The sequence below is a fragment of the Lissotriton vulgaris genome, assembly GCF_964263255.1.
Source record: "Lissotriton vulgaris chromosome 9 unlocalized genomic scaffold, aLisVul1.2 SUPER_9_unloc_1, whole genome shotgun sequence".
Lineage (NCBI taxonomy): Eukaryota > Metazoa > Chordata > Amphibia > Caudata > Salamandridae > Lissotriton > Lissotriton vulgaris.
Window position 1 is genome coordinate 2,332,688 of NW_028240616.1, and position 144,179 is coordinate 2,476,866.

Consider the following 144,179-nt stretch of genomic DNA (forward strand, 5'->3'; position numbering starts at 1 on the left):
AGCCATGCGAGTTTCCACTGGCACTGTAGTTATATATTTAGCTGACGTTTGGAACATGTGCGGGGTACATTTTAATATAAGTAACTGTTGTCAGTTAGTGTTTGTTGGAGCTGGGAGTAAGCTGGTGTAACTGTTTGCACACAAAAACTTCCTTACTCACAATTGCAGGTTCCCGGTGTAGAAACGTATTCTCAACAACAGCTCAAGGAATGACCTGTGAAGTAAACAATAACAGCTACATGTGTGAAGTCTACATCAAAAGTAGCTCTAAAACTTGTAAAAGTACAAATCAAATTAAAATAAATTTATTGAGCGGAAACTATGCCCCTGTTTTTATTATTCCTTATTTTTACCAGTGGCGGCTGGCATCTACTGAGGGTGTTGGGCAGGCAAACAAAATAAAAAAGAATAAAAAAGAAAAACACCGATCGTGAGAGACGACGTCCTCCTCACTCTGACGTCTTCTGCTGGGACTACAATGCAGACCCCAGCAAACTCCCCGACCAACCCCGGCCTGCTCCCATGCTATTAAGTTTTAACCAGAATGTGAGCAGTGCACTGATTGGTGGGTGCAGCCTCTGTCGCCGCTCCCAAGGGTACTGGATACCTGTACTTGCTCTCAATCCTGCTGTCTTAAGACTGCTGGGTTGAGAGGTTTAAAGTGCGCACGTGTGGCTGGCCGTCTCAAGACGGCCGACCAAAGAGACGTGCATACTTTAAACAAGTGCAAAGGCAGCCCTCTGCCCACCACTCCTCTCTGCACACTCAGCAGGCCCGCCCCGTCATGACGTACTCAATTACCTTTTTATTTTTTATCTCTGTGGCTTTGGGAGCACGTAAGTGGGGCGACACTCCTCCGCTCCAATGGAGGAGGCACCCATGATTTTGACAGAATATGTCTCTAACCTCCACTGCCACACTTTTCTACAACGAGTTTCCATATTTTGCCCCTGCCCATCTTTCTTTAAGTGCTTGGTAATATTTATTTCAGGCACCTTTTGTTTTTATATGTAATATTTTCTTCACTGAACCCCTATTCGCTTGACCAGCGAGTCGATAATTTTTTGTGTATTGTTTGTAAAAACAACACCCAACGAAATCATATGTCCTCTCGTTTGCCATTGAGAATGGGATTTCTTAGTCCGCAGGGGAGAAGAAAGACTGTTGAGGATTAAGGGGTGAGGGTGGGGGGGATGTTAGGCTGGGTCAGACCCACCCCATTATTTTATTACTGAAATATATATTTCTGCCATACAGTGGGCTTTAAGGCCCCAGGGCCAAATTGGGGCAAACCTCCTGTCTGCCCCTGGGAGGGGGGCAAAAGACTGGTTTGTTCCTTTTTTGGGGTCGGGGTGTGGCCACTGCCAGAGTGCAGCACCCACACCACTTTCTTTTGCCCCAGAGGCAAAATTCCTGGAGTCAGGTGGAATTTCTAGCCCCGCCCGGGGGGGCTTATTCAGATAATCCCCCCAATTGGGACAAACCTCCTACCTGCCCTCAGACACTGTTGCCCCTCTTGGGGAGTGGCTATGGCTTGATGCAAGGGTAGGACACACCCTCCTTTTGTTTGTTTAGCCTCCATATTTAAATGCATAATGTTTAGTGGGCTTTCGGCCCGAGGGGCAGATTAAGGATAAATACCCCTATCCACCGTCGGGAGGGCAGAAAGTCTATTTGGTTATGGGATAGGTGAGAGCATAGATCATGGCCAGGGGGCTGCTCCCCCCAAAAATGCTTCTTAAAAGTAGTCCCTGGTGTCTAGTATGCTTTCTGCTGCCTGGGTGGCAAACTGGGGTAACTGCCGCAATCCACCCCTGAAGGGGGCAGAAATACTATCTGTGTCCTTTTGGGGTGGGGGCATGTCCATGCTCACTGTGGACAGTCTCATGCCTATTTTTTCTCCTTGGTGTCGAGTGGGCTTTCTGCTCTCGTTGTGGAGAAGATCGGGGTAATTACCCCCATACACCATCCCAAGGAAAGGCAGAAAGACTGACTGGCTTCTTGTTGGGGTGGGAGCATGGCAAAGCCCATGGTGGGCAGCCCCCACCCCTACGTTTCAGGAGTAATTGTCCCCATCTGTCTCCATGGTGGTCAGCCTTATATTTTTAAAAAAACAAGACATTCCCTGATGTCAAGTGGACCTTGGGTAGATTTGGAGTAATCACCCCAACTGTCTTTCTGGGGGTGGGCAGTAGGCAGAAAGATAGGGACATGGCTATGCCCATAGGAGCAGCCCGCACCTATATTTATTTTTATTATAGACTCTGGTGTCTAGTGGGGCGGGGGGCAGAAAAACCGTCTGGCTTATTGTTCGGAAAAGGGGAAGGCCATGTCCATGGTGGGCAGCCCCTACCATTATATTAAAAAATCCCTAACATCTAGTAGGCTTTCTGTCCGGGAGGGGGTGCGGGGGTGATTGGGGGTAATCATTGCATCTGCACTTTGGGTGGGTAGAAGGAATGTCACCATATATTTTGGAGGTGGGGGCATGGCCATATATATAGTGGGCTGCTCCCACTCATATATTATATTTTATATTAGACCCTGGTGTCTAGTGAGCTTTCTGTCCCCTCCCCTCTATTGGGGCATATCGGTGGTAATTACCCCATCTGCCCCGCCAGGAAAGGCACAATGACTGACTGCTTTCTTGTTGGGGTGGGGTCATGGCCATGCCCATTGTAGGCAGTCCCTACATGTATATTAGGAAAACTAAATTTCCTGGTGTATAGTGGAGTTTCTGATCCGGAGAGAGGGGGGGGGGGGGACACATTAAGGGTAATAACCCCTATCTGCCCTCCCGGTGAGGCAGAAAGAATGTTATATTTTTTGGGGGTGGGGGCATGGCTGTTCCCATAGTGAGCAGCCCCCACACCTATAAATACTTTTATTACAGACCCTGATGTCTAGTGAGCTTTCTGCCCGCAGCAGTGGCAGATCGGGGGTAATTACCCCATTTACCTCCCTCGAGGGCAGAAAGACGATTTCTCTTTTTATTTTGGTGGGGGCATGCCTATGCTCATGGTGGAGAGCCCCCTAAAAGGTAGAACATTCAGAATGCAAGAGAACCGACAGAGAAGAAAGCAACAAACATGACGGACACACAAAAACGGGTGCAAACTAGTATGAAGCAGCGACCCACATATTTGATGGATCCTTAAATACTGACTCTACTCCTTGTGTCCCGTAAGTGTCCTATGAAGTTGGAAGTGAGTGTGAGCTAAGGACCATATGTACAAAAACAGGAATGTCGATTTCCTAATTGAGATTGTTACTGAATCCCTATCAGGAAATCCCAATTCCTAATATACAAAATAAAGATTTCCAAATTAGCGATTCCTAATGGGTTTGCAAATAGATGTACCTCATGAATATAAATGAGGTAGGTCGCAATTTGTGACCAATTTGGAATCTCAACTATCACAGTGATGGTGGCCTGCTGAGGTCTGCAGACCACCTTGTATGTGGGTGCTTTTTACAATAAAGCAATCTTTTTTTAAATGCACCTGTTTATCTTAAAGGAACTTTTAAAGTTACATTTTTTGAGTGTAGGGAGTGGTACTAGGACCGCTGCCTGGTCTTAATAAAGATTTGTTTCAACATTCACGAAGGAGACCCCTTCCCATTTGCGAATGGTTACCATCTCCTTTGAGGTGTTGGGAGAATATGAATCTTTTGTGACTGTAATTTGGTCACATTCATACATACCACTCCAAGACTGTATTTGGAAGGGACGCCCTTAGCATGCTCCTTCCAAATACTGAATCACAAACACAAATTGCAATTCTGTAACATGTTACTAAATCCCAATTTGCAATTTACTACATATTTGAAAGCTTTTTTGAGGTAGGAAAACAACCAGACTCTATGAATCGGGCAGTTTCTGACCTCAAAAATGATTTGTTCATATGGCCAAAGTCTGTTAAGCGGTCTAGTGTTTGAGTGCTTTCAGTTGCTGTTTACCATCATTTACAACTCTGACTCGCTCTACGCCTAATCCCATGACTATGTTAAGAAAGAATCCTGGCGGACAGCCAGTGAGCGTGGGCGGTAGCTCACCATCACTCTGGCATGCAAAGTAGTTTGTATTGCCAATGGATCGGTAACATATATTTGGGACTACATTTAAGTTTGGCAGCAGATCCGATGACCTTCGAGCTGTTTTGCCCACTTTGTGTGGTCTTATATGGAATACTTGGGTTTTATTAATAACTCTCCAGTAAATCCCTTACCGCTTTGTTTTTCACCATCTAATTGGGCAATTCTTACCCGCTCACCACCTCTATATTGCTCACCCTGCCTTTCTATAGCTCACTATCTTGTTTCAGTTTGTGGTCTTTCCTTTTCAAGTTATTTCCACTAAATGTATGCCTTTGGCACAGGCATGTCCTTCCTCATTCAAGATAGTCTTCTACTTATTAGGGCAAGCACCAATGCTTAATTTGTGCTGCTGTTTTATGGTGCTCAGCACTAGCACTTATTTGTAAACACCAGCACATATTTATGAGAAACCACCACACTGTGATAAGGTGTGTGTATTTTTAAGCAACATTCATTAGTGAAGTATTAAACTGTTTGATATATGCAAAAAATAGAATACAATTTTAACTTAATCTTGCAGTTTAAAGTGACGTGGGTAGTGCCAGTGGCAGTGAACCAGTAAGCAATACCTTTGCTCCCTGCACTTAATTCTTAACATATTAAGCGCTGGCAAGCCCCCTTTTGGTTCACTGCTTGGTGTCGTGACCTGGACATAGGGCACTAGGACCCTGGACAATGACTGGTGGGAGGGGGCAGGAAACCGGACACCAGTTCCAGTCAGGGGAAAGACACACACACACACACACACACACAGGAACTGGGGACGAGGCAGGACGTGGCGAAGCATGCTGCATGACTGCAAATAAACATACCTGATTACAGCCACCGATTCATGTCATGATTACAGTGGGCCGACACGACAACTGGCGACAAAGGTGCTGGGAAGAATCGCACATGTGTCCGGCCTGGGAAAGTGCAGGATCACGGAGCCAGGAGCCCACCCTGGTCTGAGCGACCGAAACGAGTTACGACGCGGGAGCCCACCCCGGCCGCAACAGGACTGGCGAGTAAAGCGGAGGAACGATCATCCGGCCGCACTCAGTAGCCGGAAAGAAGCCCCCGACATCCAGAAACAAAAGCCAAGAGCGCCAGAAGTTTAAAGAGATCTCGCGCGAGTTCTTGTGAGATCTCGGCAGCCATCTTGAAGTCAGGCGATTTCAACCAATAGCGAGCGGGAGAGGCCCGGCAGCCATTTTAAGGCCAGGAAACAAAGAAAAAGACAGAACAAGTGCAAATATGAGCAAATTGGGGAGAAAAGAAGCACAAGAACATGCAAAATTTAACAAAAAGACGATAAGAAGGAAAGAGAAGATACATCAAAGCTGTAAAAAGCAATAAAGAGACCCAGGAACAAGGGCATAAAGAGAACAGAGTACAGATAACAAGAACACAAAGAGACATAAGAGAAAATAATAGAGAAGTAAGAGAAAATAAGCTGGTGATACCTGAGGAGGTAGTGAAAGTGCAGCGAAAAAAGACTAAAGAAGAAATAAAGTGAGAAAGAGGCGCCACAGGCCCCAAGATGACAGAACAAAGGAGTGAGAAGCAGAGCGCTCAATACCACAGACCCCTCCCATTCAAATTATCAGAGCCGCAAGTAGGGATCAGATGGGACCGATGGATTTGAAAGTTTGAGCGTTACATGCGCGCCACAAATGTAACAGACGCCAAACAAATGGATCTGTTTCTAAACCTTGTAGGCGATGAAGTAGACGACCTACTAGTGACACTCCCAGAAGAAGATACAATGACATACAAAGGGCTAATAAAGTGCCTCTCAAAGAGATTTGATCCGCAAAGAAACATTGATTTTGAGAGATACACCGTCACAATAGCTTTTCAGCACACAGATGAATCCCTCGATGATTTTGCGACACGGCTACGCAAGCTGGTGACACACTGTGAATTTGATAAATTTGACAATGAACAAGCGATTCGCCTGCGCATCATCGAGGGATGTCGTGACACGGAATTCCGCTCGCGGATTTTGGATGAATCAACCTCGCTCGAGAACATTCTATTGTTGGCAAGGGCTGAAGCAAGGGCAACGGTGCAAGCAAAACAGATGGAGCGGGGCAAGGAACGGCGAATAGAACAAGCCAACCGCATGGCAGAGAACAACCGCACAAACACCTGGAAGAAAGGGTACAATGAACAAGCGGCAAGGAAACAACAAGAAAAGACCTGCTACAGATGCTGACTTGAATTCCCACAAAAGGGGCCTGCCTGGCAATGGGCCAGACATGCAGTAAATACAACAGGAGCAATCACTTCGCCAGCGCATGTCTGGGACTGCAATTCAGAAGTGAGAGAGGAAGACCGGGAAGACCGCGAATGAGGACGAGCAGGCATGCCAGGCACATGGAGAAGACAAACCGCAGCTCATGGGCTGAATCGGAAGAAGAGGAGGAAGTAAAGGTAGAACGCTTATACCGAATGTCCGATGCTATTGCTGTGTCCGCAGAAGAGGAGACGAGGCGAGAAAGCATCCACCTGGTGGAAAAAAATGAAGTAAAAAAAACTGAGACCGTGACCATAGACATGGGGCAACACAAAACGCGGTTCGTGCTAGACAGCGGAGCCACATGCAACATCATGTGTGCATCCGAATATGAGAAGATGGAAGTAAAGCCAGTGCTGGTGCCATCCAGAGTTGATGTATTCACGTGGGGATCAAGAAAACCAGTGATGAACATGGGAAAGTTTACAGAGAAACTGACGTATAAAGGCCAAACAATCAAGGAAGACATACATGTACTCAAGGGTGACATTCCTGCACCGTGCCTACTGAGCAATGTCACGACGCAGGTAATGGGCCTCCATGCAATGACGTACCACATGTCAGAGAAGAAAAACATCCTGCGAGAGTATCCCGGAATCCTACATGGACTATGGAAGCTAAAAGGACAACAAATAACACTGCACATCAATGAAGCAGTAAAACCAATGGCTCAACACCACAGACGAGTGCCGATACACCTACAACCCCAAGTAGAGGAAGAAATTGAAGCATTGCTAAGTCAGGACATCATAGAGCCGGCATAGGGACCGACGCCCTGGGTGTCGCCAATAGTGGCAGTGCCAAAGAAGAACACATGCAAAATTTGCAACCGTGTTGACATGAGAATACTGAACACAGCAATTGAACGTGAAAGACACCCTGGACCACACATCGACGACATGATAAGCTGCCTGACAGGAACACGCAGGTTCTCAACGCTGGACCTGTGCAAAGGATATCATCAGCTAGAACTTGACCTTCAGTCTAGATACATCACAACATTCTCCAGGCACATGGGTCTTTTCCGATACAAGCAATTGAGCTTTGGAATCTCATTGGCAGCTGAAATATTTCAAGAGACAATATGGCAAGTAATAAGACCGGTAAAAAAACAGTCTGAACTACAGTGACGACATTCTAGTGTTCGGCAAATCAGATGATGAACATGACAAAGCACTGCGAGACCTATGCTCGCAGTTGGAACAAGCAGGGCTGACGCTAAACGAAGACAAGTGCGAAATTAGGCGAGATGAATTGGTGTTCTTCGGACACATTTTCTCCAAAAAAGGGATGCGACCAGATCGCAGCAAAGTGGACACGCTAGAAAAAGCAAAACATCCAAGTGACATTGCAGAAGTGAGGTCATTCATCGGGCTTGCCAGTTACTGCGCAAGATACATAAAAGACTTTGCCACGGTAAGCATGCTGCTGAGAGAACTGATGAAACAAGGCCAGACATTCATGTGGACATAAGACTGCAACAAAGCATTTGAAGCCATCTGACAAGCAGTGATAGCGGTAGACCACCATGCATACTTTGATCCGCTGCTATGCACAGAATTGACAGTGGAGGCCAACCCAGTGGTGTTGAGAGCGATACTGGCACAACACAGACCAGGCAAAGAATCACCAAGGTGCATAGTAGCCTACGGAAGCAAGAGCCTGTCCAACATTGAGAGGGCATACTCACAGCCAGAGAAAGAAAGTCTAACAGTAGTATGGGCATGTGAGCTAAGCATGGGCGAATTTTGCGAATCTCGCGTTCGCGAATTTTGCGGATTTGCGAACTCGCAATCCGCAAAATCCGCGAATTCCCGCGAATTTGCGGATTTTTTTTTTTTTGTGTTCGCCCGTGTTTCTGCCAGTTCGCGAGGGTTTTTACAATTTCGCAATTTGCGAACTTACCTGTCGGGTCGCAAGTTTTGCGAACTTGTTGTTTCTACGTGTCCAGCCTGTTTGGGACACTCTTCTTCATCACTGCCACTCTCTGTCACCACTGCCACTCTCTGACTACTCATGCCACCCTCTGGCCCACCCATGCCACCCTCTGTTTCATCACCACACCCTCTGGTTGTCCAGTGTACATTATTTTCGGCAAAGCAAAGCACACCTTCCCTGCCTCAAGTGACCTGAATTAATTTGGGGCTGATTAATGTGTCACAGAATATTTTTTTAGCTGGCACCTGCTTCCTTAGTGCGCCCTGATTAGTGATCTTTTGCACTTGCTAAGTGCTTTCATTGTTGCAAAATTAGTTACAACACCTGCCCTGCCCCAACTGACAATAATGAATTAGGGGCTGATTAATGGATTTTAACTTCCAGCCTGGCTCCTGCTTGTCTCCCTTAGCTGTAATTCAGGACCTTTGTGGCATATGTGTAACTATTCTGAGATTCAGAGCAGGGTCACATAATAGTTGCAACTGGCAACTGAACTCTGGAGGGGCCCCTCAGGAAGCACTACAGGAAATGGCTACTAATGATGAGCCTGAACTTTTGAACCTGGTAAGTAGTTTCAGTTTTGCTAAGATCGTATTTCTGCAATTTAGCACTTATTCGCGGGGCGCGAAGTTGTACTGGGAAGCCGCGAACTCACGCGAACAGTGCGAGCAGTGCGAGCAAAATCCGCTGCTCGCGGATTTGCGGATTTTGCGGGAGATTCGCGAATCTCGCGGATTGCGAATTTCCCGAAAATCCGCAAAATCCGCGAGCGAAACGGATTTTCCACCCATGCTTAATGTGAGCACTATCACATGTTCATATATGGGAAACCATTCACCATCATAACGGATCACCAGGCGTTGGTAACGATCTATGGAAACCCTAATGCGAAAATACCGCCCCAATAGAGAGATGGGGCATACGACTCATGACTACAATTTCAAGATCGTACACAAACCAGGGAAAGAGCACAACCCGGCAGACTACATGTCACAGCACCCTCTACCGCATGCACCTGAGGCAACATCAATGGTGGAGGAGTACCTGAACTTTGTTCTAAAACATAATACTCCGGCATTGATAACGATCGAAGAATTGGAACAGGAAACAGAGAGGGATGCCACAATGCAAGCAATCAAAACGGTGACAAGACAGCAGAGGTGGAGGCATGTCAACAACAACAACATCATGGAAAAGGGGGCGATAAAAGAAGAAATGCTGGCATTCAAAAAGATTCATGAAGAGCTCTCAGAGACCAAGAATGGAATAATAATGAGAGAAACGAGAACAGTGATGCCAAGAGCGCTGCGGATACAAATGGTGAACTTAGCGCACAAATCACATAGAGGCATGGTGGCAACAAAGAAACTGCTACAGGAGAAAGTGTGGCTCCCGAGTTTGGACTGAGTTGGCAGCAGACTTTTATGGTCCCCTGGAGACAGGAAACTACCTGCTTGTGATAATTGATAAGTGTTCCAGGTTTCCCATTGTGCGGCAAGTGGCGTCAACATCAGCAAGCGCAACGCTGCCGGCTATGGATGACGTCTTTGCGGCGTGGGGCTCCCCGCAAACTTTAAAGACTGACAATGGTCCGCCCTTCTCAGGGGAGGAGTTCAGAAAATTCATGGACTACCTAGGGATCCATCACCGGAAAATAACACCCTTTTGGCCACAAGCAAATGGCATGGTAGAAAGATTCATGGGAAACATAAAGAAGGCTGTACAAAGAGCCAAACTGACACAGATATTGATAGGGCAGACCCTGTGCCAAATACTAAGGGACTACAGAAACCCCTCACAGCTCCACAGGACGGTGTCCCGCTGAGCTAGTACTGGGCATATCGAGCAGGACAAGGATACCGCAGCTGGAGGCAGCAGCAAAGCAAGAGCAAGGCAGCATTGCCACCAAAGAGCAAGAAGTAAAAGCAAAAATGAAGACATACGCAGACGCAAGGAGACATGCCACTCCGGCGCAACTAAAGCAAAGAGACAGAGTGGTAGTGTGGCAACGGCAGCTGAGGAAATTGGACAGCCCGTTCTCGAAGGAGTCGTTGACGGTGACTGAAGTAAAAGGGCCCATGATAACAGCATGAGCAGGACGCTACCACATCATAAGAAACAGCTCACACTTCAAGGAACTTAAGGTCGAGAAAGAAGACAGAAGGGCAATCGCACTGGGAGACACCAGACAGGATGAAGGTGCGCAGATGGACAAAGGAGAGGCACGGCAGAGAAGAGAATGCAAAAGACCAAAGAGACTGATTGAACAGATGTGATGTGATGACTGTGACCAGTTCCAGTCAGGGGACAGACACCCACACAGGAACTGGGGAAGAGGCAGGACGTGGAGAAGCATGCTGCATGACCGCAAATAAACATACCTGATTACAGCCACCAATTCATGTCGTGATTACAGTGGGCCGACACGACACTTGGGTATGCTCAAGTGCTTTCTGGCTGTCGTTCAGTAGGTGTTATGTTTAGCCTTATGACCGCCTGCCACCACATGCAGTCGGGTACCTGTTCAGAATGTGGCAACTCATCCAATCTTTTGCCTACACAGCCGAGCCTTGCGGTATATGTTTGTGTGTGTGAGTGTGTGTGCACGTGCGTTTGCAGTATGAAGACAAGGCATCCGGTCAGATGTAAGCGTGGGTGTGATACAAAATATCCCTGCCAAAAATATTAAAATCTAATTTGAAACCTCATAGACATAGATCCGTGCTTCACTTAAAGTTTTGAGAGCATAGTTCTTTAGCCTTTGCAAGAGATAGGTGCCTTGGTCGCCATAGCGTTTAAGCGAATATTGTTCCATAACCAATGACCTATATCACAAATCCCTATAAACCAATCACCTAATGATGCCATGCTTTTCATCCTCCATGTTACCCACGATAGCATGCATTGTATACCGTTGTATTTTATTGTGTAAGTATTTTTACATGCCCAAGCTAGAAGAATGTCGCTTCTACTAAGTGCAATAATACATAAAGTTTAGACCATGGATACAAAAATGGATGGGTATTTCTCACCAAATCGTCTCATGCATATGAAGAGAAAAACAGAGACTCTTTTCCATATATTTTTCCCTCTTGTGAAAGAGTACAGTAGAGAGCGTAATTCTGCTAACAAGCAGAAAGAAGCATAATTATACAAGGAGATGGGTTGCAGAGGACATTTTGCCTGTTATCGTCAGAGCGAGCCCTTAGTCCAGCTGTGGTCCGTGCAGGTAACAGCCGTGGTATTGGAAAAAGGGATTATATATTTAATTTTCCCTCTGCATCGTCTCTCGAAATCCCCTCTTACCCGCCCCCACCACTGTTACCTGCACGGACCGCGGCTGCCTCAATCTGCTCCAAGAGTGGCTCTTTTCAGTCTAGCACATCATGACCCTCTTCTGCCACATCCATAGCTGTGGCAGAAAATCTCTTTCCAATGCATATTTATATGTATAATGTTTGATGTATTCCTTCTGTTTTCCTTTTTGCTGCTGCCTAGATAACTATTATCATTGCTATTATTTTACTGTTTAGGCTGATATAGACTAAAGAAAATGCCCTTGGTGTTTGTGCCAAGCTGATAGGCTAGAGAGGTGGAGCCCAATTGCAAAGTACTCTTGTCTCTAAAACTAAGTTCCTTAGTAGGTCTATGTGTTGGTACAGTCTGAAGGAAGGAGTGTGGGGCACCTGCCATATACCCTGTTCTGCAGGCATTCATGCTATATAAAAGTTGGTTTTGGGTGTCAAAAGGACTCAACCTGGTGTGACCAAAATCTTGCCACAAATCAGAGGACTAGGGATAAAGTGATTACATCAAATAACTTTCCCTCTCCTGATATAGACCTTCACAGGCAAGGGTGTCTTGACTAGAGCCAGCTTCAGAGGTTTCTGCCCCAGTGTCTTGATCTGATTGAGCTTTTTCCTATCTGTGCACTGTCTGGTCCTTGTTCTCAGGCCCACAGACATTTCATCTGATTTTGTGCCAAGGGCGAAGCCACCAGTCGTTTGAATAACACTACATGCCACATACACTTTTTTCAGAAGTCACAATTTTCGCATGGATATGCTGAAGTGAAAATATTGCATGCTTCGACAGGTTATGGAGTTTTTCAAGGGCCATCTCAAAGGTTGCAAACAAACCCCACTGCAACCATGCACAGATGCAGGATACCTGTCTTGGCAGGACGTTCTTCAGTTTTATTGTTAACGTGAGGACTTTCTCTGAATGGTCACTGGCCAATCCTTAACTAACACACAGATGATGGGAGGAATGCAGACCTGGCTGTTTGGTCTGAACTGTTCCCATTGGAACATGTCGAGACTGATTTGCATATGGCTGGTCCAAACTGAGGTGGTATGTTGGGAAAAGAAAGATGTGCTGGAACGCCCCCTTAGTAATTGCTTATGGTTAAGCTTATTGCAAGCATCCCTACCACCACCACCTCCTTCGTGTGTTTGATGTACTGTGATAGGTGGCCTAAGGTATGCCCAGGCGGGGTTCCCTCCTCACTGTGCCACTGGGACCAAGTAACACCTGACCGAAGAGCCCCAAAAATGGCGAAACTGGTCTTGAGTTGCTTGCGTTCTGGTTCAGGGAAAACCTGGCATGGCAGTATGGGCCAGACTTTTCCTGTTAGAGCTGTGTTGAGACTGATTTGCATATGGCTAGTTCAAACTGGGATTGCATGGTGAGCAAAAGAATGATGGGTCGGAATTGACCCAACCAATTGCCACTGATTAGTGCAAGCCTCCCTCCTCTTATCACCTTTTTTGTCCCTGATGCAGTACCTGTAGCTGCCTGGCTGGTGGAAAGCCACATGCACCTTCTTGCATCACTTTGAAATCTACATCTGGAGAATATATACTATCCCAAAATGATTCTTGTTTAGTTGATACGTAGCACATGTAATACTAATGGTGCTTTAATCACAAGCTCATAACCTGAATGAGAAATGTTGTTTGCTGCAGTGCCAAGAAATGACAAGCAGCATTACCACTGAAACCTAAACCACATGCTTTTCCTTTCTGTTTTGGAAACATATGCATGGCTCCAATTTTCATTAAGGCCCACTGCAGATAATGAAAATATGAGTGCGCAGTTACTGTTTGATTTGTGTGATTAACATGTTTCCATTATTCAGCACGCTTTCTTCACAGAACAAATAATTAATTTACTGGAAACTGAATAAGGTGCCTTCTGGGAAGGGACCGAAGAGTTAGTTCTGAATTTGACTCGAGTCTTCCCCTTATCTTTGGGGAGCTATGACTGTTTTGCCATGTCCCTGTAATGCAAATAGCCAGGCTGTTGACAAAGTTTGACGGCTGGAAAATGCAATGAGTGTGTTAGTGCTTGAAGCAAAATGGACCTTTTTGCCAGTTGGAGTGCTGCCCATACACTGGTGCAAGGTTGTTTTTCTGGCCTTTTACTCTAACTCAGCATCACCACCAGATGATGCTATAAGGCAGATGTCTTATTTTATCTTGAGGAAGCATCAGCTCTAGTTGCACTCTTTCAAAGAGAACTTTGGGCTCCTATATTTTTCCGGGTATTTTAAGAAGGAATTCTGCTCACATTCAATATCCACATTGCCATGAACAGCAGTGTGGAATTTATTAAGGGATGAGGACAGCGAGGCCCACCCAGGGCTATATAATATAACTAGCAGCCCGTCCCGACGTTGTCCGGGTATGAATTGCTGCCGGCCAGTAGTATATTGTTTTGTAGGATTTCGTTTAGATAGCATTTCTTATCTGTGACAGGCCTGTGAAACGCTCCGATTCACAGTGCACTGCTGATGCACTTAAGAGTGCACGTTCAGTAGTTTGTGAACTCAAGTTTCCCTTGCAATTTTTCCTTGCAATATTATATAGCGCAAACTCGACAACATGGCATGAGCACAATTTACATTACCGAAGAACACATTCATTTGTGGTAGGCACGGGGAGACAAAGCGATTCGCCTGGAATCACATGATGTTGAGCTGATGCCGAGATTCGAACGTAGCTCCCCAGCTCTAAAGTTCGCAATTCTAGAACTTGTGGCGGGAGGTGTGTCTAAAAGTGTATGTCGGTGCTGGCCATCAATGAGAGAGACCTGTGCATTTTTCAAATGGGTGGTGAAAAAATAGGAGTATTTTGCAGGAGATGTGGGCCGCCGTGCCACCAATGTACTTACCGGGGGAGGGTAAACACCCATTATTCCGCAACTTTCTTTCCGCATACCATCACTCCGCATACTTTCATAACGAAAGTACCATGACTCCGCAATGCCATTATAACGCATGGCATTACATTTTATATGCTTATCCCACGCATACATTTACAACGAAATTTGTTGTAAATGCATGAAAAGTAAAAACATGTTTTTTTCAATGTTTGGATAAGGTAAGTATGGGTATAGGGGTATATGTTTTGGGGTACTGAGGTATATGTTTTGGGGTGTTTGGGTATTTTAAGGGTTCAGATATAGTTTTGGGTTATGGGGTACAGGGTTAGTTTTAGGGTTTAGGGATAGGTATGGGTTTTGGGGTCCAGGGGTATTTTTAGGGTTCAGGGCTAGGTTTGGGTTTTGGGGTATAGGGGTATTTTTAGGGTTCAGGGGTAGGTTTGGGCTTTGGGGTACAGGGTTATTTTTAGGGTTCAGGGCTAGGTTTGGGATTTGGGGTGCAGGGGTATTTTTAGGGTTATGGGGTAGGTTTGGGCTTTGGGGTACAGGGGCATTTTAAGGGTTCAGGGCTAGGTTTGGGTTTTGGGGTACAGGGGTATTTTAGGGTTCAGGGGTAGGTTTGGGTTTTGGGGTACAGTGGTATTTTTTGGGTTCAGGGCTAAGTTTGAGTTTTGGGGTACAGGGGTATTTTTAGGGTTCAGGGGTAGATTTGGGTTTGAAGGTACAGGGGTATTTATAGGGTTCAGGGCTAGGTTTGGGTTTTGGGATACAGGGCTATATATGGGTTAAGGGATAGGTTTGGGTTTTGGGGTACAGGGTATATTTATATGGTTAAGATGGGTCAGTGTTTAAGGGTGTTGGGGTATTTTAAGGAGTAAGGGTGGGTTATGATTATGGGTTGCAGGGGTATTTAAAGGGAGCAGGGTGGAATTAGCACACGATATGAGACATGGCATGAAGGGCGGAACGTACCACACGCCCCCAGCGTTTGTAACGCCCCCAGCACATGCCCACAGCACAACGCAGACACGCCCACAAGGGACTACTTTGCTGGCACAGTTCTTTTACCTTTTAAATGTAGATGGTGGGCGTCTGTATAGCCTATGTCCTTCTGCTGCAACTGCCCTTTCCTAAGCTGTATTCGGTGTTGTGATTGGTGTTGTGGTTCCTGAGATTACCCGCCTTAAAGGTTTGGGCTCTCTCTTTATTATATTAGTATGGATATGCTACAATAGCTGTGCAGTTTACAGTTCCCAAAAGCATATGGTGGCCATGTCATTTACAACTGGCCAATCACTGCAGATTATCATTTCTCACTGAGTACTTGAGATAATTATCATTTTTAGATCTAGGTTATAGACAGCTTTAGCTGTCTATGGCCACACCTGGGGCCGCATTACATATGTATCGCATTATCCATTATTGCGTTGGTTGCACCTTTAAAAAGGTGTACCCTGTGCAATGAAGTAAAATGTGCTGCACGTTTAAAAAGGTGCAAAGGGAGCACCTGGTGCAATGAAGGAAAATGGGACCCATTATGGGGAATGCGCTGCCCCCAGTGCAGCTGCAAACTCATGCTGCACTGGGGGTAGTGCATTCACATGACATACGGAGCGGCTGCTTTAAAGCCACTCTGTGTTTCACTATGCCGGCGGCAAGCCACCTGCACTTTTAAAGGGGACGTCTGGGGGGTCCATAGGACCCCTTTACCCCCTGCAGAGGGCAGCTCTCAGTGAACTCCCTGAGGGCTTCTTTGCTTCTGCACCCACGTCAGTAATACAGAGCGGGTGCAGAGGCAAAGAAATTCCCATGCAAATGAGGGAACGCCCCCTTGAAGATAGCGCTGGCATTTTATGTGCACCAGTGCTATTGGTACTACAGAAGGGGCTGCACAAACGTCTGTGGCCCCTTCTGTAATACCAAAATGCGTCCCTCTAAATTCAGTGGCTTATCTGCCTATTCATGTGCAGTCTGCAGTGTTTTGACTGGTTGTCTTGTTCCACTGCTGATGTTGCTTGCTTTCAATTAACAGTTTTTTTTAACTTTAAACACTCTCATGGAGTGGATGTGTGTTCTTGCTCTCTCCTGCTTTTTATGTTTCCTATTTACTTTCTCCTTGCTCTCGTGTTTTGTCTCCCCTCCCTCCCCTTGTTTTTTTAATAGCCCCTCCCACTGTTCTTGCTCTCTTTTCATCCCCTTTGTCCCGTTTCCAGATCCCGATTGTACAATCCGCTTCTCACTCACTCCCTGTGTTCATTATTTTTTCATATACTTTTTTAACAATGTTCTACTTTGGTTTTTAATTCGCAACTTTCATGGGCCCCCACTCCAATAATTAGCAGTGCCTCCCTGTCTTCAGGTGTAGGCCCGCTCTCTATCAAACTGGGTTTTTAGAGCGTGAGGGCTGCCTATGATGAAGCATGACACCTGGTGGTGTGTAAGGACAGCCCTTCACATTTTTTTATGTGTCCAACACTCCTGTTATAGAGTAGTTGAAGGGACGTGGTAACGCGGTGTAAGTAAGCAAACACACCGAGATGACCAACGGAGCACTGAAACTTTTCAGACACTCGCCCCCAGTCACAGATCTGGGTTGAATCCATCATCATTCTTTAGCTCACTTTGCCACCTCAGTTCAGACAAGCTTTATGCAAATCAGTCTTGACCCTGTGCCTCATGGGAACAGTCCAACCCGAACTGCAAAGCCAGGTCTTCCCTGAACCGAAAAAAAGCATCCTGGACCGGTTTCTGAGTAACGCCCTTCATCAGCCAGGCTAGTTTGAATCCAGTGGCAAAGTGAGCAAGGGACCCACGTCTGAGCATACCCTGCCTACTTAGGGCGAACAAAGCAAACACAAGAGACCCACATCTGGGCATACCCTGCCAAATTAGGGCGAACAAAGCATACACGAGGAGATGACAGACCGAGCACTGAAACTTTTCAGACACTCAGCCCCAGTCACAGATCTGGGTTGAATCCATCATCATTCTTTAGCTCACTTTGCCACCTCAGTTCAGACTAGCTATATGCAAATCAGTCTTGACCCTGTGCCACATGGGAACAGTCCAGCCCAAACTACCAAGCCAGGTCTTCCCTGAACCGGAAACATGCATCCTGGGACCAGTTTCTGCGTAACACCCTTCATCAGCCAGGCTAGTTTGAATCCAGTGGCAAAGTGAGCAAGAGACCCACGTCTGGGCATAACCTGCCAACTTAGGGCAAACAAAACAAACAGAAGGAGATAACGGACGGAGCGCTGAAACGTTTCAGACACTCACCCCGTCACAGATCTGGGTTGAATCATTCATCATTCTTTAACTCACTTTGCCACCTTAGTTCAGACCAGCTATATTGCAAATCAGTCTTGACTCTGTGCCTCATGGGAACAGTCCAGCAGTGTGTACTACTCAAATAAGGTTGCCTTGCAGTACGGTGCAGAAGTGAATGTGTGTTGCTTAGCATATGAGTTGTACTGGAGGCATACCTTGACATTACAGATTCCTACGGCTAAACAAACTCAGAAGACATTGGATGTGCACTGCCCACCTCAGCATACATGCAATGCATTCATTTTTGTTTTTACAAATAAACACATTTTCCTTAGTTTATGCCTGCTTCTAGCAGGCATTAGGTTTTGGTGCAAAGCCCGGACTAGCTATTTTAGCCGACTGGGTAGTGCTTCAAAACCTATGGGTGCTTGAGCTGATACGCTCCAGTTGCACAGCCTTGACTCAAAGCAATGCAAACAAGTGCAAACCATTTTGCAGCTGAAGAAAGGGCACCTTTCCAGCCTGAAACACTTTTTTCTAGGTAATGTAAATCTCAGGCACCACCTTGTTTTTTTTGCACCACTTTGTATCCATGTACACTTTTAGTAAATGTGGGCTGAAGTCTCTAACATTTTTCTGACAGATTGTCTATTACTGCCCTTCTGTGAAACAAGCTATACATTTGCTCACAAAGCACTCGTACTTCTCAGAAGAGGAAACAAATACACAGTGATGTGGAATACTTACTTCGGCCACTCATATGCTTGTTTCGGTCCCTTTTCAGTTTCCAAAGGGGACACTAGTGATGTCAGCTGAGGACCAGGTCCTGGACTGGGTGAAGCAGCAAAGAAAGTCTATGAAGCAAGTAGAATACAATGACAGGTCACTCCCTTCTTTGTCTCCCACCCAGTGCTTAATTTGAGCCGGTGGTTTCCGCTGCTCGGCACTGGCACTTAATTGTCAACGCTGTTGCTCGTGACAGTCTGTCACAAGGTGGCGTTGTCTGTCTACTTATGCAATGGCCACAACATTAGTTAATTATTAATTCAATATACACAAAGAATGACTAATTACTGCCGCCCAAGCCAATCTTATAACGTTGGGGGCCTGGAATAGTCTGAATTGTCACACTTCAAGGAGTGTGTTGGTTAGTCGTTGTGTTGTTACTATCATTGGCATCATGACAGGGGCAATCTGTGGTGCAAGTGAAAAGAGGCCTCCTGAGGAAAGCCCTGGCACTTATCATTTTTTTTTTTTTTTTTACAAATTAAGCACTGCTCCCACCACCACAATGGTGAAAACCTAATAGTGCTGTCGGATTGAAAATATGAGCGTGGAAAGTACCAAGACATCTCGGTGAGCTATAGTTGCATGACATCTGAGCTCAACAATGGCAAAATGTACCAGTTCAGTGCTATGTTTTTTAATTGAATGAAAGTGAATTAAGTGGCATCACAAAGAAAGGGTCGTACTACAGTCCTACGGCACGTTGTGGAAATGGGAATTAAGTGGCATCACAAAGAAAGGGTCGTACTACAGTCCTACCTCACGTTGTGGTGCACACTGTGAGGAAAATTTTAGAAAACAAATTCCAGGCCTCAGGTTTGTGACCTCATGGGAATAAATGTTTCCCAGAAAATGCCTGAAACCTTTCTGAATTCAACCTGCAATCAGATGGAGGTATAGTGTTTTTCAGTGTGGGGGCAGCACCCTCAAATATACCATCACCACGTTTGTTGGTGTTCCCTTTCTGTGTCCACCCAAGAAAGAGATTTACTTCTGCTGGGAGTGAAGTTTACACCTTTTCTGGGATGTGAACAGGGTCAGAAAAAGGCTGTGAATGATACAAGCCATGTGCACTTGTGATTGGGCACAGACTTTCAGTGTATTCCAACCCTGGAGCCCACACACCACCCCTGGGAGTAGATTTACTCCACAAAAGAATCTTGAGGAAATCTTTGTACAAGTGTAAAATACCGTTTGTGTATTCCAATAGTGTTTTTTTATTGAATACAAAGGCAATTTGTTCCAATAATATAATGGAATAAAACAGGGTCGAACTGTGACAGAAAATAGGCCCAGGCACCAAACAATAAAAATGGCCCCCCATTAGTGAATTAGAAGGCTAAAAAAGTGGTCCATGTGCTGCAGTTTTGAACCTGTATCACTACACTATGTACGTGTTCTGCAAAGTATGGAAGACTGAATGGATTTGAGTTTGCTGCAGAACTCGAGAAGACCGACCCATGAGAAATGTAAATTGGACAACTTCCTGGCCTTTGAGAGGAGCATGTAAGTTTTATACAAAATTTGCTCCATCCAAGGTAGGCGCATATGTATTTTTACCAGCCCATTCAAATATTGTCCCTGGAATGGGAATCGCTTAGTAACTTTCTGGCGTGGTGTGAACGCGAATTCAGTATTATTAGTATGTTTTATTGTGTATAGTCCTCATCCAAAGCGGAAACATCCCAGAGTTTCTTTCTTTATTTTGCTTAATTTTTTCAGCATTCTAAACCTGATCTGAGATGGTGCATTTTAATGACTCATTGTTGGACTGGAATTTTTTTTAATAAAAATTGTAAACATTTTATACAATGCTTTTTATTGGAAATACTATGCTTTTAAATGTTGACTGTCTTAATTATTTATTCAATACGTGCTTTATGGTTGTGATAAACCAAATAAAGGTTATTTTGACTGACTGACTCATTGTTTAAATTTACAATAAAGTTCAACTGGGTTTCCTCATATTTCTCTTACCCAGAATCCTCCCCACTGGATACAGACCTCTGAGAGATCCCAGTGTTGCAGCGTGTGAGCACGCACTGACCTTGAATAGTATCCTAGAAGGGCATCTTGCACTTACTTGCCAACGAATTATGAACTACATATACAACCGTGACATACATATGACGTTTTAATATATTTATATATACTTTTAAACACCTCAGTACATATGAAATACAAATATAGATGTAAATGGCCACACATGCGTACACATATGAACTAGGCACATAAGAGCATGTGGTTGCACATAAATCAGTCCATACATATGGAATACATTCAATATACAGAATTACACAAATAGGTATATTCCTGCCTATTTCATAATGTAGCACAGCACAGGACTCTGCAAGGAGTCACCCTCTCCAAGCAGTAACACTAAACACACATCACAGCAGTCTTTCTGCTGGGGCGCGCGTGCTCCCCTTCCTGCACACGTGCCATTTCATGATAGCAATCTTTCTGAACCAGGCTGTCTCTTGTTCTGAGTAAGGAAGGCCTTCGTGTCCTATCGCTTTGCCTTGTTATTTGCTTTGTTCAGAGTCCAGAATAACTTTTTTTTTCATCCCCGCAGACACTCCCCAGGAAAAACCCCCCTCTGGAACTCGATAGGCGATGACTTTTCTGTGCTGAGACATCAGATAGGCTGCTGGCGCGCGGGCCGTGCGTCTCTGAGTGCGTCACCGAGGCTGTTATGGGCTGTTTGAAGTTTGCATCAGATGCCTGGAGGCGGACACGGGAGTGTTATGAAGAGACCTCACTCAAGCCGGTCTATCTGTTTCTGCAACATTTTCCGACAAGTGGAGATTCCTTAGGTAGAACCTGGGTCCTCACAAAATGGCAGATATTTGAAGCGGACGAAATTATTGGGATTTACTTAGGGACTTGGCTTTCTTATAGAGTCCGGGCCCACTCTCACCGACCAGAGGTAAAGTGGGGCTGTATGTTTACAGCAAAAAGTGGAACTGCAAAAAGAATGCGGGGGCTTATTTACAAGGCCCTTGCGCCACTTTTGCGTCATTTTTAACATGCCTGCGGTCTTTAGAAGGGCCAGGTTTTGCTTGTGGGCCCTTGCCAGGGAAAGGACAATTTTGAACATGCACCTCGCTCCTCCTCCCCTCCAGTGATACAAAGGATCTCCGGCCTGGTGGGCTGGATTGGTGTCTGCAGTAGATTAAGAGAGACAGCACAGGGATGAAGACACAGAGGGGGTTTCCGAAGCATAGCAAGCTCGACAGGTGGAGCTAGAACAGTCCGCCTGGTGAGCTGCCACCAGGTGATACCCCATGTCCAGAGACTTTTAAGGCAAGGCAAAGTGGGTCCTGGCCTAGGGCCCCAGCCAAGTCAAGTCAGCTTTATTCGGTGTAAATCATACCACCATAATTGCATTCTATTCAGAGAAAACAGGCCCCCTGATAGAGCCAGCTCTGTTCCGCAGAAAGTCCTGCCCAGGTGACCTTGACCTCATTCTTAAACAGTTTGTTTTAAGTTCTGTTTTTCTTTCATTTACTTTTAATGTGGGTGATGTGTGAGTCTATTACAGACATTTTGCAGAGAAATTGTGTTTAAGTTTCATGCAACATTCATATAAAAGTGTCTTTTAGATCAATACAGGACCTCGCATATGAGAAATGGCAGGGTGTCACAGGGATTATTTGCAGTAATATTAGTGAGCTGCTGCTGTGTTACAATATTGAACACACACATCATTATCCCTGAATATTAGGTGTAAACACATTTAGAATTTGGACGACTGTGCCTGTGACTTGGCCAAAGAGGGCATGAAAGAGCTGAACTTAGATCCTAAATTCAAAATTGTCCCAAACAGGGGCCCCCAAAATATGTTTGGCCCAGTGCCCCCAAAATTCTTAAGATTTCAGCTGGATTGGTGTCTGCAGGTGTGGAAGAGATTATGTTATGATGTAAAAGATGAAGTCCAGGTTAAGTTATGGTTGAATCTTTTATTGATCTGGGTTCTTAAGATGGTCTCCTAGTAAACTCTGTAGAAAGCTTGTAGTAATCAGCCCCACCAGGCACAGCCTCCCTGCTGCTCAACCCATGTTCCAAATGACACTCCACATCACAGGCATCCTCACATTCCATTACATCACCATGCGCACCAACATTCCACACCGCACATTCACACTGGCTGAGCAGCCGAGGCAGAGAAACAGGAAAGATGCACAATATCCAGACCCAGATATAACACACCTCCCCCTTTACAGAACACATAACATAATAGTGTGTACAAGCGGAAAACATCGCAGTTACACAAAAGAAATTCGCATGATTAACTATTGCAAATGCAAACTGTAGACAGCCTTTCATAAGAAAACACAAAACACTTCAATAGCGACTATGCATAAAAGTGCTGAAATATGCAAGATGGGAATGAAAATACATGAGAACGCAGAAGCTGGGCGGAGATGAATGTGTTGCTACTTGAACCAAGTTCATGGGCAATGGATGGCAATGGATGGCCTTTTAGAGCTGAACCTCACAGAAGGAAGCTTAAATGTAATTAAATATATCCATGATATAGCGCTCACGTACCTGCCGGGCTGGAAATGTCCCTCCAAGCACTGATTCCAGCCTGCCAACATTTGCGCCGGGAAATTATGAGGTAAATTGCAATGCGGGCAGCATTTGGAATTCTTACTTTTCACAAAAGGTATTCATTGCTCCTGGTAAATACTGCACACAGCGGTGTTAATATAATACGAAGCAAGTGGCAACCATGAACAAGCATAAACACTGCAACACCAACATGCAAGTTTGGAAAAAAGAGCTCGACCTAAAAACTGTTTGTCTGTTCTCGGAAGAAGGCCTGTCATCCTAGCCATATCTAAACTCCTCAAAACATTTCTTCATGCTCCTCCACAGGTATACAGAAACATATAACATCTGCCAGGAATTGTCCTGATGAATCACTTCTTTTTTTTCAAGACTTGTCGAATAGGCGTTATGTATTCTGCTTGAGGTTAATGTCAGAGATGTAAGAAATGTTGACAGAGTACTTGTCAGCCTGGGACTCTATCAGAAATTACAACACCCATAAGAAATGGCAAAATCAGTATGTAAACTCTTTTACAGCTCCAAGGTTATGAAAGGCACTGCACTCCCTGTAAACCCACGAGTTTTCCAAATAAAGCGTTATTTTATGGCATTGGTTACAATGTACCATGACCTTGATCAGATGTCCTTTGGCAGTATCATTTCATGGCAGTAGAGGGCGCCCTCATGCAAATGCTGCCCCCACATCCCACCAGTGCTCTGAGAACAGGCAATGTCTACAGTTATTTTTTCTTTAGATAAGTGGCTACAAAAGGGTTGGGAAACCCCTTCCAACGCTGCCAAGAGAAACAACATTAGCTAATGTCGTCGAAAGTCAGGAGATCCGGCAACAGGTGCCCAAGGCTAACGTGAAAGGACACAGCCCAGCTGGCCGCACAGTTTTATGATAAAGCTTAAAGTCTCAAAACAAAACTGGGGCAATAAGACTGGAAAGCACCCATGTTTTCCACCTGGCCCATTCTCCATGCAAACCTCCTCTTTCTTGCCAATTCTCTCTTTCTCTTTCTCTTTCTCTTTCTCTTTTTGTCTGTCTCTTTCTGAGACACATGAATGATCTCTTCTTGGAAAAGGTGGCCAGTGTTGCATAGACACGTCCTTAGGTTGATCAAAGATTGCTGTATTTGATGCAGAACATAACTTACAACACACAACACCCTAGGTATTTTGCCACCTTGCAAACTGATAAATATCTTAAACAACAAACTAATACGTACATCACTCACTGTAGCAAAAAATCAAACACCTCCTTTGGGTTAAGGATGAGAGCACCGTGTCTGTGAAAATAAATAATAACCCATGTCATCCTTCTGTGCCATCTGTAAATAAATAACGAATAGGTTCTATTAAATTGAAAGTAAACCAAATCGAAAGTCAACCAGTCGTCTCAGACTTACCATACACAGTTATGTCACAGGGTGCACTTCATGATATCATGGAAGCAGCCGCGGTCCGTGCAGGTAACAGCGGTGGGGCAGTGGAGCTGTGTAAGCGGGGGCTTCGAGTGACAATGCAGAAGGAAATGTAATTATTTATTTAATTTTTCCTAGACATCGTCCCTCAAAGTCCCCCACCGCCCCACCACTGTTACCTGCACGGACCGCAGCGGCATGGAAGCTTGACAGCCCATTTACAATTGAGTTCTTTTTGGTTCAGTTTTTAGTCCTGATGAAGTCGTAGCCCTGATGACGCCCTATACGACGAAACACGTGTTGGCTAAAAAGGGTGGCTAAAAGGCAGAGAATACAAGATTAACACGGACCACAGAATAAAATTCAAAGTCTGAAGACAAAATATTGTGGATTTAAATTGTTGTGTGTGCTTAAGGCTGTGTAATTGTTGACTGTACCTTTGGGTTGAACCAGGGAGGTTGGGTGGTCCTCCCTCCTTTTGGAAGCACCGCAGCACATCAGTTGATTCAATAGATACAGTATATACTGTAGAGTGAGCGCCTGAACCCTAAACTCATCCTCCTTTAATATTTTTGACCTATAAAAGGAGATAATGGAAAACTAAAGGACTGTCCCACTGGCTCTACATTCAAGCACAAACATTTTCAGGTGGTTGTGTACATGCATTGAGACACATGTTGTGACTCACATGGCAAGAGAGCCAATGGCTGAAGTGGCTCACCTATTACTGTATTCTGTATGCTTTCATGGTTGGAAGCAAAGTGTAAATTACATTCATTCATATCAATGACAGAAGAGAGTGGACCCAAAACTTCTCTATATATGTGCACATGTATATTTATTTAAATTCATGTATTTATGTATGTATTTTTCTTGCATTTTTTATTACAAAATCCTGGCAGGCAAATAAGCCTGTCAGGCCTTCGAGAGAGATTCTAGCTGGAATTATTGCAGTGTACCTCTTCTACCCCTAGGGCTTGTCAAGGGGTGGTAACCACCATCAAAATCCCTGTCTACAAAAATAATCTGTGCAATTTCATGTAATAAGAGACATGTCTGCTGGCATTAACACGGAGTAGTAGCTATCCACCCTTAAGCGCCCATGGGCTTATAATATATTAATTTCAATTCAAATGAAAAACTGAACATATGCATATTATGGTAAATATATCAAGCCTACTGCCTTTGTCATAACTTTTCATAATAAACCGATCAGACCAATGGCATCTAAAATACCTTTTCCCTATGAACCAGTCTGGCCTAAGGCCTTCATCATAGCTTGTCAGCACAACCTACTGTCTCGTGGATAAGCTTTCCTGCAATGCAGTTATTAGGTTTACTGAATTGAAAATACAAATATTTCCAAAATCACAGCTGGAAATCCAAATTAAATCCTTCCTAAAATGGCCTAATAAGGATTATCACCGTGTAAAACTTCTATCCGCGCTGTTTGTTGGAGTCAGTCACCTGCACCAGAACTCTGGTTTGCTTTGGAAACCAGGGAGATTCTCTATAACACAATTCCTGATTACAGGCTTTAACGCAGTGTTATTACAATCCACCCCAAAAGCCTTTTGCCTTTAGCACATACTGTTCACAGCATAACCTACACAGGCTCACCGAAATGCACATTGGCTGGCAACCATTACGCTTACAGTTAAAAACTACAACTATGTACAGACCGTAACGGGAAAAGGTTCAAAGAAATGCTTTACACATATATTTAATTATGTTGTACGGCTCAAAAACATAAATACCCTTTCCCGCTGTATATATTCCTCCACATGTCACTAGCGCCGTTCACCTCTCACGAGCACAGCATCACGGGTTACATGACATTTAATGTAACAAAGTGAAATTTTTGATGGTTTGTTGAAGTATTTATGTTTTTGACCGTACAATGTAATTACATTTATGTGTAAAGCATATATATTTGAACATTTTCACTTTACGGTCTTTTATTTCCATGTGTCCTTTTCTCTGCAATTTATTGTGCATCTAAAATAATTTCGCCCAACAAATGATACCCCTCGAGACATTGTCTATGTTATACAATAATTACCCTGGTCTGTATCGGGTTTACAGGTAACCTCCTGTTGTCCGTTACTGTAGTAAGATGGCCTTCACCAGGATGCCCTGGCTGGAGGCCCATAGACAAAACATTAAAGTATGGTAAAAGCCAGTTGAGGTGGGTTAACCCAGAAAGGGATGCCCTAATGCCCTTCTGCAAGCCAATGGGAGGAACTCCATGGTCTGTAAATGAGGGGGACGAGGGAAGACCTAGCGGCAGGAACCTGAAAAGAAAAGTGCAACCAACTCACACTCTGGCTCGGGACAGCACAGAAAGGTCCTTCATCAAGTCATAAAATGATTTCAAAAGTGAGGAGAATGCGCAAAGCAATGACCAGCCAGACCCCCACATAGAAACCACAATTCAGTGAAAAGTGTCAATCCACAAGGCACATTGAAAGGTTTTCTGTGTCTGCTATATGGGTATCATGCACTGTTTGTGGGGGTATGTGGGTTCACTAATGGCTGTAATCTGGGGAAAAAACAATATATAATAGGTCAAATGCATTCAGCAGACTAGTGTTCCACTGGGCAGAGTCTCTGGTAGCATGAGATATGGTATAGCCACAAACATTTTAAGAAAGTTAGAGGACATCCACCAGAGGATTGAAAACATCCACCAGAGGATTGAGGACATCCACCAGAGGATTGACAACATCCACCAGATGATTGAGGATATTAACGAGAGGATAAGGACATCCACCAGAGGACTGAGGACATCCACCAGATGATTGAGGACAACCACCAGATGATTGAGGACATCCACCAGAATATTGAGAACATCCACCAGTGAATTGAGAACATCCACCAGAGGATTGAGGACATCCACCAGAGGATTGAAGACATCCACCAGAGGATTGAGGACATCCACCAGAGGATTGAGGACATCCACCAGAGGATTGAGGACATCCACCATTTGATTGAGGACATCCACCAGAATATTGAGAACATCCACCAGTAGATTGAAAACATCCACCAGTAGATTGAGAACATCCACCAGAGGATTGAGGACATCCACCAGAGGATTGAAGACATCCACCAGAGGATTGAAGACATCCACCAGAGGATTGAGGACATCCACCAGAGGATTGAGGACATCCACCAGAGGATTGAAGACATCTACCAGAGGATTGAGAACACCCACCAGAGGATTGAGGACATCCACCAATGGATTGAGGACATCCACCAGAGTATTGAGGACATCCACTAGTATATTGAGGACATCCACCAGAGGATTGATGAGAAAGCACAGCAAAGACCCAGCTGTGAGAGCACTTCGACCTCTTCTTTGTGTGCACCGTTATTAAAGTCAGTGCTTAATTGTCACCAGTTATTTCTGGGCACTGGTGATCTCAGGTTTGCCCTGACACGCCCAGTTCTGTTATTGTTGCCCCACGGGGACAGGCTTTATGTGAAGTCACTTCAGCAATGTGAAAGGACACATTGTTATTGCTCATCCCATGATGCTTTGCATTGGGTGTGCGGGTTCATCACATTGTTAGTGGTTGTTCAGTAGGCTGGTTCAGGGTGGGGCCCATGCACAGTACAGACTTTTAGACACAGACCGTGCTGTGATCTTTCTCTCCCTTCTGTTCAGTTGCCCTCTTGTCCTGGCTCCCATGCTGACCTCCCTATGCCATAGGACCGTAAGCATCCAGCTGTAATCTGATTGGTGTGTCTGAGCCTGAGCTAACAACCCATCCTAGCAGGTCCAGTCTGTTCTCACTGATTGTGGATGCACAGCACAACAGGTGGGTGAAGAAAGCGGCCGGTGCACGGGCAGCTCTGCCGAGCATAGGAAGGATGATCATAATAGCAAGGATTGAAGTACCAGTATTGGCATGGAACCACCCTGGCCTGGTGAAATGTGCAGACTTTGCCTCGTCCGAGCAGTGCACCCTACAAGCACAAGTGGAGACCGCCACTCTTTCACCTGCTGTGCAGCACTGACAGTGACCCACCACCCACTTCAGTGACAATGAGGACCAGAAAGTGGGAATTTAAAGTTTAACCATCTACTGTGTGTAGATGAGCATATGAGTGAAGTTAGACATTGGTCTTAGTTTTCAGAGTTGATAGGGGAATTTGTTGGCCTCAAAACCAGGCTCCTACAGAGCTCCCCCCAGTCTCTTCAAACAAAAACATAATCTCCATTATGGAACTCACCCAGACTACTCAGCACCTCCATCCCCAATGACCAAGATTTTGCTATGAATATGATTCATCTGCCCACCACCGACATTGGATCAATCATCTGACATGGTAGCAAAACCATCCCGATCCACTAAGCGCAACCCTTAGCCCCATTAAAAATAAAATTGGCACCCTTGCGGAAAACATCTCGCACATAAAAAAGGAACTCCGGACCCAGACCAAATTACTTTGCAAAACCATCTCTATGAAAGAGAAAGAGTCTCCCTATAAAAGTTCTCTGAGTGATAACGGGCAAACTTATGAGGCCTCCATCCCCCTTGGCCACTCTTCTCACAGACCTCACTGAGCCTTTTACTCCCTATCTCCATCTGAAGCAATATTACTTAGCGATTCATACTGCACTAAAGTATCCCTAAAGAACCCAAAGCCCTCATCCAGTATCCCAGTAATCATCAGTCCAAACAGAATCTCTCCAACAAATATAGACCCCCGGCTCAACACACCGCCATCCAAACACTTCACTCACTAAGCAATAGTCCCAACCCCTTAAACTGTCTTCTCTTGAACTGTAGATCAGCAGTTAAGCATGCAACCAAAGTATCTGAAACCATACTAACAGATGACATTGACATTTTATTCCTAACTGAAACTTGGCTCAATGAACACTCAACCCCCATACTCGACCTGCTTGCACCATTTTACTATTCCATTATATGACAGAACAGGACGTACAGGAGGTGGTCTAGCAATCATCCATAAAAATGTCATTCTGCTGAACATCTTTGAGATTATAAACTACACATCATTCGAATACCTAGGAGCCAAACTCATAACAAAAGTTGCAACCCCTATCAAACTTCATATCATCTGTCACCCACCTGGTGATCGCTCAATCTTCATAGAAGAATTAACTGACCTGATAATACAGGCGTCCTTAACTGACTCCAATTACGTGTTCTTAGGTGACATCAATCTTCACTGGAATGACACAGATAACCCCGTGATATGCAACTTAATAAGCTTACTGTAAATTAAGAGCTTCAAATACCTCTGCAAAGAACAGGCTCACAACAGAGGCGCTACTCTAGATGCAATAATTACCAGAAGTGAACTTGTCTGTCTTAGATCTAACATGCCCATTGACTCGTCGGATCACCATCTCATACATTTCAACCGAAAGGCTAACCTCAGACCCTACCAAACCACATCTAATAAACACGCACACTGGACACAGAACATCCAACAAATTCCCCTGTCGACTCTGGAAACCAAGATCAATGCCCAACTTCACTTATATCTTCATCTACACACAGTAGATGCCCTCACTGACCACTATAACGCAACAATGACAAACCTGCTTGACCAAGTGGCCTCCTCAAACTCAAGAGATCCATGACTACCCAATCTAGATCCTGGTTCAATACAGATCTAAACACAGAGAGGAGAAAAGAATGAATGTCTGAAAGTCTATAGAGACAGAACCCTACACCAATTCACCTTGCTCTTCTTAAGTCTGAATGCCTTGCCTACGAGAAACACATCTTTAGAGAAAATGTTCCTTTTTTTCGCACTCAACTTGGCCAGGCGAAAAATAGACCGAGGGATCTCTACAACATAGTTAACACCTTCGCTGCTAAGGCAATTCCCAGCCTGTGCTGGAAATTGCTATTCCCCTTCTTTTATGACGAGCTCAGCTCGTCATCAGCACAGCTCCACTGTGCCTCATGACGAGCTGAGCTCGTCATGAGCAGGGAAGGGGTTAAACACCAAACTACAGTCACTTTCCACCAGGAAACAATAGACACTAATGCACGCTGTGAAGAAATAGCAAACTTATTTTCTACGAAAAGAATACAAATGTAACAATCTCTTACCCATGCCTCAAGTCCGACACTTCAGCTCTCCTGCTCCGATGATGTACATATCTCCAGCGTTACTACTTCTCTCGGCTCTACCTCAGTCCCTTGAAACCCACAAATAGTCAGCGTTCAACCTGTTGACAAAAGTAGAAGTCGACAAGATAATTGGAAACTTGAAACCCACATTCCTCACCACTGATCCCTTCCCCTCCTCCCTAGTACAGAATCTTAACCTCATCATCTCGCCATTCTGGACCAAAATCATAAATGCTTCTCTCCTGTCTGCTGTGTTCCGGACTCCCTTCAACTGGGCCCCAGTCACAGTCATTGTAAAAAAAAAACGATAGCAGATCCTAATGACCTTATCAACTTTAGCCTGGTAACCAACCTTCCTTTCCTAGCTAAGTTGTTGGAAAATGCATCTTGATCCAACTCAACCAACACTGACAAATTCATCCTTCATGACACCTTCCAATCAGGATTCAGAAAAGGCTGTAGCACAGAAACTGCAATGATCAATATATCAGATGACATTCTCAGATCTCTAGATGAAGTCTACTCTTGACTCTTAATCCTACTTAATCTATTGGCGGCATTTGACACAGTCAACCACCAAGCTTTACTTGATTCTCTGAAGAATAGAACTGACATTGATGGCACAGTCCTGAGATGGTTTACAACCTATTTCCAACACCGTTCTCAACAAATTAAAATCATCCGGTTTCTTTCACAACCTAGACCAATTCCACCAGGAGTTCCACACAGTCCCGTCCTCGATCCAGACCTTTTTAATCTCTTCATGGAACCTCTCACAATTATCCTGAACTAAGCAGATGTAAAATATCACCTATATGCCGATGACACACATCTTACAAAATATCTTCCTAAAGTGACATTTGCCACCTGAATACCACTCTCAATGAGATACAAACCTGGCTAAGCACCAATCACCTAAAACTTAACCAGAAATTGCACAGCAATGACCCCGCACCCTTCAGATATTGTTATAGTACTTAATACAATTCATAGCATTGTTTATCTCATTGATAATTCCAAAAGTTCTCTCAAGAATTTCAAACGAAGTCTCTTCAATTTAAAATGGATTCTTTATTCAGAACGGTTCTTTAAAATGAATAGCCAACGCGTTTTGTCCGTTACCGGACTTCTTTAGGGCTTTTAAGGCTTCCTTATAGAATTCAATTCACCGAAATCTTCACACATTGATGAAGGTCAGATAATTTCAAAGAACATCGAGCAGAATAGTCCCATCATATTTGGGCTTCAGAAGCAAGGTTCACAAAAAAAGGATGTAAGCCGCAAAAAGTATCAGCGTCAAGTCCTACCTGTAGTCATCTGGTTCCAGAAATGGTCCGAGAGCATGGATGCTCTTAACTGTTCTCTCACACTCTTCAACTCTGTGAAGTCACTGGGCATCATCCTAGACAAAATCATGTCAATGAAAGAACACGTTAACAACTCACCCAAAGGAACGCTCTATACCCTAAAATATCTCAAGATAATCAAACCACGTATCCCTCCTGAAGACCTAAAGACTGTAGTGCAATCACTAGTCCTCTCAAAACTTGTCTACGACAACGCCATAATCACCGGGTCTCCAAAAAGCCACCATGTGCTTCTAAGAGCAACTCTCAATGCAACCGCCAGACTCCTCACAGGTACCACAAGATTTGAACACATCTCACCCACTCTAAGGAGTCTCAATTGGCTCAGCATAGAAGAAAGATACATCTTCAAGACAGCCTGTATCACACTTAAAGTCTGTCACAATGCAAGCCCTAAATCTTTGGAAAACAAACTATCAACAGTTGGTAGAAATCAGGCCCTGAGAAGCTACAACTTTTTCCTTCTCAACCCCCTAAACTGAAAAAAATAATTATCTCAGAAACATTTCTTCTCAGGTAATGCTCCATGGATTTGGAACTCACTTCCCGTTGATATCGGTTGCAATCCCTCCTATGCTTTCTTCAAACAGAATCTTAAATCAATATTGCTGAACAAATACAGCAACCTGGCCCCATGAGTCCACCATACCAAGATGAGTATTCACATGGCCCAGCTTCTAATCAATCATTAATGCCACGATAGATAATGTGGTAATTTTTTATACCTTTTATATACATATATAATGTTGCATTCTTTTGTATTCTCTTGAATCCTTGTATTAATGCTACTATCTCTGTTCCCATACTGTAAAGTGCTCTATTAAATTCTCAATAAATAAATAAATGTGTAGCTAAAATGTAATTAACCTATTTGTCTTTTGATATATTTACTTTCTTTTAATTAAATGTAAAAGTGGATGCGGGTAGGTGTGGTTAGGTTCTGAGGAGTCGCTGAGTCCTGGTAGGCTCCTGACTTCACCCTGTCCATGTGCTCCCTGCGATCATGTTCCACCTTTGTGGACAGCAGAGTCTTCCTTTAGATTGGTAAGACTTCTTTCACAATGTGCGGCCTCCATGTTTTCACCCCACACTGAAAGCTTTATTGAGATTTGATGTTTCATTGTTCTAGAATGATATGTAATATAGTTTTTTTTTTACTGAATTCATATCGTTTAAATAACCACACAATACATACATCATTATTATTAACAGAATCTCTTTATGAATAAACAAGTGTTGGCAAAGCCAATAGCTCTTGCCTTTGTGAGAGCTAGTGGCTGTGTCAATGTCTTTTAGCCATGTTGCACAGCAGTGTGGATGCTGTTCAACATGGCTGAAAGCTAGTGGTGTGGCATAGTGTAGATTGGCATAGAGGAGAGTGGTCTAGAGAAGAATGGAGTAGAATGGTGTAGAGTGGAGTTTGGTAGAGTGGAGTGGATTGGAGTATTGTAGAGTGGAGTGACATTGCATAGTGTGGCATAGAGTGGAGTGGCATAGAATAGAGTGGCATAGAATAGAGTGGCACAGAGTAGAGTGACATACAGCAGAGTGGTATAGAGTAGAGTGCCGTAGAGTAGAATGGTGTGGAGTGGAGTGGTGCAGTGTAGAGTGGAGTGACATTGAGTAGAGCAGAGTGGCATAGAGTGGAGTGGCGTAGAGTGGATCAGAGTGGCTTAGAGAAGAGCGGCGTGAAGTAGAGTAGCAAAGAGTGTGGTGCAGTGGCATAGAGTGGCATGAGTCGGGTGATGTGAGTAGATTGGCATAGAGATGAGTTGAATAGAGTGGAGTGTCATAGAGTGAACTAACATAGAGTAGAGTGGCATACAGTAGGTTGGCTTAGAGCAGAGTACAGTAGAGAGGAATGGCGTGCTTTAGAGTGGCGTAGAGTGGAGTGAGGTTAAGTGGCATGGAGTGGCATAGAGTGCCTTAGAGTACAGTGGCATAGAGCAGAGTGGCAAAGAGTGGAGTGGCATAGAGCACAGTGTCATAGAGTAGAGTGGAGTTACATGGCATAGAGTGGCGTAAAGTGGTGAGGAGTGGAATGGCATTGAGTGCCATAGAGTACAGGGGCATAGAGTGTAGTGGCATAGAGTAGAGTGGCGTGGAGTACATTGGCATAGAGTGGAGTGAAGAGGCATAGAGTGGTGTAGAGTGGCAGAGAGTGGCATAGAGTACAATAGAGTGCTATTGAGTACAGTGGAATTGAGTGGTGTAGAGTAGAGTGGCATAGAGTGGAGTGGTGTAAAGTGCAGTAGAGGGGCATATAGTGCTGTAGAGTAGAGTGGCATTGCGTAAAGTGGAGTGTCATGGAGAAGAGTGGCATATAGTGGCGTGGAGTGGCGTAGAGTTGCTTATAATAGAGTGGTGAAGACTAGAGTGACATAGACTGGAATGAAGGGAAGTGGCATTGGGCAGAGTGGCGTAGAGTAGAGTGGCAATGAGTTGCGTGGTGTAGAGTAGAGTGTGTTGAGTTTAGTGGAGTTACGGTGGCGCAGAGTGTAGTGGCAGACAGGGGTGTTGGGGGCATGGAATAGAGTGGCATGGAGTTGAGTTGACTGATGCAGAGTAGAGTGGCATGGATTGAGTGGAGCGGCATAGAATAGAATGGCATAGAGTGGCACAGATTAGAGTGGTGTACAGTGGAGTGGTGTACAGTGGCGTAGAGTAGAATAGCATAGAGTGAGAGAGGAGAGTGGCGTACAGTATAGTGGCATAACATGGAGTTGTGTACAGTAGAGTGGCATAGAGTGGAGTAGTGTATAGTGTAATGGTGTAGAGTGGCAGGGAGTGGAGTGGCGTGGAATAGAGTGGTGTAGAGTAGAGTGGCACAGAGTGAAGTGGAGTCACGCAGAGTAGAGTGGCTTACATTGGAGGGCTGTAAAGTGGCATTGTGTGAAGTGGAGTGATGTAGAATAGAGTGGAATAGAGTGGAGCATTGTATAATGGATTGGTGTAGAGTGGAGTGGCGTTGTGCATTGTGTCAGAATAAATTGAAGTGACATACAGTAGAGTTGGGGTGGCTCATAATGGAATGGCATAGAGGGGCATAGAGTAAAATGTAGTGCTGTAGAGTGAAGCGGCATAGAGTGGGGTGGAGTGACATAGAAAATAGTAGCGTAAAGGGAAGTGGAGTGGATTAGAGCGGAGTAGAGGCTCCTAGAGTTAAGTGAAGTGGCATAGAGTATAGTAGAGCAGAGTGTCATAGAGAGGAGTTGCATAGAGTAGAGTGGCCTAAAGTAGAGCAGCATAGAGTGGAATGGTGTAGAGTAGAGTGGAGTGGCATAGAGTGCCATAGAGTGGCATTGTGTGGAGCCGAGTGGTGTAGTGTAGAGTGGTGTAGAGTAGAGTGGCGTAAGTGGAACGGTGTTGAGTAGAGTACAGTAGAATGGCAGAGAATGGAGTTGCGTCTAATAAAGTGGCGGGGAGTAGAGAGGCATAGAGCTGAGTGGAGTGGCTTAGAGTGGCTTAGAGTGGCATAGAGGGGAGTGGCTTAGAGTGGAGTGGGGTGGAATGGAGTGCAGAGGCATAGAGTCGAGTAGCATAGAGTAGAGTGGCATAGAGTAATACAATTGTGGGTGTAAGTAACTAAAGTGCTGAAAGAGACTGCAGATAGGGTGAAAGCAGCATAAATATGAAGATATGTACGCCAGTAGTAGGAAAGTACATTGCAGGTCCAGGAATAATATTGAAACGCTTATAAGAAAGAGTGTGTTGCAAAAAATACAAGGAAGAACACATGTATTTGGTCCATGCTCCAGGGAGGAAGGTAAGCCCACAGGAGCTAAGCAATTGAAAGATTGTAAAACTGACTGACAATGAAATCAACCAATGGTATGCTGAGGGTGGATTGTAAACATACTGAATAGTAAACAATACATTTTACAGCACAGCACACGTGCTGAGTAGTCAAGACCCAAAACCCTGATGAATGCCATGCCATTTGTGCCGCCTTAGGATTACTAAGGGACTCATGAAGCTTTTCTTCATAGAGAGGCTGATGATATTCTGGGGAAACTGCCCTCTGCCAATGTTTACACATAGTGAATGGGGCACTGTGGGGTGGTCAGTCCTCTGAGGTCCTGGATAGGGACTCTTCATCACAGGGAGGGTGGTGATAGCTTGGAACTGCCTACAGCAGCGATGGCGGGATTTGGTGCCCATGTAGTCAAGTCGTCACTCCAAAGTGCCCAATGGTGGAAGTGGGTCCCTCTAGAGGTGGGTGTCGACAGCAACCGTGGTGTAATGGGCAGTTGTAGTGCAGGGCATGATCAGCTCTTGTGGTGGTCGTGAGTAGCTGCAGTGGTGGAACCGGGCACAGGTCATTATTTATTCATTTTTACAAATCAAGCACTGGATGTGCATCATTTGCCTGATGATATCAGTTGCTCTCTTTGTAAAGTAAATATCTCTGACTAGCTAATCCGATGCTTTAATTCTGCATAGTAAATAAAACTAACCCATAATATAAATAACACAAAACAAAGCATGTCCTCATGGGGGGGGAGTACTCGGGAGTACTTTGATCTGCTTCCTTTCTGGCACAATGAACACAGACTCATGTTGTGCATGCATCACAACTGCTCTGTCCTCCCCCTGCCTCGCCACATACATAGTTTGATGGGTCCTTTGGTCGGCACTATATAAAAACAGTACATAAAATTCTAAAAGAATTCTGTGAGCCAAGCCATACAGAAGGAAACCAGAACTTCCCACCCATGTGATTTGAGCACACATTCATTCTGTAATATTGGTGATCCATTGCATTGTGGAATGAGGAGCCGCAGCACTGAAGCCCGCGACCATGATGAAGCCACGATGACGTGTTGTGTGTTCCAGTGTGTGCTGCCTGGCTTCCCAGAGGTCCCCTGACTTCACTGCCCAGACCTCAGCTCCTCCTGGTGCCTCCTGCATGGCAGCCTTAGGGGTCTACTTCTGTCTTCCTTTGCATCATGGCTGTGTTGACATGCAGCCCATCAGAACTGTGCCAAAGCCTAATTGCAGGCTTCCTTTGGCCATCCCAACCCGTTCATCAGTGCTGTGCTTAGAGTAAATAGCAGCCTTGCTGGAATGCTAACAGTGCCTCTGCAGTGTGGTAATCACAGGGGAGGCAGAGAGGCAGGAGGAAGGGAAGCAGCTCTGACTCAGAGGAGGAGGACACACAGATGGGTAGGAATTAGAGCAAACATCCACAGCCCTGGATCCTCCGCTCCAGTGCAGAAAGTGTCTGAAATTAGAGGGTCCTTGCAACACAATGCAGCCTTTATGGACACACACAAAGCTGCTTTCTCTGTGGTTGAGAGCTCAAGCACAGGCCTGGGTGAGGCTCGCTGAATTATACACCTTGCAGCCGCAGTGAAACAGGGGCTCTAAATCTGATCCAGTTCTCTCATTTAATTGAAAGTAATTGAATTCTTTGCATTTAGGCGTGGTCTTGAGGTTAGCAAAGTGGAAGCAAGAAATCCTGAGTGTGATCCCGCCTCCAGGGTTGGTGGCGGGCCCGCGGTAGGAGGGCTTTTTGCTGTGTGTGTGGTCGTAAGTGGCAAATGACACGCATGCTTCCTGGTGCATGTAAGGTCATTACCTACAATAAACAAGTAACATTGTTGAGAGCATTTTGATAGGAATGACCTGCAATCCAAACACTTTTCCTTCATCTTGGTTTGCTCAGGAATGTACCGTGTTAGGGTGGGACAACAGGGGTCATGTTGTAATAATGCATGTGAACTGGGTCTCACCTTCCCACTTCCCTGCCTCTTCTCCACCAGAGTCAATTGTGTGAGATGAACCCAGGTGCTGCAAGAAGCCTTCTGATTACTTGCCTGATATCAGATCTGGTAAACAGGACCTTATGTCTGGTGCTGAAGAACACATACAATGCCGCACCAAGTTCTTTGGAGTGTAGGCTTATAGTCTATACACAGCCTAATGACTGCCACCTCTTATGGGCAGTCAAGGCCTGGGTAGCCTTTCAATGGCCACACATCACTTTGAAACCTTCAACAAAGTTTGCTTACTTCTGGCGTTGAGACGAGCAGTCACAGTTGCACTAATTTCACTATACATGGCACTGATGCACCCTGTAGTATAGATCATGTTGGTGCAGAGACTGTTCAGTTTATTGTCTATGGTATATGTTTTTGTAGCTGTCCGTAAGCACAACCTGATTTGGAGATTGATGACGTGCTAACAGTGCTTAATTTGTAAAAAAAAAAAAAAAAATGCCAGAGCTCTCATCAGCAGGTCACCTCAGCTTGCACCACACACTGCCCCTGCTATTGTGCCAATAATAGCAACAACACAACTAGTAAAAATCACACTCCTACAAGTGGGACAATTCGGTCTATTTCAGGCCCCCAAACTATAAGAATAGCTTGGGTTGCAGGTGAATTTTTTTTTAATGTATATTGAATTTATAAATAACTGTTGTTGTCCTCTCCCTGGGCCTGGTTCACAGAACTAACTTAAGACAAAATCCTAAACTTGCTACTTATAGTATTCACAGACGTTAGGATTTTGTCTTAAGTTTGTCTTAAGACAGACTTAAGACAGACTTAAGTTAGGATTTTGTCTTAAGTCTGTCTTAAGTCTGTCTTAAGACAACCTTAAGACAAAATCCTAACTTCTGTGAATACCAAAAGTAGTAAGTTTAGGACTTTGTCTTAAGTTAGTTCTGTGAATCGGGCCCTAAGTTCGCTGGACAGCGCCACCTTGTGGCAGACTCTCACACGCGCCGTTGTTGACAAATAAATGTCTGTGCCGAGCACGGGAAAACACTGGCTCAAATTAAGCACTACGTGCTAATAAATTGGTAGATGGTACCTGCAGGGCCACATGTATGGCTCTCCTATTATGGCCTACACGAGCTTCAATGGGGGGTCTAATGCAGAATCTGGTGTTACCGTGCCCTGATTTTAGAGGACATTTCCCCTGCATTGTATCACTGGTACCAAAGCATCACTACAAGCCACATTCAGGATGTGGGAAGACTCTACTCCTGCCTCATCTTAACTGGACCGCTTTTATCTGCCAAGATGGGAATATGACTGTAGAAATGTCTATCTCATTATTCTAGTTTGGCACAATAAAGTGTCTCTTCGAGGCAAATTAGTATGTAAGTGCCTCAACCTGTTTCTACGAAGGATTTCTTGGGCTTTAATAAAGATTCTTATGGTTGTAACAAAAACACATTTTGCTATAATGCTTCCTATGTAGTAGGTTATGCCAGTACAAATGGATTTTTGACAATCGATCAACAGTTTGAAAACAAGACTGATACCTTGAAAAGAAGCCTGTCTATAGCTAAAGTTGTGGTGATTCGCTACATTTTTTCCCCATTAAAAAAAAGTTTAATTACGAAATGACTTCTGGTCCCTGGCTGTGGTCACCAGATCTTGGCAAATGACCAACTCCTATATTTCAAGTCTGAATCTAGAGAATCTCGATCAAGAACTCTCCCAGTGGTGAAGGCCATATTCTTCCATTTGTGGTCTTTGAGGAAGTTCTTTCTGTATCTTACCAGCCATCAAAGAATCTTCACAGTGTTTACCTTTGTCCAGGCAGGCTTTGGTTTTATATTGATTTCCAGTGCTACAGAGAGGTAAGTTTAAGGCTGTTTGCTTAGCGCATCAAGAGTTCTTCTAGAGAAGCGCTTTCCTTTCGGACAAACCTGTACATTGCATGCTGATAAATGTACCCAATGCTCCCAAATGCTGTGCAAATGCCCTTTGTGGGTGATTTGCAACGTGGGTGCAACGTCCAGCAAAGGCAGCTTGGTCAAGGTATGCTTGGCATAATGATGGGATTTCAGAAGAAAAATCCTGAAGATGCAGGTACCAACTGCTTGAAGGGACAAAGGTTTTTGGGGAGTGACATTGCTGCTTCACATGTCAAAGGGGGGAGCCAGAAGCATGTCTCTTGGCCTGATGATAATCTGTCTGACATTGATCTGTCTCTTGGCCACATAACTCTTAACTTGCTAATTGTTGCCTAGTGTTCTTTACTCACCGGACAAGGTAATTCATCCATACCCATTAATATATGAATGCAGCACTGTAGACAATCACCAAGCCAGGGGCCAAGTTCATAGGTACCTCTAAGTGCACTCAAACCTGAGCTGGACGTGCATTCCGGATTCACCAGAGGTATGAGTAGCACCTAACTGGACCAGGGGTAATTAAATATATCTCTTATTGCCTTTAGAAAACCCATAACCTGTCACAGACTTCAGTGCCCAGCAGAAGCAACAATTCAGAGTGGCTGAGTCTGGTGTCTCTGTTTTATTCCATCTCCCTCTGCTCATTTCTCTCACTGGCTCTTATACCCTTGTGTTTGTGGTCAGTGGTGGAGGTGGTAAGAAACTGAAGTGTTCATCACTTTCGTTCGATCTCGAGTACAAGGTTAGTGGTCTCTGATAAGTTGCACAGACCACATTATCGTCCAGCCTGAGTGATGCTTTATGATACTATTATGTCTCATATTTTGGTTGTTAAAGCCAAGGACCTCCTTTAAAGTTTGGAAGGCAGGGCATTCTGCCACAAATGTGGTGAAGTACCCTGTCTGCCAAACTGATGGTTTGTCTACTCTGCTTAGAATTAGTGGACTGTCATGCTTCTTCGCAGTTACCCCATAGGCTCCACAGGCGGAAAACTTACACCGATGACGCGACAGACATGGGTTCGTCGGTGCAAGTGCATCAGAACCTCTGCCCTATTAAGAGCACATGGGCCTAGATGTATCAACATTACCTTTTGCGATTTCGTAATAGCGATTTTTAACGAATCGCTATTAAGAAATCGCAAAAAGTGATGTATGTAGGAAATCGCTATTTTTGAGCGATTTCTTATTATTCCTTATTTCCGAAATCGCAATTTGCGAATTCGCAAATAAGGAATAATTTCCCATTTATTCCTATGAGCCAGGAGGCCCATAGGAATGATTGCAAAATAGTTCCCAAATTGCGATTCGCAATTTGCTTATCGCAATTTGAGAATTATTTCAAGGGTGCAGGGGTGTCTCATGGACACCCTGCTGCATCCCTGAAACTTACATGTGTGTGTGCATATGGTGCACATACATGCCCTATGGGCATGTATGTGTGTCACATGCCACCTTCAAAATTGCCAAATTGTGAATTTTGAAAGGATTTCGCAAATTAACACCAACCTCAAGTTGGTGTTAATTTGCGATTTCTTAACCTGAATTCGCAATTTTAAAAAGCTTCATACATGGCATTTAAGGAATCGCAAAATTGCGATATCTTAAATGCTTAAGCAAAATAAGGAATCGCAATTTTTTGCGATTCCTTATTTTGCTAATTTTACATACATGCCAAAAGATGCAAAATGTCCATTTGCGATTCGTTAAGGCCGAAATTCTGCGAATTTCGGCCTTAACTAATCGCAAAAGGCTTGATACATCTAGGCCCATGGTCTGATGTTTTTTTTCTGTTTGGGATTGCCAGGGGAATCCTGACAGTCCCAAACAGACAAAAAGTAAAATTACCACCACACCCTGGAAGAAACCTTCCAGAATGTCATGGTCATTAATATTTAGTTTTACAAAAACAAGCTTCCATTTTAGGAGGTTGTTTTGTAAAACAAAAATGATTGAAAGATGAAACATGCGGCTGCTCAGCAATCTTTTAGTGCCTTCAGTGGATCCACCATGGCAGGAAGTAATCTGCTAGGGTGGCAAAAGTAATGACCTCCAGCACCCTGGCAGACGCCGGACCACCTGCAAAGCTCTAAATGAGACCCCAAATTACAACAGGAGGTCAGTTGAGTAAAGGCAGAGAATGAGGGGATATATTCAGAAGTGACCTGCAGTGAAACAATAGATATACAGCATGTCAAAACCAGAGAAGGATGACACTAGCCAAGGGCTTTTTCCTACAGGCTCCAAGAAAACAGAGTTTTTGAGCATTACCAAGGGCCAGATGTACTATTTTTTAGCACAATACAATGCGGAAACCACATGTGCTGCTCTGTGCTGTGCAGGGGAAGAACTAATCACAGAGCTGTATCTCTTAAGATGGGTCTGCTGCTGCTCTCGCCATCTTAAAGGCTGACTTGCACGACAAGGAGAGTGTGCACTTTCTGGCATATGATTTGTTCTGGAAGCACATCCCTCCAGTACAAATTCCTATTTCTATACAAACATAAAAGGCTCCCACGCACTGAACGTCATCACACATGCATTGGAAGGCTCCCACACACTGAAATTCAGCTCACATGCAACGGGTGTTTTTTTAAAAAAAATGTATAACTCTTTTTATTGAAAACAAAGGAAGACATTACAAAAAGGGAAATTAAATCTGAGGTGAGCACATTACATTTCCAACACATGAGGCATTGTGGCAAAGTACAGAATCAAATATAACAACATTTAGTGTAGGGATCTTGGGGAGTCCTGTGCCACTGGTACCGGTATCGGCATAGATGGTTCACATATCTCCCCTCTATAACTATTCCATGTGCTCCAAATCTTACCCCTCTTCTTTGGGCAGCCCCTGGCCACATAAACAGCTCTTTCTCTAATCATGCACCAGTCGAGTTCTTACGCCCATTTGGTGACCCTGGATGGCTGACTGGCTCCCCAGAGCTGAGCTATGTTTCGTTTAGCCACCATATACGCCAACGTCACCCACTGTTTCTGACACGCATTTAGATCTGTAGGCTCCCACACGTTCAACAAACACCTTCAGGCCTCCGGTCGTATCTCCACTCCCATAGCTCCCCCCAGCTCATCATGGATCTTCGTCCAATACATCTGTATCTCAACACAATGCCAGAGAGTATGCATTAGAGTACCGATTTCCCCGCACTTTCTCCTGCACTCTCCGCTTTCAGCTCGTCCCATTCGTACCAAACGGGGTCCAGTTATATAGGATCTATGAAGTATTTTCAGTTGCACCAGTCGAAGCCGCATCTGGATGGCAACTACTTTTGGGGAGGAGGCCGCCTCCGCCCAATCCTCATCATCTAGTTCTAACCCATCCGCACTCCATTGAGCTCTAAGCCACACCAATGGGTTCTCCATTTTATTGATCAGTTTCCTGTATATCAGGGAAATGGGTTTTTTGGGGGATAAATCCATCCAGTACTTGGTCCTCCAGGGGCGATGCCTCCGGGAGCACCGTTCCTTTAGGGATGTGAGTGGCAAGGGCATGTCTCACCTGTCGATATCAGTAATATTCGTTATTGTGCAATCTATATTGTTTTTTTTAAAAAAAAGAAATTAAAATGTTTCTTCTTGTTAGTTCCTTTTTCAAGGAGGCATTTGTTTTAGGCCAAATCGTGGTCTGGCTACTTTGGTAGATTTGTCTTTGCTTGCATAACTATTGGAGTTTGCACTGTAGCACACCATTAACGCCCCCTTAAAGCAATTCAAAGCCCTTTTTCCACTGAAAGAAATGGCACCTTTCCTGTGCAAAATACATTACATTTTGTGTTGTAATATGAATGCTGGTGCATTGTTTTACAGCACTTTGCGTGACTTTACGATAAATTAACTTCTTAGTAACTTGGGCCCATGTTTTTTACACATTGCTGTGCAGTAGCAACTTCAATCTTACCCTTAGCACTTCCAGAAAGGTTTTCTGGACATCCAAAGAAGTTTGCATTATTTCTTAATCAGTTAAATTTTTTGTGCAAACCTATGACTGAAGATCATCCAACGGTGACTTTTAATTTGTTTCATTTAATTATAAATGCGGCAAAATGAAGCAAGCCATTGATATAAAGGATCCTTTGAAATAAAAAGATAGTTCCTTATATCTAGGGGGAAAAACACTTATCTTCAGTTCAGTTAAGACACCTGTCTGTGAATTGCCTTCATGATTCAAAGGTTGTCTTATATCCTGGAATAGCTGAAACTATAGAAGCACTAAGGAGGTATCTTTAGTGGTCAAGTCTGTTGACTTATGTTAAGAGTTATGTACAATCATGATCAGTATGAGCTCAGATTAAGTGTTCACTTACTTCACCAAAGGGGTTGTTGAGTCACCTGTCTGTTTCGTAAAGATTTTGACATAGAGTGTTAACTGATTTTATTTTAGAGCTGCCTTGTCATTGAGGTTGCCTGGTATTTCTACAACTACCATCTTGACTAAGATCGGTTATTTCATAATCTTGCCTGGATTGTCTACTTCTAAGGAGTCATCACAGATTTTAGAACAACACATTATAAGATTGCAGTTTGTTTCAAAGATTCTGATCCCTAACACATGGTCACAATTCATTTTTAAATTCTGCTCTGCCTTGTGCAAAGGGCTAGCCATTGAAGTTCATCTGTCCACACGTTACCATCTTCAGATTGATGGACGAACTGAAATGCTGAATCACTGTGTCACACAGTATTTGAGATCTGAAGCTTTGCTATTAGAGGAGGACTAGAATAAAACATAGTGATTAGAAGAATTAACATCCAATAGCACTCAGTATTCATCTATTGAATGTGACCTTTCTTTTGTAAATATGGCCATCATCCCACATATTTCCTTTGGATCCATCCCAGTCTACTTTTGTTCCTATTGTGCAAGAACAATTACACAAGTGGATAGACAATCAGAAATCAGCACAGAAAGCATTTAATTAAACTAAGGATGCCTATAAATTATCCACTGATAGAAACAGAAGTTTAGCACCTCAGTAGTTGTAGACAAGAAGGCATGGCAACTTCTGGGCTTGGGTGCCAATTTATGATTTAACAGATTGTGAATCCAGTTACTGCATGTTTAAAATGGGCTCAGTCAATGAAGAGTCACCCGTTTTTAGGTCTCGCCTAGCAGCGCGCATGCGCTGCTTGGAAAAAGACCTGTAGCAATCGCTTTGGTTTTCGCCCTAAAAACATGCACGCGCTCCTATGCCTTCAATGGCAACGCGTGCACGTTTGGCGATTCCCTTGAGGGAGCGAGATTGACACCATATGTTTGTAATTAACTTGCAAACACATGGTGCCCGTGGCTCGCTCCCGCAAGGGAGACATCTTGTGGGCTCAAGGGAACCAGGCGCCGGCGCCTCCTCTCTCCCCTCCCCCTGCTGCCAGATCGAGGCGCGCATGTTATAGGTAACGTGCACACAGCCCAAAACAGCATCAGAGTAGGGTGTAAGACTGCAAAGATGAGAGTGGAACCTCTGAGTTTGTTTCATGGGTAACATTTCAATACAGCGCCTTGAAGTGGCTGTATGGCAGCGGCTTAAACAATGCCGTGTCCCCATGGCCATCATTCATTCCTCTAGGTGACGCTCTGACAGTAGATAAGCTATCAGCGGCCTCCGTATCAGAGATCTGTTCCTTTACCACAAATCTCCAAAGCGACCTCGCCTTCTAGGGGTGCCTGGTGAAATCAATCTTGGCTTCAGCTGGTGTGTGCGTGGCTTGGAGCTGAGGTGAGGGGGCTGCCGGGGGGGGGGGTGGGAGGGGGGGGGATTTGGAGCTGACAAAGAGCAACACTCCCAGTTTGCTTCGATAATTTGCAGCACCAATCCTAATTGCCAACCCCTCATTCGGCAGCAATATGTTTCACGTAACGGTGACATGGCTAAGGGAGTTGCGTGGTCTACTTAGAGAATTGAAACTGGACCACCTATGGGATAATAAAGACCCATCTTGCTTCCCCTCAAAGGAAAACTTAAAAGATCTGTATTGGGAGATGATATATTTTGCAATGTTTAGCGACAGTTCAAATGTAAAGTTAACTTCTCGCTTTTTAAATCTAAAAATGTATCCATCATACGAAGGCTTCTGGGATTTAATTGAAAAACCGTATGATAGGAAACTCTATTTTCAATTTCGCATTGGCACACTACCCCTAAATGCATTTAAGAAGCACTGGTCCCAGACATGGGATGAACACTGTCATTTTTGTAAAGAGGAAATTGAACACATCTCCCATTTTTTGTTCTGTTGCCCACTGTACTTGGCCCCTAGACGCAAGTGGTTAAAACCGCTATGTTTAAAGTTTGGAACCCGTAGTCAAGCTGAAGCCCTAAGGATACTGGAATCAGATTGTACAACACTACATGTGGTTGGTGTAGCCAAGTATCTTGCATGGTCGTGGCTAATTCGTACTCGTTCTCTATTGGCTACTGTATTGTAATAGAATAATGTGCATCCCTAAACTGTATCAATGCGACAAACAGAATGTCTCTTAACTTATGAAATGTGTTTTTTAAATTGCAACAATTGTGATTGTATTTTTATGACTTTTTATTATGTCTTATTCGACATCAAAGGTTTAATATGTATTTTTAGAAGTATTTTATAAGTAGTATTTATTGTATAGGGCTAGGTGAACGCTTTTATGACAAAATGTCGAATAAAGCTTACAAATTGAATTGTAACGGTGATATAGCTCAGTGGGCTAGCGTGCCTACAGCAAAGATCGGAGCGATAATGTAGATTCACCGATTCACATGACTCATTCTTTCCATTGACATAAATACGAGCTGAGCAATGACAGCACTATTCACTTTGCGTGTGCAGCGGTGTGAAGTCACAACACAATATCAGGAGGCGCTATTAAATGCAAAAATTATTAACACATAGGAGAGTTTGGACAATGGAAAAGTTTTGAAGTGTTGAGGCCATGTTGGGAGTGGAAAGTGGGGGAGGGGGTTCATATCACATTCAGGGCCAACACATATACAATACGGGTGCGTATAATTAATCCTGAGTGGGGCAGCCTCCCAACAGCTCTTCCTCTGAAGGTGTCTAGGCGCTATAATCACGTATAACAGAAACCCATTATACACACTAGCGGAACATACTTAGGTGTTGAGTCTTACACCCATGTAGCACACTCTCCACACGATTCCCCATCACACCCCCTTCCCCGCCCAGCCTCTAGATTCTCAGAGGAGTGTCAAGTGTTGGGACAGTGTGTCCTCAGATTTCCAGTAAGGTGGGACGATTGTACTTCGAGCAGGTCTTGGGTTGAAACACTTCCTCCATTGTTAAATGTAGACCACCCCCACCTTTAAGCCCTCCTCCCCCGCCACAGACTGGGGGTTCCCGCGGACTCCCTCGCCACTTACCTGGAACAATGCTGGCACACAGCAGGAAGAGCAGGCTCCCCCGCAGACGGAGAGATACATGGCGAGTTAGCGCCTACTACTGCACGGAGCCCGCCGGCACCTCAGAGCGCTCCTTGTGGGGCACTGGAGCTCCAGATTTATCCCATTTGGAGTCTCCGAGACTGGGTCCAGCTGTGAATTGTCTCGCCACTGGGGTTAGGCGACCTTGTGATGCACAGTGAGTCTCGCAGCGCAGGTGTCCGGTTGAAAGAAATCCTTTGAATCCACAGATGAGATACTGATCTTTATTAATAGATTTCTTCTTTTTTAGTTGTCTTATTGGCTTGTCTTTTCTTTCTTTGTATTCCTTTGCTTATTCCTTTCCATTGTCCTCTATTTAATCTTTGCTTGTTTTTAATAAGGCTTTGCCACTATTTTTTTTTTAAATTTATCAATCCAACCTAGATCATTAAATAAGAATAATAATATGACTTGTAAGACAAAACTTGCAATTTTTGGTGGATAGGAAGGAGTTTGGCCCTAAGTAGTGATCATGGGATCCTGCTTCTAATCTTCATGCTCCTTGTTTATTGTGAGAATTTTATGCACGACATCTTGACAAATCAGGAGCTTCAGCGCTGGAATGGTGGCTTTAGAAGTGTAGAAATACAAAACACGGCTTGATAATGTTCAGGAATGGGAGCCTGGGGTTCTAGTAAATGGAAATGGAAATCCAGTTCTTTTATAGTGCACAAATCACCCCCGAAGGGGCAACTCTGTGCTGGCTACTGCCGTAGCCGGGGATCAAACCGTGATCCGAAGCGTCCAGCATCAGTCGCCCTGGCCACGGTGCCACACCTCTCCTTAGTACAAATGTCAATCACAAAAGAACCCTGATAACAATACAATACAATCGAAGATGTTTTATAAAGGGCCCATCTGCTTCTGAGAAAGCATCCTGGTGCCAGCAGCAAGGTCCTGAAGCAGTTTTAAACCACACCAAAATCCCAAGACAAAAACATAAAACATAAAAAGAAATGCCTTCAGGCATTTATTAAAAATAGATTCAGAGGGTGCTAAATGTAGAGCAATCAGAAGGGGGTTCTAAAGTTTGGTAGTAAGAAACACAAAGGATCTCCCCTCTTCTAGCCTTACGGATCCTAAGCATTTGCAATAGCTGTAGATCATTAGATCTCAAGGATCTGGACTGGCAGTAAGCTTTAAGCTTTTTTCTTAGATACAGTCTGCTCAAAGACTCGATAGGCAAAAGTTAGTGCATTGAATTTGATTTGGTTATTAATGGGCAGCCATGCAGTTGGCACACGTAGGCAGATACTGATAGGCGCGCCAGAGCCATTAAGAATAGACGAGCTACCGTATTTTGAATAACCTGCAGGCGATGCAATAGATAAGACTGCAAACCCAGATATAAGTTATTAGCATAGTCCAACTTGGAAGTCACCAGAGTTTGGGCAATAATGTTATGAGTGACCTTAGGTACCAGATGCAACATCCTCCTTAAAGACTTAAGAGTTGCAAAGCTCACTTAAGGTTCAAAAGACAAGTTTGAATTTTATTTGATACCGAGATATCTCACAATTGAAGATGGTAAAGGAGACGCGCATAACTCCGAAGGCCACAAGTTATGTGAGTCTTATGTAAGTTATGATGGTGCCAAAAAAGAGAAGTTCAGTTTTATCAGAGTTCAAATTAAGGCAGTTGTTCTTCATCTGCTCACTGGCTCAATTCATGCACAGCTTTAAGGAATGGAAAGCCTCTACATCATTATCCTGGAACGACAGAAGGAGCTGGGTATCACCAGTGTAGGAAATCACACGCAGGCCCCAAGATCTCACAAGGTTGGCAGGAGGGTCCAAATAAACATTAAAAAGGGTTAGACTCAAGGCAGAGCTGAGGTAAAAGGAGAAAGAAATACCGCTTGTGTCCTATCTTCAAGGTACGACTTGAGCCAGGCCAATGCCTGCCCTTGGACTCCATTATTTTTCAGCCTGTTTGAAGAATAGAGTGAGAAACTGTGTCGAACGCAGATGATAAATCCAGTAGGACTACCATCACCTCATTATTCTGATTGAGATGGTCCTTTGTAAACTCTGCAACCTCCAATAAGGTGGACTCTGTGCTGTACCCTGCATGGAAGCCAGATAGCATATCATTCAATAAATAATTTGACTCCTGATAGTGAGAGAGTTGTCTGTTCACCAACTTCTCCAACAATTTTGCTACTGCAGGTATACGTGAAATAGCTTTGAAGTTACTGAGCATTATGGGATCAGCATTGGGTTTCTTTAACATGGAGAGCAGGAGGGCATGCGCTTCGGCACATCAGTGGAATCTAAGAAGGAATTCTTCAGATTGTTCAGAATGGGATTGACAAGTGTGGTGGTCAATTGGAGGATGTCAGGAGGCCACTGTCGAAAAGGCGAGACAGACAGGCTGTGTGTGGGGCTGCCGGGAGACCAATCGGCTGCCCTGCCCCCTTATAGAGACACCTCGGGCCCTCTGGGGCTCCAGCGCTGCGGCCGTGGTGGCCCCCCCCCCCCGGCATCACAGCAGGGATCGGCGGCACTGTCGGGCAGTGTGTGGGGCTGCCGGGAGACCAATCGGTTGCCCTGCCCCCTCATAGAGACACCGCAATCCTTCTGGGGCTCCCACGCTGCAACTGGGGAGGGCCCTGTGCCCCACAGTGCTGCCTCACATCTCGGCATGGACGGGGGGAACGGCGGCATAGTCGGGCCGGAAGACGGTGCCCAAGGAACATACCATTCACCTATATCCTACCACCCCCTCCTGGAGTGACTTTGGGCAGTTGGGGATGCTCAAATCAGCGATCGGTCGGGCCGCATACGTCGTTATTTGGTGACCCCCCTCCTGCCCTCCCCCTCCCTTTAGCCGCCACAGGGGGAGACTAGCGTGGGTAGGTGCTGAGGGACTGGTCATCTGGATTCCGATCTTGCCTATTCCTCCAGGCTCATTCCGGGATTGTGGGGGCACCCATATAGGTGGTGGATCAAACCGCATGGGCACTTGCTGGGCTTTTGGGGGTGGTTGCAGCTGCCAGTGGTTTGAACATTTGACAGGGTCGGCGTGTGGGCCCCTCCTGCTCATCAACGACACCATCCCCTCGCCGGTCAATAGGACCGCGTCCACGTGCCTGCGTTCCCCAGGTGGGACAGGGTCCCTGGGGTGTCCTGTTGGTTTGGGTGTTGGGCCCTTTGCTGGCGTTGCCCATTCGGCGGTCGGGTCAGGCCGCGGGAGCTGGCAAGATTCTTGTCTGTGCCTCACCCGGTCAATTCTGAGCCTGCCTATAAGGCTTCAAAGCCAGCCATGACAAGATATAAAGGTGGCAGCAGCTCGACCAAGCAGGGGCCTATAAACAAGTTCACAGGCTCAGGCAGTGGCTGGAGCCTCCGGGGCCCAACCGGGAGCCGTGCTGGACAACGCGGCCCTCGTGGCCGCCATCGCGCAATCCAGGGACATGTTTGATGCAAAAATAGGGCAGTCGGATCGGACGTTATGCTGTTGCGACAATACCTGCATAATGCAGTGTCCCGATTCACCAAGGCCAAGACCCGAATCCCGGGAGTGGAAGATGATGTCACGGTCCTGAAGCAGAAGGTAGCAGTGATGGAGACTATCCAAAAGGCCCTCGCGCTTAGAGTGGATGATGCAGAAGGACGGGCCCGACGTAACAATCTCTGATTCGTTGGGTTTCCGGAGGGCTGCGAAGAGGGTAACATGGAACGCTTCCTCACGACTTAGCTGGGGCTGGCTCCCCCTGAGGCTATTTCCAGATGCTTTGCAGTGGAGCGGGCCCACAGGGCGCTCATGCCGAAGCCCCCGGTTGGGGCTCACCCACTGCCGGTTATAGCCAAAATATTGAACTATCTGGATAGGGACGCCATACTGAAACAGGCTCAAGCTAAAGAACCCTTGCTTTACAACAATGTTCGCATTCTTATATTTCCCGATTACACAAGGCAAGTCCAGCAGCAGCGTCAATCATTCACAGCAGCAAAGACTTGTCTGAGAGACCTTAAGCTTCCATATGCCTTGCAGTTTCCGGCCCGCCTCCGAGTGGTCTTTCCTTCCCGCACCCATTTTTTCGACAGCCCTCAGGAGGTGTTCATGTGAACGGATGAAACTGTTCAGGGGAGGCCACACACGCCCCCCGGAAAAGAGTCGGACTCCTTCTCGAGCGATGTGGCTCAGCGGGCGCCCCGTGGTCAACGGCAGAGGAGCAACAGACGATCACGATCCCAGCGGCGCTCCCAGTCTTGCGGTGCCTCCTCTCAGGTCAGGCCAGTGCCCATCCCCCCATTGGGGGTTGGGGACAAGCCCTGCTTTGACAGATACTTCAGCGTTTTTGAGGTATGGGGTGGGGGGTTTGTTGGTAAGGTGCTGTTTATGTTCACAAGTCGCACTTCCACTACGGGTCCGTTACAGGCTGCACCCATATCGCCACAGCTCGCGATTAGCATTGAAAGAGGATGCACCTCCCCATGGCTAGGGTACCCGACGGAGGTCAGGGGACACAGAGTGGCCTCCGCATTATTAGCTGGAACGTACACGGGGCCCTGGATAAAATCAAGCGGGGGCCATACTCCACCAAGCGAAGAGGGCGAAGGCCGATATTCTCATGTTACAGGATAGACACCTTATGGGCATAAAGGCCCTTTGCCTGCAACATTATGGGTTCCAACAGGTTTTCTACTCTGGATTTACGAGGGGGTCACGAGGTGTAGCAATCCTGATACATCGTAGGGTCCTTTACACACATATACAACAGTGGACCAACACACAGGCGCGCTACCTGTTTATTCAGGGAAGGGTTGGGGAGGACCCCCTGGTGCTAGGCAGTGTATATGTTCCCCCCCCCTGCAGTGGAATTTAATTGAGAAGCTGCAATCCTCGTGGGCCGATATGCCTGATGTACGGTCTGCAGAGGGTGGGGACTGGAATGACGTCATGGATGTGGTCAAGGATGGGACCGGGGTTGGGGGTTGCTCTAGGAGCGGTATTCCTACGAAATTACATTCGTTGGTAACAGGGCTGGACTGGGATACACCTATCTCCTGCCGGTCCACAAATCCTTTTCCAGACCTGATTATATCTTCGTCCTCCGGGTCGTGGCTGGTAGGGTGGCGACGGCTCAGATTTTGCCTCGGGCCTTTCAGATCACTCCCCATTGTCCATTGAGCTTTGTGTGGGCAGGGGGAGGCAACCATTCTGGTGGTGCCTCTCAGTGTGGCACCTTCAGAACGCAGAATATGAGACTCATATGAGCGAAGCAATTGCTCAGTACCTGACGGCAAACGTGGGATCCGTTTTCAGTGTTGCCATTCTGTGTGGGGCACTGAAGCCCACTCTTCGTGGAGCGGATATATCCTGGTGTTCGATGGCCTGTAGGAAGCGTAGGGAGGAACTGATTTGCGCTGAAGCGGGCATAGAGGCACGTGAGTGTCAGAACCGAGAGGCAGGGAGCAACCAGGGTGTGCGACAATTGCTTTTGGCCGAACAGGCCTGTGCCGCTTTATTGATGGATGAAGCACGCCAGGTCTGGCTGGCGACGCGCAGCAGGGTATACCAATGGGGGGATAAGTCCAGCAAGATGTTGCATCGACTTTGTCAGGGCGCGTTCCACTCCCTGGAATCCTGGACCCGGTGGGAATTCCAATTACTGACCCTCCAGCCATGTAGGAGAGTTTCGCTACTTACTATGCGGATCTCTATGCCAGCCGATGCCGGTAGTGGGAGTACCTGCCGGGCGGTGACATGGGGAGGGGGAGTGGCAGGGTGGGGGTTAGTAATGTATGGAGTACGGACGTTAACAGGTAAGTAAACATATAAATAAATAAAACAAATTTTGTTGCGCGCACTGCATTGCATTTGGTGATGCAGTGCACACAACGAAATTAGTTTTATTTATTTATATATTTACTTGCCTGTTAAGGTCCGTAATCCATACATTACTACCCCCCACCCTGCCTCTACCCATCCCCACGTCACCGCCCGGCAGGTACACCCACTACCGGCCGTGGCTGCTCTATGCCCCCAAGGAATGTCTGCCAGGAACCACCATTGATAAGTTTATAACAGATTTACCACCCAAAGCATTGTCGGATGAGGTGCGCGATCAGCTGGAGGCCCCCTTGTCGGATGAAGAACTGGGAGTGACCCTGGGAGAACTTAACCCTGGGAAAGCACCTGGACCCAATGGGTTTCCAAGTGAGTTTTTTTGCCGATATAATGTACAACTGGCCCAGCATAACCGGGCGGTGGTGGAGGAGACCCTGGACAAAGGTCTGCTCCCCCTGGACTAAAGACATGTGGAGGTGTGGCTCACTGGTTAGAGGCGGCAGACCCGGAGGCTGAGAACGGCCCGGGACCAGGGTTCGATTCCCGACGCGGCAGGGTCGAGGACCAGGGTCAGCGGACTGATAATTCTCGCCTCGGTGCCCACTTTGGGCAGTGATCACACTCGGTAACTCTGGGCATTAAGCTTGCCTCATCGCTACAACGGCCCCCCACAGACGCCGGGATGCCTGGCTTCACCTTGGAGATACCCAGCATGGGACCATCTCACAGGGAAAGCCAGGACGGGTTCCCCAGCGGTCATTCGCGCCAGGATACTCCGGTAGTAATTGAGCGCGCTACAAAACACCTTACATTTACATTTACATTTACATTTACAGGTGGTGGTGTTCCATAAGCCTGGTCGTCCCCCAGAGCAGCATGCCTCTTACCGCCCCATCTCTCTCTTAAATGTGGAGGCCAAAATGCTGGCGAAGGCACTGGCTAATCGCCTCTTGCCCCATATTACTACACTTGTAGACCCTGATCAGGCGGGGTTTATGCCCCAGCGTGCAACCAGACATATCAGGAGAGCGCAGGTGGTGGTCGAAGCGATTCGACAGACTGGGGAACCAGCGGCACTACTCTTAGCGGACATGAACAGGGCGTTTGACTCCTTGAGCTGGGTCTACCTATTGGCATTGCGAAATAGACTCAATCTGGGCCCACGTTTCCTTTCCTATCTGAAACTCCTGTATACGGATCTGACAGCGTCGGTACGGGTCGCAAGCACCACCTCCTCCAATTTTTCTATTAAAAGGGGCACGCGGCAGGGATGTCCCCTGTCTCCGTATCTATTCGCCCTGGCCATGGAGCCCTTGGCGGCCTGGGTGAGCATTGATGCACAGGTACAGGGCTTTGAATGGGCCTCCGGCCTGTCCGATAGGATTGCGCTATTTGCAGATGATGTCCTCTTCTTTCTTACGGCGGTTGACAGGACTGGGCCACGGCTTCTGTGTATTGTACAGATTTTTGGAGAAACGTTGGGCCTATACATGAATCCCCACAAATCCACACTGCGGGTGCTGGTAGTTCGGCCGAGAGTGGGCACGTGGGCACCTCGGTCCAGTCGGCAACAGGAGGCTTGAAATATCTGGGGGTGGTTCTCTTGAACGTACCGGCAATTGCCTGGGAGCGAAAGCTGGCACCTGTGTGGGAGCGGGTTCGTGCAGACCTCAAGTCCTGATCCTGTATGCCCCTGACACTGTTTGGTTGATCAGCGATCTTCAAAATGGTAGCACTCCCCCGGCTTCTCTACCAGCTACAGAATCACCCGTACCCGATCTCGCCCAGATGGTTCCGGCTAGTGAATTCTGTGCTTGGGCAGTTTTTGTGAGAGGGGGGGAAGGTGTGCGTGGCTCTGTGTACATGCTTCTTGTCCACCTGGTCCTCGGATCTTCTCTCATACTATCAGGCCTCGCACTGGCTGGTCCTCAACGAGTGGTGGTACTGTGACAGGGGGGACCAGGCTTATGTGGTAGAACGACATCTTATGGGACGCCACTCAATACATACACTTTTGTACTCGGCGCAGTTGCGTAGTACGTTGCCATCAGCCACGCGGTGGTGTTTATGATTTGGAGACAGGAGCTGTTGGTGGAATGTCCTGACTCGGGATACCCCATTGTGGAATAATGGGCTCCTGCCTCAATTGGCAGTCCTTCCGGGTTTTCGGGGATGGGGCGCCATTGGTATCTCCACCCTGGGAGACGTTCTGAGGGGCACGACACTAAAGTTGTTCCGGGACGTCCAGAAGGAGTTCCATATGCCCCAGACACAATTTTATCGATACCTGCAGTTCCGTCATGCACTGTCCTCCTGCCTGCAGGGTCTTGAGTCACTACCTGACTTTAGCCCCTTGGAAGTCTTTATGGAGGACCTACAGGAAAAGAAGATTGCTCGAATCTACCAGTCCCTGGCCACTCACTGCTCCCCTACACTTCAAAAACTCCGGGGGGACTAGGAGGGACACGTGGGCAGTCTGGAGCAGGAGGACTAGACGGAGGCCTTGGCAGCCCCGCGGGGGGCGGCTATAGTGATGCGACTCCACCTGGTCCAGTTCAAATACCTCCACAGGGTCTACTTTACTAGGGCACGGCTGTGGCGGTCGGGGCTGATCGCTTCCCCAGAGTGTCTTCATTCTGGTCGGGAGGAGGGTGCGTTTATACACACGGTCTAGCAGTGCACGTCACTGGATCACTTCTGGAGGGGGTACTCACATGTCTCTCTGAGGTCCTGGGCTGTGAGCTTCCACGTGCACCGCAGCTGGCTCTGCTTCATGCTATGGAGGGGGTGGGGGGAAAAGCCCACAAATGGCATCTCTTGCGATTAGGTCTTATACTGGCGAAACGAGACATTGCTAAGGCGTGGAAGGCGACACGAGCCCCCTTGGTGGCCGCCTGGAAAAATGGTCTGGGCTTCTGCATGGGGCTTGATCTACCTACTTTTGTGGCAAGGGTTTCCAGTGCAAACACTATAAAATATGGAACCGATGGGTGGAGTATCGGGGCCTATGGCTGGAGCCGCCAGCGATAGTGGAGCCTCAGTTACTGGGTTAAGTTTCTGGTTCTGTACAGACAGGGGAGGGGGAGGCCGGGAGGGTGTGTGTGCTTTGGTTAGGACTCTTTGATCTCCTATTAAGGCTTTGGACAAGACTGTGCGATCTTCGGGGGGGGGGGGGTGCGGGAGGGAGTGAGTTGGGGGAGGTTCGACATCATTTAATGTTCTTTTGTACTGCATTGTTCATTCTGCTAACAAAAGTCGATTACTGTCATGGTTATATCTGGTCTGATTTGGCAGATGACTCTGGTGTGCAGAGCTCTGCGCAATATACGCAAATTGACAAATAAAATGTTTTTTAAAAAAAAGAAGTTGGAGATCTCCTCACAAACGTTAGGTGTATAATAAGTTTGGGTTAAACAGGGGGTCAGAAAGGAATTTACAATCCTAAAGAGTTCTCTCAGCAATGTTTTCGAGGTGGAGGCAATTGTGGAGGAGATAAACTTCTTGTGTGCTCTATGAGAGAATCTACGAAAGTTTATCAATGTTGTCTCATACACAACCATAAATCAACCCTAGTTCTTTTATATACCTCATATTTACTCTGAGTGTATGCATATAATTACTTACAATAACTTCGAAATGCTTTTTCACCTACCCATTGAGGGTTTCTGTTCACTGTTTTTGAGTGGTCAATGAAACAATTATGAATCGAATATAGTGCTTGATATCCTATTATTTTAATAGTTCAAAAATGACATGATCCACATGTATCACAAAACCTTTTCTACAAATAATACAAAGTACCTAAGTCAGGAAAATTACATTTCACATTACACTATCACAGAGACACTTACATTCAAAACTGTCCAATACGAGCATTACTTGTTCAATAATTGGAAAAAACATAACAAAGTGTCCAACAGACGAGTCCTTTATATCAACTTATGAAAGTCTACTATAACATTAGTTTAAAGAATTGCAGTGACCCATGGGAAGAGGCATGCCTAATTACCAGCCTTGTCTTGTCTTTAGATTTGTCACCCTATCTCCCACTTATTGACGTCGACGCGTTTCAACCTTCCTAGGGGTTATAGTCCTGCTAATGTCTTCCTCAGGGCTGGGACGTTTGCCATGGACACTCCTTTCATTCCTCATAACGGACAACCAGTGGCTGTAGGAACAGCATCTCTGAATGCTTTTCCTGGCATTGCTGCTTCATCCTCAGTGCAGAGGGCATCCTAATTCTTTGTCCTTGGGGTCTTTCTAATCGAAAGACTTGAGGCCGACTCAGTCAGACTCGTGTTACACTTTCGTGACTCCCTTTTTCTTCCTCGAGCTTGGAGAGTCAGTTCACGTGCATTGCTCAGGAAAGCTCAGCCTTCCTGTCGCATTCTGACCACTCGGTCCCACTTTTGAATGTAAATGTATTTGTGACATTGTGATGGAAATGTAATTTTCGGATGTATGACGTTACAACGCATACTTTTACCATGCAAGCCTTTACAACGCGGTTTTTACATCGCAAACCTTTACAACGCATAGCGCTTTGGGGTGCTGGATAGTGAATAGTTTAATTTACTATTCCAACTCCAGTCCCCGTGGACACTAGGGAAGGTGTTGGATAGTAAATTAAACGTATTCCCTATCCTAGAGCGCCTCCAGCGCAACGCGTTGCAATGTTTTGCGTTGTAATGGTTGCGTTGTGATGGTAGTGCGTGGTAAAAGTTTCGTTGTAAAGGTTGTTCACCGTAATTTTCTTATGATTATGTATTTTGTATTGTTTGTGGAAAATGCTTCTGTGGTTCGTCTGTAACATATGTCATTTTCGAAATACTATAATTGCAGGCTATCAGGCACTATATATGATTTCTTATTTTTCATTGACCACACATGTAGGGTGAACAAAAACCCTCCACCATATTATGACAGAGTACGGTGTCCACCAAACTTCCCATACTACAAAGGCCAACTAAACAGATGTGAGCGACACATAACACAACTTGGTGGTGTTGTAAGATGCAGGTAGTGGAAAGAGAGCAGCAGAAGGCAGTAGTGACACAGAGGGATTAAAAGCAAAGAAAAAGAGGTCGCTTTCATGGGAAAGCTTGCAGCCAGCAAAGACTCGTAAAGACGCACACAAAAAGCAATAAACACCTTTCAACTGATTTCTGTGCACACTATTACACGCAGCTCTGTAAATTTGTATTGGATCAGACATTTGATATTCATCAGAAACGCTTTCCAATTAAGGCTTTAGAAGGCAAATGTGTTAAAAATGCGCTCTTTGCCAAAACACCCAAAAAAATGAATTCCACCAACCCTTAATCTGCCAAATGCAGGTCCAAAAAACATGAAGGCTGTTGTTTCAATGGTAAGACACTGTTCCATTCTAAACAGCATTATGCCACATACTGTTACCATTCATTTTGATCATGCCCTGAAACTAAACCCTGTAATTATACTTTGTTATGAAGCAGAAACTGCTCTTCTGCATATGTCACATCATTAAATGTGCAACTGCTTAACAAATAAAACAGAGAGAATTTCCTCAAGCCATGGCCACTGGGTGAAAATGAAGTTGGACAGCCATTTGTAATTGGTTTAAACTGAGGGCTTGTCCCTTTCCTAGTATGAGAGGGTCAATGACCCATGTTCTTGGTATTGCTCTGCTATCAGGGATTACTTTCAAGGTCAGGGGAACAGAAAACAGCCCCAACCCCCTTGATGAACCTGTTATAGAAAACCAATAACAATTTCAGCTCCAGCCTTTCCTACATTATGTTTTCATTTAAAGGAATTATGGAGAGCTGCAGATTGGGTATTAAAGATAAGGTGAACATGAGAACATGAGTATAAGGTTCGCAATCTTCAGCTCCCGCCCCCTTACTAACTTTCACTGTCCCTGAAATGTGTATAATGTGCAACACATGTTCAGGTAAAACTATACAACTGCTCATGATGGACGCTGACAGGAAATAAATGTCATGAACAACAGGAGTGCTGCTCGCAGGCCCAGCTGGGGGAACTTCCTCTGGACTGCCCTACTTTCAGGAACAAAGGTAGCTTGGCTGCAGTGGCGTTTAGATGTAATGTGCTGATCTATGCCATACATTTTAAAAAGACAAAAATGAATTCTACCAGATATCCAGGGAGCTACTTATTAAAGACATGGGTGTAGCATCGTCCCCAGCCTGGGTACCCACTAATGACTACACCACACACAGAGCTTGGTATACATCTTCTTTATTCTTCTGCTTGCAAACACAAACTCAACATTCTAAGGCTGCAATCACTTCACTATGCTCTAAGGCTTACGTCACAGTTCTACGGAGTCCATCAGGAGACAAAATGGCTCCATCATTGCTAACTCACACAGCACTACATCTCACCATCTGTTAAATAAAAAAATGTTGTTAAAGAAAAATATGCAGAATCTTAGCTCTTCAATGGGGTTTTGTGGTGCTTTAATCACACGTCCCGGCTGTGTGACCTCTGTCCCTCTGGGCCGGTCACTCCACCACGCACCGCGCACACTCCCCGTGGGTGTGCCCAGGCTGCCCCGTTCCCGCCGCTGCCCGCAGCGGTGCTCCTGACCACTAGGCGTGGTCTCAGCTTCTGAAGCGCAGCGCCGCTTCCTGCTGCCTGCGCGACTTTTTCCCTGTTGCTCGTTGTTTCCTGCCTCTGTACTCTCGTTCTGTTCCCCCTGTGTTGGTGCTGCTTCCCCTGCTGTGCCCAGCCTTTTTCTCTTCTTTGTTTTTTTCATGCCCAGTCCGCCGTTTCTCCCGCTGTGCCCCCGCCGCGCTTCCCGCCACCTCCCCGCCGCTGATCCCCTGCGGCCCCGCCCCCTTCCACCTGGAGCCTTCCCATTCGCCGCCCCGCTCCCGCCTCCCAGCTGCCCCTCCCTCGCTCCGCCCCCCCCACTCTCCTCTTATGGCAGAGTGGCAAACGTGCAGCGTTGACGCGCAGCGGGCGCGCCGAATCAGCGCCGAAGGTGCGCCAAAGGTAAGCCCGTCTGCGCCCGTCCGCGCCTGGACCGCGCCCAGTGCCAGGACCCCTGGCCCCCGCAGACCCCAGCCCACCTGCTGGACGTACGACGCCGCCACCCTCAACGCACTCAACGCCGGCCAAGTCCCGGGCTGCTACCGGGCCACCCCGAGACGCACCCATGGACCCTTCTGCTGCAACTCCTGCAAGTTCACCTGCATCCGGACCTGCACGGCTCCAGCAGTGCCCAAGACCTCGACGAGCAACAGCAGCAGCCACCTGAAATGCATCCTGCTCAACACCCGCTCTGTCCACAGGCACGCCATCGAGATCTGGAACCTGCTCGACACCACAGCCCCAGACGTTGCCTTCTTCACGGAAACCTGGATGAACGCCTCCTCCGCGCCTGACATCGCCATCGCCATCCCAGACGGCTACAAGATCATCCGAAGGGACCGCATCAACCAGACTGGAGGAGGCATCGCCATCGTCCACAGGAACACCATCCGCATCACGACCAACACCGATGACACCCTCACAACCGCCGAGCACCTGCACTTCCAAGTCCACATCAACCCCAAGACCACCCTCAGAGGCACCCTCATCTACAGACCCCCAGGACAACGCACACAATTCAGCGAAGACATCGCCGACTTCATCAGCCCACACGCCCTCTGCTCCGCTGACTACATCCTCCTAGGGGACCTCAACTTCCACCTGGAGAACAACAACGACCGCAACACCACCACCCTGCTGGACAACCTCTCTAACCTGGGACTCAAGCAACTGGTGACCACCCCCACCCACTACGCCGGACACACACTCGACCCCGTCTTCTCAGCCAGCAAGGACATCGCCTTCAGCCACGCCACCGGACTCCACTGGACGGACCACAGCTGCGTCCACTTCAGCTTCGCAAGGACCACGATCCGCCACCACCAGCAACAGGCTGCACGCAGAAACTGGAACAAGATCACAGCCGACCAGCTCGCGTCCTCCCTGAGCATGAACCCTCCCACCTGCACAACGAACCCTAGCCAAGCGGCCACCAACCTCACGAAGTGGATCAGCGACTGCGCGGACGAGCTCGCCCCCCTGAGGACCCCGCCCAGCAGACCCGGCAGCAAGAAAGCCCCATGGTTCACCGACAAACTCAAGAGCTCCAAGAAGAACTGCCGAGCCCTCGAGAGAACCTGGCGCAGAGACCCAACACCGGACAACATGACTGCCCTCAAGCTCGCCACCCGGAAACACCACCAACTCATCCGCGCCACCAAGAAAACTGCATTCAAGGAACGACTGGACAACAACGCACACAACAGCAAAGAACTCTTCAACATCGTCAAAGAGCTCTCCAACCCCAACGCCGGAAACAACGACATCACCCCTTCACAAGACCTCTGCAACTCCCTCGCCTCCTACTTCCACAACAAGATCGCGGACATACACAACAGCTTCAGCACTCAACCGACGAACACCACAACCGAACCACCGCCCCCCACCACCACCCTCCGCGCCTGGACTTCGATCAGCACCGAAGACACCGTCCGCACGATGAACTCCATCCACTCCGGATCTCCGACCGACCCCTGCCCTCACCACGTCTTCAACAAGGCCGACGCTATCATCGCACCCCACCTGCGGGACATCATCAACACCTCCTTCGACACCGCTACCTTCCCGGAGAGCTGGAAGCATGCCGAACTCAGCGCTCTACTCAAGAAGCCATCGGCTGACCCCACCGACCTCAAGAACTACCGCCCCATCTCGCTGCTCCCGTTTCCTGCAAAAGTCATCGAGAAGACCGTCAACAAGCAGCTGGCCACCTTCCTCGAGACGAACGGATCCCTCGACCCCTCGCAGTCCGGCTTCCGGGCCAACCACAGCACCGAGACCGCCCTGATCGCAGTCACCGATGACATCCGAGCGCTGCTCGACAACGGAGAAACAGCGGCCCTCATCCTCCTCGACCTCTCCGCGGCCTTCGACACTGTCTGCCATCGTACCCTAGTACAACGCCTCAGCAACGTCGGAGTCCAGGAGAAGGCACTGGAGTGGATCATCTCCTTCCTCGCCGGAAGAACACAGAGAGTCCGCCTCCCCCGTTCAGATCTGAAGCCAACGAAGTCATCTGCGGCGTCCCTCAAGGCTCCTCGCTCAGTCCAACCCTCTTCAACATCTACATGAGCCCCCTCGCAGACATCGCACGCCAGCACAACCTCAACATCATCTCCTACGCCGACGACACCCAGCTGATCCTCTCCCTTACCAACGACCCCGCCACCACCAGAGCCAACCATCACGAGGGGATGAAAGAGGTAGCCGAATGGATGAAGAACAGCCGCCTGAAACTGAACTCGGATAAGACGGAAGTCCTCATCCTGGGATCCTCACCCGCCGCTTGGGACGACTCCTGGTGGCCCCCCGCCCTAGGCAGCGCACCCAAACCAACAGACCATGCACGCAACCTGGGCTTCATCCTGGACTCCTCCCTCTCCATGACCAAACAAGTCAACGCCGTCTCCTCGTCGTGCTTCAACATCCTGCGCATGCAACGTAAGATCTTCCGGTTGATCCCCACCGAGACCAGGAAGACGGTCACCCAGGCCCTCGTCACCAGCCGTCTGGACTACGGCAACACCCTCTACGCCGGAACCACCGCCAAACTCCAGAAGAGACTCCAGCGGATTCAGAACGCCTCAGCACGACTCATCCTGGACATCCCCCGTCGCAGCCACATCTCCGGACACCTGAGAGATCTGCATTGGCTCCCGATCAACAAGAGAATCACCTTCCGTCTCCTCACCCACGCACACAAAGCCCTACACAGCCAAGGCCCAGGATACCTCAACAGCCGCCTCAACTTCTACGCTCCCAAACGCCAGCTTCGTTCGACCAGCCACGCCCTTGCCGCCGTCCCCCGCATCCGTAGAGCCACCACAGGGGGACGGTCCTTCTCCTACCTCGCCGCCAATACATGGAACTCCCTCCCCACCCACCTCCGCCTGACCCAGGACCACCTCGCCCTCAGGAAGCAACTCAAGACCTGGTTGTTCGAGCAGTAGCAGATCCCCCCCCCCCAGCGCCTTGAGACCCTCTGGGTAAGTAGTGCGCTATATAAATACTATGATTGATTGATTGATTGTCTCCAGAAACTGGGAACAGGCAATAGAAGTGTCCATGACCTGCGTTGGTATTGTAGTAACAACAGCAGTCAGGGGGTTTTCACTTGTACTTTCAGACCTCAGTCTCTACATTGACATCAGTGCCTGACGAGCAATGAGCCACGTCAGAAATGCGAAGAATCTCACATGATGGACTTCTCAGGACCCCTGGCTGTCACCATGTGAGATCACAACATGAAAGGGCTCAGCATCGAAGGGAGCATTAGATTTTCCGTTTTGTAGATTGATGGACAAGCACTTGATCTCCTCGGATCACTGACATAATATAGAATGACAAAATATAGACTTACCAAAATATAGTGACCAAAATATAGAATGCCAAAATATCGAATTCCCATCTACAAACAGGTAAGTACAAAAATATCGAATCCAAAATATAGTCTGTAAAAAATATAGTCAGTCAAAATATCGATTTTTTTTAAATGTCTTAAAAGTAATTTAAAATTAATGAAATAATAAATATAATTAACTAAAACATACTTAAAAATACTCAAATAACCTTAAAATTAAGATATAATTAATTTAAGTTATTAATAAAACATGTACAATATTTTACCGTAGGATAGCAGGAGGGTAACATTTAATATTACCACTCCAGTGAGTGCAACAGTAGGGAAAGCGGATAACGTAGGGGTAAAAAATACTATTCCCACTCCAGTGAGTGCAACAGTAGGGAAAGCGTTGGATAGCGTAGGGGTAAAAAATACTAATCCCACTCCAGAGAGTGCAACAGTAGGGAAAGCGTTGGATAGCGTAGGGGTAAAAATTACTATTCCCACTCAAGAGAGTGCAACAGTAGGGAAAGCGTTGGATAGCGTAAGGGTAAAAATTACTATTCCCACTCCAGAGAGTGCAACAGTAGGGAAAGAGTTGGATAGCGGGAGGGATAAAAAAATACTATTCCCACTCCAGTGAGTGCAACAGTAGGGAAAGCGTTGGATAGCGTAGGGGTAAAAAATACTATTCCCACTCCAGAGAGTGCAACAGTAGGGAAAGCGTTGGATAGCGTAGGGGTAAAAATTACTATTCCCATTCAAGAGAGTGCAACAGTAGGGAAAGCGTTAGATAGCGTAAGGGTAAAAATTACTATTCCCACTCCAGAGAGTGCAACAGTAGGGAAAGAGTTGGATAGCGGGAGGGATAAAAAATACTATTCCCACTCCAGTGAGTGCAACAGTAGGGAAAGCGTTGGATAGCCTAGGGGTAAAAAAATACTATTCCCACTCCAGAAAGTGCAACAGAAGGGAATGCGTTGGATAGCTTAGGGGTAACAATTAATATTCCCACTCCAGAGAGTGCAACAGTAGGGAAAGTGTTGGATAGCGTAGGGGTAAAAAATACTATTCCCACTCCATTGAGTGCAACAGTAGGGAAAGCGTTGGATAGCGGGAGGTTAAAAATTACCATTCCAACTCCAGAGCGTGCAACAGTAGGGAAAGCGTTGGATAGCATAGGTGTAAAAATTACTATTCCCACTCCAGATAGTGCAACATTAGGGAAAGCTTTGGATAGCGTAGGAGTAAAAATTACTATTCCCACTCCAGAGAGTGCAACAGTAGGGAAAGCGTTGGATAGCGTAGGGGTAAAAAATACTATTCCCACTCCAGAGAGTGCAACAGTAGGGAAAGCGTTGGATAGCGGGAGGGTGAAAATTACTATTCCCACTCCAGTGCGTTTAACAGTAGGGAAAGTAATGATTTAATATATTATTAAAAATAAATTAAATATCAATCCCAATAAAACATTAATTGAAATTAATAACCAATTTAATATTATGTAATAATTAATTAGAAATACAACTACATATTAGTTATTAAAAATTAATAACCTATTCATAATTATTTAACAACTAATTAATTTTCAATAACAAAAACTAATTAATAATACAAATTAATACCAATTACAAATTAACAGTAAATTAATTATCAATACACAAAAAATATTTTTAACATGTAATTAATTACAATTACATTACTTCCCACCCTATTCCCCTATAAACCCACATCCCACTACAGAAAATACATTAATACAATTATCATAATTATCAAATATTTAATTAATACAAAATAATTACCAATTAATAAAAATTAATTGCCTATTAATAGAAATAAATACCAATGAAAAAATAATTAACAATAAATTTAAAACCAATACCAATGAATGAAAAAAATTATTTACTTAATTACAATTAAATTACTTCCCACCCTATTCCCCTATAAACCCACAACCCGCTACAGAAAATAAATTTAGTAAATTAACATAATTAACAATTAATCAATTAATACAAATTAATTGGCAATCAATAAAAATTAATTATCAATTAAAAAATAACAATAAATCCAAAATAAAAATATTTAATTAATTACAAATAAATTACTTCCCACCCTATTCCCCTATAAACCCACAACCCGCTACAGAACTAAAAAGCAAGATGTAATGAAAAATTAATAATAATTGCTAAAAAATAATATTTAATTTAATATAATTAAATTACTTCCCACCCTATTCCCCTATAAACCCACAACCCGCTACAGAAATAAATTACGCAAAAATTAAATAACAGAAAATGTATTACTTAAAATACATTAAACATACATTACAAAAATTAATATACCCTTTTCACACATATACTAACATACAAAACACTTTAAAAAAATTGATATTATTAAAAAATCGATATATTTAATGCCTGTATTGTATACTTCGATATTTTGACTTCTATATTTTGAAAATCGATATTACTTACCTTAAATTCGATATTTTTAACCACTATATTGTGTCCATTCGATATTTTGTCCATTCTATATTTTTACTTCGATATTATGTCCATTCTATATTTTGGAATCGATATTATGACTGTTTACCGATCTCCTCTTGTGAAAATATCTTTTGCATGTCGGTGCTTGCCTACATAGGCCTTTATTTTCTTTTTATGACGCAAATCATTTACACCGATTTGTTCCTCAGTACTTGATCTTCTGTTAGCCCATTGAGGTAACTTGGTCGTCATGGCTCTCCAGAACATCATGGCTGCAGGGCTTTCACCTGTAATCAAGTGAGGGGTTGAACGGTAAGCTTGAAGAGTAGAATTCAGAACAGTTTAAAGGTCGATCTTTTCCAGTACAGCACACTGAACAGCTTTCTTAAGAGTACTCATGAACAATCGACAAGGCTATTGGCCTGTGGCTAAAGAGGTGTGCTCTTCTGATACTTCACACTAAGTCAACTGAGAAAGTCTCTGAATTCGACTGTTGAAAGGTGGACTGTTGTCAAATTTTAAGATCGCAGGAACATCCTATATAGCGAAGATGCCTCTTTCTTGAGTGATAGATGAGAAATCTTCTTTCAATAAAAAACAGGAGTGTTCATCAACAATCACCATCAAGTGATGTCGGTTGTCAATAGGACTGAAGAAGTCAAAAGCAATTCTTTCCCACACTTGCTTTTGCAACTCTGACATGTTCAAGGTTTGTTGGGTGGTGTTTGATGAAATTGCAGTTGCATAGATGACAAGCCTTCAATCATCTTTCAATTCGGTTCCTCAATGCCCTTCATGAGCCACTTCAATGGTCTATTGCAGCAGGCTGTCTGTAATAGCAGTTCTCAAACCTCATAGAATAATGCCTTCTTGAGTAACAGACAGTTCATCTTTGACATTTTTAAACTTCTGGCGTACTGGAAGAGGGTGCTGGTGCCAAGACTGATGTGTAATAATGTCTTTGAATTTTTAACATCTCTCTAACTTGACTTGTGGCAGTGAAAATTTGTTCCAATGAAATGGCAGCGGACGTGCTTGATTTTACAATGACATTTGTATATGCTTCAGCTGCCTTAGAATGGGTATCATGGAACTGTAGAAGCACTTGTTAGGAGTAGTCGGCAGGGTTTTGATCTCTTCCTGGACAGTGCACAATGGCGTGGTAGTATTCTTGTACTCATAGACCCCAACGTTCAATGCGAGGAGGCATCTTGGCCTTTGGATTGCCAAAGATGGTCAACAACGCTTGATGATCCATCATAAGTGTGAGAGGCTTTCCATATAAGACGAGGTAAAAATGTTCACACGCCCATACCACTGCTAAACTTTCTTTCTCAGGTTGTGAATAAGCACGTTAATTTTGAGTCAAACTTCTGCTTGCATATGCCATGATATGCCTTTGAGTATTTGGGTATCCGCTGTACTGTGCAAGGATTGCGCCTAACCCAACTGGGTTAGCGTCAACTACAACCTCTGTATGTAGCTTGGGGTAAAAGTAGCATTCTTTTTTTTTTAACTTTATTTAGCAGGTTGTGAAAATACAAAGCAAAGCACAGAGTTCAATGATAATAAATAGCGAAAAGATGATGTTTTCTTGTCTTTTGGAATTCTTTATTTTCAATCATTGACACCATACAGCCGACGCGTTTCGTCCCAATGGGACTTCTTCAGGGCTTGTAAATTTGGAAGAAAATGCTTCCAAATGAAGTTGATAAGTCGCATCAGCCCAGGTTCTCATCACTCAAAAGTTACTATTATTGTTAAAGGAGCCGTACAGAACTTCTCCTATGAGGATTCAAGTCAAGTCAAGTCAAAGTATGCTTTATTCGAGGTTTCACTCATAAAAGCAGATACATTCAACATTTTAAAAATACAAATAAATTTACAGTTAATTATGTTAAGAACTAAAGCATTCATTTTACAGTTATTTGACTTGGGTTGCAATTTCAATTTTAGGAATTTAGAACAGTGCAAGATTAGCAATTTGTTAAAATTAGTACGAAAGTTAACATTTACCAGTTTAAAACAGTTATATATGTAAAAACATAGGCATAGAATACAGATAAGTTAATTGGTCAGAGAATAGTCAAATGACTGGCAGTCTCTGTCTGATCGACCATGCCCATCCAAGATACTTGGCAGTAGCTAATAATAGCCATGTCAGACTGTTAGTGCGTATAATACGCAAGGCAACAGTACTGCTAGTGGTTCCCAAGTTCTTGCACATCGGTGTTAATCAAATACGCCGTGGATCAGAATAGGCTGTGCAAGAAAATAAAAAATGACCAGTTGTTTCTTTGGCGATACCACAAGCAGGACAACTGTCGCTCGCTTCACCATCCCATTTTGCTGTCAAAACTCTAAGGGGGAGTGCACCTGCTCTTAATTGGAAAAGGAGCTTTCTATCACCGGGCCTTGTTATGATATCCCAATAGGGTTCTAGACAGGGATAAAGTTTAGCTTCTAGGAATGTTCCGGCCATAGATCCTGTATTCGAACTACCCCAGCTCCTAGAGGCTACCTTCTCCCAGTAAATTTCTTTTAAGACTCTTTTAGTCGGAAAAGGAGTTCCCGCTGGGTCTTCCGAAAGTGAACCCAGACCAAACTCAGTCAGAATTGCACTGAGTGATTTGAGCCACTCAATTTTGTGAAATAATGTCTCAAAACCCCTCGGCATAATGGGAAAGCTCTGGAGTCGTCCAGAGCCTTCGCCGATACAGAATCGGTCGAAGCCTGACCAAGTCTGTGACTGCTTTTCTGCCCAGATCATACCTCAGGGGCAGCAAGGGAGTACTTTTAGGTACACCAGTTATTGCCCGTAGGAACTTATTTTCCGAGATTTGAAGTGCAGCTACCTTCTCAAACCCCCATAGCTCAGCACCATAAAGTGCTGAGCCGAGAGCCTTTGCTTCATATAACTGGAGAGCTGGCTTTACGGGTTTGATCAGGGATTTTCTGTACTCTGAACTGATAGCACTTGACAGTTGTCTGTGTCTCAGTGTGGCAAGATCTATGTGCTGTCTCCATCTGTTCTTGCCCGATATATGAATCCCTAAATATGTGAAAGCATTCACCATCTCTAGGGGGCGGCCATTCATAGTCATTTTAGATTTAAAACTGCGGTGGGGGTTGAAAACCATAAGTTTTGTTTTAGCCACATTGACCTCCAGGCCATGCTCCTCACAGAATGAATCAAAGATGGACAAAGCGCTCTGGAGTCCGCTCGGAGTCTTTGATAGAATGAGCGTGTCGTCTGCGAACATTAAAATAGGTATTTTTTTGCCAGATAATGAAGGAGCATCCACCTTCGCAGACAACATACGGGCTACAACGCCATTAATGAATAGTGTGAAGAGGGTGGGTGCCATTGAGCAACCTTGCCGGACGCCCCGCTCGACAGGGAAATCCTCAGTCACCTTACCATGTCCCCCCCACTGAATCCTAGCAAAGTTTGTTTCGCGGAGTCTTATTATTAATGACGGTAATTCTGGAGGAACACCCATAGTCTTAAGGACTGACCACAGCTTGGACCGTGGCACTAGGTCGAAGGCAGCCCGCAAATCGACAAAGGCTGCGTGTAAACTGCCCCCGCCCAGTACCACGGTCCTCCATTGCAACAAGGTAAAGCGGAAAACCTGGTCCACCGTACTTTTGGACATACGGAATCCGGCTTGGAAAGGTGACAGAGCGTTGTTCTCCTCTGCCCAGTCAAGCAGCCTGTTCACAATCACACGGCCCATTACCTTTTGGATGGTGTCAATAAGGCTTATCGGCCTGTAATTGCCAGGCTGTGATCGGTCACCCTTCTTGAACACTGGTATAATTACCGCACCCTGCCAGGAAGTTGGTACATCTGCACCCTGGGCAATAGCGTTAATAAGAAGGTAAATGTACTTACACCAGCGTTCCTTATCGTTGATAAAGACATCCGCTGGAACTCCATCTAGTCCAGGAGCGCGCCCGCTGGACACAGAGCTTAAGGCCGCCATTATCTCTTTTGAGCTGAAGGATTTATCTTTACAGTGGATTGAACTTATACCTGCTACTGTGGTGACCTGTTTAGGCTCAGCATACTGCGTTTTAAAGTATTTTACCCACTCCTCTTCTGGAACGTTGTTACCTGGGGGCTCGGGTTGCCCCTCACTACCCCACTTAACAATGCTCCAGAATAACCTAGAATTATTTCTATCACAGGCTACTTTTAACTCAGACCAGTGATGCTCGTTCCAGGCTTTCTTTGCCTTCGCTATACTAGCCTTATACTCCTTTCTAGCAGATTTAATAGTAGTGGGCTGTCTCCGTTTTATGGCAGCTCCTAGGGCCAGTCGTGCTTCCCTGCAATGGGCATTAAACCATTTTGCTTGTTTGGGGGCTCTCGCTCTAGTGACTTTTATGGGCTTCAGAAAGTGGTTTTTAATTACACAAAAGAGAGTGTCATGAATTTCAACAACAGTACTCGACCCAATACTAGAGGAGTTGATGTGTTCTAGGGCTAGTATTGCTTTATCTGCCTCAAAGTTAATGTTGGCTATGGCCTGCTGGTTGGTTGCTACATTTACCCACCTTAGCCTGCACATGTCATTTGTAGGGACTATTAGGGGAGGAATAAGGGCATTAGAGCCTATGGGCCCATTGGTGGAAGTCCACCATTTATGCTCTGTGCACAGAGGATTGTGGTCACTCTCGCTCCTCCACACGACCTCCATGTCACAGACCAACGGCCATAGGTTCAGGCTACATAAGACATAGTCAATTCTGCTTTTATGGCGCCCGTTATCAAATGTACTAGACCCAATTTTGTCACTCAAAGTCCTCCCATTTAACGCTCTTAGGTCTTTTTCGTAGCATAAGGCCTTCATACTAATGACATCCTCGGTCCAGCGTACAACTGGGCTCAGCTCTAATTTGGGGACTCCCCATTGCATATCTTCTTCTTCCCCAAGAAAATCATCATCTATGGCTAGGGGTTCAAATGTTCGATTAAAATCACCTGCAATGACAATGTTATGATCTTGTGAATGAGTGTCAAGGAGAGAACCCAAGGCCGCTAAAACCTCTGACCTCCCACCCTTGTTACTTCTTACATAAACATTGTAGATGTCAAGCGACCCCAGAGTGGCAGAGCTCATTCTGATTAATTGTATGTCTCTATGGGAGGTATCTATTACCTTGACAGCTAGTTTTAGAGTCTGTCGGACCCAAATGGTTAGACCACCCATAGGTCTCCCCTTTGGACCCTTTAGTGCAGGCACAGAGTAATTCAGGTATCCCTGTGCAAAGGATGGATCACATAACCATGTCTCCTGGAATATACATAAATCGTAAGAATTGACAAAGAAAAGCTATTTGCCAGAGTCCAGTTTAGAACCCAACCTAGCAATGTTCCATGAGAATAGTTTGCCCACATTAGCCACAATACCAGCTGGGGGCTTCAGTAAAGAGTTCACATGGTTCACCAGAGACGAATCTTGTTCCATTTCCTTTAGGAGACCTTGATGTTGATCAGATGCAGTATCAACCCCACTCCCAAGGGCCGGCTCAATGTTAGGGCTTACTATGATGGTAACATCACACTCTTCAGGACTAGGTGAGTCGTTTCTATGAGGACTCATTTGGAAGCATTTTCTTCCAAATTTACAAGCCCTGAAGAAGTCCCATTGGGACAAAACGCGTCGGCTGTATGGTGTCAATGATTGAAAATAAAGAATTCCAAAAGACAAGAAAACATCATCTTTTCGCTATTTATTATCTTGATAATATTGTTGTTTGCAGAACTTTGTGGTGAACCTTTGCGGATGTTCACTTGAATTGAGTTCCCTAGGGAATAGGCACAGTAACGGTGGGTGCCAGTCAGTGTGCAAACATACCCCAATTGTAAGTTGAGGGGAAGAACATTTTCATGGGGAGAAAGGAGATCAGGTGCTGTTAGTAGGAAGGGTTCACCGTTAGGCTGTAGTTTATCACAGAGTTCAATGACATTACACAGCAGATAACATCTTGACAATGGCCTTTCAATACTTTCTTCGTTATATAGTATGGCAGTACATTCTGATCTACTCGAGCTCGGCGGTGAAGGGTAGGTCACACTACACGGACACGGAAGGATAGAGCATACTCCTTGGGCTCTCCCCCGATGTCTAGTCCCGCCGACCCCTCATGTGGCAGGTAGTCCTCGACCTTTAGGCATAGGAGTTCCCACAGAGGTAACACAAGACACACGTGACACTTGCATGTGTGCCACTGCACTCTTACACGGTCCTGATGAATCGCGGGTGAATAGACCCATAGCGTGAAACATGTCGACCCCCATCACCTTTAGCCTCAACTAGGGTCACTTGACCTAACCTGCTGACTACCTAGTGAGCCTAACCCCCTTTTAACTGTAACCAGGGGACCCCCAGAATAAATAGAATTCAGGTACCCCTTGCTACATTTTAATACCCCACACACCACCACTTCTAGTCCAGTCCACACACCCCCACCTCACCAAAAGGCAGTTGGAAAAAGATCTCCGCTAAAGAGCCCCTCTTTGAGGTGAGCCCGTCGGGGATTGCACCGCCTCCCCGACGAGGAGCAACTGCCGATGATGAAGCATGACATCCTTCGGGGTGTGTGAGGCCATTCCATCCAACAAAATGGATGCCCCAGGATGTTACTCTAACATCCGCGGTCATGCCAGATAACATACTTCCTACACTCCCCATTAGGAACAGTACAGCGATCCCTCTTGTTTCCTCAGTGCTTAACACGGACACAGCTGCTACTGGACCTTCCTCCCATACCCACCCTGGGAGGTAAACAGTGTCCGTTGATCTATTGATCACCTCTCCTACTCCCTCCTTTTTGATAGAGTACATTCTGAATGCAATACATTAGAAGTAGCATTCTTAATAGCTTGTTCGATCTTCTGGAAATTTTGAGCGCATTCATGTGACCAATGAAATGTAGCATTGTTTCAATGGACCCCTTACGGTGGCAAAGTATCCTATATATCTGGAGCAGTAGCTGGGCATGCCAAGGAATAAGCGTAACATTGAAACATCTTGTGGGCCACTGGCAGTTGACAATGCTTGGACTTTAGCTGGATCGGGTGTCATACCCCCATCAGAAAAGACATGGCCAAATAATTTTGTCTTTGTCTTATGGAACCCACACTTGTCGGCATTCAAAGTCAAACTTGCATCTACAAGTAAACAATACACTTGCTTGAGAGCTTTATCATGCTCCTTTGGTGTAGCACTGAAAACCAATATGGCATCACTATAATTAAACGCATTAAGGACAGGCTGTATGATACGTCAAATTATACCTTGAAACAGCTCTGGAGCCCGCAAATCGGAACAGACCAATATGTGTAGAAAAAAATGTAATGTACCTGTAACTCTCCTCGAGTACCAACTGATGATGTCCTTTATTCAAATCAAGGTGAAAAAGACCTTTGCAAATACAACAGGTGATGGACCGAATGTGGATCAATGTCACACACTCATCCCAGTCCAAAGATCTGGGCCCAAATCCATCGTTTTTTGCACTCCGCACCACCCCGGGTTAGACAATGGCGATATGCAAATCAGCTCTGACCCTGTGCCCCATGGGAACAGTCCAGTCCGAACTACAAAAGCCATGTCCTTCCCAGAACGGAATCAAGCATCCGAGGACCGGACCGGTTTCGAGGTAACACCTCTCATCAGCCCGGCTAGCTAGTGGAGTGCGCTGGGGATGCCCAGACGTGGGTCCCAGGCACTCCACACCACTTGGAGTCAAGCTAGCCGGGCTGATGAGAGGTGTTACCTCGAAACCGGTCCAGTCCTCGGATGCTTGATTCCGTTCTGGGAAGGACATGGCTTTTGTAGTTCGGACTGGACTGTTCCCATGGGGCAACAGGGTCAGAGCTGATTTGCATATCGCCATTGTCTAACCCAGGGTGGTGTGGAGTGCAAAAAAACGATGGATTTGGGCCCAGATCTTTTGACTGGGGGAATGTGTGACATTGATCCACATTCGGTCCATCACTTGTTGTTTTTGCAATTGCCGCCCTAAGTGCGCTGGGGATGCCCAGACGTGGGTCCCAGGCACTCCACACCACTTGGAGTCAAGCTAGCCGGGCTGATGAGAGGTGTTACCTCGAAACCGGTCCGGTCCTCGGATGCTTGATTCCGTTCTGGGAAGGACATGGCTTTTGTAGTTCGGACTGGACTGTTCCCATGGGGCAACAGGGTCAGAGCTGATTTGCATATCGCCATTGTCTAACCCAGGGTGGTGTGGAGTGCAAAAAAACGATGGATTTGGGCCCAGATCTTTTGACTGGGGGAATGTGTGACATTGATCCACATTCGGTCCATCACTTGTTGTTTTTGCAATTGCCACCCTAAGTGCGCTGGGGATGCCCAGACGTGGGTCCCAGGCACTCCACACCACTTGGAGTCAAGCTAGCCGGGCTGATGAGAGGTGTTACCTCGAAACCGGTCCGGTCCTCGGATGCTTGATTCCGTTCTGGGAAGGACATGGCTTTTGGAGTTCGGACTGGACTGTTCCCATGGGGCAACAGGGTCAGAGCTGATTTGCATATCGCCATTGTCTAACCCAGGGTGGTGTGGAGTGCAAAAAAACGATGGATTTGGGCCCAGATCTTTTGACTGGGGGAATGTGTGACATTGATCCACATTCGGTCCATCACTTGTTGTTTTTGCAATTGCCGCCCTAAGTGCGCTGGGGATGCCCAGACGTGGGTCCCAGGCACTCCACACCACTTGGAGTCAAGCTAGCCGGGCTGATGAGAGGTGTTACCTCGAAACCGGTCCGGTCCTCGGATGCTTGATTCCGTTCTGGGAAGGACATGGCTTTTGTAGTTCGGACTGGACTGTTCCCATGGGGCAACAGGGTCAGAGCTGATTTGCATATCGCCATTGTCTAACCCAGGGTGGTGTGGAGTGCAAAAAAACGATGGATTTGGGCCCAGATCTTTTGACTGGGGGAATGTGTGACATTGATCCACATTCGGTCCATCACTTGTTGTTTTTGCAATTGCCGCCCTAAGTGCGCTGGGGATGCCCAGACGTGGGTCCCAGGCACTCCACACCACTTGGAGTCAAGCTAGCCGGGCTGATGAGAGGTGTTACCTCGAAACCGGTCCGGTCCTCGGATGCTTGATTCCGTTCTGGGAAGGACATGGCTTTTGTAGTTCGGACTGGACTGTTCCCATGGGGCAACAGGGTCAGAGCTGATTTGCATATCGCCATTGTCTAACCCAGGGTGGTGTGGAGTGCAAAAAAACGATGGATTTGGGCCCAGATCTTTTGACTGGGGGAATGTGTGACATTGATCCACATTCGGTCCATCACTTGTTGTTTTTGCAATTGCCACCCTAAGTGCGCTGGGGATGCCCAGACGTGGGTCCCAGGCACTCCACACCACTTGGAGTCAAGCTAGCCGGGCTGATGAGAGGTGTTACCTCGAAACCGGTCCGGTCCTCGGATGCTTGATTCCGTTCTGGGAAGGACATGGCTTTTGGAGTTCGGACTGAACTGTTCCCATGGGGCAAAAGGGTCAGAGCTGATTTGCATATCGCCATTGTCTAACCCAGGGTGGTGTGGAGTGCAAAAAAACGATGGATTTGGGCCCAGATCTTTTGACTGGGGGAATGTGTGACATTGATCCACATTCGGTCCATCACTTGTTGTTTTTGCAATTGCCGCCCTAAGTGCGCTGGGGATGCCCAGACGTGGGTCCCAGGCACTCCACACCACTTGGAGTCAAGCTAGCCGGGCTGATGAGAGGTGTTACCTCGAAACCGGTCCGGTCCTCGGATGCTTGATTCCGTTCTGGGAAGGACATGGCTTTTGTAGTTCGGACTGGACTGTTCCCATGGGGCAACAGGGTCAGAGCTGATTTGCATATCGCCATTGTCTAACCCAGGGTGGTGTGGAGTGCAAAAAAACGATGGATTTGGGCCCAGATCTTTTGACTGGGGGAATGTGTGACATTGATCCACATTCGGTCCATCACTTGTTGTTTTTGCAATTGCCGCCCTAAGTGCGCTGGGGATGCCCAGACGTGGGTCCCAGGCACTCCACACCACTTGGAGTCAAGCTAGCCGGGCTGATGAGAGGTGTTACCTCGAAACCGGTCCGGTCCTCGGATGCTTGATTCCGTTCTGGGAAGGACATGGCTTTTGTAGTTCGGACTGGACTGTTCCCATGGGGCAACAGGGTCAGAGCTGATTTGCATATCGCCATTGTCTAACCCAGGGTGGTGTGGAGTGCAAAAAAACGATGGATTTGGGCCCAGATCTTTTGACTGGGGGAATGTGTGACATTGATCCACATTCGGTCCATCACTTGTTGTTTTTGCAATTGCCGCCCTAAGTGCGCTGGGGATGCCCAGACGTGGGTCCCAGGCACTCCACACCACTTGGAGTCAAGCTAGCCGGGCTGATGAGAGGTGTTACCTCGAAACCGGTCCGGTCCTCGGATGCTTGATTCCATTCTGGGAAGGACATGGCTTTTGTAGTTCGGACTGGACTGTTCCCATGGGGCAACAGGGTCAGAGCTGATTTGCATATCGCCATTGTCTAACCCAGGGTGGTGTGGAGTGCAAAAAAACGATGGATTTGGGCCCAGATCTTTTGACTGGGGGAATGTGTGACATTGATCCACATTCGGTCCATCACTTGTTGTTTTTGCAATTGCCGCCCTAAGTGCGCTGGGGATGCCCAGACGTGGGTCCCAGGCACTCCACACCACTTGGAGTCAAGCTAGCCGGGCTGATGAGAGGTGTTACCTCGAAACCGGTCCGGTCCTCGGATGCTTGATTCCGTTCTGGGAAAGAGATGGCTTTTGTAGTTCGGACTGGACTGTTCCCATGGGGCAACAGGGTCAGAGCTGATTTGCATATCGCCATTGTCTAACCCAGGGTGGTGTGGAGTGCAAAAAAACGATGGATTTGGGCCCAGATCTTTTGACTGGGGGAATGTGTGACATTGATCCACATTCGGTCCATCACTTGTTGTTTTTGAAAAAGACCTTTGCACCATTGAAATTGGGTTATAATGTCGGTGATGTGTGGACCTTGATGTTGTTCTCGATCAATTGCCTTGTTTGCTTGATGCATGTCAATGCAGATTCATACAGTTCCTTCACTGTTCTTTTTGGGCACTACTACTATGGGAACAACCCAGGGCATTGGACCAGGGAAATGTTCAATTATATAATGTTTGAGCAATGATTCAAGCTCTTCTTCAATAGCTTCCTTCAAATGAAATGCCGTTTGTCTGTGTCTTTGACCAGTAGAACGTACATCCTCTTAAATGTGTAATTGTACTTTCATGGTCATGAGATTTCCTAACCCATGAAACAATGAAAGGAACTGACTTACTATTTTGTGATGAGAATTCATGATATAGATCACTGATATTAGTCCCATATCAGCAGCTCTGCTGAAACCGAGTAAACAGGCACTTGACGCCTTCCCTTGAAGTACATGAATGGGTGTTTGTACTTTCATTGTCTTGTGTTTCATCATTGCTTCAAATACACCTTGACTTTTCAATGGCATGTATGCAGCCCATGTATACACTTTAGTTTTCAATGGCTTAAGTCATGGCAGTGGAGATAGTTTATTGTATTTCTCCTCAGGCATTATGTTTTATAGACGCACTGGTGTTGGAAATAAAATGTATTGAGCCCCTGTATACCTTTAGTGTAATCTTCAAATAATGTTTGAATGACTTTGGTGCTTTTTCATTGACCTGCATTTTCCTTCACAAGCGGCCAGTCCAACATGCACACATATTTCTGAGGTAAACATTAACATTGCACAACGATTGTCTTCACTTTCACTTGATGTAGATGCTAAAGAACTCTTTGACAGTGATTTAGATGATGTCAAACTTAGTTTGTAGTTGATTTGCCTTAATTGGTGTAGTTGCTTGGTCTTGTCAGTGTGTGTCAAGCATTGCTCTGAAGCGTTCGGGTGGCCATTTTGTCTTCACGCCGTGATGCACTTCATTTTTCCTTCGCCTTGCATACTGTCACAAAACGGTTCTCCTTCCCACAGCTGTTGCAGACCTGTCCTATGGTGGGACATGTACTTCTGTGTGGAAACGAAAGTCCACCCCTGAAGCACAACTTCTTCTTTCTTGGAGATATCACTCTGTGCCCCTCTGCTGTGCTTTGGCTTCCAGTTTACATTCATGCTGACTGGCTCACTCTGGGCACCTCTGGCCTCCCTGTTAGCAGCATGTTGATCGACACGTTCTTCAGTTCTGGCAGCCATGAGAACTTGTTTCAGACTAAGAGTTTCTCTCAGCATTCATCATTTCAATGAATATGATAGTCATCCATATATAACTCTAGGGTGTATAGCTTCATCATCATTAAAGTAATTGAACTTACAGTGTTTGATGAGCATATCCAGTCTGTCAACAAATTTGTTGATGCTATTACCGTCCTTCTGTTGTTCTTGACTGAAAATGTGCCTTTAGTAATCCACATTTGGTATTGGACTGAATTTGAGATTCAAGGCTTTTTTGATTTGACAGTATTTAATGTCATTAACTTGCTGTATTTTTTTAAGACTTCTTTTGCACCACCCCAGCTAGATGCTTAAGATTTTTGATAATCTTCTTGTTATCTGTTTATTCTAGCACATCAATGAAATCATCAAATGTCTCTATCCAAGCAGTCCATCTGTCACCAATAGTCAGCTTTTTTGGTGGTATCAAATGGTGGTGGTGGTTTCAGGAAGGCGGCAGCATTATAAACATTTGTGTAATTTGCTGACACTGACAGTTGAGATCTCTCCATCTCTGTCTGCTCTCCGCTAAGACCTGCTTCATTTATACCATCTCTAAGGACCTGTGCTGGTCTGGCCTCTAGGTTGTGTTGACCAGTCAGGGGAACTGTGACCTCCCTCTTGGTCTCCAAGGGAGCCTTTGACTTTTCTGGAGACCTCTGGAGTTGTTCTGAGCCACCACCCAGCAGCTTTGCTGGTGTGCTGCTTCGAATGTGGACAGCTCTGTAAACACAACCCGGGCACTTCTTCTGGGGCTAATCTGCCCAACTCCATGGTATGATGACTCTCATTACTCAGTTCTGGTAAGCAGAGGATCATGTATTTGTATTGCTTTGTTTTTATGCATCTCTTTGTACTGTCTGACACCTGGTTGTATCTGCCTTTAGCGTTATCACTTCATATGATGCATACCTTTAGGATCACGTGGTACCTCTCTTAGTAGCCTTCCCAGTGAAGGTTCTCGGCCAACGATGTGTAGACTTCTCAGTGTAGCTTTTGTTATCTTCAAATGCTTCACACAGTCTGGGGCTGCACTTTGACTCAGCATACACCAAACATCGAATTTTCAGTCCGATGGAGGAACACATGGCACGTACAAACAGTTTGCTGGACCACAGCAATCTCTCCGGGAGAGTACTGTTGATCTTCGGTTTACTTATCCACTATCTCACGCCAGCTATAGCATCCTCCCCAGCCTGGGTACCCGCATTTGACCATGCCACAAATGCAGCTTATTATAACATGTCTTCTGCGTGTAACCTGCATTCACTACACTACGCTCTACTGCTTAGGTCACAGTTCCTTGGAGCCAAAACAGTTCTGTCATTTCTAACTCGCACAACACTATGATGGGTATCAGCAGCACTTAAAGAGAAATGATAAATTACTCCTAGAAGAACCTTCCTGCAATATTTCATCTCAGCAATATCTACAGCATGTGACCTAACCACTGCGCTCTTCCGTTAGGTTCTGTGTGGGAACAACCAGCATCCCTTCAAAGTTTTCTAAATTAATCCTTATTTGATCTAACTTTTCCGTCATTCTCCATTTCTTCTTCCCTCCCATTTTCCCTCTAGTTGCTTATTTGGTGCAATGCAATGAGCTAATAGTTGAAATGATTGGTCAGAGGCCAACAGAGCAACACTTTTCTACAAAGGGCGACGCGCAGAATTGAAAGATTCTTTAGCCCAAGTACCTGACAGATCTATAAATATTTTAGCCCTTACAGATCTGGTTTTAGAATCAATCATTTTTATTGTGTGGTATCTTGGAAGTGTATACACAGCTTGGATGCCTACATCAGTGTGCCGGCAGAGCGTAGGATGAGCAGAAAACACAGCGTTGAGGTCTACACCCCGGAGGACGAGCCGCGATAAAATCAAGCATGACTTACGGTGTAGCACACTCAGCAATGCCTAACACTTTTAAATAACAAATGAAACAATTAAACAGCCCCCCAACCCACACCCACCCTACCCCCTACTCTCCGCATCAGTTCCAGAACGTGCATACCTGACCTCTCGTCAACCGGCTACTACATTGGCACTTTACCCTTTATCCCCACTTTTGGATGACCCGGGTGGTTCCAGTGGAATGAGCTGTAGAATTTGCAAGTATTTAGGACAATTTGCTTCTCTCATATCTTTGGTGAGAATCTGCAAGTAAGGGACACATAATTTCCCAAATTTGGTGCCTTTCCCTTCTACACTGAGCGAGAGTCGCTCCATGGTCAAAAGCTGCCAGAGACGATGAATCCAGTCCATTGACTCAGGTAAGGACTTAGATCCCCAGTGCGCTAAAATAACCTGTCGTGCAGCAAGTAACGCCATCGCGATCTGTCTACCTCTCAGCGATTTCAGTGGAAAGGACCTAGGATGGGGGAGACCCAGCAATGTATATTCAGGAGCTCGGGGAAACGTAATCTGAAATGCAGCGTTAATGTCATCAATAACCGGTGACCAGTAACACACCAATTTCGGGCAGTGCCAGAGTAGATGAACTAGGGTACCTGTTAAGCCACACCCCCACAAGCAGAGGTCTGTCTTGGACTTATCCCACCAATGTACGCGCGCCGGTGTGCAATACCAATATGTTACCACCTTATAGGCGGATTCTGCCCCTGCTGTGTTATGTGAAGTGTGATGTGCTCAGTATAGTATATGTTCCCCTTCCTTAAACAATACCTCCCCAGCTCAGTCTCCCACCTCACTTGCGCTTGTGTACAGTGCCCCTTCGGGCGTGCAGTAATCATAGTATACAATTCAGATATGAGTTTATGGTCATCTTTTTTGCATCCCAGCCATTTTTCAAAGGGAGTCAGAGGCCGGGACATTTGAGATCTGGTTTTAGAGGTATACTAAAAGCAGGTAATGTCCGAACCCCGTAGGACTTACATGTGCTTGGACCTCCATTGAAGGAAAGGCCTTTAGAACCCTGCTTCTTGGCCTCAAGGCCCCACATCGCTCCCCCCCTTCCTGTTGCTCTCTCTCTTGCTCTCACTTTCTCTCTCACACTCTCTCGCACTCAGTTTTGCATGTCTTTGACATTTCTCTGTTTGTCTGCACCCCTTTTTGTTTTTTGTTTATCCTGCTACTCCCTGTTCTGACATTAAATTGTCTGCCTTTGCCACTGTTTATTTTTGTCAATGATCGTTCTGTCAAAATCTGTTTTGCCATTTCATTGCCATCTCCATTTTTTTTGCGCTTCTCCAGATCCTTGTAATTTCATTGACATTTCATTCTCTTTTTGTGCTATTCTCTCTGCCTTATTTGTCTCACCATTGTTTTTGACTTTCTGCTTTTTTCACTTCTTTTCTACTATTTTCTTTCACTTTGTGTGGTGTATCCCACTCTTTCTGCCCCCACCACACTGCTGCCACTCTTCACCTCCTACATGCTCTTCCCTCACCAGTTTCCTTCTCTCCTGCTTCCCACCCCTCACTCCCTCTCAGCCCCACAAACTGCCTCTAAATGCAGCAAAAAAGCAAGAACACAAACACACGATAGCTGCTACAAAGAAGAACTCAGGTTAATAAAATGGTGGTGGTATAAGAAATTGAAGCATACATTGAGAGTGAGCCAAGACACAGCGAACAAAGACATGTTGAAATTCATCCAGAGACACTGCAACCAGCAAAACGTGGAATACCAAGCGCACAACCCTCTCAGGCAGCATCAACGCTGGCACCACCAACAGCAAGGAAATATTCCCCATCATCAAAGAGTTCACCATGACTGCAGCCACCACCATCAGCTCTGTCAAAACCCCTCCAACAATCTTTTAGACTTCTTCTGTGGCAAGATCACATCCATATACAGCAACTTCGACCCGCAACTAGACCCCTTTGACGTTTCAGCAAGTTTCTGCTTCTCTGACAAAAAACAGACCCTCACCACCTAGCTTGGTATCACCACAAACAAAACCACCACTACCATCCATCCACTTTGGAGCCTTGTCAGACCACTGCCCCAACACACTTTCAACAAAGGACTTGCAAAACCCTCACCCAGATCTGCAATACCTCCATCGATTCAGTCATCTTCCCAGAAGCTTGGAAACACACCCGCAGTCACTGCCCTCATCAAGTAACCCTCTGCAGACCTAACCAAGCTCACCACCTATGGACCAATCTCCCTACTACCATACCCAGCCAAGGTTTTGAAGAAGCTCATCAACAAGACACCTCACTGACCACCTCATTAGCCACAAACTCCTAGATGCCACACAGTCTGGATTCAGAACCAACTGCAGCATGGAAACAGCACTCATCGCTGCAAAAGACAACATCTGCATGATCCTCGACAGAGGAGAGACCTTGGCCTTTATCCTTCTGGACCTCTCAGTGGCCTTCAACCCAGTATCACACCCCACTCTCAGCAGACGCCTACATGAGATCGGTATTCAAGGACCTGCTTTCCTGTGGATCTGCTTCCTTTTGACAGAAAGGACTTAAATGGTCAGCCTACAATTGCACTTCTCAGAACTGAAGCCTTACCCTCTTCAAAACATATATGACTCCATAATGTGATCCGCACCAACAACACACAATTCATACTGTCCCTCTCAGACAGATACCTCAACACAAGGAACAGGTTTACTGCTTACATGACTGGGGTCGCCACTTCACTTGCTCAACGCGGACAAGATACAAGTAGTGATCTGTGAAAAAAAACGTCACTCTGGGGCTTCATCTGATGGGCACCTGGCCCACACATACTCCCATTTACCTCACCAGGAACCTGGTGATCATCCTTAACAACAAGCAAGACATGTTTGCACACGTCTACACTGATAGGTATGATCAGTGCCTTCTCCAGCTGCTCAGTTTTCTAAAGGAGGTTCTTGTATGATTAATACTGTTGAGGTACCCTCAGAGTACAAGTTTACCAATAGGTTTTCAGTGAAGTGGAAGTTGAAATGCTTTACCTACATCTCCCCTATGATTCCAAGATTGAATTGGAGTCAGGAGTGTTATTGCCCGTAGTAGAATTTACACCTTAACTAAAATCAGCTTCTGAAGACAATCATTGACAAGTACCTGGCAAATGGATTCATAAGACACTCCCACTCCCTAGTTTCTTGCCCAGTATTTTTCATACCCAAGAAAGAAGGTGAGTTGAGGATTTGTATAGTTTATCACCCTCTCAACCAACCTCAGGTTTATATGAAGTTCTACCTATGAGGTGCTTACCATCGTATTAGAGTGAGAGAGGACATTGAATATAATATGATCTGCTTGAATACCCAGAGGTGCCCTATAGCCTTTGTAGTGCACCAGCTGCAGTTCAGCATTTTATTAATGGCATCATTGGAGATCCACCTGATATAATAGCAGTTGTGTACTGAGACAACATCTAGATTTTCTTGAACGCTCCAAAGATCTTGCTGAATATGTGAAAATTGTACTGGAGAGACTACTCAAAAATATCCCATTTGTAAACATGGACAAGTGTTTCTTCAGTAGTAGAACTGTTAAGCTCCAGGCATTTGTCCTGTCTCCAAAGGGTGTTAATATATCTGCGAATAAGGTCAAGTCAGTTGTATAATGGCCATCACCTACAAACATAAAAAAAGACCAATTTCTACAGAACATTCATTCAAGGATGTTCTCAGTAAATTGAATTGTACCAATCTCTAGCTTCCTCAAGAAAGAAGTTACCTTTAAATTGTTAAAGTAGGTAGAGCACGCTTTAAAGTTTTTGAAAATGGCCTTACCACCTCACCAATGTTGCTTCATGCTGATCAATCAGAGCTATTTTTCTAGAAGCAGGTGCTTCAGACCAAACCATTGTGGGAGTGCTATCACAATGTCATTAAGGAACAGGCTAACTGCATTCAGTAGTCTACCAATCAAGAAAATTAACCTCTACAGAAATTAATTATAAAATCATAGAAAAATAATTATTTGCCATCAGGGATGTCTTTCAAGAATGGAGACATTCACTGTTAAGAGGAAAACATGTAGTCACATCCATCAGAGATCATAAAAATCTCCTATTCCTCAATTATGTCAAAACATTAACTCCACAGCAATTACAATGATCAAATTATTTGACTCACTTTGACTTTGTGGCAACTTGTCGTTCCAGAAGCTGATGAGTTGTCCTAAATCTAGGCTGAATCAAGAGAGCATCCAGTCAAGGCGCAGCTCACGATTTCAGGAACAAAAATTGTTTGTGTAGTTTTGTCTCTACATTTGGAAAATGGGGTGAAAAGGGATATGAAATATGAAGATATGTTGGCATGGTTGAAACAGTAACTAGGAAGAGGAATACAAAGCCTTGTATTTGCCTGCAAAATCCTTCCAAGAGAAGGCCTTGCAAGAGTATCATGATAGTCCAATGACTGGGCATAAAGTGATTTACAAGACTTTATACTTGATCCAACAACTCTTTTTTCAAAGGCAATTTTATTGAAGCTTTTAAACTTTTTATATGTTTTACGCATACTTAGATGGTAGGCGGGTGACTGGGCACATACAGTGACTAGAGTACGCTCAAGTATTGCTGCAAGTGGGTGACAGGAATAAAACATACCCATAGACAACATTTATGCTAACATAGTAATACACACAATAACACCAGCATAGTTCGTTATGCGTTAACGGCCTTTACGGGGTCTGCCATCTGGAGGGTAGATCAGATTGTGTAACAGTGCATTCCACAGGTCAGGGTCCTCTTGTAGGTTGTCGTTGGTTCTAGTGAGCTTGATTTTTATTTCCTCTGTTGTAGTCCACTCCTCTACCTCCTAAATCCATTGTCGTGTCTCTGGCGGTCTTGTGCTCAACCAGCATATGGACACTTAAACTTAAGAACTACCTCCCCATCTCGCTCCTCCCATTCCCTGCCAAAGTCAGTGAAAAAGCCGTCAATAGTCAGCTCGCCGCCTTCCTCGAATCCAACAAATCCCTCGACCCTTCACAGTCCGGCTTCCGAGCCAAACACAGCACCGAAACCGCACTCTTCGCAGCAACAGACGACATCCGAACGCTACTGGACAACGGAGAAACAGTTGCCCTCATCCTACTTGACCTCTCCACCGCCTTCGACACAGTCTGTCATAGCACCCTCATACAACGCCTCAACAACGTCGGAATACAAGGAAAAGCTTTGGACTGGATCATCTCGTTCCTCGCCGGAAGAACCCAGAGAGTCCGCCTCCCCCCTTTTAGATCAGAGGCCACCGAAGTCATCTGTGGTGTACCACAAGGATCATCACTTAGTCTCACCCTCTTCAACATTTACATGAGTCCCCTCGCATCAATCACGCGACAACACAACCTCAACATCATTTCCTACGCAGACGACACCCAGCTGATCCTCTCTCTCACCAAAGACCCAAACACCGCCAAAACCAATCTACACGAAGGAATGAAAGAAGTAGCCGAATGGATGAAGAACAGCCGTTTAAAACTGAACTCGGACAAAACGGAAGTCCTCATCTTAGGATCATCCCCCTCTGCCTGGGACGACTCATGGTGGCCACCGGCCCTGGGTACAGCACCCATACCTACAGATCACACACGTACCCTGGGCTTCATCCTAGACTCCTCCCTCTCGATGACCAGACAAGTCAACGCCGTCTCATCTTCATGCTTCAACATCCTACGCATGCTCAAAAAAATCTTCCGCTGGATCCCCACCGAAACAAGAAAGACAGTCACCCACGCACTGGTCACCAGCCGTCTAGATTATGGAAATACCCTTTACACCGGGACCACAGCCAAACTACAGAAAAAACTCCAACGCATCCAAAATTCCTCAGCCAGACTCATACTGGACATTCCCCGTCAAGCTCACATTTCCGGTCACCTGAAGGAACTCCACTGGCTCCCTGTCAACAAGAGAATAACGTTCCGTCTCCTTACCCACGCACACAAGGCCCTCTACGACCTAGGACCCAAATGCCTCAACACACGATTGTCCTTCTACACACCCACCCGCCAACTACAATCATCCAATCTAGCCCTCGCCGCAATTCCGCGCATCCACAGATCCACCATGGGAGGAAGATCCTTCTCCTACTTAGCGGCCAAAACCTGGAATTCTCTCCCCACTCACCTCCGACTTACACAGAACCACCTCTCCTTCAGAAAGCAACTAAAAACCTGGCTATTCGATAAGTAATGCACCCACCCCCCCTCAAGCGCCTTGAGACCCTCTGGGTGAGTAGTGCGCTATACAAATGCCTGAACTTGAACTTGAACTTGAACTGTCTTTTCGCCAGCAATAGTGTAAACTGTACAAACTTTCACTTCATTTTGCCCTTTGCTTTTATGACATGAACACCCAATAAACAGGTTTGCGGCATAAATTGCACCATGAGTTATATATGTGTCGAGTATCGGTTCAAACAACACTTTTGTTGGCCAGAAATTAATTCACACATCTGCCATTATGTAACAACATGTGAAATATTTGCCCAAGGAAAATCATGTAGACAAGCTGCTAAAGGTTGCAAGTAGCAGCAGCATTCAGTCAATACGCAGTTAAAACACAATGAATTCTTAGGTGACCATTTCGGATCAAGGTTCCAATTCTTTTTACATTTTTGGAAGGCTTTTATGCAGAGATTGGGAATATAATTCAGGCACTTAACCAGTTATCATCCTCAGACAGATGGGCAAATACAAAAAGGATATCAAGAACTAGCACTGTACTTAAGTCTATTTCCTTGAGATCAGGAGGGAGGACGGTCTGAGTTGTTATGGGCTACTGAATTTGCAAAAAGTAATTCCACAGATCTATGTACTGGATACTTTCCTTTCTTCTAGTAATATAGAAAGCACCTAAACCACTTTATTGGGCAGAAGAGTTCTAGCCATCAGAGATCTGTTTCAAAATTAAGAAGTAGTCCATTGTTCTGACCAAGACGATTTAAAAGAAGCAAAGAAGGCTTATAAGACGCAAGCTGTCAGGAAAAGAAGAGAAACCCCAGAATACAGAGTGCGAGGCAGGATTTGGTTGTCTTCCCGCCATCTTTGTTGAAAGGAAATGGAAAGTTTCAACAATGGTATGTATGGTCGGCCAAGTAGAGAAATTGTTGGTTCATTGATTGTGCTTTTTAATTTGTCTTAAAACTCTGGAACACATCCAGTGTTCAATGTGTCCCTCTCATAAAAGAGTTCACAAGACACCAGACTAACAAAAACATCAACACCCCTTTACATTGATGCTCATGCAAAATATGAGGTAAAGAGAATACTAAATTCTCAGAAAGTCAAAGGGAACATTTTCGACCAAATCAATTGAAAATGTTATGTGCCTGATAAGAGCTCCTGAAAATTTTCCAAAGTTTTCCATGCCCCAATGCTAAAAGGATCTTTTCATAAATTGAATCATTCAAAACTTGTGTCAGCAGACAGGCTTCTGATAGGGGTACTGTCAGGAAGGAAGGCAGCTTGATTGCACTGGTGTCGAGATGTAATATTCTAAACCTTAGACAAATTAACTATTCAATTCTACTAGAAATCCATTGAAGTGCCAATGGGAGCGATGGACATCAGGAATCTTCCAAGATGGCCAAATAGCCATTAAATTGTATCTAAAAGAACCTTGGGTTAGAAACAACCTCTTGCAATACTTTGTCCCAGCAATATCTTTGACGCACGAGCTAATTACTGTAAACTTCAATCAGGTTCTGCGTATCAATGAGCAGCGTCTTCTGTCTTCAGAGTTTTAAGGATAAACCTCATTCAGTCTCGCAATGCCATTGTTTCCTATTTCTTCATCTCCTCTCCTTTCCTTTTGGAACAAGGTAAACACTCCCAGTCAAGACTTTTCGGAAAATACGTTTATGTGCAGTTATTCTGAAGGAGAGAACGTTGAGTTCATTTGACACTGGTCTCAGCGGTTGGAAACGTTAATACTCCAACACCCAATCAAATTACTAGGTACTGAAATTGCTGAAATTGGACAACTACAATTCTAAACTGGAAATAATTATGGTCACCAGACCACTTTTCAGAAGAGACGTAACGTCTCATTCATCTAGGAGTATGTGTTAAGCAATTGAAAGTTATTTTAGTAAGAGGTGATATGTGTATGTATATATCAGTATTGTTAACTATAGCATTAACAGATATATATATATATATATATATTTGTATACCGTCCTCCTTATCTGCACGATGGTGTTGAAAGAATAAAAAAAAATCCTACCTGAAATCGAGTGTTGGACCCTGTTTGTGCTGTGGTGTTTCTGACCTTCTGGCTGCATACTGGAGCTGGCTGGGTCTGTTCTTCGTTGAAGGATATATTTGTATATATATATATATATATATATATATATATATATATATATATATATATATATGTGTGTGTGTATATATATATATGTATATGTGTGTGTATATATATATATATATATATATATATATATGTATATGTGTGTATATATATATATATATATATATATATATGTATATGTGTGTATATATATATATATATATATATATATATATATATATATATATATATATATATATATTACCTACTGGCGATAGCCAGTAGGTATATATAGTTAGGATTTTTTCTCTATGGAACTTTTGAAAATTCTATGTCTAATAACTTTGGCGTTTGTGGACGGAATTGGCTGAAATTTTCAGGAAAATGGCACATTTTGTTTCTGAGCAGCCCCTGAAAATTTTGGGGGGGGGTTCGTCAAGGGGGGGCCGAGAAAAAAGGGGGGTCCCAAAACGCGTTTTTCCCATGTTAATTTCCATAGGGCGGTTGGCCTCACTTTTAGCCCGAACGGCTGAATGGATTTCCACGAAACTTGGCAAAATTGTAGGGACTGTTAGCCCGATGTGCCTTTGCTAGGTCTCAATATATGTGCTTCAGTGGATTTTGAGAAATTAACGTTTAAAACAAGATATATATCTGTAACAGCGCTCCGGGTAGCGCTCCGGTTCGCGAACTTTTCGCGTATCGGAACTTTGCGAAGCGAAGCTGATTGGCTCTCCGGTGTCTGTCAACATTCTAAACAGTCCGGAGCGGCCGCCATCTTGTCTCTCGGTAGGATCGAGAGACAAGAGGAGGCCAAAACAAACGGGGAAATGAAGGAAAGGGGGCAAGGTAGACCCCTTCTGACCCCCTAGGATTGATGAGGGGGATATTATAGAGCCACGCGGGGCCCAAAAAAAAAAAAAAAATCAGATTTTTTCGCCGTAGAGACGCGTCTTGGTACCCAAACCGGGCAGCTAACCGGGCAGCTAACCGGGAAGCTAACCGGCAGTGCAACGGGAGTCTGAGGAGTAGCTGATTGGCTGTCAACATTGTAAACAGTCCGGAGCGGCCGCCATCTTGTCTCTCGGTAGGATCGAGAGACAAGAGGAGGCCAAAACAAAGGTGGAAATGAAGGAAAGAGGGCAAGGTAGACCCCTTCTGACCCCCTAGGATTGATGAGGGGGATATTATAAAGCCACGCGGGGCCAAAAAAAAAAAAAATCCGATTTTTTCGCCGTAGAGACGCGTCTTGGTACGCGAACCGGGCAGCTAACCGGGCAGCTAACCGGGAAGCTAACCGGCAGTGTAACGGGAGTCTGAGGAGAAGCTGATTGGCTGTTATCATTGTAAACAGTCTGGAGCGGCCGCCATCTTGTCTCTCTGTGGGATCGAGAGACAAGAGGTGGAAATAAAAAAAGGTGTAAATGAATGAAAGGGGTAAGGCAGACCCCTCCTGAACCCCTAGGATTGATGAGGAGGCTATTAAAGTTCCCTGCGGGGCAAAAGAAAAAAAGAATTGCGATTTTTCGCGGTAAAGGTGCTTCCTGGTACGTTAACCGGGCAGTTAACCGGCAGCGTAACGGGAGTCCGACATATTGTGTTTTTTGAACGTTTGTGATATGTGCACGTGTGGATTTTGTCTAATTAAGGTTAAAAAAATATATATATCTTTAGGCGTGTTCTGGTGCGCTTACGTTTTGGGTTTGGTTTGCGCTGCAGAGACGATACGTCACGGTTATGCGATGCATCATGAGGCGTCTCACGGGCTACGTGATACGTCACTTAATAAAGAATATATTTTACAGCTATAGATATTAGCTTTTAAAAAACCAATGAAATTCACAGAAAAAACCATAGGTTATAGACCATATATAGTTAGGAATTTGCATTTACAAAACCTTGAAAATTCAATGAAAAAACCATAGGTTATAGACCATATATAGTTAGGGATTAGCATTTAAAAAACCTTATTTTATTTGCACAAAACCATTGAAATTCCATATATAGTTAGTTGCACTAACTATATATCGCGGACCCGCAATCCACTGCTAATGATGTCACATATTACATCATTCATGACATGGTCAGTGACATCACTGATGACATCACTGATGACATCTCAAATGACATCACTGATGACATCACTGATGACATCTCAAATGACATCACTGATGACATCACTGACATCTCATTTGACATTACTGATTACATCACTGATGATATCATTTATGTGATAATACATCTTCAGACTCTAATATAACCATAGATACACTCAGTGTAAACAGGCACTCACAGACTGTCACACATCCATGGAGTTACTCACACACCTAGTCAGTCATGCAAAGAATCAATCACATCTCCATTTCCTCAACTATACAGTTATACACACCTTACTTATTCAAACATATACTAACACATATTTACTCTCTTATACAATCCTTGATACAAGTTCACAATGATTCATACAGCCACTCTCACATTCACTGGCTCTTATGTTCAGTTATTTATATATGTCAACTCTCACATGGAGTGTGTTTTACATATGTACTTACTTTGACATGTAGCACTGAGATATCCATTCACTCACCAATATACTCATGCACACAGTCAACTGTCCATACAGCTGTTTCTACATGCACTTTTGAACCCATACACCTAGGGAATCAACTGCTCACACATCTATGCACAGAGTTATACACCTCCCAGCCACCTACACACATACTCAGTCTCCCATACAAATACTTGGGCAACCATTCAATAACCCATATAGTTTCTGATATAGCTACTGATTTAAACATGCAGCAGTTTACAGAACAACATAAATAATGATTGCCAAATTAAGACAGTTTAATCACTAACCCATGCACTCAGTGAGACACATTTAATCATTCTCTCATACAGTCAGTCATGCACCTACTAAATCCTTCATCCAGACACTTATACATCCACTCATTCTTCAATATGTAAGACATATTTTAACTTTACAGAAACATACAGTCACTGGGTGTTGTCATCAGTGATGTCATCAGTGATGTCATTTGAGATGTCATCAGTGATGTCATCAGTGATGTCATTTGAGATGTCATCAGTGATGTCATCAGTGATGTCACTGACCATGTCATGAATGATGTAATATGTGACATCATTAGCAGTGGATTGCGGGTCCGCGATATATAGTTAGTGCAACTAACTATATATGGAATTTCAATGGTTTTGTGCAAATAAAATAAGGTTTTTTAAATGCTAATCCCTAACTATATATGGTCTATAACCTATGGTTTTTTCATTGAATATATATATATATATATATATATATATATATATATATATATATATATATATATATATATATATGCACAAATGCAGCTCTCTCACCAAACCAGCGCAGCAGCCGCCACAGCAATGATGGGAAAGAAAGCCACGCCACTCCAACGTCCGTTATGGGCTAAAACGATTTATTGAGCGCTCAAGGCCACCAGATCTTACGCGTTTCGGGCGTCCGCCCTTGTTCACAGATCAACAGTCAGTAAGTTCACAATGGCTTAAGTACAAAAAGTTTTCCCGGGCATTTTTTTCCACAACCACGTGATAGATTGACATAAAAGACACACTACGTAGCTTGGGCTGAGGCAGTCTTTCTTCTGAATCAGTGCCATGATAGATATATACATATGAATGGAATAACAGCATACATGCGCTAATGACATCACAATCAAAATACAATTCATTTTATGATTAAAAAATAAATATATTGTAATCTATAAAAATATATATACATTTTTATAAAAAACATGTGAATTGAGACACTGTGCAAATATCGCAATTGTAGTAGTGTTAGCAATTGGTCACAAATATATAAATGGCATGCTGTGTGCACAAAGAAAATAATGTCAAATCATTAAAATCTAATGCCAGTATGTTGCACCAATGCAATCTCAAATATATCAGACAATGGGTCTGTCCGATATGATATCAGCATGAATGCTTGTTGTATTGATTGTGATTGATTATGTGTACCATGGTCACTGAATTCCATCGTGAAATACGAAAGAGTTAAATGACTGCCTATAATCATGCCCCATTAGTCTGTGTCTAAAATAGAAGTGATGAAAAGGTTTTGGGAATGTGTGTGCCCCCCAGAAAGAAGGGAATAAAGTGAAGGGAAAATTTTATTTTTTGTAGTGAAATTTATTTTATATTATTTCATTTTGTTTGTTTAATATCCAAATGTGAATAGGAGTGAGAGCTCCTTATCACTATTCAACATGTGAGCCATGATGAATGAAATTTGATTCAGTGAATATAATTCTACACAGAAACTGAGAAGGAAACAGGAAAGGTGGGCATTGGCATACTAGCTGGAAGTAAATATAAATTAACCAACAGAAGGACGTTACAGGAACACATGAAGGTCTTCCGTGGTGTTAAGACCGTTTGGAAAACGGCTATCCAGTTCAAGAATGAACTGAGATTCCAATCTCCTGAGCATGAGATCCCTATCCCCCCCCCCTGATAGGTTTTGGTACGGAGGCTATGACAAAGTATGTTAAACAGTCAAGATTATTCTGGTGGATGGCTTTAAAATGACGGGCCACAGGGTATGAGCTGTCGTTGTTCACGATGGCTCGAAGGTGTTGTAGAATTCTGACATGCACCTGTTTGCCTGTACTGCCTACATATCTGAGGCCACAGGTGCATGTCAGAACGTATACTGCAAAATCTGTTTTGCAGTTGTGTTTCCCTTTAATTTCTACAGGGTCAGGTCTAAAGGGTGTAGAGTATTTGGTGGTGTTAATCCCGAATTTACATGCTCTACAACTGGAACAACGGGTAAAGCCAGGCCTGGCCATCCAATTGTCTTGTTTAATTAATTCAGGAAAATCCCGACTCAGTTGGGTTCTCATGCTTGATCCTTTCCTATAGGTGATATTAGGTCTATCCGCTATTCTGGGGGCCAGCACCAAGTCAGTTTTTAAGGCTGGCCATCTTTGGTTAATGATAGAGCGTATTTTGCGTTCCTGTCTATTGAAAGTCAGAATCAATCTGGGTGGACTATTACTTGATTCTGTATTTGCTTCAGAACTAGATTCTGAGCTGGGTACAAGAGATTCCCTGGGTCTGCAGTTGGCTTTAGCAATGGATTGCTTAAGAACTGATTCTTTGTATCCCCTTTCCCTGAATCTGTCAAGAGCTTCAGTAGCACAAAGTTGATAGTCCTCATCGCTACTGCAAATTCGTTTAAGCCTTAGCAGTTCTCCAAAGGGGATATTGTCGATGACGTGGCGGGGGTGGGAGCTGCTGGCGTGGAGTGTGCTGTTTCCAGCAGTACTCTTGCGATGCAGTTTGGTACACAACTTAGAATTTCTCACAAAGACCTTAACATCAAGGAACTCCGCCTCTAATTCGTCAATGTGTGATGTGAAGTGTAAATTCTCATTGTTGTTATTAATTGATTGTATGAAATTTTCTGCATCAATCCGATCCCCCCTCCAAATAATAAAAACATCATCGATGAAACGCATCCAATGCAGTACATTGTTGGTCATAATGTCACTGAAAGTGACATTGAGTACCCGCTCCTCCCACCAGCCAACGTGCAAACACGCATAGCTGGGGGAGAAGCAGGCACCCATAGCCACTCCTCTCTGTTGTAAATACATTTCTTTGCCAAACATAAAGAAATTGTGATGCAAGCACCAATTTGTCAATTCCATTAACATCTTGTTATGATTGTAACAATTAATAGATCTGGTTCCTAAAAAATGTTCAAGTGCTCTAAGCTCGGCCTGATGGTTAATGCTGGTATAGAGTGATTCTATATCGAGGGTGATTAGTAGTAGATCATCACTCCAGGGAACATTTTTGATTTTATTTAGGAAGTGACCAGTGTCTTTAATATATGATGGCAATGTTTGTACCAGACTTTGGAGGAAATAGTCAATGTATTCCCCAATGTGTTCAGCCACACTGGAGATTGCAGAGATAATCGGACTCCCAGGGACAGGGCTCACCATTTTATGCACTTTAGGCAACAAATAAAGTTTTGGCAGTACAGGGTTTTCAACATTAAGAAAGTTAAATTCCTCTTTGGAGAGCATATTTTCCCTCCTCCATTTAAACAACAGTTTTTTAAGACTTTCTTTTGATTCAATATATGATTTCATGTTGGATTTGTTATAACAAGTTCCATTATTGAGTTGTCGCAAGGCTTCGGCAAGATAGTCTTTCTGTGGCCAAATGACCACGTTGCCACCTTTGTCTGCCATGGTCACTATAATGCTCTGATCTTTATTTAGCTTGTTAACCAATGTAGTGTATGCTTGTTCTTGGTTACTTCTGTATCTCTTCTTGTGTTTTACTTTGTGATACAGTTCTTTTAGATCCTCGATGACCATGTCATGAAATGTGTCTATTGAGTCACGAGGCATAACTGGAATGAAGGTAGACTTGGGTTTGAATGGACTTAAATTCATTCCTACCTGAGATACTTGTGCTGCCTGGAGTTCCTCTTGGGTTGCCATTGCCTCAGCAGCCGGTACCTCGTTCATTGCCAGTTGATGCAGTGTTAGAAAGGCTCTTGTATCTCCAGCTGGGACATCAAGAGAACTTGTTGCAGTTCCAGGCTGTTTGGAAGGGTTGTTCTTATTGCCATCCTTAATGTCAAAAAATTTCATAAGTTTTAATTTCCGAATGTAAAGAAAAATATCCACACGTGTTTTCGTATAGCTGAAGTCTGATACAGGACAATAACTAAGTCCCAAACTCAAAAGCTGGTTTTCTGCCTCAGTTAGTACGACGGTGGATAAGTTAATGATTGTGTTCTTTACTGTTTCTTTTTTCGCCAATACTGCTTCTTTTGTTTTTTTGGAGATTTTTTGTTTTTGTTTTTTGCGGCGTTCTCTTCGGCGTTTGTTGCGTCTTGTTTTGTTGCCTTGTTCTGGGGCTGCTGTTTCCGATTCCTGGGTCTCAGTGTTTGTATTCGGTCCGAGCATAAAAAATCAACCTCCTCCCCGAGATTTAAAATAGCCATCTCGGTTGTATCTGATTGCTCACTTCTGTTTTCCCATGATGAGCCGCTGGTAAGAGATTCATTGTCGCTACTTTCCAGCGTTGTGCCCATGCCAGCTGAGGTGGAAGCCGCTGCTGGGGTTTCAGTGGAGGATACAGGTTTTCTGGACGCTTGTTGTGCCATTCTCGTTTTCTTGGCGTTTTCATATTTCTTTGCGAATGTAAATATTCGCCCCTGGGCGTAGTCCTCCTTGTCACGGGCAAACTTATACATTTTACGATTTTTAATCTTCTCTTCTTGCTGCTTGAGGCGCTCATCGATCTCTTTGCGTAGTTTTACAATTAAACCATTGGGTTCGAACGTGGCAAGGAATTCATTAATGGATTCTATTTCCTTCATTATGGCGTCTCTGTCAATTACAGCGTATTTAACAAGTAATTGTATTAGCTTACTGGAAGAGTCAAGGTTGATTTGTCCCCATTCCTTTAGCATCTCCGGATTGGGATTTTCATAACTTGGAGCCAGGAGGATACGAAGGCCACGGGGCACCCGCCCCTCCTCCAGATATTTGGAGAGCGATTTGTGTTCCCACCATTTAGTGAGTTCCTGCCGCATACACTTCTCCAAGCGTTTCATGGCCGCCCTGATCTTCTCTTCATCAGTATTTTCAATAGTAGTCGTCATGGGTTTGTTGGTTCCCTTTTGTTTGTTAGTTATGGTAGGGAGATTAGAATACAGCATGTCTGCCGCCGCTTCCCTGTCCTTCAAAGTTTCAGCTGACATTGTTGCGGCGCCTTGAGATTACGCAAAATACAGTTGATGCAGTTCAGTGTCGAACGTAATTAGTTTCCGATCACTGACCGCCCAAGCCCGTGAACTCCTCCCCTCCGTCCGTTCGCTCACAATCACTCACCGCCGGGGTCAGTTAGTCATGCAATGAACGACAACCATATAGGTCCGTTACCGCAGACGCTGGCGAAGTGAACTCCAGAGCCAGATCGGGGGTTGCAGCTTGAAAATTTCCTTGGAAGAAAACAGCACGTATTGGTTGAACAGCTGCAGCCAATCTTGCGGGGAGTGAAGCGGCTTCGGAAGCAACCTCCTTCCGGTGTAGAATGCACAAATGCAGCTCTCTCACCAAACCAGTGCAGCAGCCGCCACAGCAATGATGGGAAAGAAAGCCACGCCACTCCAACGTCCGTTATGGGCTAAAACGATTTATTGAGCGCTCAAGGCCACCAGATCTTACGCGTTTCGGGCGTCCGCCCTTGTTCACAGATCAACAGTCAGTAAGTTCACAATGGCTTAAGTACAAAAAGTTTTCCCGGGCATTTTTTTCCACAACCACGTGATAGATTGACATAAAAGACACACTACGTAGCTTGGGCTGAGGCAGTCTTTCTTCTGAATCAGTGCCATGATAGATATATACATATGAATGGAATAACAGCATAAATGTGCTAATGAAATCACAATCAAAATACAATTCATTTTATGATTAAAAAATAAATATATTGTAATCTATAAAAATATATATACATTTTTATAAAAAACATGTGAATTGAGACACTGTGCAAATATCGCAATTGTAGTAGTGTTAGCAATTGGTCACAAATATATAAATGGCATGCTGTGTGCACAAAGAAAATAATGTCAAATCATTAAAATCTAATGCCAGTATGTTGCACCAATGCAATCTCAAATATATCAGACAATGGGTCTGTCCGATATGATATCAGCATGAATGCTTGTTGTATTGATTGTGATTGATTATGTGTACCATGGTCACTGAATTCCATCGTGAAATACGAAAGAGTTAAATGACTGCCTATAATCATGCCCCATTAGTCTGTGTCTAAAATAGAAGTGATGAAAAGGTTTTGGGAATGTGTGTGCCCCCCAGAAAGAAGGGAATAAAGTGAAGGGAAAATTTTATTTTTTGTAGTGAAATTTATTTTATATTATTTCATTTTGTCTGTTTAATATCCAAATGTGAATAGGAGTGAGAGCTCCTTATCACTATTCAACATGTGAGCCATGATGAATGAAATTTGATTCAGTGAATATAATTCTACACAGAAACTGAGAAGGAAACAGGAAAGGTGGGCATTGGCATACTAGCTGGAAGTAAATATAAATTAACCAACAGAAGGACGTTACAGGAACACATGAAGGTCTTCCGTGGTGTTAAGACCGTTTGGAAAACGGCTATCCAGTTCAAGAATGAACTGAGATTCCAATCTCCTGAGCATGAGATCCCTATCCCCCCCCCTGATAGGTTTTGGTACGGAGGCTATGACAAAGTATGTTAAACAGTCAAGATTATTCTGGTGGATGGCTTTAAAATGACGGGCCACAGGGTATGAGCTGTCGTTGTTCACGATGGCTCGAAGGTGTTGTAGAATTCTGACATGCACCTGTTTGCCTGTACTGCCTACATATCTGAGGCCACAGGTGCATGTCAGAACGTATACTGCAAAATCTGTTTTGCAGTTGTGTTTCCCTTTAATTTCCACAGGGTCAGGTCTAAAGGGTGTAGAGTATTTGGTGGTGTTAATCCCGAATTTACATGCTCTACAACTGGAACAACGGGTAAAGCCAGGCCTATATATATTATAATAGTTCCCTTCAATGAAAAGAGAGTAGACATATGAGAAGAAGGACAGATCATCCACCAGAGTAAAATCAGACCATAGCAGTCTCTTCTCTATCCCATTCCCCTTTCCCTCTGACCATCATTAGCTACTCCATGAATTTCTGGAATAGTCTCCTAGAGCCAAGTGGCAGGGGAGCTAGTGCTGATCTGCTTCAGTGGAAGAATTTGTCACCTTGATACATATAGGGTAATCTGGAAATGGCAGAGGGGCTGTTATTTATGGCCAGTGTGTTTGGGCTGGGTTTTGACTGTTTATGGGCCTTTATTATGGTCTGGTGGCCTGGTTTCACTCTTAATTTCCATGATATGACTATAAACATTGCCTGCAGCAAGAATGGCACGCAGTCTCCTATACCTTGCATAACACGTATACAGCCTGATTTTACAAGTTCAAAACTGGCCTGATTTGCGAATGTTGGGGCAGGTGTTTAGCTATCTGATTCACTAAAAGGGCCACTTTTTAGTTTTGTATTTTGGTGGGTCTGGATCTGCCACATCAACCCTATTGTTTGTCTCATATGACCCTGTTGAGGTAAGAATCCCAGTGAAGTATGGAGTAAACTGAGTCTGAGAGCAGGTGAAGGTTAATCTTCCAGGGAATTTGGATCAAATCTTTTTTTATTAATTATTGTAACACAAACTTTTTTCCAAAGACCAGTGAGGAACAGTCAGAAAATCTGTCCAATAACAACCTTAATGAAATTACCCCATCTTCTCCTCTTCACCCTCCCTGGGGAATTTCAAAAGCAGAAGGAAGCTTGACAGAAAAGAATAATACAAAAGAATAAGGACTATGCTGAAAAACATCACTACAATGTCATTGGTCGATGTTGTCATGTGTTTTGAAACCCCTCAATAGTCGCTCATCACAATCTGGAAGTCTGATTCCTAAGGTGGGGATGTAAGTGCCCAAAAAGTTGGAAATAGATAGTCAAGAAAAGGCATCCAGGTATTTTCATAGGTCTCTGGTTTGCAATCAAGTGAATAATAAGAAATGTGCTTCTTTCCTAAGAAGAGTAAGACTATAAATTCAGTGTCTTAAATCCGGAACCCTGGTTTTCCCCCAGAGATCAGTGATAATCTGGTGAGACAAGAACTCCTGTTTTTCTCAAATAGAAAATAGAGGGAAAGTTGAACTGCTCTGTAGGCCCAAAAGTGTGTAAGAAGGGAACATGGGGACCATGCCTGTATTAAACGTAGAATCAATTGTGTCAATATCGGCCATCTATTGCTAGTGAAATCAGGACAGTGCCAAAGGAGGTACACTACAGTGCCTGAATTCGCACAACCCCTCCAGCATTCCTCTGGTTTCTATCAATACTACCCATGAAATTTGACCAGAGTCTGGTATCAATTCAGTGTCATGTTAACCCTTGCCTCTCACCATGAAATGCTTCTGGTTGTGGTATACATTCCAAGAATTACTTCCTCCAATTCACTTTTTGTTGGCGAACATTCCAGATCAGCTTTCCATAGTTTCTGACCAGAAGTTTTCTTCATCTTAGTGAGCCTACTAAGAAATATTGCATTTATGCATTCTGACTAGCCTTCTATTTCTTTCTTTGAAAAGCAGCCACTTTTTGTATTCTGTAAGAAGACAACTAGCTTGTGGTCTAATGGAATGGTGTATAGCCTAGTGGTGAGTCTGGTAATATTAACATTTCGCTGTCTCTGCCAGAAACCATTCGCTTTTCAATGCATCAAACGATTTAATGCCATTCCCTACAAAAAAATGCTCATTCTCATACGTCGTTTAAGGTTCCACTCAATTTTGTTCAACTGTGAAAATAAAGTTTAGAGGTTCCCTAAAATAAGGGTGAAGGGTACTAGAAAGGATGTCAATTCTATGTGGCAACTCGATCCCAGATCCCCTCATGAAGACCTGGAGATGGGTTGATAACTACAGCCCCCTTCGATGTCACCTCTCCCACATCTTGCTGATGTTAATCCCTCTGGTCGCTTGGTCCACAAAGCACCACTGGTTCTCTATTTCTGACCTTTCCCTTGGTTTGGTAGTATTTCATTATGGTGGGTAAGCCCAGTCCTCCCTTCTGTAGGTGTAATAGCAGAATGTGTTTTCTTCCCTTCAGTACACACCTATTAATAATGTCCTGCTTATTCCTAAACACTCTGGGGATAAAGGAAAAGTGTGGAAGGCCTGAAAAGGAAAATTATTTTAGGCAAGCCTCTTTACCTGCAGCTTCTTTCCCAATCCGAGAGAGACCCCCCATGTTCCATGTTGTTGATTATCACATAGCATTCTCACCAGTGGGTCAAACGTGACTTGAGAGGGTAACCTACACCCCCAGATAAGTAATAGATTCAGTGACCCACAGAAATAAGATGAAGGTTTGTAATAAGTGCGTTGATAATTTGAGACTGAAATGTACAGGACATGCACATGTTGGATCTCTGAATCCCAATTTCCTATATTTCTCCATTTTCTTCATCAACTGCAGGAGGCGGTGGCTGGGGTCCCCAACTATCAAACAGTACTTCGTCCGCGTACATGGTCAATTTAAACATGTCTTTCCCTACATATATCCTTTGGATCATCTTGTTCCTGCAGATTCTCTCTGTTAGTCATTCCATAGAAAGGGCAATGGTTTCCAACAACCACTTTCCTTGTTCATGAGTCCCTTGTGTCTATTTCTAACCTGGAGATGGGCCTCTCGCAGGCAAGGACTTCACGTAATTGTCATACCTACCCGTAAACTATCCTGGGAGAATAGTTTCCTTCCTCGATGGATGAGAACCGGGATTGCATCAGAGCAATGGCTGTCCTTTGATGTGTGGACCGAGATCTGACCTGACACAAAGTGTGCTGGAAAGAAGTGTATATCTGCTGGTGTCTATTGACTTTGATTCATGTAACCTGTCCAGAGCAATAGGGCTGACTTCTTGACAAAACTGGGTTGTCTCAGCTGAAGTGGTATTCATGAGAAGTGCGGGAGAGGTGAAGGCGAATAACAAGGGAACAGGCTTACCTTCCATGGCTTTGCTGGGGAGATTAAAAGAATGTGTAGAAGAATGGACAGGTCCGATTTCTAAACTCAGACTAATGTTGTCACAGTTGATCTAGTAATGATCAAATGCGTGCTACCAAATTATTGCGTTCCGATCACATACCAACATTGTTTTTCAGTTCAAATGACCTGTTAAGGTGGGTTGTGACTTAAGAACAACCTTGTACCTGATGGCTTCCTAGTAAGAGATTAATGGAGAGGTATAAATTGCCTGTCAGATTTGCCAAGGTGTATTCTAATCTGAAAGAGTAAAGTGACAAGACAAACTGTGAAGTATACTCCTTTAGGAATGTTCACCCAGAGTGACAAACTATTGGGCCTCCTTCTATGGAGAGAGGGGTTGGGATAGCTGACATGTATCGCTTAGGAACATGAGGGTGGCTCGAATGTTTGCAAAACAGCCAGGCAGCCATTGAGCCTGGTAGGCGAGAGTGATTAGTCAGGTGGAATTCTGAGTGAGAGAGAGGTTGGTGTGGGAAGATATCTCTGCCCTCTGCAACTGTGCATGCCCCTGTGGTAGCTGCAGCCAAGGAAGTGCCCCTCCAGTAAGAGATTCCATGTAATTTTTCATGGAAATAAATCTCTTTGAGATTAATCTGAGAACCTTAATCAGGAGATCAAATAACTGTAATCCCTTTCCTTTGAAGAAACAAAATGAAAACCAAGGGTGTGACTCCTTGTAACCCTCAACATTTGTTAATGAATTAAAAACAATTAATCTATATTGTTTTATTGTTATTTTCTGATATATTTAATGTTTACTATTTGAATGTGTATCTATTTTAAAAAACAATATTTTAGACAATAATGTTAGTGAGAACGATATTCCCCCCCCCCAATATTTTTGTTATTTACTATAGGATGACGATATTACTGACATCATATTTATGTCACAATATTAGTGATGACGATATTTTCAGGTTCAATATTTTGTCAGTGAACTATGCCATAGTCCAGCCTGCTGGTGATGAGTGCTTGGCTGATGGTCCGTTTGTTGTTCTGAGACAACCATTTGAAAATCTTTCCCAGGATGTGAAAGCTGGGGTGTGGTCTGTGGTTTTGTGTGATGGTCCTACCTCCACTGGCCACCAGGTGGAGACTCATGGGGATGTCTTGTTGCCGAAGAACAGTTCTTCTTTCTTGTCAGAGTTGAGTTTCAGGCAGATGGTTTGCATCCAGTCTGCTACCATGGTCATGCAGTTGGTGAAGTTAGTTCTGCTGGTGGTTGTCGTGCCCATCAGGGAGAGGATGAGTTGGGTGTCTTGGTAATGGCAGGTATGTCTTGTGATGGTTGATGTTGGCAAGGGCTGTCATGTATATGTTGAAAAGGGTGGGGCTGAGGGACGATCCCCGGGGGACTGAGCATTGCAGTTTTTTGGTCTCAGATGGTAAGGGTGGCAGCCTGACCCTTTGGATTCTTTCCATGAGGAAGGAACGGTGAGCGGATCCTTGTTTGCCAATCCCATGGAGTCTTCTCATGAGGGTGTTGTGGGATATAATGTCGAAGGCCACGGAGAGAGGTCCAGCAGGATGAGGGCTGCTGTTTTGCCTAAATATATAGTGTTTTTAAAGTAAGTGTAGGAGATTGATATATAAGATGGTCTATATTTGGGCATTATTATGAATATTTATTTATCTGTACGATCATATGCAAGATTGATCCATGAAGAAAATTATTTACTTCACTTAACCTGAAATGTATAGTTTTCTCTTATTTGAAGTCAGTATAATGTTAGATGTTCTGTCCTAAACAATTCCCCAAATGAAGTACTTGACTTTGGGAGAAAAGCACTGGATAGGTAGTGTACAGCACATACTTTCAGAAACATAGACCCAAAGGAAGTCATCAAGGAAAGTTGAAGACACCAACAAAAACCAACAAGACACCAGCTGTGGTACATTTAAAGTAAGGCAACAGTGTATAGTACCAACAGAGCTTCTGGAGTCTTATGTCCACCTATCACCCTACACTCCTTAGCTGGGCATAACTCATGGGTGAAGCTGCTGCTCTCCTGCCTCTTGCTGTTGCAGCAGCTCCGGTCAGCCTAGTTGTTTTCTTTTCCTCAGTCGGCCCACTACAATCCCTTAGTGCACAGGGCATTCCCTGTGTTTATAAATGGGAATACCATGTTACACAGCAGGACCCTGACACCTGGAAACAGGAAAATGAAGCTCCCCCATACCTGTAACTCCAAGATATACTGAAAAACTGCCAAAGGGGATCTCACAGCACGAAAACATGGACAGCATGCTAATCTCCCCAGGTCCAGTAAATGGAGATGATGGGTTTTGAGTGCATTAGAACTTTGAAAGATGTGCTGGTACCAAACCGAAGTTCCAGGAGCTTACCCAGCAAGAAATGCGAAACAGGAATGCCAGCAGCCACCAACTGAGCTTCCTGATGCCAGGGCAGTCCACAGTAGGGCCTTTCAGGGCAGCCACACTAGCATTCAGTTCAGGAAAATTGAAATTAGATCAACAGGAGTCTCAGATGATGCCCATTGCTACTCCTCAGGGGCTCTAAGCTATGTTCCCAAGATAATATTGTCATCTTGAGCCAATGGACATGTCTGATGCTTTCCATTGATTCTGTGTTTGTGCTAGTCAAGCATTCAAAAGTGTTCCAGTGACTTTTGCCACTGAGTGTTGGCAATTTCCTTAACCCATCTCCCAGTGCAAGACACGGGTAACACTCCTCTCCCCTTCCTAACATACACGAGAAATCCTTCAGCCCGAGTTTTCGCAATCCACCATCCTCCACCACCAGAACTCCACAAAGAACTGAGATTCCAGAGAGACTGGCCTCATTGCCATGTACAGTCATGATAGAACAACGTATTCCACAGGGCTGGTCAAGATCCCGGCAGCATGGAAAAAATGGTAGACAGCCACCCACAAGTGGGAAAGGAGCACACCTGGCCAATGCTGAAAACATGGCCCCTGCCAAACAGATGCCTCATTGTTCTGCCACTATGGGCCAGAAGTACCAAATTCAAATTTTACATTTCCTAAATAGCAAATTCTAAGAAATCGCTCTTTAGAAAGTGCAAGATGGAATATACAAAAATAGTGATTTCCTAATAGTGCTTCCTACAGTGTAGGAGTCACTATTAGGAAATCATTATTTAGGAAATGCCAAACCATTTGTTCCTATAGGTACACATGGTTTTTCATTTCCTAATTTGGTATTTTCTAATAGGAAATTGAAAATTAAGAAATAGTAACACAAGGGTGACTATTGGCCTAAAACCCCACCTTGATGCACCCCTAAAAAGTGGTTTCATATGTACAGACCACGTGTTCAATAGCACTTAAAAAAAAGCATTTTACAGTGCTTTTTTTAATTGCACATGGCTACCATCGACCTGGAGTCAATGGTAACTGTATTTCCTTAATGCCCATTTCACATTTGGAAATGCTTTGTACATGTGTTTTAGAAATTGTAAATGTAAATGTATAGGCATTTATATAGCGCACTACTTACCCGTAGGGTCCCAAGGCGCTTCGACCGCTGCGAAACCCTTCCTGGCTTCCGCTGCGAAACCCTTCCTGGCTTCCCTGAGAGATGGTCCCTTAATGGGTATCTCCAGGGTGAGACCAGGCATCCCCGGCGGTCTGGTGGGGCCGTTAGTGAAGATGAGGCAAGCTAATGCCCAGAGTTGCCGAGTGTGATCGCTGATCAGAGTGGGCACCGAGGCGAGAGAATTATCGAGTCCGCTGACCCTGGTCCAGAAACCTGCCGCGCCGGGAATCGAACCCTGGTCCCGGGCCGTCCTCTGCTCTCGGGTCTGCCGCCTCTAACCAGTGAGCCACACTACTTCACTAGAAATTGCAAATAAGAAATCCTTATTTGCAATTTCCTATTTGGATATCGCAAAATGCGATTTCTACTGGGTAGAATCGCATTCTGCGATTCCCAAACAACTTTTGTACATATGGAAAGGCCCATTTAGCATTTCCTTAAGGCCCTAAATGGCTATTTAGTCTGTTAAGAAATGTTAAATGTATTCGTACATCTGTCCCTAAGTTTCTCCAGGCAAACTGCACCCCCCCCCCCCCCACCCCCTCCTCCTCAAGTGCCTCTCATCTGGTTCTCTTGCTGCCATCTCATCCCAGCTACAAAACTGTTGCCAAAACTCCACTGTCCTCCCAAACTGGGAGCTTAGCGAATACCCATTAAGTTCAAATTCCTCCTTCCATCTTTTATTTACCATGGTGGTGGATATACTTCAAGGAATAAGCGCCCTATACAAATAGCTGTCTGGGAAGGGTCGGGTGCATATTCCTGGGGGTTTGTGAAATTTCGCAAACTTTGCTGAATTTCTCATATATGTCCAGCGTCACTTCCGGGGAAGGCTTACTGCACAAATAAAAAACAATTTGCAAGAATTTCCTTGGCACATTTTTTTCTGTGAAAGAATTCTTTTTGCAAAGTTTCTTACTCACTATTTGTATTTTCTGTAAACTAAAAAGCACTTTCTGGAGGAATGACCGATGCAACTTCCCGCTCTGCGTGGAAGAAACAGAGCAACTATTCCTTACACAACTTGGGAAGAAGTAGAAACCAGTGCCAAACAGCAAAACATACGGTTTGCATTTGCCTTTAATCCTCACGAGCAGCCATGGAAATATTTCCGTCTAATTTTATATGGCGTGGATATTACAACCACAGAATCATGTTGCCTACCATGCCAAAACACCCTGTCACGAGAGACGGGATGAGCTGGCCTCATTTTAATATAAAAAAATAATAAATACTCGGAGGGCCCAGAATTTCAACAAAACGGGACAGGCAGAGTTAGTTAGCTTTTTAAAAAGTTTAATAGGCACCATATGAGCTGTATTCCTGTAAATTCTCATGGAGCACAGACTTTTGTGGCCAGGGCAGTCAACTACCGGGAAATGGCGCTTGTTTGCCTCAAGCTCACTCATTTTGTCATTCTGCTTACACGTGTGCCTGCATTTCTGGCTGTTTTCAAAGCAGCGTTGCGGGGTCTGACCTTTACAGCTTCCCGGCACCGAAGGGCACGCCCATATTCATTTACGAGAGGGCTTGCATATGGTGTCACATGAAGGTTGCAGGGCTCGGGGATGTTTTCTTCCTGGGGCGGCATGTGTGGCTTCATGGTGTTTTGTTACCAAATTAGATGTTTTGTTTTTAACTTCCTTACCACGGTCGGGTAGATGTTTGGGTAATTCAAATTGAGAGTGTGTGTTCTTGGGTATGGCTGGAGTTGGATGTACTCTACGATTTGTGCTGACCAACACAAGTCAAGTCTCACCACGGAAACATCCGGTTCGCCCCAAGAAACACACTGTGGTCGATTTCTTCACTTAAGGATACGAACATTTCCAACTCCTCCCACACTGGTTGGTGTGAGTGCAGTGTGCATCCATAAGAACGTCAACACTGGCAGGGTGTTTGTTAGTCCAGCTCCTCTGCATTTATTTTTGACCCTTTAGAAATCAAAACAACTTGTTAGGGCTCGCCTTTCCTATTCCGCAGAAATAGGAAAAGAGCCCTAATGCAGCCAAACCATACTTCAGGCCAAGCAAGGGCTCTCCAGCGGATTTTCAGAAGTGCACGCCTCGTGGACGAGCATGCCCGAGCCTTCCCCCTGCCAGCATTTCTCCACGGCCGCCAGGGCACATCAAAGGTTTCCCCAGCACTGCCCCGCCCATTAATCACCCTCCCATGCCAGCAGCTCTTCCCGCTCCGCCCCCTGCTCCCCGCCCCCTGCTGCATCAAAGGCTTTTTTTAAAATTTAAATTACCATCTGTTCCAAAGCCTTCTTCGAGAGCAGCTCTTCCCGCTCCGCCCCCCCAGCCATCTGTCCTTTATTTTCTCGCATTTCTCCTCCCCCTCCCCAGCCGCCAGCACCTCCCCTCTCTCCCCTCGCACACAGCCTTACTCTTTTTTTTTATTTAAACCTTTGCTACATCGATTTCATGCACCTCTTATTGGGTACATTTCGGAAATGCGTTCTTACCACAACACTACGCATATCGTATTCCCGTGCAGCTTCTCAGAAGCGGGAGGTAAGATTGACTTACACTGAGGTGACAATCGGTCATAAGATGTTTGTCAGCGTCTTTGTGTAACTTTTTGTTGGTAATTGACCTGAGCGAGAGCATGTATGCACTTTTTTTAATCACCAAGACTTTGCACTTTTTAAACATTCCAAGTGAGATGTCTTTAAGGTTTCACACAGTATGTGCATGAACGATGCCTTGTTACCACACATCTTTCCTAGGTGCGTATCAGACTGGGCACAGGCAGGAATGATAAATGTCTGATAGTACAGCTTCTTTAGCCCCCATCTGTTCCCCAGTCGTTCCCCAGCCTGCCGAGAGCAGCTCTTCCCGCTCCGCCCCCTCCCCACTCTCTCTCCCCGCACACCTCCGTTGCTTTATATCCTGCAGAAGTTTAACTGACTTTTCTGCCCTACGAATGCAGATTCGTTTTGTGCTTTGATATTTTGACCCCCTGTACATATGCCTCTCGTGCAGCTGCAGTTACAGATGTTTCCTAGGTGCGTATCAGACTAGGCACAGGCAGGAATGTGCGTCTGGAAGATCCTTGAGCCATATGTCGGATAGTACAGCTTCTTTAGCCCCATCCTGAGCACTTGTGCTTGCTTACACAGTATGCAGAATCGCAGGTTTTATTCATGGCCTGCATGACTACGGTCTAGATGTTCCTTTAATCAAGTACAAAGTGGCATGTTTCACAACATGCTAGGGCATTACCATCTGTTCTCCAGCCTGCCGAGAGCAGCTTTTCCCGCTCCTCTCTCCCCCCTCCCCACTCTCTCTCCCCGAACACCTCCCCTCTCTTAATTGGCCCTGCTGCATCAACACATTGCAGGTGAGTGACGTGGCCATTGGGCAGCTGCAGAGTAGCGTATATTCCAAATAATTACCATGTGACCTGATAAACTGCTGAATTCTTAAAGGATGGTTTAATCCAACATACTTTTAGGACGAGTTTTTGTACTTTCCTCTCTCTACCCTCTCCTCACTCTCTCCAGGCCTGACTCTCTCCTCCCCTATCACCACTCTCCCCTCTCACCACCACTCTCCCCTCTCAACACCACTCTCCTCATCACTCTCCCCTCTCCTAATTGCATTTTTCACGGCCGCCAGGCCGTGACACCACATCAAAGGTCTTCTCCTCCCCTAATTATTTTTTTAAGGCCGGCCGGCCGTACTTTAAGTTTCCCACTCCACTGCTTCAGGCCCCCACCATTTGCTCACTCGCTCGCACATCAAAGGCTTTCACACATCAAAGGTTTTCATTTCGCGGCCGCGTATTTCCTCCCTACGAGCACACTGGAGAGTGAGTTCACAGTGTTGGTAGATCGAAGCAAAGCTGCAGCATAAACACACAAATATCACATTCCGAGCCAGCTGGTGCCTACGGGACGCTGTGCTACCTGGTACGTATCAGCAAAGCTGGCCTACTGCAGCCTCCAGTACATCAAACCCCTCAGCCAGCCATTCGCCCTACATCAGTGCGAGGAAATAACACATCATAGAGTTACGTCCAGAGCTGCACTTGGTCGCAGATAGGGAAGTCAGGTCCCACCGCCACATTCCCTTTCCTTCAGGGTGAGCTGAGAAGTGACCAGATATTAGAGCCAGGCATGAAAGCTAGTCTGCCACTGTCACATCCACTGGCAGGAGCATGTTCAAGGTGGGGCTCAGTCATGCTGTGCATACAAGCATGGCCCCGGGTCTCCATCACTCTCCTCAGGTGCTTAGTGACAGCAGGCCCTGATGTACATAGCAGCTCAGTGAGACCTGGTGCACTGCACAGATCTCGATAGGCACAGCTGATGTTGTATCACTTCACAGATACAACACAACAACCCCAAATCCCGTGAATGAGCAAAATAATTCATTGTCTCAATAATGCAACAAATCACAGTGCCTTAGGGGGCCCTGGGAGCAATATACCCAACAACTTTTCAGATACTATATGGGCATTTGGTGAGTTTTATTCTGCACATTCGCTTTTCATTGGACGTGTCTATTATTGGATGAACAGCTTTAGATGTGCTGTACACACATGATGAGTTTAATTTCTTGTAAGAGCGAAAATGGGCACAGCTGTTACACTTTCCGTCATTCATCATAAAGGAGATGCTGCAGTAGAATGCTCTCCCCCGCCCCCCTCTAAGCAATGCCAGAGCTTGTACTTCGAGAGGCATAACATTTCCCACCAGCCACTTCACGCGCTCCGCACATTCAGCCCTCCTCCCAGCGCTGCCTGTTCAAAAGCAGCTTGTTCAACTTTCAAAAGACCAACGAGTCAGCCTGAGATACAGACTGTACTCTCTCAGCTCAATCTATTTTTTCACTTAAAATCACAATTTAAAATGTTTATAAAAGTATATATTTAACATTTTCCGTGTTCCAAGAGAATACATTCGCCTCCTTTGTTAAGGTCAGACCCCAGTAACTTTATTTAAACATGCCTGCCATCTACCTCACTCTCTCTCTCTCACTACCCCACTCTCTCTCTCTCACTACCCCACTCTCTCTCTCTCACTACCTCACTCTCTCTCTCTCACTACCTCACTCTCTCTCTCTCACTACCTCACTCTCTCTCTCTCTCACTACCTGACAACCTCACTCTCCCTCACTATCTCACTCTTTCTCACTACCTCACTCTCTCTCTCTATCTCACTACCTCTCTCTCTCACTACCTCACTCTCTCTCTCACTACCTCACTGCCTCACTCTCTCTCACTACCTCACTACCTCACTCTATATCTACCTCACTCTCTCTCTCTCTCTCTCACTACCTCACTACCTCACAACCTCCCTCTCCCTCACTACCTCACTCTCTCTCTATCTCACTTCCTCACTACCTCACTCTCTCTCACTACTTCACGCTCTCTCTCTCTCTCTCACACACTCTCTCTATCTCACACACACACACAATCTCTCTCTCTCACACACACACACTCTCTCTCTCTCACACATACTCTCTCTCTCTCACACACACAGTACAGCCTTCTACCGCCACCACTCTACCACTCTATCTGCCACCACCCTATCCGCCACTCTAGCGCCCACACTCTAGCGCCACCACTCTAGCGCCACCACTCTACCCGCCCACCACTCTACCCGCCCACCACTCGATCCGCCACCACTCGATCAAACTCCACCCTCCAACTTTAAAACAACCCTACAACACCACCCTACAACTCCACCCTCCAAGCCCACCCTCCAACTCCACCCTCAAAATCTACCCTCCAAAACGACCCTCCAACTCTACACTCCAACTCCACCCTCAAAATCCACCCTCAAAATCCACAATTCAAGTACTACTATACCCTCCAAAACCACCCTCCAACACCACCCTCCAAAAACATCATCCAACTCCACCCTCCAACTCCACCGTCTAACTCCACCCTCCAACTCCAACATCCAAATCCACCCTACAAATCCACCCTCCAACTCCACCCTCAAAATCAACCCTCCAAAACGACCCTCCAACTCTACACTCCAACTCCACCCTCAAAATCCACCCTCAAAATCCACAATCCAAGTACTACTATACCCTCCAAAACCACCCTCCAACACCACCCTCCAAAAACATCATCCAACTCCACCCTCCAACTCCACCGTCTAACTCCACCCTCCAACTCCAGCCTCCAAATCCACCCACCAAATCCACCTGCAAACTACAACTCCAGACTCCCACCCCACCCTCCAACTCCACCCTCCAACTACAACTCCAGCCTCCAAATCCACCCTCCAAGTCCACCTGCAAACCACAACTCCAGACTCACACTCCACCCTCCAACTCCACCCTCCAACTACAACTCCAGCCTCTAACTTCACCCTCCAACTCCAAATCCAACTCCACCCTCCAACTCCAAATCCAACTCCACCCTCCAACTCCAACTCCAAATCCAAATCCACCCTCCAACTCCACCCTCAAAATCCACCCTCCAAATCCATTCCCAACTCCACCCTCCAAATCCAACTACACCCTCCAAATCCAACTCCACCGTCCAAATCCAACTCCACATCCAACTCCACCCTCCAAATCCAACTCCAGCCTCCAACTCAAGCCTCCAACTCCACCATCCAAATCAAAATGCTAATCTGCTGCTCTCTTTCACCCACCTCCTTCTTTAACTCACTATTTTCTTCTCCTGTGCTAAACTGCTGTTCTCTTCCACCCACCTCTTTCTCTAACTCCCTGTTCTCTTCTCCTGTGCCGATCTGCTGTTCTCTTCCCCTACACATCCTTATTTAAATCCCTGTTCTCTTCACCTGTGCTGATCTGCTGCTCTCTTCCACCCGCCTCCTTCTTTAACTCACTGTTCAGTTCTCCCATCCTGGTCTTCTGCTCTCTTCCACCCTGCCCCCTTCTCCAAAACCTTGTTCTCTTCACCCTTGCTGATCTGCTGTTCCCTTCCACCGCCTACTTCTCTAACTCTCTGTTCTCTTCTCTTCTCCTCTGCTGATCTGCTGCACTCTTCCACCCGCCTCCTTCTTTAACTCCCTGTTCTGTTCTCATATCCTGATCTGCTGCTCTCTTCCACCCCGGACACCTTCTCTAAAACCCTGTTCTATTCTCCCGTGCTGATCTGCTGTTCCCTTCCACCGCCTACTTCTCTAACTCTCTGTTCTCTTCTCCTGTGCTGATCTGCTGATCTCTTCATCATGCATCCTTCTTTATCTCCCTGTTCTCTTATAATATTCTGATCTGCTGCTCTCTTCCACATACATCCTTCTGTAACCGCACACTCACATACATACAACCATGCACGCACACACATACAATAACACACAAACAACCACACACACACAATCACACACATCTATCACCCTCACTCTATCTATCGCCCTCACTCCATCTATCTATCGCCCTCACTCCATCTATCTATCGCCCTCACTTCATCTATCTATCATACTCACTCCATCTATCGATCGCCCTCACTCTATCTATCGCCCTCACTCTATCTATCTATCTATCTCCCTCACTCTATCTATCGCACAACAACAGCATCACTCAGGGGCACCACGGCATCACTCAGGGGTACCCCAACATCACTATGCGCTACCACAGCATCACTGAACGCCACAGCATCACTTGTTGCCACCGCAACATCACTCAGCACCACCACAGTATCAATCTGTGCAAACATTCAACAACTGGTTTAAATATGTTCTCTCAATGTTTCAAGCTTTATTACAAATGTCACAAAAAATGTTGATATTTCACTTCTGTTCTTATATTTTAGTCATGATAAAATACACTGAACATAATCTTCACAAAAGTTATTTACAAAAGTTTAAGCTGTTGCCATTATAATTTACAATCACTTTTATTTAAGTATTAATTATTTAAAAAAAAAACATTATTTGTAAAATCAATACTTCTAAGTCATGTAAGTACAAAACATGTTGCATTAAAAATGCTATAGGTGTCACATTGTCAAAAAATAAAAGTATTAGCATTATAAATGACAAAGCTAGTAATTTCACAATTTTCAAAAATAACACATAAATAACAAATTTGGCATATACAGGACAAATAACTCAAACGTTCCTAATGCGAGACCTATTGCATTGCAAATGCTTGTTTTTAAGTAGCGCTAGTATAGTCTATGCAATGCTTAGGGCAAACCTTATGCTGCCCCAGAGCAAGCCAGACAATATGTCCTAACAAGAGGAAAATGCAGCATGCTATGATTGAAAGAAGAGGAAAGGGCACTATTTTATTATTTATATTTATTAAAGACATTTATAGAGAGCGAACGAAGGCCCTTGGGCATCTCGGCGCTAAAGAATCTCTGCAGTGTTTAACCAACAAGGGGAGCTAGAGTTTACTGATTAAAAAGCCAGGTCTTGAGTTGCTTGCGAAAAGACCAGAGTGAGGTACTGGTTTTGATCGAGTATGGCAAGGTGTTCCAGAGTTTAGGTGCGGCTACAAGGAATCTTCTGTCTCCCCATGAGACAGATTTGGTACGGGGTACCACCAATTCGTGTGAACTGGATGAGCGTAGTGTTCTGGAGGGGCTGTAGGGGGTGAGATTTTGAGTAAAAAAAGCAGGGCCGACATTGTGTAGAACCTTATACACTATGCAGAGGGACTTGAACTTGATTCTATTTCTTACAGGAAGCCAGTGCAACTTTCTTATAGTTTCTGACGCAGATTGGTGTTTGGGGATTCGTCCGAGGAGCCTGGCGGCTGCATTTTGAATAATTTGCATTTTGTGTAGCACTCTTTCTTGGGCACTTAGAAACAGAGCATTACAATAATCTAGTGTAGACAATACCAAGGAGCTTACCAGGGTTTTTCCGGCTTTCTCGGGTAGAAATGGCAAGATTTTTTTGATGAGCCGTAGTTTGTGGAAGGCCAAAGAGGAGATCTGGTTTGCGTGGGGTAGGAAATTAAGGCAATTGTCAAACATGACTCCCAGATTCCTCACCTTGCTGACCGGAGCCGGGGGATGGCCCAGAGATAGCAGCCACCAGAGGGAGGACCATTCTGGGGTCAAGTTGCCGAAAATGACCACTTCCGATTTGTCGGAGTTTAATTTCAGGCAATTGGAGGCCATCCAATTCCCTATTGCCAGCATGCCCTGATTAAAATTATTGGCTATTTTGTGCCCATCATTCCTGACGGCGAGGACCAGCTGGGTGTCATCTGCGTAGGATGTAAGGCTCATCCCATGTGCCCGAATGTCTTTGGCAAGGTCCGACACATAAATGTTAAATAGTGTCGGACTGAGGGATGAGCCTTGAGGAACTCCACATGGCAGTGACAAGGAGGGTGATTGAAAGGATCCAATAGTGACCACTTGGGACCTGTTCGCCAGAAAAGATGCAAGAAGTTTCTTGGCGTTATGCTGGATACCCATGCTTTCGACACGGTCGACCAAAGTAGCATGGTCGACCGTGTCGAAGGCCGCCGATAGGTCAAGCAGTATCAGGACTGCTGTTCCTCCAACATCACGAATGGATCTTATGTCGTCCGCCGCTTTAACCAAGGCAGTCTCTGTTCCGTGGTATCGGCGAAAGCCGAACTGAGATTCATCCAGTAGCTTATGTTCCTCGATGAAGGTTGATAGTTGGAGATTCATAGCTTTTTCAGCTATTTTCGCCAGGACTGGGAGACTCGCGATTGGACGATAACTTTTTAGTTCTTCCTTATCAAGGTTTGGTTTTTTGAGAAGGGGTTTTATAAGGGTCTTTTTTAGAGCCTCAGGGTAAACGCCTGTACTAAACATAGCATTACAGATTGCTGTCATAGCCGGAAGAACCACTTCTATGATCGGGAGCAAAACTTTCAGGGGACATGGGTCTAGAGCAGAGCCCGATTTGATAGAGGAAATGATGTTCCGAATCTGGAGGCAGGAGACATCTGTGAACTGCGAGAAAGTAGGACCAGTGTAGGAGGCAGGTGGTTTCAAGGAGATATTGGCGTTGTTTGCGAAGACCCGATAGATGTCCTCAACTTTACTAAAGAAGAAGTTAGACAGATCGTCGCAGAGTGATTGGGAAGGGGGAGGTGTCAGATTGGGGGAATATCCATCTAGCTGTTTGGTGGTTTCATATAATGCTTTATTATTGATTGAGTGACTTTTCTGGATCATTGGTGTTATGTGGAGACTGGAATTTTTTGGAGAGCATATAACTGACAACAGCAGAACTGAGAGCAAAGGTGTGCCTGCGCTGTCTGTGAGGCGATCCTGCCAAACCTGTGTGCGGCAGCAACAGTCATTACCTCCTCGTCTGCCTTCCTCGTTGAGGTCTTACACCTCGGGTTATCATCCAACCTCACAGAAATTGAGTCATATTTACAAGGAAATTCAACCCGGGAACGTCACTTTTACTGACTTTCTGGTGGCGCAATGCCCTGCTCCATTTCTACAAAGTGGTGTTAAGCCTCTTTTTGTGGCTTAATGCCGCTTTGTTAATATGGTATCCTTTCATGCAGTTTTCTGCGTGAATAGGGCGTGCCGTGGGTGTTGCTTTGGGCGTTCCACCACAACACTCATTGCTTTTCGAAGCTACCCAAGATTTACAAGGATATGAAATCTGAGGCAGCGCCAAAAACTAACGCCATGGAATAGAAGGCGTCAGAATGGCGCAACGAGAAGAATTATTCCACGTATGCTGCATTCTGTAGCACACATAGAAAGAGCAAAACGCCTTTAATGATTGTTTATGTGCAGGAAGGGACACCTTACTGCACATGAACAATCATTCCCTGCAACGCCAGCACCCTTGCACTATGGCGCTAGGGCGTCTGTTTTGGCGCTAGGGAGCTATTTTTAGCGCCAACGCTAGGGAAAACACAGGAGTGCGCTGTATTGTTGTAAATACAGCGCATCCCTGCATTCTGGAAATGGCGAAGTGCAGCGCTGCAAATTTTGTTGCAGTTCTGTGCTATGCCATTTCCTTGTAAATATGCCCCATTGTTTACCTAGCATAACCTCAATATACTCTGAATATGGTGCCAAATTCCCCTGGGCCCCTAAAAGGCCACACAATGCCACCCCTCCCGTGATGTCCCTTACTGTTTGAATCAGATATAATAGAGGTTTTGAGTTTTGCTTCAAGGATGTTGGATACATTTTTTTTCGTCTCAGATATTTTATTAACATAGCCTGTTGATTTTTTTTGCTTATAAATGACATTGTATTGAAAGTTTCCTCATATGCCAGACACCATTTGTCAAAATCAATGAGACCTACATTGGTATGAATGTACATCAAGCGCCATTCTAGCCCTATTCGGCCTCAGTGGTGTGAAAACATTAAATGTAGCACCCTGATTGAATACCTAAGCTCCATACTGTGTAGTAATAATCTCCTGGCATTACTTAATTCGTTCATATTTGGATTATAATAACTAGCATTGATTATACTTCATGATTAGGTACTGTACATATTTATACGTTTATTTATTTATTTATTTTTGGTATTTGTAAAGCGCGACTTATACCCTCAGGCGTCTTGGCGCTGATAAAACCAGTTAATTGTGATAATTAGCATGAGGAAGGAGCAGTTATTGGTTAAAGAGCCACGTTTTTAGAAGCTTTCGGAATTGAAGGAGGGAGGAACTCTCCCTGATGTTTAGGGGTAGCGTGTTCCAGAGCTTTGGGGCAGCCACTAAAAAGCGACGATCGCCCCAGGATACTGTTTTTGTACGAGGAACAACCAGTTGACTGAGGGTAGTTGAGCGTAGAACTCTACTAGGTCTGTTCAATCAAGTCATCATAAATAGATATATGGACAGTTTCATTGTTGGATAGATTAGGGGCAATTAATATATCCAGTATCAGTCTAATAATTCAGATCACCACACTGTTACATTTAGTCAATCTTTGTTTCTGTGAAAGGGTAGCAAAGAAGAAAGAAAAAGAAATAATATAAAATCACAGAGCGGTAACCTAGACCCACGCTGTTGCGGTGTCAAGTGCAAACCATCTTTGAAACAAAAGACAGTCATTGAAGAAGTTGCACCGTTTAATTTTATCCACTATCCAGTCCATGTAGTTCACATGTTTCTAGATCAACTATTTAATGAGATTCAAGTTTCCTCAATTCCCACTGTCAAGCTCCCTCCCTGGGATTTCTCAAAACTCGGTTGATTCCAAAGATTTGTACCTTCATCCAACCTCTATCATCATATTTCTCAAAATGTCTGTTACTTGCTCGACTCTGTTCAAGTACTTGCCTCTTAACGGGGAATGTGGTGTTGCTAATGTATTGTCAAAGCGTATACCACAATTAATATCAGATTGGCATTTTATATGTTTAGTTAATGAACATTTGGGGGGTAGCGTAGTACTATCTTTGTAGACTTTACATTTGCCGCATATACAGAACCCTGCTTTGCCCCTGATAGACCCATTTTGCGAGTCTCTAATAGCGATTCATAAGGAATCGCTATTAAGGACTTGCAAAACTGGATTCATGTAGGAATCGCAAAAAATATTGCGATTCCTACATCTTCCCTATTTGCGATTAGCAAATTGCTAATCGTAAATAAAGAATAACTCCCCATTCATTCCTATGGGCCTAAAGGCCCATAGGAATGAATGGGGAGAATTCCTTATTTGCGATTAGCAATTAGCTAATCGCAAATACGATAGCGATTTCAAGGGTGCCAGGGGTGTCCAAAGGACACCCTGTAGCACCCCTGAAATGCAAATTTACACAGGTGTTGCGCACACACATATCCAAAGGACATGTGTGTGTGTAACATGCAACAGAGAAAAATGCACTAAAGTGATTTTTTCTATTTTTTCGCTATTTACCACGAAGTCAGACTTTATGGTGAATAGCGACCAAATATTGTGAATTCGCAATTTCAATTTGGTTGTTGAATTGCATTTAAGGAATCTCTAATAGAGATTCCTTAAATCCAATTCCTCGCAAATATGCAATTTCGCAAATAGCGTTTTTTGCATTTGGGATGATGAATCCCAAATGCAAAAATTGCACTCGCAAAGGGCCAGATTCTCAGAATCTGGCCCTTTGCGAGCGCAATTTAGCTTGATGAATCTGTGCCATAGCTCCTTCAGAATTAATTTCTCACCTACTGGCACGTGACTTTGTAGTTATTCCGTTTAGCTAAGATTATTGTGCCGACTTGTTTCTGTGCTGTTCTCATACATATAATGCATCATTTGCAGTCTACCACCTAACTTTACTGTCATTTAATTTATTTAGACTACTGTGCTGACTTTCTTCAGTACAGCTTTCACTCGGCTGAATACTGTTAGCCCATGAGACCATCTAGTTACACTGGTGTATTTACAATATATATATCTTTCTGTCTGCTATGCATCGCCCATTTGTCATCAACTAGCTATGCTGTTTTCTTGTTAATTTACACCATTGTGCAGACCTGTTTCTTTAGTTATGCTCTCATGCTTTGTATTCAGTTTATTTATTTTTAGAGTTATATATATATTTTTTTGGGGTGGCAGAACACGTTACAAGAATAACAAGGGTAAAGATATGATACAAGTGGTAAGCAGTATACATAAACCTGGACTAAGACATGTAGACAATAAAATGTAAAGGTAAAGAATAAAACAATTGAACGGGAACATCAAAGTCAATCATAGGTAATGGCAGCAGTGTGAGAAGAATCTGCTGGATAGAAGTAGTTTTAATTCCTTCCTGAGGATGAATGTGAGTAGTTTGCATCTAGTCCCTGGAGGGAGAAAGTTCCAGATTTTAGGGGCAATTTTGGAGAAGTATTGATTGTAGTTTTTTTTCTTATTGACGTTTTGTGGTTTGAGTAGTAGTGAGCTTGTGCTTCAAGAAGGTCAGTTTCCACAAGATCATGTTAATTTCTGGGTCGGGTAAGAAGGGGTATTGTGGTGTAGTGCTTTGTGGGTCGAACAGGCAATTTTGAACTGATTCCTAGCCTCATAGTGTAGCCATTTCAGTGAATGAAGGTCAGGGATGATATGGTCACATGATTTGAGCTGGTGATAAGCCTTGCGGCTGAGTTCGGGTAGCCTTCAACGGTGCAAGTCTGATTTTCAGAAGGCCCACAAGGGTACCACTGCCATAGTCTAGTTTCGATAACACCAAAGCTTGAGCCGCTGTTTTAAGATCTGTTGTGAGAAGGAAAGGTTTTGGTTTCCTTAATGCATGTAGTTGGTGGTTAGCTCCTCTAGTGGCAGCACTGATGTGATTTCGCATGGAGATGGAATTGTCCAAGGCTATTCCAAGGGATTTAGCTGAGTCAATGATGTGTGGGGTACAGTTCAAGGCAGTAAGATTTGGGAGCCACTCTCTGAAACTGGGGGAAATACTAGGTGGAGAGATCAGTAAGAATTCAATTTTGAGGGCATTAAGTTTGAGGTGGCTGCAGGCCAACCAATGATGTGTTTTTGTCAAGTTACTATGGGTAGTGTTAATGTCATCGGAGAACCAGTTTTAAGGTAGAGTTGAGTATCATCCGCATACATGTGATAGGTGATGTGCAAGAGAACGAGGATTTTGGTTAGGGGTTCCATCTATAGGTTAAACAGTGTTAGGGAGAGAATAGAACCTTGGGGAATGCCAAGTGCCACTGATATCTAATCGGAAAGAGTGTGATTAGTTGAAATCCACTGAGTTCTGTTGTGGAGGAAAGAGGAGAACCATTATAACACTGTACCGGAGAGACCCATCCAGTGATATTAATGGTTCAGAAGGGTTTCATGGTTTACAGTGATGGTTATATTTGCTTGTTTTTGTGCAGTGCTTTAGTTCCTAAACTGTCTTGGGTCCTGTTTGAAAAACAAAATACAAAAATACAAATGAATAAATACACTAATAAATATTTTCCACTTTGAATCAGTTGGCTGCATATCATGATGCATTTTTTTGTTTGTTTTCGGTAGGTGAGGGCAAGTTCTAATCATGCCAATGGGTTTGCAAGAAAGGTCAATGCCGATGTCTGCTTTTCAATGGTTTTCCTGACTTCAGTTATTGAGTCCATGGACTGTTCATCAGTAAGCAGATGATTCCCAGTTATAGCTCCAAGTGTCATCCCGTCTAACATCGGTGGACTATCATTTTTCCTTTTCAGCATAGAAAATGGGATGGTGGCTTTGTGCAATGATATCTCAGGAAAACACATTTATTACTGATCCACATAAGAAAAACTCTTCCAATCACATACCTGTATGTTCAAGAATGTAAATGTTTAGTAAACATACCAACTCTTGCATCTTATGTCAACACCCTGACCTATAATTATAGATACAAATATATAAGCTCATGGAGCCAAAATCTCCAAAAAGGCCTCTTGCTCCCTCCAAGTACTTAAAAACCCTAAGATCAACACTATAGGGCAGATTTACAATAACGTGCGCATCCCTGCATATCAGCAGGCATGCAACAGTTATTGTGCGCCGCAGTTCCGCCACCATGAATGTGCCGCATTTACAATGCGGCGCACCATGGGGCAAAAACGGCACAGATGCGTGGCACATCTGTGCCGTAAAGGTGGCGCATTGCTGGAGTTGCAACTCCAGCAATGCTCTGGGGGCCCTATCAGTACAATGCTGCGTCAATCCTTACGCCTGCTTCAAGCAGGCACAGGGTTTGACTCAGCATGGGCTCAAAAGTGACTGAGTGAAATCTTGTAGATTTCACTCAGCCACTTTTGGGAGGCGTTCCAGCGCCGGATCGCCCCCCCTGCACAGGAACGCCTACTTCTGGCGCAGGGCTTTACAACGTGACGCATCTCCCAGATGCGTCACATTGTAAATACCCTGCACCATGGCGCATCTTTTGCGCCGCCGCTGCGACACAAAAGTGGCGCAACGGCCGCGTAAAAGAGGCGCAAGGGGCTTGTAAATCTGCCCCTATGTCTGCAGATGAATGAGTCCAGGCTTCACCTTCTGTGCCCGCTTGCATCTATATGGTGGAAGCTCTCTTCTAACTAGGTTAGCCAAATTCCTCTTGACTGCGTCCTTCGGTGTTGAGCGTGACTAATAAATAAACTTCTCATGACTTTCATGTGGGGTGTGTGAAGTTATGAAGTTGTGAAAATTCAATTACTACGACTTTGTAGCTCTTTTTCAAATTTTACAAACTTCTTCAACTTCACCAAGTTTGCAAAGTTTATAAAAGGCGGGTGAAATATATCTGTTAATGCTGACGTTTTGCTGGAAAAACCCTAGCCGCCCTACTGAAGGAATATTATGTACAAACAAAATACTGTTTGTCTAGAGATTTCTCCAGCAAGTACTTTTAATTTGTAAAATGTTTCTGGTGAATGAGATTGAGCAAAAGGCACAAATATTGCAACTTATTGAAGTGCAAACACGTGGGCTTTGAAGTAAAATAATGTTTTCACAGCGCCCAACATGCAAAGCTGCATACATTCTTCAACATCCATTTCAAGATAGCATTAAAAATAAACAGGCGTATTTACAAGCCCCTTGCGACGCCAGTGCGCCACTTTTAAAATTGGAAAAAGTGACGCACCCGCGGCGCAAAGGGCTTGTAAATAAGCCGCACAGTACCTTTACCATATTGTGACGTTACTATGGTTGCACTTACAAAATACTGTAAAAGAATTGTGCATTGCGGTTTTCAGCAACACGCAAACCATTCGTCACTGACCTTTCCACTGTGCTATCTAGTTGCCCGATTTCTGGACATCATTACTGCTTGCCTTTGAGCTCGTTCACAGTTTGATTAACCACTTCCCTTTCCTGGGTTGCAATCACCGCCTCTGACGCCACGGACCTTCCACACCTGTCAAGTGTCACTCACTGGGAGTGATTCTCGATCATGTTTCGGAATAGTTTTGTTTCATGTTGTCATGACTACGAGTCTGCCTCTTCCAATCTGCTTTGACAGGCCATCTTTATGTATAACACCTTGCATTTAGTTTTCAAACTCATTAGACATTAGTAATTCTAATTAATTTGGAATTAGGAACACATACAACGGCTCATCAGTTCTCCCAAAACTCACCCAAAACAGCTCTTTTATTAGAGTGGCAAATACCCCCTCTTCCTTAATTAAATTTGATAGACCTGCAACAAAAGCAGATGAATATGCCAAGTTCTTTGAAAAAGTGAGCTTCATTGCATTATCTCTGGCCCATCTCCCTGACTCTTAAGAAGCAAATCTAAGAGGAAATGGCTGAATTGTGACACCGTATGTGCAAATGACATACTGAATACCATCACTAGAGTGAAACACTAACAATTTGCTGTACCCCATCCCCAGGATCCTGGCCAAAGATTTATGCTCATAAAAATAAAATACAACACGGCCTAAAGTCCAACTAGCATTTAAAGCAAAATAGCAGGCTGCACAGCAAAACATCAAAACCGCTGTCATTTCTAATGATAAGGGCCCTCACTAGGAAAAGGTCAGTTAGGGCACAGAGATAAAGTACATAGAAAATATATATATTTTTTCAATACATGTCAGTGGAGCTTAGTCACATAGTAGACACGTGTTACTCTAAGTAAAAACATATCTAATGAGCAAATGGCAGGATATATTCTCCCAGAGTAAATGTTGGATGTCCTTGAAGAGAAGAAAATATATCATTTATTATACATCCAATACTAGGTTCATTATTCTTCTGAAATCCCACTTCCACTTGCCGGCTTTGAAAGTGAGGTTGTTTTACTGTTACGATATATGCAAAGGTACAACCCTGGGCCATGTAGTTTCCATCCCTACTCGAGTCATGAAAATTATAAAATATATTCAGTGCCATAGGAAGCTTTAAAGAACTATAAAATTAAGTTCATACTAGATTATATTTGTTTATAAATACACTATATGACTTAGGAACATATGGCAAGTTTTCACTGTACTATCAGCTGTTATCCTACTGGACTGTCTTAGTGAACCTCTCTCTCTGGTGTGCCCCCTGAATATCGAAAAACAACTATATCGATGGGACACAATATTGAGGACAGAATTTTGGAAATAAAAATTTGAGAGTTAAGTAAACTAGATTTTCTATACCTAACTCCACATACATGTGCCTATCTGGTACATATATCTTCAAGGTACGTAAATAAGGAGTTAAGAATGGTAAATGTATACTCCCTACAAGGACTTACCTTTCTATGTTTAGTCCAGTGATATTCTGTCCTCTGTATTCTTGTACCATGATATTGTTATTGTGTCAATATTCAGCAGTACAACCTCTTTCTCAAGCTGTAGTCCCATACTGCCTCAAAATAGGCCAAGTTACTACTCTGCTGAAAAAGCTCTCAACTGAACTGCGGGATTTAAACAACTTTCCACCTGTTTCCATTTCTGGCTAATGTAATTGAAAGATGTGGTGTTGTGACACGATTCATGCCATATATAAGTGAGAAAAACCTCTTGGATAAATTGCATTGTGGTTACAGAAAACGATGTAGCATGGAAATTAACTTACTATAAGTTGCAGACGGGGCACTTGGCATCCTGAATTCTGTCAACTCTTGTCTTCTGAACATTCTTGACCTTATTGCTGAATTCAACATCGTGAACCACATACTATGTTCATGAAGATCCTTCAAGATTGAGTGGAAATTGAAGGTGTAGTTCGAAAATGGTTCATCTCCTATTTGACCAAATGGACTCAGCAAATCAAACTTGAGCACTGCTTTTCCAATGCTGCCACACTAACCTTCGGGGTCATTCAAAGTTCTGGCCCAGAGATTTTCAGCATCTATTTTGAACCACTCAGTGTCAGACTGAAGAACTTGGGATTCTTCTGTCATCCATATGCTGATGATATCACATTTCTCCAAATATTTCCAATCCCACAGATGTCTCACTCCTTGCAAAAAGTTACAACTGGATGATTTTACATAATCTGAAACAACATTCTCTGATTTCTTCAATTCCTCATCACAATCAAATCTATAAATCCGAACCTGGATATTCACATTTGGAGTTTTAGATTGTTCACCTAAACAATCCAAGGAATTTGGCACAAGGCAGCACACATGGAAAAGGCAAAAACAAAAAGAAATAATGCATTTCTCCTTGTATCGCCAATTTAAGACCAGGTTTTCCCTGGTCTTAATTTTGGCGCTGCCTCCTATTTACACTGCCCTTGTAAATAGGGGGCAGCATCAAAATCAATGGGTGTTGCGGTGGAACACCCACTGTCCACCCCTTTCACGCTAAGCAGAGCATGAAAGGGGGCCTTATTTACAAGGTTGCGTTAAGCCATATTAAATATAAATAAGGCAATGCCCCTATCACCACCAATATGTGCTAAAAAGTGATATTATGTTGGCAATAGGGGCTTTTACATATGCCCCTAAGTCTCTTGGCTTCATTCTAGATGAGTGGCTTAATCTACAAACACAGATCGATGCCGTGGCTAGAACTTGCTAGCTGTATCTCCTATATGGCATCAGCTAATGAACCCAAGAACAAGGCATTAAGGCACAGGTGCAATCAGTTATGCTCTCCAAACTTGGCTATGGTAAATCCCTTCTTACTGGTTTTCCTAGAGTGCACCTTGCTCCCCTGATAGCGGTATGGCATGTGGCTGCCATATTTACTGCAGGAACTAAAAAACACAACCAACCTACTCCTGCCCAACTGCATAACTAATGTTACACTGGCTACCCATGAATGCAATTTATGAGACTGCATGTATTAGCCCCAAGGTACTACACACCCTCACCCTCCAATACTTGGCCTCAAAACTGAAAAGGTCTCAAATCTCCACAGCTCTTATACACTTCTCTTAGAATCACTGACATCGAAGAAAAATCTCACTGTAGCACAGTCCTTCACAAGGATTGCAGCAGGAGTTTGGGCCTCTCTCCCCCACAGCTTAATGCACCACCACCTTTCTGGTAACTACTCAGAAAGAGCTGAAGATTCTCCTCTTTCAGAGATACTTCTGTAATTTAATCATGCCTCTCACTCTTTGCTCACCACTATTGTCTTAATGTTATGTTCCCATACAACCTTCCTTGCATAAAAGTGTTTTATTATTCCATTATAACACCACGCACCGCCATGATGCGTTTTGCCCCAGAAAGGCCTTGATCACATGATGCTGCCAGAAGAAACTTACTGATTTAAAGTGCAAGTGCTGATCACTTATATATACGATACCACATATGTACTGCATATGATTTAATTCCCTTTTACTGAATATAGGATTCCACCTTGACATCCAATTGATTGATTTGCTGTTTCAGCCAAATCGTGTTGTTTCTCTTTTTTGTACCCTCCCACTTTGGTTTGTAAATGCTAAACTTTGTATGTGTAAAGCGCAGTCATGCCTCTGGTTAATATCTCCGCAATACAACTGTATGAATAAATAAATACATAAATAGATAAGGAATACACGCCATAATCACTAGACTTGATGGCAGTGGTTAATTTGACTCTAAAGAAACAACAGTTCCCTTTTCTTAAGTTTTTAAAGAGGTATCACAACCTCTGAGGGATTTTCTACCGACAAGTTAAGGATGAACCATATAGTGTATCCAGGGTTGAAAGGAGATTGACAAATTTACAAATGTAACAATTTTCAAAAGCAGTCTGTTTAAGATTATTGAGAACCAAAAACACAAGCAATGCATACAAGATTACTACACAATGGTGAACTGATGAGAATATGCACACTCACAGGAATATTTCTTATAAAAATATCTTTATTTAGTGATTTAACCGACCATTTAATTAAAAACAGAATAATTCACATTTATTCATTGGGAACATTAAAACCTTAAAAACAAAACTGAAATGTGTCGACGCGGCGTTTCGGTGATGTAAGTTGTCACCTTCTTCAGGACAAAATTTCAATTTAAAATCACTAATAAAAAATACAAAAATTACAATTATTTAATATCTCTTGAACAACAGATTATTTTAACAAACATTTGCAAACTTAGTGGTACAGTGATTCCCGTAATAATCACATTTGATCTATTTATTTTTTAGACATGTGCATATTCATCATATTCTCGACTATTCTCTAATGGATCTTAGCCTAAAAATAGCAGATATTTTGGGACAAAACACCCATCTACATCCATTAACAAGCATAAAGAACATTTGTGAATCTCGCAACCTGCTATGGTCTAACCTTACTTTGGTATCCCTCTGCGCAATGCTTCATAAATCCTGGGCACCTTTTTAAGGTTGTGTTATCTTTTTGAAAAGTAAAAAACTCCCAATTTAATTGGGTGACTTTTCTGGGCTGTTGGGTTTTATTAAATCTGAAAAGCCTCCTGCCCTTGATGAATAACACATTTCTTCTCTCCTCTCATTTTTATGGGCTGGTTCTTAATCATTCCAAATTTATTTTTGTAGTACATACCTACTTGGTAGTTCAGCGATCGCTTAAATCAATGGGCGATTTCCGGAATTATTACACTTTCAGTACAGTTTCTAAAAGTAAAACACGGGTGTCATAAGTTTATTAGACTTTTCATCTTGTTTATCAATAAGTTTTTAATCCGCATGTTTTATCTACCTTAATTCTGTGACTTTCACGTGTAGGCAGGGTTTCCATTTCCCATGTGGGTATTTGGGTCTGATATTCGTTTTTTCTATGTGACAGAAAAGGATTTGTTATATTGCTTTTTTTATTAATATTTCCTCGTTTATTAGCCCCTTGATAGTACACAATTAATTCTTAGTTAGATCTGAAAATCTGAAAATCATTTTTTCTATGTACCAGGAAAGGATTTGTTCTGTTACTATTTTGATAAGTGCCTCGTTTCTTAGCCCCTTGATAGTACCCAATTAATTCTTGGTTGAAGACTCAGAGGATGTTTGAAGCGTGGTTTCATTAACTCCTTTTGTTTCCGTATCTAAAACTCAGGTGATTTATCCCTGAGGTATCCTTAATAACAGTCCATGTCTCATTCATACTTTTCTAACCTTTATTATCATCGGTTGTCCTAGTTTCTTTAAAACGTTGTTTACCTGAATTATTTTATTACAGTCCTACGGTGGACGGTGGTTTTTACTCCTTGCCCAGCCGAACTTGGGGGAGATTTCCCTGAAAACATATGAAGGGATTATTACAAGTCTGACGGTTTACCGCTATTTGAGGAAAGTCTCATTTAGTTATTGTGTCGTTCTTACCTTGACAAGATATTTTATATAAATCTGTCTGCTCACACTATTTCTTGGGCAACAGCTTTTGTTTAAAACTGGACGCTCTTTTGGTTCTGGCAGAGAAAATTAAAAAGAAAAAAAATATATATATATCATTTTTTATTATTTTATTCTTTTACCCACTATAGCTTGCTTAAGGCAGTAGGTAAGAGAAACATACCTCTATTCTTAAGGGGATTTATTGGGGTCTGTATGGGTACTTACTGTTATGAAAAATTTCTCTGGCGTCACGAGTGGGCATCTGCAACGACCGTCTCACCGGGCTGGAATGGCCTTGCTTATTTCCTGTACGGTTATATACCTCTCTTAATTACCAAATTGAAAGGATTTAATGTTTTCACCTGTGAGTTTCGGCATGGTCCCGCTCGTGTGGGGAAAACGGCGGCGGCCATCTTAGAGTTACTGCCTCATGATTACTGAGCAGTTACGGTTTCCCGGGATAGTATTTCTTCTAATGTTCTACTGGCCCAATGTTATTTGTGAACAAGGTTCACTTCAAACAATACCTTACATCTCTTATATTAGTTTTTAATTCGGATTGGAGTTTATTTTGATTGAGGGTTCGTATTACGGTCACGTGTCCTCTCTATCTGTGCGTTTTTACTCGTCGTCGTAATGGCATCCATCTTAGAATGCCTCTGAAAACACGGGCAGCACCTATATGTTTACAATATTTATATAAAGGCTGCTGTTGCTGGAGTTCCAAGTCTATTAAATATTTGGTTGTGTTTGTACTTTCACCTTATTTTTACACGACCGATCCACATATTTCATATTTTTGGTATTGCCCCTCAGTGGTGGCTTTGGTCTCTTAGTACGAGTAGTTTCCTTGTCCGCTTTTGTGTCTACAGTAGTTCAAACGTAATCCTGCTGTTGTCGCGTTGTATTGGAGGCCATCTTACAGTGGTTTGCTCAATCTTACTCGTGGTTTGATTATCGCTATTTCGTGTGGTAAAGGTTTAGATTTTTTCTTTGTAATTCATATGTTAACTATTTTGAGGTCAATGTATGTCATTTGTTATTGTTCTAAGTATGATCTGGTTTCGTTTGAAAACTTATCTTGTATTTTATGATATCAAAGAAACTAATATTCTACTTGACTTTGGGTCTCTCTTTTCCTTTTGATGGGTGGCAAGAAACATTTAGGTGCCATTATTTACTCTCAGCAATTGATTCTCATTGGCTTTTAAGAAGGGTTTAAAGCTATGCAGAAAAAATAAGCTTTCACAGCTCGTGCACTATTACTTTACTTCAGAATAGTACTACTTTTAGGAAGAGTTTTTATATTATTTCATCCCATTCTTCACGGCTGTTTAGTCCATTTCTAAATGTGTTAAATTTGGACATGTAATACTGCTCTCTCTTTTTTCGTTTACCGTCCAAATCTCCACCTCGATTGTTCAGTTTGACAACTTCAATGATCCACCATTTTAGGTCCTCTACAGTATGTTTGGACTGTTCCCAGTACTCAGCTAAAGGTGCATTGGTACGTTTGGTTCTGATTGAGGATTTGTGCTCATTTAGCCTAATTCTCATCTCTCTTGCAGTCTCTCCTATATACGCTTTTTGACAAGGACACTGTATCATGTAGACCACATTTTGGGTTCTACAGTTTACTAGTTCCTTTTGGTAATGAGTGATTCCATTATAGTTTATTTTAGGACCTTTGATTATTGTACTGCAATTTTTACATGAACCACAGGGGTAATTGCCCGTCTGCATTTTTCCATCTATGGTTTCTACCCTATTTCTTTTCATCTCAACAGGATATGTGTGTACTAGACAATTTTTAATTGTTCTGTTTCGTCGAAATGCGAATATAGGTTTTGGGAGGGGTGTTGATCCTGAGTTTTGAAGCAAATTCCAATTCCTATTTATAAGGTTCTTGACTTTATTACTTATGTTGGAGAAGTTGGTCACACAGACTAATTTCTGATCTTTTATTGTAGCTTGGGCTTTGGGCTCAAACAGGATCTCTCTATTAAAATATTTTGCTCTTTTATAAGCCTTCTTGATCATCTTTTTTGGATAGCCCCTTTCTATAAACTTATTAGTCAGTGTTTGAGCATGCTTTTCAAATTCCTCTCTGTCAGTACAATTTCTTCTGACCCTTAGGAATTGGCCAAAGGGTATGTTGTTTTTTTGAGTTGCAGGGTGGTGGCTTTCAAAATGCAGCATGGTGTTACGATCAGTGGGTTTACTGAAAAGTTCCACCTTTAGGGTTCCATCTATAGGTTTTATTCTGATATCAAGAAAATCACAGCTTTGATTGCTGTAAGTGGATGTGAATTTTAAATTTTTATCCCCAAGATTGATCCATTGAATGAACTCTTTTAGTTCATTTTCGCCCCCTGACCATATGCAAAACACATCATCAATGAAACGGACCCACATCCTTATATTCTCAAAGAATGGGGCCATTTCATTGAATATGTGTGTATCTTCAAAAGCTGCAACGTACAGGCAGGCAAGGCTCGGCGCGCAGGTAGCGCCCATGCTCGTGCCTTTTGTTTGCTTGAACAACTCTTCTTTAAAGAGAAAAATATTATTGGTTAAAACAATCTCAATACAATCCACCACAAATTGGGCATGTTCAGATAGTTCTTCATCCGTCCCTTTTAAAATCTTCTCTATCATTATTTTTGTGTCATTTTGTGGAATGTTTGTGTATAGTACCTAGAGTCACTAGCCACTCACTATCCACATTTAAGGGTTTATTTTCAATTTTTCTAATTTTCTAAAAAATGAGACACCGGTGATACCCGCCATCTATGGCCTCCCAAAAGTACATAAAGATATCAGAGACCCACCAATGCGACCCATAGTTTCGAGCCTAAACTCTTTAACAGAACCATTGAGCCAATATGCTGACAAATTTATTCAACCATTAGTGATTCAACAAAAAGCATACATTAGAGACACCACAGATACAATTAGAAAAATTGAAAATAAACCCTTTAATGTGGATAGTGAGTGGCTAGTGACTCTAGACATAGAGGCACTATACACAAACATTCCACAAAATGACAAAAAAATAATGATAGAGAAGATTTTAAAAGGGACGGATGAAGAACTATCTGAACATGCCCAATTTGTGGTGGACTGTATTGAGATTGTTTTAACCAATAATATTTTTCTCTTTAAAGAAGAGTTGTTCAAGCAAACAAAAGGCACGAGCATGGGCGCTACCTGCGCGCCGAGCCTTGCCTGCCTGTACGTTGCAGCTTTTGAAGATACACACATATTCAATAAAATGGCCCCATTCTTTGAGAATATAAGGATGTGGGTCCGTTTCATTGATGATGTGTTTTGCATATGGTCAGGGGGCGAAAATGAACTAAAAGAGTTCATTCAATGGATCAATCTTGGGGATAAAAATTTAAAATTCACATCCACTTACAGCAATCAAAGCTGTGATTTTCTTGATGTCAGAATAAAACCTATAGATGGAACCCTAAAGGTGGAACTTTTCAGTAAACCCACTGATCGTAACACCATGCTGCATTTTGAAAGCCACCACCCTGCAACTCAAAAAAACAACATACCCTTTGGCCAATTCCTAAGGGTCAGAAGAAATTGTACTGACAGAGAGGAATTTGAAAAGCATGCTCAAACACTGACTAATAAGTTTATAGAAAGGGGCTATCCAAAAAAGATGATCAAGAAGGCTTATAAAAGAGCAAAATATTTTATTGGAGAGATCCTGTTTGAGCCCAAAGCCCAAGCTACAATAAAAGATCAGAAATTAGTCTGTGTGACCAACTTCTCCAACATAAGTAATAAAGTCAAGAACCTTATAAATAGGAATTGGAATTTGCTTCAAAACTCAGGATCAACACCCCTCCCAAAACCTATATTCGCATTTCGACGAAACAGAACAATTAAAAATTGTCTAGTACACACATATCCTGTTGAGATGAAAAGAAATAGGGTAGAAACCATAGATGGAAAAATGCCGACGGGCAATTAACCCTGTGGTTCATGTAAAAATTGCAGTACAATAATCAAAGGTCCTAAAATAAACTATAATGGAATCACTCATTACCAAATGGAACTAGTAAACTGTAGAACCCAAAATGTGGTCTACATGATACAGTGTCCTTGTCAAAAAGCGTATATAGGAGAGACTGCAAGAGAGATGAGAATTAGGCTAAATGAGCACAAATCCTCAATCAGAACCAAACGTACCAATGCACCTTTAGCTGAGCACTGGGAACAGTCCAAACATACTGTAGAGGACCTAAAATGGTGGATCATTGAAGTTGTCAAACTGAACAATCGAGGTGGAGATTTGGACGGTAAACGAAAAAAAAGAGAGCAGTATTACATGTCCAAATTTAACACATTTAGAAATGGACTAAACAGCCGTGAAGAATGGGATAAAATAATTTAAAAACTCTTCCTAAAAGTAGTACTATTCTGAAGTAAAGTAATAGTGCACGAGCTGTGCAAGCTTATTTTTTCTGCATAGCTTTAAACCCTTCTTAAAAGCCAATGAGAATCAATTGCTGAGACAGCGACGGCTCGTGGAGGGAGTTACGGTGGGGCAGGAGGGTGGGGAGGGGGAGGGGCAGGGTGGAGGTTGCTAAAAACCGGCATATGGATAATTGCAGGTAAGTAAACAATTTAATTAACCGCATCGCTGCTGCGGTGATTTTTGTGCTGTGCTGATATTTGATGAATCCTATTGTTCATGACGAGCTCAGCTCGTCATCAGCACACGCCACCCGTGGCTGATGACGATCTGAGCTCGTCATCAGCATCGAAGGGGTTAATAAAACGAATTTCGTAGTGCGCCTTGCATCGCAAAATGCAATGCAGTGCGAGCTACGAAATTCGTTTTATTAATTACATTGTTTACTTACCTGCAATTATCCATATGCCGGTTTTTAGCAACCTCCACCCTGCCCCTCCCCCTCCCCACCCTCCTGCCCCACCGTAACTCCCTCCACGAGCCGTCGCTGTGCTGAGAGTAAATAATGCCACCTAAATGTTTCTTGCCACCCATCAAAAGGAAAAGAGAGACCCATAGTCAAGTAGAATATTAGTTCCTTTGATATCATAAAATACTAGATAAGTTTTCAAACCAAACCAGATCATACTTAGAACAATAACAAATGACATACATTGACCTCAAAATAGTTAACATATGAATTACAAAGAAAAAATCTAAACCTTTACCACACGAAATAGCGATAATCAAACCACGAGTAAGATTGAGAAAACCACTGTAAGATGGCCGCCAATACAACGCGGCAACAGCAGGATTACGTTTGAACTACTGTAGACACAAAAGCGGACAAGGAAACTACTCGTACTAAGAGACCAAAGCCACCACTGAGGGGCAATACCAAAAATATGAAATATGTGGATCGGTCGTGTAAAAATAAGGTGAAAGTACAAACACAACCAAATATTTAATAAACTTGGAACTCCAGCAACAGCAGCCTTTATATAAATATTGTAAACATATAGGTGCTGCCCGTGTTTTCAGAGGCATTCTAAGATGGATGCCATTACGATGACGAGTAAAAACGCACAGATAGAGAGGACACGTGACCGTAATACGAACCCTCAATCAAAATAAACTCCAATCCGAATTAAAAACTAATATAAGAGATGTAAGGTATTGTTTGAAGTGAACCTTGTTCACAAATAACATTGGGCCAGTAGAACATTAGAAGAAATACTATCCCGGGAAACCGGAACTGCTCAGTAATCATGAGGCAGTAACTCTAAGATGGCCACCGCCGTTTTCCCCACACGAGCGGGACCATGCCGAAACTCACAGGTGAAAACATTAAATCCTTTCAATTTGGTAATTAAGAGAGGTATATAACCGTACAGGAAATAAGCAAGGCCATTCCAGCCCGGTGAGACGGTCGTTGCAGATGCCCACTCGTGACGCCAGAGAAATTTTTCATAACAGTAAGTACCCATACAGACCCCAATAAATCCCCTTAAGAATAGAGGTATGTTTCTCTTACCTACTGCCTTAAGCAAGCTATAGTGGGTAAAGAATAAAACAATAAAAAATTATATATATATATATTTTTTTCTTTTTAATTTTCTCTGCCAGAACCAAAAGAGCGTCCAGTTTGAAACAAAAGCCGCCGCCCAAGAAATATGTTATGTTATGTTATGTTATGTTATGTTAAATTGCGTTTGTATAGCGCTCGGCTACTCTAAAAGAGTGTCCCGGCGCTTTCCACAGGCAGCTAAAGTGTAGAACAACATAACAAGAAAAAGCAGACTCAAAAGAAAAAGAAACCCACCTAAGCAGAAAGATTAAAAAGCCAGGTCTTCATATTTTTCCTGAATTGAAGCAGATTGGGGATACTGCGTAGTGCCAACGGGAGCGAATTCCACAGCTGGGGGGCCTTGAGGCTGAAAGAGCGCCCCCCAATGCGGGCCTTCCTCACACGCGGGATCACAGCAGTGAAGAGGGATTCAGAACGCAGTGAACGGGCAGGGCGATAGAAAGCCAGTCTCTTCTGCAAATATCCGGCGCCTGAGCCAAACAGTGCTTTGTGCACCAGCGTAAGGGATTTAAACATGATCCGCTTCCGGATAGGCAACCAATGGAGCGTCTGCAGCAGCCCAGAAACTCGTGCTCGCCTGTGCAGACCAAAAATCGCACGGGCTGCAGAGTTCTGTGCCACCTGCAAGCGTTGGACCAGGTAATCCGGGAGGCCTAAGAAAAGGGCATTGGCATAGTCTAGCCTGGATCCGATGGGCGCCTGCACCGTAATCCGCCTGTGCTCCGCAGATAATAAAGGAAGGAACTTGCGGAGCATCTTCAGAATGCCGAAACAAGTGCCGGACAGGCCGAGAACGTGCACTCTCAATGAGAGCTTGTTATCCAGCTTAACACCAAGGTTCTTGGCAACCAGAGAGGATTGTGCCGGGGGACACATGACAGCCGGCCACCATTGCCGCCACTCGGGGTCGGTGGCACAGCCGAAGAATAAAACCTCCGACTTACTGGAGTTGGCCTTCAGACTGTTCTGCTGGAACCATCCGAAAACCATGCCCAGGCACTCCCGAATTCTCTCCCCATCAAATGGCTGATCTTTGCCACATGTGAAGAGGAGTTGCGTGTCATCGGCGTAGGACACGATCTGGGCTCCGTAAGCCTCCACCGCAGCCGCCAGAGGGGACATAAAGATGTTAAACAACGTCGGGCTCAACACAGAACCCTGTGGAACCCCGACTCCCAATGGCGGCATCTCGGCGGAGCTCTGGGAAACCCAGATCGTCTGGCGGCGGCCATCCAAAAAAGATGTGAACCATTTGAGCACCGTCCCCCTTAGGCCGATGTCATAAAGCCTGGCGAGGAGCGCCTCGTGAGGGACGGTGTCGAAGGCCGCCGACAGGTCCAACATGACTAACATGGCCTTGCCACCCACATCCAAGGTCTCCCTGATGATCTCTGAGACCTCCACCAACGCTGTTTCCGTACTGTAATTCGGACGGAAATCGGATTGGGATGGATGGAGCAGATTGTTGGATTCTAAGAAGCTCGACAAGACGCCATGGACATGTTTCTCAGTGATCTTCGCCAAAGCCGGGAGAAGTGAAATTGCCCTGTAATTGGCCAAAACCTCGGCATCAAGACCAGGCTTTTTCAGGAGTGGGATCACCATCGCCCTTTTCCAGGTGCGTGGGACACTCCCCTCCCTCAGGGAGGCATTGAGGATCGGGTTGACCGGAGGGTGCGAGCAGACAGATTTATATAAAATATCTTGTCAAGGTAAGAACGACACAATAACTAAATGAGACTTTCTCTCAAATAGCGGTAAACCGTCAGACTTGTAATAATCCCTTCATATGTTTTCAGGGAAATCTCCCCCAAGTTCGGCTGGGCAAGGAGTAAAAACCACCGTCCACCGTAGGACTGTAATAAAATAATTCAGGTAAACAACGTTTTAAAGAAACTAGGACGACCGATGATAATAAAGGTTAGAAAAGTATGAATGAGACATGGATTGTTATTAAGGATACCTCAGGGATATATCACCTGAGTTTTAGATACGGAAACGAAAGGAGTTAATGAAACCATGCTTCAAACATCCTCTGAGTCCTCAACCAAGAATTAATTGGGTACTATCAAGGGGCTAAGAAACGAGGCACTTATCAAAATAGTAACAGAACAAATCCTTTTCTGGTACATAGAAAAAACGAATATCAGACCCAAATAAGCACATGGGAAATGGAAACCCTGCCTACACGTGAAAGTCACAGAATTAAGGTAGATAAAACATGCGAATTAAAAACTTTTTGATAAACATGATGAGAAGTCTAATAAACTTATGACACCCGTGTTTTACTTTTAGAAACTGTACTGAAAGTGTAATAATTCCGGAAATCGCCCATTGATTTAAGCGATCGCTGAACTACCATGTAGGTATGTACTACAAAAATACATTTGGAATGATTAAGAACCAGCCCATAAAAATGAGAGGAGAGAAGAAATATGTTATTCATCAAGGGCAGGAGGCTTTTCAGATTTAATAAAACCCAACAGCCCAGAAAAGTCACCCAATTAAATTGGGAGTTTTTTACTTTTCAAAAAGATAACACAACCTTAAAAAGGTGCCCAGGATTTATGAAGCATTGCGCAGAGGGATACCAAAGTAAGGTTAGACCATAGCAGGTTACGAGATTCACAAATGTTCTTTATGCTTGTTAATGGATGTAGATGGGTATTTTGTCCCAAAATATCTGCTATTTTTAGGCTAAGATCCATTAGAGAATAGTCGAGAATATGATGAATATGCACATGTCTAAAAAATAAATAGATCGAATGTGATTATTACAGGAATCACCGTACCACTAAGTTTGCATATGTTTGTTAAAATAATCTGTTGTTCAAGAGATATGAAATAATTGTAATTTTTGTATTTTTTGATAGTGATTTTAAATTGAAATTTTGTCCTGAAGAAGGTGACAACTTACATCACCGAAACGCCGCGTCGACACATTTCAGTTTTGTTTTTAAGGTTTTAATGTTCCCAATGAATAAATGTGAATTATTCTGTTTTTATTTAAATGGTCGGTTAAATCACTAAATAAAGATATTTTTATAAGAAATATTCCTGTGAGTGTGCATATTCTCATCAGTTCACCATTGTGTAGTAATCTTGTATGCATTGCTTGTGTTTTTGGTTCTCAATAATCTTAAACAGACTGCTTTTGAAAATTGTTACATTTGTAAATTTGTCAATCTCCTTGCAACCCTGGATACACTATATGGTTCATCCTTAACTTGTCGGTAGAAAATCCCTCAGAGGTTGTGATACCTCTTTAAAAACTTAAGAAAAGGGAACTGTTGTTTCTTTAGAGTACCTAATAACCCTATCCCTTTTCTCTGAAAGGGTTTCTCCTTTAAAATTTCTTTACTAGTGGTTAATTTGAGCCTGTGGTTTCCGATGCTCAGCACTTAATCATCTATACTGGCACTTTTCATGAGCACCAGTTAAGGACACATTCATACGAAAAAAAATAAGTGCTGGGGCTCTCATCAGGAGACAGCTTGCTCCAGCCCATTCCTCCTGTTAGCGCCGCCTAAAACAGAACCAACTATTAGCCGTGAAAGGGGGGAGGGCAGCGCAGAGGGAGGGGGGTTTGGCGTAATGGCCAGATCTGTCGACCTCGAAGCTGGGGAATCAGGCTCAAGTCTCTGCATCATCTCAACATCCTGTGATGCTGGTCAAATCACTTAATCTGCCTGTAAAAGGATGTACCCTTACCCGGTGCTCACGAAGAGTGCCAGTGTTGGTAATTAAGTGCCTGTGCTGACCATTGGAAACCACCGGCTCAAATTAAGCACTGATTGCCACCGATACCAGGTATGGCGTTACATACTACAGGGCCACCTTCTCCAAGCCTGCCTATCTCAATTGTCATCCGAGTGTAAAGCACAATTTCACATCTTGATTCTAATTTGTGATCCGCAGAAGTACCTAGGGGCTTATTTATGAGCCTGTGCGTCACTTTTGTGCCGCCGGTGCCTCACTTTTTGTGATGCACCAGTGGGGTAAAAAATTAGCCTTGTAGCACCATATTTACAAAGTAACGTATCTAGGTAGACGAGTCACTTTGTAAACCCCTGCGCCACATTATAACTGCGCCAGGTATAATGTATGCATGGGGGGCGTTCCGACGCAAGAAAGGGTCGTAGAAGTGACGTCGTGAAATCTATAATATTTCACTGTGCCACTTCTAGGACACAAATGCGTCAATATCTCACGGCTGCCTCATGGCAGGCGTAAGACTGACACAGGCACATTTCACATGGGGCTTGCCCATGTGTAATGACCCATTGCTGGATTTGCGTCACTTTTATGTAACACTCTAGCAATGCGTCATTTTTGCGCCTACAAATACGTCAGAAATGCTGACGTATCTGTAACTCTTTGCGACATGATGCGTCAAACTGTAAATATGACGCATCATTGGTGTCGCAAGGAGAGTGCAGTGAAAAGTGACCCATCGCTGTTTTCACAGAGTGATGCATCACTTTTCATAAATGAGGCCCCTAAGGTCTGATGGCTGCAAACCACAGAAATGACGACTCAAATAAGACTACCGTATGATTCTGTTTCACAAAGTTCCCCCAAAAAGGTTGGCAGCAAAAATAACCATTCACCAGTGTTTATCGGGTTGTAAGTCACCCTATCCTGGTTGCAGCTGGCAGCAACAAGAAAGCCCCGTCCGCGACAATGTTGACTAGACTGTTTCAATTTTACTGCTCTTTTACCGATCACAAGCTTGTGAGGGATAAAAATGGCATTTGGCACCTCTGCTCTTTTAATGCTGATATACATCAAACATTTACTTTATGAAACTGTCAGCAGATTTTTCTTCTTTGTGCAAATGAAAGTTCTGGTTTTATTAAAAAAAACACCGAGGTTAATTGTATGCTCTCTCTCCTCGTGCTCTATTATTCCAGTAGGAAAAAAGTACACTTTCTACGGGTCTATGCGAGGAATGCACCCATGAAACCTCAGCTGTAATGATCCAAATCCATGGGGTCTCAGGTTATAATATGCCCCCCTGCAGTGAGCAAGTCCTTTATCCAGTGTGCTGCAGAATCAAAAGAAACAAAAACCAGAAGCATGAATAAAGACCAGTACACTATATAACAGCAAACAGCTGCCATCTTCCCAGAGCAACAAATCACTCTAAACCGAAGTAGCCCTTGACAGACCTGAAAGAAAACCTTAACAAACGTAGCCAGGGGGGGGGGGGGGGGGGGGGTGCGGGGGGGGGGGGGGGGTTCAGGTAAATGGGTGCGCAGGATAACATTCCTTTCCATGGGCCTCATTTACGAGGCCCTAGGGGCACTTTTGCGCCGCTGGAGCGTCACTTTTTTGACACTCTGGTGGCGCTATGCGCATCCGCATATTTACGTAGCATGGTTTTCATGGCCTTGAAAATATATACCACTCTTACGCAGAGCACTATGTGAAAGGGGGGTTCCATGGGTGTTACTGTGGATGTTCTCATGCAACACCCGTGGAATCTGAAGCATTCCCAGGTTTACGAAGAATCGTACACCTGGGAATGTGTCAGATTCTAATGCCACACTAGGGGTAGTGTTAAGGAGGCGCAATTAGGAGAAATATTCTTATTTATCCTCGTTTTTTCCTTCTTTCTATGTGTGCTGCATTCTGCAGCACACATAGAAAGAGGAAAATAACTCTTGAATGTTTTTGTGCAGGAAGGCACACTTTCCTGTGAAAAAACAATCATCCTTTCATCGCAGACACCCTGGCATGATGGCGCAAGGGTCCCTGCGTTGGTGCATCGCAGCTTATTGTGCGCCATTGCATGGGAGAAGGACAGGAATGCACCATATCTCATAGATATGGCACAATCCTGCCCTTTTCGTTTGACTCAGGGCAGTGCAGCAAGATTCCTTGCGGCGCTGCCCTGTGCCAAAACCTCGTAAATGAGGCCCCATAGCTTTAGTCAAATCAGGATTTGCTATAGTATGGCCAACAAAAAAATAATTTTATGAGAAAACCAAGTGTAACAAAGCAAGTTAATAACTTCCCAAGAGAATGAGCTCGGTTTACAACATAGTGTCTATGATTTGATGAGATCTTAGAAATGCGCCCGCCTAAATGGTGCATCAAGTTTCTTTTATCAATGCTGATCCTATGCCCAACACAGAGAGAACCAGTGGTGTAACAAGTGGGGAGCGGTCTCCCACAAACCCCCCTTCCCGCTCTTACCTGCGGGCGTCAGGGGAAAATCGCCAGCACCCCTGCTCTAAAATTCAGCAAACGCAGGGGCCGCCATGGGCGGCAAAAGGCCTAGTTGCGCTACTGGAGAGAACGGAAACAGACCTAGGTTTAAAGGTTTGGGCATAGGGTGTCCAAGGAAGATGTGTTGTCTCCATCTTGAAATGTTGATGCAGAAAGAAATGTTTGAAATCCATCAACTTTATGACTATTTTTCTGCTAGTGAGAAAAACCAATGGGCACAGATAGGCACATTCTATAGATCCTGTGCTAATTAAATCTAATACTGAGTGTTGAAACAGTTGATGTTCATCCTTAGAAAATCTAAGTATACTGTAGGACAAGGTTGATCAGATGCAGAATAAAGATCTATGTATGGACTTTGGTAGCTTCTAACACCCAAGGGTCATACTTCAACTTTACCCAGTTGTGACAAAAAAACATTTTTCATCCTCTTTTTAAAACGGAACAAACACCTGGAAGATTCAGTCATCTGGTGAAGCAACAAAGATACCATTAAAAAAAGCACCAAACAAAGTGGGCGCTAGAGGTAGACAACACTTATCCTTTTTTTATGCGCACATGGGCACGCTTTACTGATATAAAACATTCCTAACCCTGATATTAATAATGCCATAGCTTCTTTTAACCTCTTGGGTGCCCATGACGAGACCATTACGGAATGCCCACGCGGGTATAATTCCCCTGCTGTGCTGGCCGTTCCATTGGAATGGGCGTGGTAATGACGAGCTCAGCTCGTCATGAGCACAGTGCCACCGTGCTGCATGACGAGCCGAGCTCGTCATGAGCATCGCGGCACCGCACGCTGCCCCCCTCCCCCTGCGCCACGGGAGAATTAGCCCCGCTGCAAAGGGGCTAATTCCTTCAATGACAGGTGGCAAGAAAATGAAACATTTATGTGCATGTAACATGTTAACACACCAGATCAAAAATGGGGCTGTATACATTGGTAGACACCACTGTGGCCTAAATCAAATAGAAAACAAAATGACTCCACCAATAATCACACCAGATCCTTGACATTCACAATTCTGTAGCTGGGTGACCTCCCTATGGACAAGCACAGCCATATCCTTATCAGTTTTACTATCTGAGCTTTGTCAGCACATCCTTGCTAGAGTTAGTGTGGAAAGGATAGTAGATCAATCCCCAACCTCAAGCCAACTCTACATTCATATTTAAGGTGCCTTGCTATAATTCCAGACCACAAAAGGCCATATTCATGCCAACCAGTTCATGATATAAGTTTACTTTGCTACACCCCTTGTATATCTGAAATAAAAGGAGACCAGGTGGGGTCAGGGGGATGGTACATGGATGATGTGGGTGTTGAGGTCAATGATTAAAATGCCATGGCCTTGCTATCCACACTGTAAATAACTTCATGTCAAACCCAACACTCTCCTTGGGGTTTCTACCTGTGCAAACACTTCTATTAAATTTCCACAGTACTGGGCTGCACTTTTGGGAGCTCTCTCACATATTCGGTGCACTTAAAGGGGTGTACATATCAGTAATATCTTCATGCCATTCACCTCGAGAAAGTAGACATATCATTGAGAAAGAATTTCTCTATGCTGTTTTAGATTGCTTCAAATGTATAGATACAAATAAAGATGTGTATAGATTTTGAATGATATCCTTTGATATGTACATAGAATATATGTTAATATATTGTATTTGATTCTCTTAGGTAGAACTTGGTTTGCCCTTAAAGTCCTGATGATGCCTGAAATGATGAAAGAAAAGAAGGGGTGGGTAACTGATGAAAGGCTGAAACGCGTCAACACATTTGTTTTGAAGGCACCATTGCAAAAAAATTGTTTTGAATTGGAATATGAGATAATGAACTGTAAGGGGTGCTAAAAGCATAGAGGTTAAAATAATTACACCTTAGACGCTCCTACTTTGTATTTTGCTGATCCGGAAACAAGGAATGTTTTTGTATAATTGAGTGGACAAACATCCTTTTTGATATTATTATGGGCAAAAGAACCCAAAAAATGGTTCAAGGAAATGTGTGTTTGTTTGTAAATATATAAGTCTGTTTGTATATTGTGTATATATGTATGAGTTGTGTATATATTTATGTAAGAAGTGAGATATAATTAATCAAGTGAAAAAATGGTATATTAAAAAGAAATATTTAAACCATATAAGTTGATATTATTTGTTTGAATGGCCTAGTAATTGGAGAAACTTAGAAGAATTTCTTGATTTATTTCTAAAAAGAATAATTTGATCATAGAACAGATAATTAAAGGTATCTGTTCTGAAAATAAGATAGATGCGTAATGATTCCGTAGGCTTCACTCTACATCTATTGTATTGTTTACCCAGATGCCTATGGGTTCATTGGGTTTCCCCTGTAGTATATATGAGCACGTTTGGGAGCAGCAGCAAAAAAGTTTATTGGGCAGCAGGGAGAATGTTGAGTCGTATCTACATTTTGAGCCACACACCCTTGCTGGTGTGCCTACTGGGGAGCACTGTTTAGAGCAAGAACAAGGGTGTCTTGAGCAATGGCAGGGGAGCCTGGTTGTCCCCATTATGAAAACATGGCTACGCTTCAGCCTTACTCAAACTAAGACCATGGAGCATCATGTTCATGATGAATGGGATTGCCTCTTTAGTCAGTAGATACTGAAAAAATGTATTTCTATCTTAAGCATCAGGAAAGGTCTATGGGCCATAAGTATGAAGGCTATTTTGCGATTGCAAACGCCGAAATTCGCAGGATTTCGGCGTTTGCGTTCGCAAATCAGTGTTGTGTTCTAATCTAGGACCCCGATCAATATTGTGACCTTATGCCCCTATACGGCTATAATCCATCCATACCCCTATAATGGCATAAACGATCAGAGCCATATTTCAGAAACTCGTCTCTGGCATAAACGATCAGAGCCATATTTCAGAAACTCGCCTCTGCAGCTCATTAGTAGATGACACAGCAGAAGCCACTATCTTAGATTCCTAGATTACACTCCGAGTTCTTCAACAAGATAAAACCCCCAGCAACCTGGGAAAGCCCCGCTTGCTTTGTTTTTATTAGTAATAGAACTCTAATGAGCACTGTAAGAACGACCAGTTCCGAGTGACATCTTTATTGACGTCTTATGTCCAAAAACTTACGTCAAACAAGGCACCTTTCAGGTATAAATATTACCAACGTTGCCTTAGGCAAATGCGATGGTGTGGTGAATACAGGAGCAGAACAGCTGTCCCTTGCAGAGCCCAGCAGATGCGAGAAGCCCACGGACGCTGCCCCTCCTCCTCCTTGACGCACTGAGAAAGACGCTGTCTTTTCTCCTGCTGAGAAAATCCAGCTCCGGCGTTTCCAGCCTACCCTTGCGGGTAACTGGGATATCGAGTCCCGAGGGGAGATACCAGACCTCCAACATTCTATTCCAGAGGTACAGTGTTGACTAAACCCTTAGAGAGAATTCTTGAAGCAAACCCTTGGCAAAACCAACTTAACTTAAATTGCTACTCACTTACTCCCTCCCCCGTATTAGGCTTCGGTCAGGTACACTGGGGTAGGCGTAGTTAGAAGCACCAGTTGAGTACATTAGTAAAATGTATATATGAATGTATATATTTTATGCATTTTAACCATTATATGGCTAAAAAACCATATCAATACTTTTACAGTACTATTTCGCAATCCTCCTTTTACTGTACGCACTTTTTATAATAACAAGTCTTGCAATTGTGGCAATTCATTTCTCTTGCATGAGAAGAAAGACTGTTCAATAAATAATACCTTTTATTGAAAACGCCCGTCTCTCTATTCTCTGCATATTGGCGAAAGTAATCTGCACAACTGACTGAGTGAAATAGCTGTCTATTTTTTCACACGACTCTAGAGATTGACTCTTATTCTAAGGAGCAAAGTTGTCATGTTTAGGCGGTTGTTGGAAAACTGAATCCCTTCTTGTCTGTACCAGGGAAGCTGATCACTTCCTATTCAGTCAAGAAAGTTTCCAGTGACCTCTGAGCTAGTTGGTGCAAACCCAATTAAGTTTAGCATAGAGAGTAGAGACCTGGAAGACCGCACTTCTACGTCTACACTGCTATTTATGTTATTCCAATGCGCAGGGCCTATAGGGAAAATAGGAACTACACTACATGGCGCCCAACATTTGGTAAGGCGATAAAACTAACGCAAGACGTTAGAGTAACTCAGTCGTGCTTTTTCACACAGACCCTTTCTACTGTAAATACTCCAATAGACGTCTGGAGTGGGTGAAAGGTTAAAATCCGCCCGAACTTAGTAGGAAGAGATTCCTATGTAAAGCTCTGGTTTATTCAACGTTGAAGGATACAGTGTTCCAAAATATTGTGCACCTAGGGCCAGATGTAGGTCGGTCGGTAACGGCCGAAAATCGGTATTTTCGGCCGTTACCGACCGGTATACATGATTTGACATGTAGGTGCTCAATTTTACAGAATCGATAACTTTACTGATTCGGTAAAGTTACCGATTCTGTAAAATACAGAATCGGTAATTTTACCGATTCGGAGCCACCCATATGTAGGTGGGACTCTTCTGAGTCCCAGGAGCCTTAACTAATCGGTATTTTACCATCAAATTCAATTTGATGGTAAAATACCGATTTCAGGTGTGCATGCACATGTGTGCATGCACACCTAGCCATGTGACAGGCAGACCTGCCCCTAGGGCTTGTATGCCTGCCACATGGCACCCAAACCTGTTTTGGGGTGCCAGGGGGTGTCAAAGTGACACCCCCTGCACCCTTGTGAATTCGGTATTTACCGATTCCGTAAATACCGAATCAGTAATGCCCATTCATTCCTATGGGCTTCAAAGCCCATAGGAATGAATGGGCGTTACCGAATCGGTATTTACCGAATCGGTAAATACCGAATTCATCCGATTCGGTATTCCAGCACATCTGGAATACCTACATATCGGACCCATAGATTTACCGAATTTAAATTACCGAATCGGTAAAATTCGGTAATTTAAATTCGGTAAATCTTTTCTACCTACATCTAGCCCCTAATCTTTATCTCCTTGAAGACCAGCTCTGAAAAAATTTCATTTATACAATGTCAGTACTAGACAACGGGACCGCTGAAGCCGCAGTAGATGCGAATCAACGGGACGCCAGTATTAATGAACCGGGTGCGATAATCATCCCGGTCAACATAAAAACTTATAAAAAATGGACTGACCACACAAGGTGGCACAGTCGTCAGGAGACACAAATAAAATTACACCACAGAACATACAATCA